General features: G+C 49.1%; 3 protein-coding genes and 1 pseudogene across 4 annotated transcripts; all 4 read right to left on the bottom strand.

Annotated features, from left to right (window-relative positions):
* Positions 1-16,835: 16,835 nt before the first annotated feature.
* CHRM1 (cholinergic receptor muscarinic 1) lies at positions 16,836-29,415 on the bottom strand. Its single transcript, XM_054441341.2, has 2 exons — positions 29,338-29,415; positions 16,836-19,335 (listed from the first exon to the last, which is right to left on the bottom strand). Exon 2 carries the CDS (start codon positions 19,255-19,257, stop codon positions 17,875-17,877), a length of 1,383 nt encoding a protein of 460 aa, XP_054297316.1. The 5' UTR covers positions 19,258-19,335; positions 29,338-29,415; the 3' UTR covers positions 16,836-17,874.
* A 55,028-nt stretch (positions 29,416-84,443) lies between these two features.
* On the bottom strand, positions 84,444-92,685 carry SLC22A6 (solute carrier family 22 member 6). Its single transcript, XM_054439162.2, has 10 exons — positions 92,040-92,685; positions 91,681-91,784; positions 91,276-91,430; positions 89,589-89,757; positions 89,007-89,130; positions 88,732-88,847; positions 87,482-87,696; positions 87,236-87,344; positions 85,032-85,235; positions 84,444-84,729 (listed from the first exon to the last, which is right to left on the bottom strand). The coding sequence occupies exons 1-10, from the start codon at positions 92,406-92,408 to the stop codon at positions 84,642-84,644; spliced, it is 1,653 nt and encodes a 550-aa protein (XP_054295137.1). The 5' UTR covers positions 92,409-92,685; the 3' UTR covers positions 84,444-84,641.
* Positions 92,686-101,123: 8,438 nt separating this feature from the next.
* On the bottom strand, positions 101,124-124,292 carry SLC22A8 (solute carrier family 22 member 8). 2 transcript variants are annotated; one of them, XM_054439164.2, is made up of 11 exons: positions 124,147-124,292; positions 123,045-123,402; positions 109,029-109,132; positions 108,003-108,157; positions 107,236-107,404; positions 104,346-104,469; positions 104,022-104,137; positions 102,859-103,073; positions 102,089-102,197; positions 101,743-101,946; positions 101,124-101,655 (listed from the first exon to the last, which is right to left on the bottom strand). In XM_054439164.2, the coding sequence occupies exons 2-11, from the start codon at positions 123,375-123,377 to the stop codon at positions 101,556-101,558; spliced, it is 1,629 nt and encodes a 542-aa protein (XP_054295139.1). In that variant the 5' UTR covers positions 123,378-123,402; positions 124,147-124,292; the 3' UTR covers positions 101,124-101,555. The 2 variants fall into 2 exon arrangements, with proteins under 2 accessions (XP_054295139.1, XP_054295138.1); XM_054439163.2 differs by having other exon boundaries at positions 123,045-123,381.
* Positions 124,293-140,977: 16,685 nt separating this feature from the next.
* LOC129007678 (securin-like) overlaps positions 140,978-141,120 on the bottom strand; it is an 853-nt pseudogene continuing 710 nt past the window's right edge.

The raw sequence follows: 141,120 nt of genomic DNA, 5'->3' as shown, positions 1-141,120 counted from the left end.
TTCTTGAGGCCGGGAGTTTGAGACCAACCTGGGCAACATAGTGAAACCCCTGTCTCTATTAGAAAAAAAAATTAGCTGGGCATGGTTGCATGTGCGTGTAGTCCCAGCTAACCTGGAAGCTAAGGCGGGAAGATCACTTGAACTCTGGAGGTTGAGGCTGCAGTGAGGTATGATTGCACCACTGCACTCCAACCTGGGTGACCCTGTCTCAAAAAAAAAAAATTGTAAGATACATGGCATAAAATTTACTATTTTATTTATTTATTTTTGAGATGGAATCTTGCTGTTTTGCCCAGGCTGGAGTGCAGTGGTATTCATCTGGACTCACTGCAACCTCCGCATCCTGGGTTCAGCTGATTCTCCTGCCTCAGCCTCCTGAGTAGCTGGGATTTATAGGTGCCTGCCACCACACCCAGCTAATTTTGTAGAGACAGTTTCACCATGTTGGCCAGGCTGGTCTTGAACTCGTGACCTCAAGTCATCTGCCCTTCTTGGCCTCCCAAAGTGGTGGAATTACAGGCACGAGCCACTGCGCCGGGCTGTCAGCAAGCATTTTTGAGTTATTGCTCTGTCTCTGGTACCATCCTCAACTTTCTGGGTACACGGGTGAACAAGACCCTGTTATGACATGATTTCCAACCTCCAAAGGACCAAATGCTTGAAATGATAAGCACTGAGAACCTCTCTTAAGGGTTAAGGGCACCACAAACTGAGATAACAATGTAACGACGTAGCGAGTCATTGGTTTAACGACTTTCACTTTTAAGTCATTATGACACACCTAGGAGGACTGTGGGGACCCTGTTTATGGAGGCTGAGGGCTCAGAGAAGTAAAGGGACCCTTCTAGACACAGCAGTGGAGCTGCCATTCAGACCCAGGCCTTAGTACCATGGTCAAGCCTCATGTGCCAATGGACTTGGTCCTTCCTGTGATCCCTGGCCAATTACCTGCCTTTGGATCATGGGTCGGGGTGGACCTCTGTCAGCCTGAGCCATTCTTCTGGTTCCAATCGATGTGCTACATGTTGGGGACATAAACGGAACTAAAATACTGTCCTGCTGATCCGACCTTCACTGATCGGGAGTGAAAGCAGATGTGTAAGTAATCGGGGGTGAGATAAAGGCTGTAGAGCACCAGGCCCTGTGATGGACCGAGGAGGAGCTTAACCCCAGAGGGATCAGGGAAAGCTTCCTGCAGCCTTCATTTGAGCTGAGAGTGAGGCACTAGTAGGCATTCACATTATGCATGTGACGGAAAAGGCCACCAGGTATAGGTGACATTATGTACCACTGCTCAGTTGAGACAACCTGACGAATGTGAGGAACTGTAACTGGGACATAAAGTATGATTTTGGACAATTTGGGAGAGTGGTGAGAGCCAACCAGAGGCTGAAGCACAAAGGGCTTTAACAGCCATGGCTCAAGTTGTCTGTACTTTACCCCATCATGTAGATCAGTGGTTCCCAGCCTGGTTATGCAGAATCCTCTGGAAAAAATTTTCCCATCCAACTTACACCAAATCAGAATCTCCAAGGGGCATATGCCGTGAATCTCCAACGATGTGAGCTTGGAAGTTTATTTTAATTTTATTTTATTACTTTTTTTGAGAAGGAGACTCACTCTGTCGCCCAGGCTGGAGTGCAGTGGCACAATCTCGGCTCACTGCAACCTACGCCTCCCGGGTTCAAGCGATTCTCCTGCTCCAGCCTCCTGAGTAGCTGGGATTACAGGTGCCCGCTATCACGCCCCACTCAATTTTTGTATTTTTTTAGTAGAGACGGGATTTCACCATGTTGAGGCTGGTCTCAAACTCTCGACCTCAGGTGATTCGCCCGCCTTGGCCTCCCAAAGTTCTGAGATTATTGGCGTGAGCCACCGCGCCTGGCTGGAAGTTTATTTTTAGCCACCTTCCCCAAATGATTCTTAGAGCAGATCAGTGTTTCCCAAGTGTGCTGAGTTATGCCCGAGGGCAATGATTAGAAATAATCATTACAGGCCGGAGCAATGGCTCAGGCCTGTAATCCCAGCACTTTGGGAGGCCGAGGCGGGCAGATCACGAGGTCAAGAGATTGAGACCATCCTGGCCAACATGGTGAAACCCCATGTTTTCTAAAATAACAAAAATTAGCTGGGCCTGGTGGCGTGCGCCTGTAGTCCCAGCTGCTCGGGAGGCTGAGGCAGGAGAATTGCTTGAACCCTGGAGGCGGAGGTTGCAGGTTGCAGTAAGCCGAGATTGTGCCACTGCACTCCAGCCTGGGACACTAGAACCCATGTAGCAAGCTCAGCTAAGAACAAGAGAAAGAACAAAAAAAGAACAAGAGGCCAGGCGTGGTGGCTCACGCCTGTAATCCCAGCACTTTGGGAGGCCGAGGTGGGCAGATCATGAGGTCAGGAGATTGAGACCATCCTGGCTAACATGGTGAAACCCCGTCTCTACTAAAAATACAAAAATTAGCTGGCATGATGGTGCACGCCTGTAATCGCAGCTACTCAGAAGGCTGAGGCAGGAGAATCACTTGAACCCGGGAGGCAAAGATTGCAGTGAGCTGAGATCATGTCGCTGAACTCCAGCCTGGGTGACAGAGCAGGACTCTGTCTCAAAAAAAAAAAAAAAAAAAGCCAAGGAGACAGAGGCTGTGGGTTTGGAGAGAAGGGGATGGGTTGGAGAAATGATTCAAGAGAAGAGACTCCAGGATTTGTGACCACGTAGGTGGGATGGGCTGGATATGAAGGGAGAAGGGCTGTGCTGTGACTCCTGAGTTTCTAGCTTAGGTGACTCAGAGTGCAGGCTGGGGCCATCAAGCTGAGTAGGGGAGGCAGGAAGAAAAGTAGTTGAGGAGGCTAGGCACGGTGGCTCATGCCTGTAATCCCAGCACTTTGGGAGGCCGAGGCAGGTGGATCATGAAGTCAGGAGTTTGAGACCAGCCTAGCCAACATGGTAAAACCCTGTCTCTACTAAAGATACAAAAAATTAGCCGGGCGTGGTGGTGCGCACCTGTAATCCCAGCTACTCGGGAGGCTGAGATAGGAGAATCGCTTGAACCCGGGAGTTGGAAGTTGCAGTGAGCTGAGATCGTGCCACTGCACTCCAGCCTGGGCAACAGAGTGAGACTCCATCTCAAAAAAAAAAAAAAAAAAAAAGAAAAGTAGCTGAGGGTGGAAAGCTGATCAGCTCCATGCAGATACGCTGGGTGCCCTTATCCTTGCAAGGTGGAGGTTTCCAGCAGGGGAGAGTCTACAGCTCAGCAGAGGGCAAGATCTGGGAGCCCTGGGGATAGAGGTGGGGGATTTCCCATGAGGATAAATGATGTGTGTGGGTGGAGAAGGGCAGAAGGGTGAGATTGGAGCCCCGAGGACTGGCAACATCTATAGACTAGAGACAGTTGAAGAGAGACCCACATAGAAGGCAGAGAACAGAGCCTGGGGCTGGGGAGAGGAAGACAAGAAGAGGCTAGTTGGTATCGGTAGAACTGTCCCAGGTGGCCTTCAGATTTGGTGACAAGGAGAGCATTGGTGGTTTCTGGGTGATCTTCTCCAGAGCACTTCCAGGGGAACGTGGAGAAATTGATTTTTTTTTTTAATTTGAAGGGTGAGAAGGATTTGTACATGTTTCTAGATAGTATCAGTTGGAGCAACTGGTTTTCTTTTTCTTTTTTTTCTTTTTTTTTTTTGTTGAGATGGAGTTTCGCTCTGTCGCCCAGGCTGGAGTGCAATGGTGTGAGCTCGGTTCACTGCAAGCTCCGTCTCCTGGGTTCAAGCAATTCTCCTGCCTCAGCCTCTCGAGTAGCTGGAACTACAGGCACGTGCCACCACGCCCGGCTAATTTTTTGTATTTTTAGCAGAGATGGGGTTTCATTGTATTAGTCAGGATGGTCTCGATCTCCTGACCTCGTGATCCGCCTGCTTTGGCCTCCCAAAGTGCTGGGATTACAGGCGTGAGCCACCGCACCCGGCCAGAGCACCTGGTTTTCTTAAGCAGCAAAAGAATTTATTGGAAGGCCACCAGGAACTGCCAAGAGGAAGCAGGACCAGACTTGGAAAATGGGCAGGAAGCAAGCGCCAAGAAGCAGGAAGTACAATTGTCTTTTAACTGGAACAGCCTGGGATGCTGCCACCGGGAAACATTCTGCCAAGATGTGTGTGGCTGGGCACAAAGGCGTGCCGCATGAAGGCACTGGCCACCCTGGGTGAGATGTGGGTGGTGCTGAAATTCAGAACATGTTCCATTTGCAATGGCCCTTGTGTGTCCCGAGTTCAAGGACAAAGGGGGATCACCTCTTACTTCTTACAAAGGGCTCTCTCCACTGTAATCCCAGCTACTCAGGAAGCTGAGGTGGGAGGACTGTCTGAGGCCAGGAGTTTGAGACCAGCCCGGGCAACATAGCGAGATCATGTCTCTACAGAAAATAAAATAAATAGCCTGGCATGGTGGCACATGCCTTTAGTTCCAGCTGCTTGAGAGACTGATGTGGGAGGATTGCTTGAGCTGGGGATGTTGAGGCTGCTGTGAGCCATGATTATACTACTGCACTCCAGCCTAGGCGACAGAGTGAGACCCTAAATCTAAAAAACAAAAAACAGGGCCCCATCCAGTTGCCAAATCATGCACTCCTGATACCGTCACTGCTCTGCAGGGACACCCTCTTAAAATTCACACAATGATGCTGATGTGGTTAGTGTGGCCCTAGAAATAGAATAGTCAATGGTGATTTTATTTATTTATTTTTATTTATTTATTTTTGAGATGGAGTCTCGCCCTGTCACCTAGGCTGGAGTGCAGTGGTGCGATCTTGGCTCACTGCAACCTCCACCTCCCGAGTTCAAGCATTTCTTCTGCCTCAGCCTCCCGAGTAGCTGGGATTACAGGCACCCACCACCACGCCCAGCTAATTTTTGAATTTTTAGTAGAGACGGGGTTTCACCATGTTGGTCAGGCTGGTCTTGAATTCCTGACCTCATGATCTACCCACCTTGGCCTCCCAAAGTGCTGGGATTACAGGTGTGAGCCACTGAGCCCGGTCCGATTTTATTTATTTTTATTTTTTAATTTTGTTTTTGAGACGGTGTCTTGCTCTTTCGCCCAGGCTGCAGTGCAGTGGCTCAGTCTTGGCTCACCGCAACCTCTGCCTCATCAATGGTGATTTTAAGATTTTTGGTTTGAGCAGCTAGAAGATTGGATTTGCCATTTAATGAGATGGGGAAGGCTGCAGAAGGAGTGGACTTAAAAGGAGAAATAGGCAGCTGAGTTTGGGCCTTGAATGCCTTTGAAATCTTAGACATTAAAGTGCAAATGTGAAGACATCAGCTGGACATACTGCCCTGCTGTTCACAGAGAGGCCTGGCCTGGAGATGTGAATTTAGGAGTCCTCTGCACAGCTGGTGTTTAAAGCCAAGAAATAATAGGAGGTGATCACGGGAGTAAGTGCAGAGAGGGAAAAGAAGAGGCCCCAGGACTCAGCTCTTCAGAGGTTGGAGAAATGGGGGTGGGCCAGCAATACAGACAAAGCATGAGGGGACAGTGAGATAGGCAGAGGGGTGTGGTCCTGGGGATCAAGTGAGGAGGAAGGGGTAAATGCTGTCAGATGCTGCTGAGGGGGCCACGCGAGGTGGCTCACGCCTGTAATCCCGGCACTTTGGGAGGCTGAGGCAGGTGGATCACCTGGGGTCGGGAGTTTGAGACCAGCCTGACCAACATGGAGAAAGCCCATCTCTACTAAAAATACAAAATTAGCCGAGCGTGGTGGCACATGCCTGTAATCCCAGCTACTCGGGAGGCTGAGGAAGGAGAGTTGCTTGAACCTGGGAGGCGGAGGTTGTGGTGAGCCGAGATTGCACCACTGCACTCCAGCCTGGGTGACAGAGTGAGACTCCGTCTCAAAAAACAAAAAATTAATTGAGAATTAATAATAATTGTATAGATTTATGGGGTGTGATAAACCTCCAAGTGTCAGAGGTTTGGGGAGGAAGGAGAAATTGTGAATAAACACCTCAGACCTTCCTATTCACAGTGTCTGTCTGGGGACCAGTAGCAACCACAGTAACAACTTACTTGTTGGAAATACAGATTCTCAGGTCTACTCAGACCTATTGAGTCAGGGTCTTGCTGCCAATCAGGCTGGAGTCAGTGGTGCCATCATAGCTTACTGCAGCGTCAAACTCCTGGGCTCAAAGGATCCTCCCATCTCAGCCTCCTGAATAGCTAGGACTACAGGCATGCATCACCACACCTGGCTTTTTTTTTTTTTTTTTTTTTTTTAACTTTTTGTAGAGATGGGGTCTTACTACGTTGCCCAGGTTGGTCTCAAACCTTTGGCTCCAGGCAATCCTCCCACCTCAGGCTCCTGAAGCACTGGGATTACAGATGTGAGCCATTGTGCTCAGCCGGAATCTGTGTGGTTGTTTTTTTTTTTTTTTGAGTCTTGCTCTGTCACCCAGGCTGGAGTGCAGTGGTGCCATCTCCACTCACCGCAACCCCCCACTGTCCCGGGTTCAAGCAATTCTCCTGCCTCCGCCTCCCCAGTAGCTGGGATTACAGGCACGTGCCACCATGCCCAGCTAATTTTTGTATTGTTACTAGAGGTGGGGTTTCGCCATGTTGACCAGGCTGGTCTTGAACTCCTGACCTCAGGTGATCCACCTGCCTCAGCCTCCCAAAGTGCTGGGATTACAGGCATGAGCCACCGCGCCTGGCCCAGAATCTGCATTTTAATGAGATCCCAGGTGATTCCTATGCATACTCAAATTTGACAAGCTCTGATGCAGGAGTGTGGGAGAGCCACTGTTTGAGAGATTTGCAAGTTGATTGCCATGTAGTGGGTGGCGGGAACAACTGGCTTGAGATTAACCTCTCAGCCTGCCTTTGTTTCTCTTGGTGCTGCCTTGAAGACTCCAGGTCCTTCTAACTGGTGGTGACAAAAAAAAAAAAAAAAAAAACCACAGTATGATAAGAAAGAGAAAATGTGCCCTCTTCTTCTGCAGCAGCAGAAATAAAAAGCAGATTCTTTTGTGCATCGTAAAACCATCTTTGCAAATGTTATTTCTAATAAGGGAGTCTTGTCAGACAATTAAATTTATGAGACTTGCTTTGTCCTGCGAAAGTAACCTTTAACTTTTAAAAAGCTTGTGATTCTGATTGCTTGTCTTCCTTAATACTGTGTTGCCCCGGCAATAATATTTAAATTCACATCTGTGTTTTCTAGAAGGTATAAATACCTGTGAGTTTTCTTTGTTAAGCCAGAGGGGGAGCATTGACACATTCCTCTTCTCCCACGTGCATGAGGTAGAATAAACCCAGTGACTGCAAGATTTCTTAATCAAACAAAGAATTTGAGAATATTGTCTCATTTAAATCAACATGGAGACCAGGTGTGGTGGCTCACGCCTATAATGCCAGCATTTTGGGAGGCTGAGGTAGGAGGATTGTTTGAGCCCAGGAGCTTGAGACGAGCTTGGGCAACACAGTGACACTCTGTCTCTACAAAATAAAAAAAATTAGCTGGGTGCGGTGGTGTGCTCCTGTAGTCCTATCTACTTGGGAGGCTGAGGTGGGAGGATCCCTTGAGCCCAGTAATGTGAGGTCACAGTGAGCCACTCCAGCCTGGGTGACAGAGCGAGACCCCCCCAGCTCTTTTTTTTTTTTTTTTTTTTTTTTTTTGAGACAGAGTCTTGCTCTGTTGCCCAGGTTGGAGTGCAGTGGTGCCATCTCGGCTCACTGCAACCTCTGCCTCCTGGGTTCAAACAATTCTCCTGCCTCAGCCTCCCGAGTAGCTGGGACTACAGGTGCCTGCCACCATGGCTGGCTAATTTTTATATTTTTAGTAGAGACGGGTTTTCACCACGTTAGCCAGGCTGATCTTGAACTCCTGACCTCAGGTTATCCATGTGTCTTGGCCTCCCAAAGTGTTGCAGTTACAGGTGTGAGCCACCACACCCGGCCCCCCAACTCTTAAAAAAAATCATGCAGGCAGCAAGCCAGAGGTAGCAGCCATGAAGAGAGGTGGAAGTTGAGAACAAGCACTTTTGGGACTAAGGCAAGGGAGTTGACTAAGGACAAGCACAAAGATGGGAGGTGGGGCCATGAGGCTCTTGAGCAGAGGTCAGGAACTCTGCATTTGTTCTGGTGCCAATCTGCCAGAGAGTGGGAGCTTTTTCCAGCAGTGCCTGACTGCCCATGTGTCGGGTCAGAGAAGATGGATGGCAGCATTGACCCAGGGTGGTGAATTTGTGGTAGAAGCAAGGGGCCAGGGGATTGTGAGTACTGGTGCTGCGGAGGAAAGATTGCAGGGTCCAGGCTGCTCAGGGAAGGAAACGCTTGCTGAGGATGGGCAAGGACAGGGCCTGGAGGAAGGTGAGAGGCTTGAAGGGGTGGGAGAGTGAGAGTGGAAGACATTGGGGTTTTAGCTCTTGAAGTGGGAGCAGTTGAGGGCTCTGGATTTGGCTGACACAGGGTAGAGGGTAAGGTCCTTGGGGCTGAAGACATCATAACACTGGCACTATTGAGTTGAGTGGGTCACCCAGCCAGGATGGTGGCCAGATTTAAGAGGAGGAGGCTGGGCACGTGACTCATGCCTGTAATCCCAGGCATGAGATTTTGGGAGGCCGAGGTGGGCGGATCACAAGGTCAAGAGTTTGAGACCAGCCTGGCCAATATGGTGAAACCCTGTCTCTACTAAAAATACAAAAATTAGCCAGGTGTGGTGGCACGTGCCTGTAGTCCCAGCTACTTGGGAGGCTGAAGCAGGAGAATTGCTTGAACTTGGGAGCCGAGACTGCACCATTGCACTCCAGCATGGGCGACAAGAGTGAAACTCCGTCTCAAAAAAAAAAAAAAAAAAAAAAGAGGAGGAAAGCATGGGCTGTGAGATCGTTTGGGGGTGGAATCCTTGCTCTATCCCTGTTTGAACCTCTTAACCTCAGTTTCCTTCTCCGTGAGATAGGGCCAATAACATCCATCTTGAGGGAGTCTCAAGACTCAGAGTTTGTCTGTATGTTAGAGGGATAAGAATGCTAGGCCAGGTGCAGTGGCTCATGCCTGTAATCCCAGCACTTTGGGAGGCCGAGGCAGGCGGATCACAAGGTCACGAGATCGAGACCATCCTGGCTAACACAGTGAAACCCTGTCTCTACTAAAAATACCAAAAAATTAGCTGGGCGTGGTGGTGGGCACCTGTAGTCCCAGCTACTCGGGAGGCTGAGGCAGGAGAATGGCGTGAACCCGGGAGGCGGAGCTCGCAGTGAGCCGAAATCACACCACTGCACTCCAGCCTGGGTGACAGAGTGAGACTCTTTCTCAAAAAAAAAAAAAAAAAAAAAAAAAAAAGAATGCTAGTAGAGTCAGAGAAGCAGATAGACTTCCTGTCTGGTTCTCAGGTGTCCAAGGCAGCAAAAATGTCATTTAGTAATCATTTATTGGCCGGGCGCCGTGGCTCATGCCTATAATCCCGGCACTTCAGGAGGCCAAGGTGGGTGGATCACTTGAGGTCAGGAGTTCGAGACCAGCCTTGCCAACATGGCAAAACCCCGTCTCTACTAAAAATACAAAAATTAGCCAGGTGTGGTGGTGCGCGCCTGTAATCCCAGCTACTCAGGAGACTGAGGCTGGAGAACTGTTGGCACCCAGGAGGTGTAGGTTGCAGTGAGCTGAAATGGCACTACCGCACTCCAACCTGGACGACAGAGTGAGACTTTGCCTCAAAAAAAAAAAAAAAAAATTATTGCCTACTATGTCACAGACAATATGCCAGGTGCTTACAGATCCTGAGAGGTCAGGGTCTGAAGTGTGCTGGCCAAGACTTGGTTGGGCAGAGGCAGAGAGGAATAAAGGGAAAGTGAAGACTGCAGGGAATAGGGAAGGAAACCAGTGTTTTCTGAGTGTTTAACATATGACAGGCTTAGCATGATTTGTCCCCCTTTTATTGATGAGGAAACTGAAGCTTGGAATAATGAAGTGACTTGTGCATGTTCACAAAACTCTGGCTCCCAAACTCTTGCTATACTCCGTATCATCTCCTTTGGGGGGATTGGGAGACGAGAGGAGGAAAGAAGAGGGTGGGATTCCAGGCATTAGGGAAGTTTGAATTAGGAAGGAGAGGCTTAAGATCTGGTATGCTCTGAGAAGTATGTTGAGGCATAGTATTTTTTGGCTTTGCAAGATTTCTGCATTGGGTTTCAAGAACAGGAAACTAGAGGTTCTGATGGTTTAGTACTTCCCAACTCAAGCACCCAGACTTGAAGCCCTAGAGTTACAGGTGCTTGAAGGCTCCTGGGCTGGCTCTCTGCGGGGGACAAGCTCAAAGAACTCTCCCTGAGAGCCTGACGTGGTGCTGGGCACTGTCCTATAATGTTATGGGTTGAACTGTGTACCCTAAAAAGATACATTGAAGCCCTAACCCTCAGGACCACAGAATGCAGATATGGTTAATTAGGATGAGGTCGCAATGGAGTAGGGTTGACCCTTAATCCAACATGACTGGTATCCTTATAAGAAAAGAAGAGACAGAGAGACACAGACAGAGGAGGGGAGAACACCATGTGATGACTGAGGCAGAGATTGAAGTGTGGCAGCTGTAAGACAAAGAATGCCTGTGGCTACCAGAAGTGGAAGACGCAAGGAAAGAGTCTTCCCTATGGGTTTCAGAGGGAGCATGGCTGCTCCAAAACCTTGATTTTAGACTTCTAGGCTCCAGAATTGTGAGACAATGGGTTTCTGTTGTAAGCTACCCAGCTTGTGGTACTTTGTTACGGCAGCCCTAGGAAACTAATCCATGTACTTTATCTCCTTTAGTCGTTTCAGTGACTCCCAGTCCAGGGGATTTCAAACTCCTAGCACCATGTTCCACCATTAGAAATAGTTTACCTAGTGATCTGGTGCATGCAAACATGTATCTGTTTTCTCTTTCTAAAGTGAAACAAAAGTTTCAAAAAGTACTACTTACCCTCATTATGTGTCACGCCCCGGTATTTTCAAATCTATTTTAAACAAGTTCATTAAAAAAAAAAAAGCTGATCATGACTCTGATTTTATGACTCACTAATGGGGTCACAACCCACATTTTGAAAAACTCTTAGAATGTGAGCTTCTCCAGGGCAGAGACTATGTTCTGTTTACTTCTCTGCTCCCTGCTCCTACAGTCTCTGAAACAGAGTGGGAGCCTGGCAAATATTTATCTGGACTGAACTCCCCATCAGGAAAGTATAGCAGCTCTTTTTTCCCAGTAAGGAAATGAAAATTCATGGAGGTTAAAAAAGTTGCCCAAAGTCATCCAGCTTGTGAGCAGAGTTAGTGTTGAGATAAAACCTTGGTTTAGCTCTGGATTTGGACAGCCCTGGTTGTCCTGGCCCTGCCATTACCAAAGTGGTTCTAAGTAAGCACCTCCACAGCCCACAGATGGACCCCTTTCTAAGCATTGCCTTAGCCGAGGTATCTCTCCAGATAATTAGAAGAGAGGACCACAGTAGGTGTGGGGGAATGGCACTGGGAGTGAGGTGATGGCAGAGATTGCCATAAAAAGACACTATCCATCCTCTCCAGGACCTTGGAGCTGGCCCAGTGCACAAAAAGCCCTCCAGGATGGGTCTTCGGGGAGGACTGCTGGAGGCTCATGTGGGTCTGTCTCTGCTTTTTTTTTTTTAGGCGGAGTTTCACTCTTATTGCCCAGGCTGGAGTGCAATGGCACAATCTCGGCTCACCGCAACATCTCTCTCCTGGGTTCAAGCGATTCTCCTGCCTCAGCCTCCTGAGGAGCTGGGATTACAGGCATGTGCCACCATGCCTGGCTAATTTTGTACTTTTAGTAGACACGGGGTTTCTCCATGTTGGTCAGGCTGGTCTCAAACTCCTGACCTCAGGTGATCCGCCCACCTCGGCCTCCCAAAGTGCTGGGATTACAGGTGTGAGCCACTGTGCCCGGCCTGTCTCTGCTTTAACTGCCATTTCCCTACCCTTCCCCACGTGTCCCACATATCCCCTCCCTCTACTGCCTGGGCCCTTCCTCCCAGACCTCTCTGCTTTACCCTCTCTGTTTAGTGGTCTGCCAGTGCCTCTGCATCTGAGCCTCTTCTCTGACCATCTCCTCCACCATCCGGCTTCAACCGAAACCTGCTGTCCCCCTGAGGACACCCTGCAACCCTCTCAGGTGGGGGCTGTTTTTTTCTCTCTGGCTCTTGAAGGAAGCATATACATTTTCCGAGTGAAGCAGGAAAAGACCGTTCCAAGCAAAGGAACTGAAAGGAGTAAAACCATGAAGAAGTAAACTGAGGACCTGTGTGAGGACAGAATTCCAGAGGCTGGGACTAAGGTCTGTGGGAGGGGGTGTCACGGAAGAGGCTGAAGAATTAAGTAGGGCTGAATGGGAAGGCTTTTGAAGGCTAAGGATCTTGCATTTTTATTTTAAGTGATTGGCTAGCTGTAAGCAAGGAGTTGAAAGCATCAGATCTGTGTTTTGGCAAAATCACTTTGGCTAGAGCATGGAGAATGGATGGGAGTGGGACCAATTAAGGCAGGGTTGGCCGACTATGTCTGGTGGGCCTGTTTTTGTACCACTCATTAGTGGCGCGATCTCAGCTCACTGCCACCCTCACCTCCCAGGTTCAAGCAATTCCCCTGCCTCAGCCTCCCAAGTAGCTGGGATTACAGGCTCACACCACCGCGCCTGGCTAATATTTTTATTTTTATTTTTAGTAGAGATTGGGTTTTACCATGTTGGCCAGACTGGTCTCGAACTCTTGACCTTAGGCAATTCGCCCACCTTGGTCTCCCAAAGTGCTGGGATCACAGGCGTGAGCCACCACACCTGGCCTGAATTTTGCATTTTTAAAAGGCTGAAAAATAAACAAAAATAGTATTTGTGACACAAGAAAAATTATATGAAATTCAAATCTCAGTGATATTCAAAGAAAATATTTTTGGAACACAGCCATGCTCATTTAAGTATATATTGTCTATGGCTGCCTTTGACTACATCAGCAGAGTTGAATAGTTGTGACAGAGACTGTGTAATATTGGAGTACCTTCATAATATTCTTGATTTTCTCTCTTGGTCTGCAGAGTCTAAAACTAAAATATTTGCTGTCTGGCCCTTTGTAGAAAAAATTTGCTAATCCCTGAATTAAGGGATTGTTTTGGCACTTCAGGCAAGAAGCCTGGACTAGTTTGGAGGCAGTGGAGTTGCAGAAAGCTGGATGAATTTGGGAACTATTCAGGAGATAGGCTGAGTACAGGGAGTAAAAGACAGAAGGAGTCTGGGATGTCTCCCAGCTTTCTGGTTTGAGCAACTGTGTGAATGGTGGTGCTAGCCAGGCCAGGAATATCAAGAGAGAAAGTGAAACTCAAGGGCAGGGGAAGGACAGGGACTCACAGTGAAGAGTGAGAACTGTTTTCAGGCTCATTTTGTGTGATAGTCTGATTTGTGGGGTTATCCAGTTTGTGTATGTTACCAAAGATGCTAACAACAATGATATCAGAAGCAATAACTTCAAGCTCCCTCAAGCCCCTTAGAGCCTGAGGCTGGTGTGGGGCACCTGGCCATTCAAAAGACTTTTGTGCTCTAAAGGTGAGCAGGTACTTGTCTAAATTTACAGTTGGAGGCCGGGCACGGTGGCTCAAGCCTGTAATCCCAGCACTTTGGGAGGCCGAGGCGGGCAGATCACAAGGTCAGGAGATCGAGACCATCCTGGCTAACACGGTGAAACCCCATCTCTACTAAAAATAAAAAAAATTAGCCGGGCGTGGTGGCGGGCGCCTGTAGTCTCAGCAGCTCGGGAGGCTGAGGCAGGAGAATAGCGTGAACCTGGGAGGCGGAGCTTGCAGTGAGCTGAGATCGCGCCACTGCACTCCATCCTGGGTGACAGAGCAAGACTCCGTCTCAAAAAAAAAAAAAATAAAAATAAAAATAAAAATAAAAATAAATAAATAAATAAATAAGTTTCCACTTGGGTCAGCAAGAGTCCTGTGAAATCCCAGCCAGTGTCCTAAGAATAAAACCAAGGATTCCAAAGGCCTGGGGCCATGGGGCATTAGGAGAAAATGGAGCTGTTCCTAGATGCCAAGCCCCCTACCTTTTATCTCCTTGTTGGTGAATTTGGTATACTGGCCAGAGAGGTAGGGCCTGTCTCTGCAAGTTTATAGTGGTATCCAAGGAAGCTGATTCTTCTGGGGTCTGATGTACCTGCTGAGACTTGGGGGCAGGGACTGGGGTGGCCAAAACCACCTACTCATCTTGTCCTGTGGTCTTGTCTGATAAGCAGGCCCAGGCAGGTTCCAAGGGCCGTGTTTTGGCAGAGCTATTCCTGTGATTGCCAGAAGATGGCGCTAAAGCAATACGGTGGGAGTGGAAGGACGGTGGCGCAGGAGGAGAGAGGATCCTAACTTCTCCAGGCCGGAGAAGGGGTTGGTAGCAGTAGAGGGGAAGACAGCATTCACAAAGCCGCTTCATTCTTTCCCTATTTCCAGCTCAGGCGCATAGTCGCCCTTGTTTCTGGGGCCAAGAAAGACTCTCAGAACGGGGGAGTGCTGGAGTGTTTGGGGTGGACAGTTGCCACGTCCAGCCACCCTCTCTCTTTGGGTTTATCCTATTTCCCCAATTCTCTGGCAGCTGGGCCTGCAGGAATCTAGCTTCAGAGGACTGAGGGCACAGACCCCACCTCCGGGAAGCCTTCCTGGAATGCACACACCGTCTCCCGCCAAAACTTGTTCCCCCAAACTCCTTTAACCAAGCCATGATGAGATTTAAGTTTCTTCTCCCTGGATTGGGGGCATGGGTTTTTCAAAGCTCAGGCTGGAGGTGTAGGGTCAGAGCTGGGTGTGAAACTAGTCCTGGTTTCTGGCATTTACTGGTGAGCAGCCCTGTCCCGTGATAACACTGATCATAAAGCCATTGAAGGCATTTCCCTACAATCGCTCTCATCCTCCTAACACTTCTGCAAAGGGCTTGTTCCCGTTTCAGAGATGAAGACACTGAGAAGAGACATGCCTAAGGTTGTTCAGTGAGGTACATGGCAGGTCAGACCTGCATCTGGGACAAGGGACAAGTGTGAACTGCTAGCTCCATTCCTGATATGAATACCAGATTTACCCCCCTCCACTTCTGGCCTTCAGTAGAGACCAGGTTAATCTGGCCCCAAAGTTCCTGTTCTTCCAGCACTGCTCAGCTTGCTCAGTCCTTCTGCCTCCTAGGACCTCAGTTTCAACGCCTTTAACATGGGGCAGGGCATTTAGCCTTAAAGGGGTCTTAGGGCTGTGAAGGAGCAGTGGTAAGGGAGGGGCCCTCTTAGGATCTTGAGCTCACAACCCAGTAAGCTGTGCTGGTGGGAAGGGGATATGGGGTTTGGATCCTTGCAAACGTGAAGGTCCAAACAGCAGGGTCATTCTCACAGTGCTGTAGTTCCTGGCTAGCCTATCCTGTTTAGATCTTCAATGGATACCATTTCCCATCGTGTTGGAAGCTTTCTTCCAAAGGCTTCTGGGAGTCCCAATGACTGCAAGTGGGCTGAATCCCCGCTCCTCCCTCTGCAAGGGCTTAGCTCCACCCAGGACCTCATCCCTCTAGGCCAACAATTCTCAAACTTTACCCTGCATCAGAACACCTAGAGGGCTTGTTAAAAATAGGTGGCGAGTTCCACAGAGTTTCTGATTTAGTAAATCTAGGGGTACCCTGAGAATTCTCATAGCTAACAAGTTCCCAGGTGATACTGGGGCTACCGGTCAGTACCACTGTGAACTGAAAGATTCACTCAGCAGGTCTGGATTATCTGAACCCTGCACATTTGCACATTTCAAAGAAAGGTTTGGCGGCCTTGCCTGGCTCCTGGACGATAACACTAAACCCTTGGAATATCCTGCCTGGTAAGTGTTTTTGCTTACCTTTGCTCTTTGGGCCACATGGTATCAGTTTAACTTCTGGAAGGGCTGGAGACTAAGTAAGGTCAACCTTGTGGGTGGTCAGCTATGCGTACATGATCAGCCTCCAGTAAGAACATTGGACACCAAAGCTCTGGTGAGCTTTCTTGGTTGGCAGTACTTCATTTTTTTGGTCATACATCATTGCTTGGAAGACTGGGCACTGCACGACTCCACTGGGAGAGGACAACTGGAAGTTTGTATCTGGTCTCTCCTGGTTTCTGCTCTGTGCACCTTTTGCTGTTGCTGTTTTATGCTCTATGTTCTTTCACTGTAATAAACTGTGAGGATAATAGCTTTGCTGAGTTCTATGCATCATTCTAGCAAATCACTGAACCCAATGATGGTCTTGGAAACCTCTACTCCAGGCTACGGGATTAACCTCTCTAGAATTCCTTTGCGTTGGGCTTTGGGGACCCTTCACCAAAGAAGTGCCTTATAACCTGACCTGAGGGTCATCCTGATGAAGTGTTTTGGCCTAAATACTTTAGGCTCTCATCTACTCAGTCCAGAGGTCAGGAGGTTATGAATTGCCTGGAAGGCTGGGTGTTGCTCTGTGGGGTAACCCTGAACAATCCTCCTGGATCTCTGGGCCTTATCTCCTCATGTGTAAATGGGGGTTTGGAAGAGTTCTGTTCTCCCTGGGTATGGCAGAGCCAATAGAGAATATGCAGGGATATGGGCAGGGTTGGTTTATTTCACTTAGCTGCCTCACTTCCAGAGGTCAGGTCTGCCTTTTATAGCCCCACTCACCTGAGCCAGGGACTCCACGGTGCTGGGGTCCCCAGGCTTTAGTAGATCCAACCATGCAGTGCTGGCCCTCCTAGAACCACTTTCAGGGCCACGGCCCACATTCCAAAGTACTTGGGCCCTCCCTGCCCCATCCAGCCCTGGCCTGAGACCAAGGCCTTGAGCCAACACAGTTAGGAAGGCCCCTTAGTGCCCGCTGGTTATGTGGCTTTATTCACAGACTCAGCACTTGCTGAGGATGAAAGGAAAGAACATTTGGGGCCAGGCTGGGCCTGGAGATCCGGGTGGCTGGGAGGCCATGCATGGGTTGGATTGGGGAGCTCACAGGAGAGAACCTGCTGGCTGGGCCAGGCCTGTGTGGGGCAGGGCCGGAGGCAGGCAGCATGCGGGAGGCCTGGCTAGATCTGCATGGAGCAGATCCATCCAGGTGGTGGCTGTGAGCCAGGAGGGAGGGACTGAGGCTTCTCTGGGGCAGGGGGTATGGATTTGGGGCTGGATAGCAGGCACACTTGACTCCCACTCCCAGGAAAATGATATTGTAGGACAGTCAGGACACCTGGCTCCTGGTCCTGTTGCTGCCTTGGGACTTGATATGTGACTAGCCAAGCCGGACCCTTCCAGTGTCATTGTCTTGCTGATGCTTGGCCATTTGCCTTGGAGTTGACCCACCTACGGACCCTCTGAGGACATTTGTGGACAATCCTGGAGAGTATGCCTAGGGCCCAGGTGGGCGGGCTCTGCCTATGAAGCGAGGGGATTCCCCAGCTCCCTGTCATCAGGCTTTTCTCCCAGTGGCCAGTTCAGTTTCTGGCTGTGCCCCGCAGGGGGCACCATCTCACACCGCAATCCGGGCCGCCGCTGGGCCAAGGAATACTTAATGTTAAGCCTTCTTTCTCCTGGCCCGCCCTGCTGGCTCCTGACTTCCTGCCTAAAGGCAAACAAGGAGTCCAAAGCCCGGATCCTCCTCCCGGGCCTTCTTCCTGGTGAAGAGCGCATTCCCACCCAGCAGGGAACAGAAAAACCAGTTCCCCGGGTTTCCCTCCCTGCCTGGGAATAGCGAAGTCTGGAAAGTTGGCAGGGTCTCTCTGGGCTGCCCAGGAAGGTGACCCAGGGGCCTGGGAAGCCAGGTGAGGCCTGAGCAGGGCCCTGGGGCTGAGGATGCAGCCCCTGCCCTCTTCCCACCGGCCTTTCCCGGGGACTGGGGTGGAGGGATGCAGGAGAGGGGACCATCAGCATTGGCGGGAGGGAGTGCGGTGCACGGAGCCGGGGCGCTTGGGGATCTTGCGCCAGCGTCTCTTGTCCCAGCGGCAAAGCAGTAGCAGGCGAAAGGTGTCCCGGAAGGCTTTGTTGCAGAGTGCGTAGCACATGGGGTTGATGGTGCTGTTGACGTAGCACAGCCAGTAGCCCAGCTCCCACAGGGTCTCGGGAACACAGTCCTTGCAGAAGGTGGACACCAGCACCATGATGTTGTACGGTGTCCAGGTGAGGATGAAAGCCAGGAGGATGGCACTCAGGGTCCGAGCCGCCTTCTTCTCCTTGACCAGTGAGAAGGTCTTCCGTTTGGCCAGCTGCTCCTTTCCACGGGGCTTCTGGCCCTTGCCAGCTCGATCACGCCCTTTCTTAGTCGGCCTCTTGACTGTATTTGGGGAGCTCCGTGGGGGCTGCTTGGTGGGGGCCTGTGCCTCGGGGTCCACCATTGGCATCTTGATCACCACTTCGGAGCCAGGCTCCTCTCCCTCTGAGGATGTGAGGGACTCCATAGAGCCTTCGTCCTCTTCCTCTTCTTCCTTCCAGCTGTAGGCCTGCAGCAGCCTGGGGGCCCGGCAGCAGCGACAGCAGCGGCCTGGAGGAGTCTCTGGTGAGCCCTCAGCCCCTGGCTGAGACCTCTCTGAGCTGCTGCTGCTGCCACCCCCTTTGCCTGGTGTCTCAGAGCCCTGAAGGGCTGCCAGCTCCCGTGCTCGGTTCTCTGTCTCCCGGTAGATGCGCCAGTAGAGCGTGCACATGACTGTGACAGGGAGGTAGAAGGCAGCCATGGCTGTGCCAAAGGTGATGATGGGCTGGGAGAGGAACTGGATGTAGCACTGCCCAGCTAACACTGTCCGCTCCCCTACCAGGTACTGCCAGAAGAGGATGGCTGGGGCCCAGAGGACAAAGGAAACCAGCCAGGCCAGGCCGATCATCAGAGCTGCCCGGCGGGGTGTGCGCTTGGCGCGGTAGCTCAGGGGCCGAGTCACGGAGAAGTAGCGGTCAAAGCTGATGAGCAGCAGATTCATGACGGAGGCATTGCTGGCCACATAGTCCAGGGCCAGCCAGAGGTCGCAAGCCAGTGTGCCCAGAGCCCAGTGGCCCATGAGCAGGTATGTGGTGTAGAGGTTCATGGAGAAGGTACCGATGATGAGGTCAGCACAGGCCAGGCTCAGCAGGAAGTAGTTATTGACTGTCTTGAGCTCCGTGTTGACCTTGAAAGAGATGAGTACCAGCAGGTTGCCTGTCACTGTGGCTAGCGACAGGAGGCCCGTGGTGATCCCAATGAAGGCCACTTGCCAGGGACCCTTTCCTGGTGCCAGGACAGTGATGTTGGGGCTGACAGCAGGTGGGGCTGAGGTGTTCATGGTGGCTAGGTGGGGCTGGGGTTGGAGAGCCCCTTCCTCCAGGCACACTACAGGGCTTCCTCAGAGGAAAGTCATCACCTGAAAAGAGAGGACATGGGCTTTGGTTGGGCCACTGGGCATTTCTGATAGGCCTTATTGGAAAATGCTAGGGATGTAATTCCTGCCCTTGCAGAGCTTCAGACCAGATAGCATTGCCCTCCCTTACTGGTGCCCACTCATGGTCATTTATCATGCACTTTCCCAGCCATAAGTGGATTTGCCAGCAGCGTGGAGTGGCTTTGGGATCCAGGGATTTGAATCTTCATTCCAGTTTTACCGTTCAGACTCCGGGCCTCCATTTTCTCACTGGGAAATTACTACAAATTCCTGTCTTACATAACTCGGGTTGCAGGAGTTGGGAAACTCACTTTGTATACAGTCCTGCCAGATTCTCAAAGCATTTCACTCAACTTTATTAAAGCCCTCACTTACTGAGTAGTCACTGCACGCCAGACACAGTTACTAACCACCTAAACGAATTATCTAATTTAACTGTTGTACATCTCTAGGAGAAAGGGCTCTTATCATACCCATCTCACTGTGAGGGAACTGTGGCTCTGAGCAGCTGCAAGACTTGGCCATGGTGACAGAGATATGATAAGAACCCGCGAGAACGGAAATTTGTCCTAAAAGAGGAAAAAAAGAAAAGAAGCCGTTCTCAATCTCCCTGGGTATGTGGTGCTCCAGTGGGATTCTTCCACTAATAAGGAGAGATGGGAAGAAAGGGGAGCTCCTGAGAAGATAGACAGAGAGAGATGGGAACAGAGGGGCCTTAGGGGTGTGCACGTGTGTGTATTTTTTTCTGCCCGTTTTTCTGCGCATGTGGGTTTACATATGTATGTAGGGGGTGGTATTTGGGGCTGAATTGAATTCTCTATGAGGGCAGCAGGGAAAATTGTGCTGGACTCAGACACTCAGTTGGTAGTAAGAAGGTCTGGGGCAGGCCGGCGCAGTGGCTCATGCCTGTGATCCCAGCACTTTGGGAGGCAGAGGCAGGCGGATCATGAGGTCAGGAGATCGAGACCATCCTGGCTAACGTGGTGAAACCCCATCTCTACTAAAAATACAAAAAATTAGCCAGGTGTGGTGGCGCGCGTCTGTAGTCCCAGCTACTTGGGAGACTGAGGCAGGAGAATCGCTTGAACCTGGGAGTGGAGGTTGCAGTGAGTCAAGACTGCGCCACTGCACTCCAGCCTGGGCAACAGAGCGAGACTCCGTCTCAAAAAAAAAAAAAAAAAAAAAAGGAAAAAAAAATGAAGGTCTGGGGCAAAAGCAGGAAGCAGGGATGAGGGCCTCAGCTCCTAGCTCGGTGGGGGTCTGGACCCATGGGGTGTGGGGGGCTTCCCTCCCTCTCCTGGCTCTGTTCCTGGGCCCCAGCTGAGTGGGGGGAAGCAAGGGGAATGGGAAGATCCCCCAGACTTTTCTTGGATCTGGAATCTGGTCCAGGCACTAAGGCTGGGTAAAGAGAAAGGCCAGGGCCCTTAACAACCTGCTGGCTGGGCAGGAGGCTCCCACAGCCACAGTGAAGCCAGATGGAAGGGTAAGGGTCCAGGCAGCTCAGCCAGGGGCTTGCTGCCATGTGATTTGGTGGGTCCATTCCTGCTCTGGGTCTCAGGCATCTGTCTGTCCATTGAAGAGGTTGAGGGTCCCCTGACCCTCAGCTGTGGCCTCCAGGGGCTATATTGTTGGGAAAATTCCAAGGGAGAGATGTTGGGCAAGGGCCCACTGAGCCCTGGTGTTCCTTGGGCACCTGGCCTGTGACAGGCTGCTGTGATAGGTGGCCTGGGTGGTTTGTGGTTGAGGGCATCTCCATGGCTTGCTGTGAACCCTCAGTGTGTGCAAGTCACTGACAGCGTGGTGAGTTCAGTGGGGGACAGAATGAGCAAGGACTGCAGCTGGCAGTGTGTGCTTGTGTGTCTGGGACAGTTTGCACATGAGGCGGCATGTGCAACCTGGACTCCGGAGCCAGACTGTCTGGATTTGAATCCAGTCTATCCTGTTCACTGGATGTGTGATTATTGCTAGTGATATAACTTCTATATGCCTAGGTTTCCTCAACTGAAAAATGGGATAATACCCATTAGCAAGACTGTCACCTCTTTTCAGGTGATGAGGATTAAATGAATCAATGCATGTAAGGTGCTTAGAATGGCCCTGGCACATGGTAAACAGTAGGTCTCCTTTAACTCTCAGGATGTGTAGCAATGAGGGTGCTAGGCTGCCTAGAAATGTCTACTTCTTGGCCGGGTGCGGTGGCTCACGCCTGTAATCCCAGCACTTTGGGAGGCCAAGGCGGGTGGATCACCTGAGGTCAGGAGTTCAAGACCAGCCTGGCCAACGTAGTGAAACTCTGTCTCTACTAAAAATACAAAATTAGCCAGGCGTGGTGGTACATGGCTGTAATCCTAGCTACTCTGGAGGCTGAGGCAGGAGAATTGCTTGAACCCAGGAAGCAGAGGTTGTGGTGAGCCAAGATTGTGCCATTGCACTCCCTCCTGGGCAATAAGAGTGAAACTCTGTCTCAAAAAAAAAAAAAAAAAAAAAGAGAAATGTCTGATACTATGACAATAGCAACTAGTAATAATAATGCTCATTGTTGTTATTGCAAGCTCCCTGAGTGCCAGTTGCTGTTAAAGGGTTTATATGCATAATCTTATTTAATCTTAACAGGAGCCTAGGATCAAGGGATGGCTGTTGTCTCCATTTTTTTTTTGAGATGGAGTCTCACTCTGTCATACAGGCTGGAGTGCAGTTGCGCGATCTCGGCTCACTGCAGCTATTGTCTCCATTTTCTTTTTCTTTTTTTTTTTTGAGATGGAGTCTCGCTCTGTTACCCAGGCTGGAGTGCACTGGCACAATCTTGGCTCACTGCAACCTCCGCCTCCAGGTTCACACCATTCTCCTGCCTCAGCCTCCTGAGTAGCTGGGACTACAGGCGCCTGCCACCACCATGCCCGGCTAAATTTTTGTATTTTTAGTAGAGACGGGGTTTTACCGTGTTAGCCAAGATGGTCTTGATCTCCTGACCTTGTGATCCGCCTGCCTCGGGCTCCCAAAGTGCTGGGATTACAGGCGTGAGCCACTGCGCCTGGCCTATTGTCTCCATTTTATAGATAAGGAAGCTGAGACTGAGAAAAGCAAGGGAATTTGTACGAGATCATGCAAGGAAGGTAGGAACTAGGATTTGAGCCCAAGCAGTTTGTTCCATTGAAATTTCATTTACAAAAACCGAAGGCCAGCCTGGGGATCATAGTTTGCTAATTTGAATTCTAAAAATATTACATTAAAATATGATTTGTCTTGATTACTGAGTTTTGCTGTACCCTTTCCCTTAAACAAAGTCAGCCACTGGGCTGGAGGCTGGGATTAGGCTGGGGCTTTCCCCAGTGAGGCCACTGGTAGACACTACCCTTGAGAATTTGAGAATTTGTGCAACTCTTGTCACTGTCATCTTCTGAGTTCAGTGCTATCTAGTGCCCATTGCTCACAGGGAGCAGCTGAGGCCCAGAGAAAAGGGAGTAGAATGCATCGTCTAGTCCAAGGTCTCCTGGCTCCTAGATTGGGTACTGCCCCCCATGCCATACTCTCCTGGTAGTTTGGATCAGCTCTGTAGCCCTGGGCCCTGGGCAAAGACCTGCAAAGGCTGAGTTAGACAAGAGGAGGTCGCTAGCCTGAGAGGCTGCACCCTGCCCTGCTGCAGGGGCCTCTCATCTGCCTGGGCATGGTGCAGCCTTTAAAGCCTGACTCCTTAGGCCTGGCGTGGTGGCTTACTCCTGTAATCCTAGCATTCTGGGAGGTTGAGGCAGATGGATCACATGAGCTCATGAGTTCGAGACCAGCCTCAGCAACTTGGTGAAACCCTGTCTCTACTAAAAATATAAAAATTAGCCGGGCATGGTGGTGGGCACCTATGGTCCCAGCTACTTGGGAGGCTGAGGCAGGAGGATCACTTAAGCCCAGGAGGCAGAGGTTGCAGTGAGCTGCGATCACGCCACTGCACTCCAGCCTGGGTGACAGAGTGAGACCCTATCTCAAAAAAAAAAAAAAAAAAAAGAAGCTTGACTCCTTATACCTCAGCAGGCTAGGACTAGGGTAAGGTGAAAATCAGGCACTTGCCTCTAGTGCAAAATGTAAGGGGTGCCCCAAAACTTAGTAATCAAGAAAATATTTTAATGTAATATTTACAAAAATGGAAGTTAATGCAAAAAAATCCAAGATGAACAACATGTTAAATAAAGACAGGGTCCACTCTGCACTTGCACAGCCCTTTCTCACTCACCTCACCCTAATCCTGACCCTGGTTCCAATAAAACTTTAGTTACAAAAACAGCCAGCCAGCCTGTGGGCTGGAATTTGCTATTTGATTTAAAAAAATATTATTATGATATTATTTCTCTTGTTTAGTGAGTATTTTTATGTCCCCCTCTTAAATTTTGCTCCTAAGTGAGTGCCTCGCTTGATTCACCCTAGTCCTGGCCTTGTAGTTCCCAGTCTTGGGTTTGAAGCTTGGCGCTGAGCCTTCCTTGCTGTGTGACCATCAGTAACCAGTCAACCTTTCATTCCCCTGCTGCCCTCATCCCCAGCTGTGAGGATGATACCGTTCAGAGTGCCTGGCACTGAAACAGACACTCAGTTTAAAAGTTAAAGCCTTATTGTTATTATTATTATTATTATTTTGAGATGGACTCTCACTCTGTCACCCAGGCTGGAGTGTAGTGATGTGATTTCAGCTCACTGCAACCTCTGCCTTCTGGATTCAAGCGATCCTCCTGCCTCAGCCTCCCGAGTAGCTGGGATTATAGGCTCCTGCCACTACACTCAACTAATTTTTGTATTTTTAGGAGAGACAGGGTTTCACCATGTTGGCAAGGCTGGTCTCAAACTCCTGACCTCAGGTGATCCGCCCGCCTCAGCCTCCCAAAGTACTGGGATTATAGGCATGAGCCACTGCGCCTGGCCCTGGTGTTATTCTCCACTCCTTCTCCTGATCCAGTGTCCAGCCTCTTCCCACCACGCCGCTTCCCCTCCAGACCCCAGGCACGCCCCTACTCTGGTTCCCAGTTTGCTCATTTGCAATGGAGGAGTTGGACAAGCCTGGTGTCTGGGGAGATTTTACAGAGTCAGAAAACCAACATCTCAAGGTGCTGAACAGAAAGAACCCAAGTCCCTGAGGCAAGGCTGAAGGCTCACTTACATTATCTCACTTGGGGCTGGAAATGACATCAACTCAGGTTGGAAATACAGTGCCTATCACAAGGCTAGCTATAACTTTGGTGAATTAAAAAATGCTTTCAGAACAAGGGGTTTGTGAGAAGAAGTAACTCAAGGAGTCCTTGGAGATGAGGACCTCTCCTAGAGGGGTCCTTGGAGGTGAGGAAGCCGGCAGTCCCTTGCCTTGATGTCTGGAAATTCCTGCCAAATCTCCCATTTTAATGGTCATATTGCTAACCACCATAATTAATGCCTCCTGGCTGGCAGGCACTTAATATATATTCTTTCCCTTAATCACAGGACACCTCGGTGGACATCCCATGGGGGGCTCTATCTTTATATTATAGGTAAGGGCATTGAGGCTCAGGGTGCAAAGTAGATTTCTGATGGTCCCACAGAAGTGGTGGAGGTGGGATTCTGACCCAGACCTGTGGGCTCCAAGCCTGTGTGCTTTCCACCTCGACAAAACCCCTCTGCCCCACTTATGTGGATGAGGGCTAAGGCCTCTCACCCGGGGCAGGTGGCAGGTAGAGAAGTCGCCAGAGGTTCCAGAGAATTGGAACCTGATTCTTGCCACCATCTAGATCTTCTGCCCCTTATGACGCAGCCCAAGAACAGACCCATCAATGAATGACTGCCTTTCCTCTATATCAGAAGCAGAGGTCCTCACTCCCAGCCCTCTCTTGGACAGGGAAAGAACTCAGGAGAAGGTTCCTGGAGACGTGCTCTAGTCCCTTCTGTGTGACCTTGTCCAAATCTCCTTAACTGTTGATGTGGGGCAGTCTTCTACCTGTCCAAGGTTCCTGTGGGATCAGTGAGATGGTGGCTGTGAAAGAACCTGGTTTCCCATGATTGTGGCGGATTCCCCTGGGGAGACCAGCCCTAGGCTGAGGGTTAGGGTATGGGGTTCAGTGGTAGCTCTAGAATCCCTAAAAAAGGAGTGACTTAGGACAGCCAGCTGGTTGAAAAGGGGGCTTGAAGCTGCATTTGCAGGGCACATCCTGTGAAGGCATCCATGGGGGCTGGGGCTCATATATGCAGTGAGTTTGTCAATGGGGATTGCAGTGGGCAGCAGGAAGACCCCCTGAGGCAGTCCTTGGCACTGCCTCTGCCTAGCTGCCAGCTCTTGTCTTGTTATGTGACCTTGGGTAAATGACCGTCCTGACCTGGTGGCCCTTCTGTGGAATACGGTGAACTCCTAGGATGAGTGTTTGTGTGTGAGGGTATATGCATTGCTGAGCAAGGCTGGGAATGGTGGAGGTGAGTCCATAGCTTTGTGGGGACTCATCCTCAGAGGGTGTTTCACCTGGAGTTCAGGAAGATAGTGAGGAAGCAAGGAGGGGCTTCTCTCCAGGACTGCGGCCTCCTGATGAAGGCTGTTAGAAGCCTTTAATAGTATCACTAATACTCCTTACACATAATAGCAGCAAAGAAAAATTACTCATATTATAGTAACTGGTATTTACTGGCTGCATACTATATACCAGACATGGCTGTAAGCATTATATACATAAACATTATAAACTCGATCTGATCTACCTGTTAGAACTCCTTGTGAAGTAGGTCCTGCTATCCCCAGTTTGCAAAAGGCCTAACCTGAGGCTTCAAGACCTGAAGGACCTTACAGCTCATCAGCGATGCAACCAGGATTTGGATCCAGGCCGTCTGCCTCCGAGATCAACCTCTTGAACCCTCCTCCTGCTCTTGAGGGGTTGGGGGGGTTTGCCAGCCTCCTTGCCCACCTCAGCTAGCTTACTCAAGCCCTACTTTGAATCAGTTAACGATGAGCAATCGGTCCTTCTTTCGGAATCTGGCCTCCTTGTGTGCGCGGCAGTGTCTGTTGTATATCTGTGTGATGTGTGATGACAGTGCTGTGGGAAGAGGGTGGGTCTACTGGAGCTCTTTAAAGGGCAGGGTAAGGGCTGTGTCTGTCTCATTCAATGCTTTATCCCAGGGCTTGGCACATAGTAGTTGTTCAATAAATACCTGTGGACTAAATGTACGTGTGTGTACTCAACTTCAGATCCTGGAGCCTGAGGGTGAGCCTGTGGGGTCAGGACCAGGTCCAGAGCATGGTCCGGAGGCCCCTCTTCTCCCTTGAGCTCCCACATCTCATCTGCCGGGTCCCTGCTTCCCTGAGTGAGGCCCTGCCTGGCTGGAGAGCATAGGAGAAAAACAGCCAAGAGCATCCTTGTCTGTAAAATGGACCAAGGAAACCCTGCCTCACCCGGCTGCAGGGAAGCTAAGTGAGGTGCCAGGACAGACATGGACGTACCAAAGCATTTGTCACTGGGGAGAGGAGAATGTTAGCCTGGGCTCAAAGGGTTAAGGGATGAGGTCAGAGACTTTATTACAGCAGGCCAGACTGTTGACTGCCAGCGCCCAGGACCAATCCCTAGGGGCTGGGGATCTGGCTCGTGAGAGGAACTGGGAGCAGAGAGAACCAATGGGGGAGGCAGGGAAAGAGAAATGGGGAGAGGGATTCCTGAACACCAGGCTTTTCTGAACTTACCACTGGCCAAGGAGTACAGAAGAGCAGTGAGGGCATGAGGGGATGCTGGGGAAGATATTTAGGAGGGAGGAACGGAGCCATCTTGTGATTCTGGGCCTGGAAGCTGGTAGAGTCCTGGTTAGGAAGAGGGGATAACACTGGGGAGCGGGAGATATGTGGAGGGGGCTGTGGGGTTGGGTACCTGAGGCCTCACATATGCAATGAGGAGGGCACTCCTTCTGGCCAGGTCTACTCACTGATCCCTTCTGCTAGGGCCTGACCCCAGAAGCCAGCCCATACAAGGAAGCTCTATCCTCGGGGTTAACTTTTCCTTGACAGCAGCTCTTGACCCATTAAGGTACACAAAACTTCCACCCCTGATGTCTGGCTTTGGGAATGAGGGAGTAAACAGATAGAATTTATCACATTTTTAAGGCTCAACAGTTGCCATTGGGAGGGCCAACTAGCCTTGTGGAGGGCAGCAGCCATCAGTTAAATGCTACATAAAACACACCGCTTAGCTGGAAAAGGAGCATCAGCCCTAGAATCACTGCCAAATTTGCTCACCCATGATGGATCTTAAGCAGTTGCCTGACTTTGGCCAGACCATGCCAGAGCCTGGGCATGAGCAGCTGGACCCTAGACCTCACTCTGCCAGTGTGGCATCAGAGGTTCTGGGTCCCTCATCCTCCTCTCCGCAAGCCCCCTGCTCCTGGCTCCTTGCACTCTCCTCCTCATTTCCTTTCTTCTCTCTCCCTCCCTCCTCCATCCTTGTAGGCATCACCATGGCACCACAGCAGAGCAGAAACCCAGCGCAATTCACCCACCTCTCCCCGCCTGCTGGGAACCCAAGCTTCTGCGTCTGAGAGCTTACTGCGCCCCCTGCTCTCCCACCCCATCTTCCTGCTCATGGAGGCGGCAGTGCAGTGTTGTGCTGAGGATGCGGAGAAGGGGTCCAAGCTCCAACCGGATCCCTACATATCCCTTCTCCGACCATGAGCATGTCCCTTTCCCTTTCTCAGCCTCAGTCCCTCCATACAATAGAAAGCCTCCTTTCTAGGTCTGACATGACCTCTGGTTAGCCCCTTCTTGACACTTTGGACTCCCCATTACACTTCAGAATCCAGTTCTCAGAACTCCAACCGCCAGCTGTCAGCTGCGAGCCAAGACTCACATCTTCTGCAGCCCATTTCACTACCTCCTTCCCTTTCATATCTCAGCCGCGATAGCGACTGCAGCTTGCCTGGTGGCTGAGGTCAGAGGGCAGAGAACTCTCATCTGACAGCCCAGTGAACAGCTGATTACCCCGAGAAAGGAGACTGTCTGGCCACTGGAGACTGCCCGACTCCTTCCAGCCAGTTGGGCAGGGGTCCTGGGTCAGTCTAGGTGGAGCTGCAGGTGTATTTTGTGCAAAGATGTGAACCCCTCTCCATTGACTCTGATAACCTCTAAGCTGCACATGTCTGGATGACCTAATGAGAGCTGACGACCCCCTCCCCAGCTGGCCTGCCCAGGAGCTGACAACTCTACAAGCATCAGAGTTCCTGGCCCCTAGCCCATCCCCACATTGTGCAGTCTGCGGGCACTGGGGTGAGTACCTGGCATGGGTGCCCATTGGTATCCATGCATTGCCTGGATATAGGACTGAGATCCACCCTGCGGGAGCCCAAGATACTAGAAACATAAGGAGGGTCCTCTGGGCCCCTGCGCACGTCAGGGCCACCTTCCCTGGCCAGTGTGGCCATCCACATGCCCATTTGTCCCCAAAGAGCCCTGGGGCTCTTTGCCTGGTCTCCTGCTGGCTTCTGGCCTGACACCAGCAGCCTGATTCAGTCCATCTCGGGGGAGCTGAGGTGGACGGGGGTGGTGGGTTTCAGGGTGCCCTGAGGGAGGAGAGGAGGAGGTTCTGGGACTGGCACCCCCATCAAGATAGGGGTCAACCTCCCACAGGATGCTGGTGGCAAGGGCTGCTTCCTGGCCCTTTGCCCTTCCCACTCTGCCCCTAGGGTGTTGGGGGCTCTGCTTGCTACCAGGCAGCCTAATCCCTTCTGGGCCTCAGGTCCAGTTTCCTGAGGGGGGTCTCCATCTCCTCTGCCAGCCGAAGCCCAGAAAAACATCAGATATATCCACTCAAAGCCAGGAGGCCGAGTGTTTGGAGCAGCCAGTGTTCAATGCTACAGAGCCCCCTTGCCCTCTAGAACCCTCCCTGGCCTCCTCCTATCTCTGTGAGTCCGTCCCTATTTCCATCTCATCCTGGTCCCTGCCCTCCCCCGCTCCCCAGGACCCTCCTACCCTCTACCTCAGTGCAGCCCCTCCCAAACCCTCCCAAATGTACTCACCACGGGGCTGAAGAGGGGTCTGTAGGGTCCTCAGCCCCACTGCCTCCCTGGGGGCCGGCAGCGTCTCCAGGGACCCAAACACCTGGCTCCCAGGGGGAGCTGCGCCCTGTGCTGGCAGCGGGAGAGGCACAGCCAGTGATTGGCATGTCCCACCCCCTGGCACGCCAGCCTTAGGGGGGAGGGAGAAAGGGAAAGAGAGGGAGGGAGGAAGAGAGAAAAGGAAGGGAGGGGAGCTGGAGGGAAGCCTCAGGCAGCGTCTGGGGTTGGACTAGGTTCTGGAGTGTGCCCCCTCCTTCACCAGGGCACCCAGTTTGAGCCCCAAGAGGGAGGAGGAAGGACATGAGGAAGGCGAGCCCAGGAAGGCTAAAAGTCCAGGACGGGAGAGAAGGCGGATACAGGGAGACAAACACCCACACCCACTGCACAGACCCGGCGGCACACACACCCTCACAAAGGCACACTGTTTCCTTGGGCTCCTCCCCCCACCCAACCTTAGAGCCCCCAGCCCCATAGTGTGCACTGTGCCCCAACACACATGCCCCCCGGTATTCACATGCCTGCTTCCCTCGCACACACGCCCTCCCCCCTGCACATGCCCACGCACCCACCCACCCAACTACACACCCTGCTCTTCCTCCCTGCTGCGAGAGAGCTAGATTCCTTCTGTTTGGAAATGACACATTGGGCCTCACGTGAGAGGCTCCAACTTGGAACAGACCCAGAGGGCTGGTGCACCCGCCCGCCCGGGGGCTGAGTGAATGTGCCCGCGTGCTGGGCTGTGTGCGCTAGCATTGGGCTATGCATAGCCCGTTGTTAGGGTATACGGGTGTCTGCTTTTTGGGGATGAGTAGAGGGCCAGGTGCCTGTCCCATGTGCGGCTGAGTGCCCTGCATGTTTGTGTCCCTGTGTACTCATGTCACCATGCAGCCTGTGTAAGTGCAGGTGTGACCCTATCAGTCTGGAGGCAGGACGCATGTGCACACGTGTGTCTGTATCTGATGTGTGGCTGAGTGTTGCCCAACTGTGGAACTTGCTAATTCTGACAAGTGAGGCAGCCTCCACCTGCCTGCTCCACCCCAAGCTTCCACTTGGAAGACAGACAGGCAGACAGACAGCTCTCCTCCCAGCTTGTCAAGCTCTGTCTCCCCTGACTCCCACTCAGGGCTCACAGGGGTGTACCTGGGACGAGATGAGCCCTCCTCCCCATCTCCCTCAGCCCTACTGGGTGAGGCCAGCATCTCTCCCTGCCAGGCTGGTCTGGACTTCTGTGTTGAGCTTCCTCAGAGATAGAACCCCTGGGGGGCAGTTTGCCATAGAGATGTGGGTCTTGCACCGCCTCCGTTTGGCCCTAGAGACCTCCCTGGGAGCTGACTGGGGAGGAGAGTTGGAGGCTGCAGAGACTGCCTGCTGGGGCTGCTGTGTTCTTTGCCCCACTGGGCTGTGTCAAAGTCCTGCGGTGACAGGTGGGAAGGAATGGGAGCATCAATTATCCCCATTTTGTAGGTGAGAAATCTGAAGAGCAGAGGTATGATTAGCATGTGGTGGGCAGGTGTTTGGACTCGGGTCGCTTGGCTCTAAGTCCAGGGCTCTGGAGTCTGGCGCAGGGGTTTCCCCTACTCATTTCCCCACCAAGTGCCGCCCCCCACTCCCCACTCCCCACAACCCCGCCAATGCTGGTGCCTGAGGGTAACCTGGGGCTTTCTCACCCAGGAGTCCAGTTGGCCAATGGAGCCAAGTGGAGCTGAAACTGGAGTTCCTGGGGTTTGGTCAGCAGCTACTGGTGGGCTGCTGCATGCAGGTACATGTGGGGGCATCTGTGCTTCTCAAAGCCAGCTGGGGTTCCAGCAGGTACCCAGTCCTCCTCCCTGCTGAAGTCAAGCAGCTTGGAGAGAAATCTAAGTGAGCATCCCCTTTCCATCCCAGGGTCACCCAGCCGGTCAGGGTTGGGTCAGAACTTGACCAGTCCCTACCCTTGGGCGCGGACTCGGGATGCCCCCTGCTGGGCTGCCCTGGGTTTGCGGTTGCGGCTTGGGCGGCGCGGTGGGGCTGCGTGTACTTGTGCGCGTACACGTGGCTGAGTGTGGGGGTGTTAGGCCTCCACGCTCAACATCCATTTCCGAATCTGAATCAGGCTCCCTCTTTGCCACCTCCCCCCAATCTCCTTGGTCTCCCTTTTCTCTTCTCCCACCGCCTCTGCACACGTCCCTTTAGAAATAAAAACACTTATTTTGTGGGCGGGTGGGGAGGGTGTCCAGCTTTCCCCTGCCTCCTCCTGAGTGCCCCCCTCTGTCCCACGCGGCTTTCTTCTGAAGTCTGTGCAGTTGCGGATGCAGGGGGATGACGCCCCCCGCCACCCCCACCACTGTATCACTCTTCTGACTTCCTCGCACAGACTTGGCTAGGTCACCCTTATCAGATGGGGAAACTGAGGCAGGAGGGGAGAAGAGAGATACGGCCTGGAGAAGCGCTCCCGCCCGGCTCGCTCACCACCCCCGCACTCGCGCCCGATTTAGCCGCAGGGAGGCTGGGAACATTGTCTTTATTTTAAGCCGCCGAGTGCGGCACGAACGCGGCTGCTCGCGACAAAGGGCTTCTTGAAGCGGCTGCAGGCGGCGCACGTGGGGCTTTGGCCCCGCCCCCGCGCGACCCCCTCCAATTCTCCCTCATTTCTGGCTGGGTTGGGTGGGGTCTGATTCTCGGGTCTCGGCTCCTGCTGGTTGTTATTTTTGGTTGCCTGGTCGAGAATTCACTCCTCCAGGCCACCGAGGGAACGTGGAGTCGCCCTTGTGCGGCTCGGCCGCAGTCTCGGCCCCCTTACTGTGGAAGAGGAGAGTGCCCTGAATGCGAATTCAGCTTGGCCTTTTTCTAGTTGAAGCGGCCTGAGCAAGCTAGGCCCCCTCTCTAGGTCTCAGTTTCTTCATCAATGACAAGAAGGGTAGAAATACCTCCCCGACCAGGTTGTTTGACGGGTTAGTTGAGCTTCTGCAGGTAAAACGTGGCACGTGCGTCTGCAAAAAGCGAAAGCCATCATTGTGGTGTTTTTTTTGTTTTTTTTTTGTTTGTTTTTTTTTTTTTAAATACAGGTTTCGGTCTCTTGGCCAAGCTGGAGTGCAGTGGCGCGATCAGAGCTCGCTGCAATTGCCTGCCGGGCTCAAGCGATCCTCCCACCGCAACCCTACCCCCTCACCCACTCTGAGTAGCTGGGACTACAGGTGCGCGCCACCCCACTGGCTTTTTTTTTTTTTTTAATTTTTTTATTGACAGGGTTTCACCATGTTGGCCAGGCTGGTCTTGAACTCCTGAGCTTAAGTGATCCGCACGCCTCCGCCCCCCTCAGCCTTCTAAAGTGCTGGGATTACTGAGCCACCGCGCCCGGCAGTTCTTTTTTATAACACTTATTGAGCACTTACTATGTGTCAGGAACTGTTAAGTGCTCTCTCTCTCTCTCTCTCTCTATATATATATATATTTGTGAGACAGGGTCTCACTCTGTCGCCCAGACTGTAGTACAGTGGCGTGATCTCGGCTTCCCGGCAACCTCTGCCTCCTAGGCTCAAGGGATTCTCCTGCCTCAGCCTCCCGAGTAGCTGGGATTACAGGCGCTCGCCACTACCGCCCAGCTAATTTTTGTATTTTTAGTAGAGACGCCGTTTCGCTATGTTGGCCAGGCTGGTCTCGAACTCCTGACCTGAAATAATCCACCCACCTTGGCCTCCCAAAGTGTTGGGATTACAGGCGTGATCCACCGCATCCGCCCGGCCTCTATATTCTTATTTTATTTATTTATTTATTTAGAGACGGAGTCTCGCTCTTTCCTCCAGGCTCGAGTGCAGTGGCGCGATCTCGGCTCACTGCAACCTCTGCCTCCCGGGTTCAAGCGATTCTCCCGCCTCAGACTCCCGAGTAGCTGGGACCACAGGCGCATGCCACCACGCCCGGCTAATTTTTCGTATTTTTAGTAGAGACGGGGTTTCACCTTGTTAGCTAGGATAGTCTTGATCTGCTGACCTCCTGATCCATCCGCCTCGGCCTCCCAAAGTGCTGGGATTACAGGCTTGAGCCACAGCGCCCGGCCTATATTCTTTAACTTACTTTCACAACTCTATGAGGGAGGTTCCATTATTCCCATTTTACAGATGAGTAGATTTACAAGAGGCGTGGGTCCCTGTGGTTTCATGGAGGTTGCGGTCAGTGAGCCTGGAGCCATCCTGGGGCTGAGCACCGGCTGCCGTTCCGGAGACGGCAGGGACTGTGGGACAGCATTTTTAAGATTCCCAGGGTCCGGCAAGGCCGCAGGTGGGTGGAGGAATGAAGTGAGCAGGCTGCGGGAGTGCGCTACAGACCTGGAGTGTAAGTCTTCGCCCTTGGTTTTAATCTGTGTCAGAAACTCAAACCCAGCTAAATGTGCCACTTTTACAGTGCCGCTTCCTCTGTCCTGGGGCATGCATTCTGAGTCCGGGTGGGAGGCAGCGGGTCGGCCTGAGGGCGCCCCTCCTCGCACCTTCATCTTCAATGGTCTTAGGTCCTCAACTTCCTCTCTCCCCCACCCGCTCCTGCCAGGACTCCTGGAGAGACTAATTCCCAGATGTAAAACAAGAAACTCAAATCCAGGGCAGGGCTGCGCATGGAGCAGGCCCAGCAAGGGGCCCCCAGAGTCCCCGCCGTCCGAGGCGAGAGCGGACGCGGCCACAATAAAGGCATCTTACTGGGACAGGAAATCGGGATTTTCCGAGTCCGGTTTCGAAATTGAGGCCTTGTAGACGCTTCACCTTTCCTGCCCGGCTACGTGCTGGGCTCCGGAGGGCAGGGGGAGTGCGGAGAAGCAGCTCCATTCCCCCGCCCCAAGTCTTGCGGGCAGTTCCGGAAGAAAAGATGGGTTTGGGGCGGTCGCGAAAGCGGCGCCTCTTGTGTTTTCCTGCAGTTCCTCCTTATAGCCCTGCCGGAGACTCCGCTGAGTTGACTCGGCGCCCAGGGTCCTGCCAGGGGTAGTGAATGCTGGGAACTGAGATAACGCAACGTGGCGTTTCGGACTCCCCGCCGGACTGGGCCGTGGAGAGGAGCTGCGTTCCCACAGGGCATCCCTAAGCGTCCTCTGTCCCCTTCTATGAGGACACGACCTGGAAGTCCAGGCCACTGGTTGCCGCCTTGGAGTTGGACGTACCGTGAATGTGCGGCCCAGACGGAGGAAGCAGGCACCTTCCCCAGCACTATGGAAGCTCGCGCCCCTCGTTGCTCGAAACACCTGATTCACGGCGTCCACCCTGCTTCGCTGGGTCTGCGGACATTGGGCTCCCCAGCTTTCCGCCACAGGGTGTACGCGCCCGGGCCCAGGCGGGTGTAGGTCCCACGTGAAACTGCTGGAGCCCGGCGGAGCTTCGGACGGGAATTTGGGGTCAGAACAGGCAACCCCCAACTCTGTACAGTGGAATCCGCTCGTCCAGGGTCGTGAGCTGGGTGAGGCAGTGCGGATTTCAGGGTCCCCCTGCTCCCAGCCCGGCGAAGTTTCACCCTTCCTTCCCTTGCTGGCTTCGTCCCCCAGTTCCCTGGACGCCGAGTCCTCGAGTCTCCCCCCGGCCCCGCGAGGCGGAGGCCAAAGCTTGAAGCCCACGATGACGAAGGGTGGGTGGGAAGGCACCGGGCGAGTGGAGCCTCAGCCCGGTTCCTCTCCTGAGACACTTGTAGGCGCCGCAAGTACGCACCGAGAGGTTCAGTAACCTGTCCAAGGTCACACAGCTAGTAGGTGCCAGAGTCAGGCCAGTAGAATTCCAATCATTGCTTTTGCCCCGATCCTAAAGGTCCCCCCAGTGTCAAATGTACTCGCGTCTCCGCGAGACCCTCGCCCCTGCGCAGGCGCCGCAAGTACGTCGGTGGGTCGGGGGCTACCCTTTACCCTACCCTTTGTTTATTGGCTCCCAGCGGTTCTCTACCTCAGTCACCGCCGCCCGGGGCCGCTTCGGTGACGCCCAGGACCCTCCGCGCCCCTGCCGCGGCTCCTAGGGGCCCACCCAGCTCCGTGCCTAGGAGGGGCCGGGCGACGGGCTGGAGTGCCTGGGCTGGGAGAAGGGCCTGGTGCCAAGCGCCCACTCTCTTTCTCAGGGAGAGGAATAACAGCACTTATATCCCCTTCATGCCCCAGTGCAGGCCTTTTATTGGCGGGGGTGGGTAAGGGGTTGTGCAGAGCTAACGCTAGGAAGGCGATAGGAGCTGGCTGCCCTTTATTGAGGGCTTGCTCCTGGCTACCACATTCATAACATCTTTGCGTGCACTTTCTCATTTAATCTTCACGACTGCCCCACGATGTAGGCGCAGTTAAGGTCCCCATTTTGCAGACAGAAAACTGAGGCCCAGGGAGGTTAGGTAACAATCTGCCCTCTTAACCCCTTCCCAGTTTGCAGGTTTTGCCCCCAGCTTGGAGCCTAACTATCTGAGAACACTGTCTGCTATCTGTAAGAGGGAGTTTCCTGGGAAATTGCTAAATCGATGTCTCCTGCAGTGCTTCATTTTGTGGTCCCATTATATTAACAAACACTTGCATAGCACCAGCAACGTGCTGTCACCCTCTCAGTGTTTTACGTTTTAACTCATTTAATTTTCGTAATAACCTGACGAAGCAGGTAGAATTATTATTCCTATTTTACAGATGAAGAAACCGAGGCACCGAGAGGTTCTGTAACCTGTCCAAGGTCACACAGCTAGTACATGCCAGAGCCAGACTAGTTGACTTCCAATCATTGCTTTTGCCCCTATCCTAGAGGTTCCCCAAATGTCAATGGCGATGTATCCACATCATCTCCTGCCTTCTTCTCCCCTTCTGGCTCCCACTGTGGGGCAATCAGCCTTTTTGTTAGGACCTGACATGACCTTGGCCCCACAGCCCCCCTTCCCCGCCCCCTTGGCGCCTCCTGCCAGCCCCATTGCTGACGGAGGCCTGACGGGGTAGAGATTGATGAGAATGAGAGGATCTCCGAGGCCACCTGTTTACTCTGCTGGCAGGCACACGCAGTGATTAACGGTGCACAATCGAGTTAGGACCTGAGCTCTGCAGCTGGAGGCCGGGGCAGGGAGAGGGGCCTGCGGCCTAGAGCTTCTGCTCCTTGGGGATCTTGGGGGTTTGCAAGAAGCCCCTCCAGGAGACTGAGAATGAGCAGTGCCCGGCCAGAGGGTATAGGGTGCTTGTAGACAACCTTCCCTGTCCTTCTTGCCCCAGCCCCCTTTCCACAGAGATAGTGGGGCTGGGCGTGTCTCAGCTCCAGACCTTGTCCAAGGAAGGAAGGAATGAAGGAAGGAGGAAGGAAGACTTTTCCCAAAGGGCAACCTCTCAACAGGAAATGGTAGCAGTGCAGGGAGAGAGGGAGGAGCAGGGCTGGGTCTGTCTGGGGTTTGGATGGTGGGGGACAGCTCTGCTTGGGCCCAAGCCTCCTCACTTGTATCCCTGTGTCTTTCCCCCAGGCGTGAACAACTTCTCTCTTGAGCACATGCCCAGTCTGCTATAGTTTTCTTGTTATAACAGCCTAGCCTGAAGGAACACATGAATAAAAGCCCAGCCCCAGCTGTAGCCCTCTTTATGGGGACCCTTTGTTCCCTTGCCCTGCATTCAGGAGACAGGTCACCAGAGTTTCACTAGTTTAAAAACCACACAGTGCAGCCCATAGCATGTCCTGCCTCCTCCAGATTGGTAATGAAGCTCCATCCTAAGGGTTCAGACTGGAGTCTATGCCCAGCACTGTGCTCAACACTGAGAAGGGAACAGGAGAAACCAGAGCCCAGAAACCGTGGGACTTATGAACTTGTTGGGGAGACAAAATGATTTTGGGAAAGGTATTAGGGCACACTGGAGCCCATGCATTTCCCAGGAACAGGATAAAAAAGTGAAGGAAGGTAGAAGGATGGTCAGTAGAAGCTGGCCCTATGCGGAGGGGGCAGGCCTGCCCAGGAAGGGTGATCTGGTTTTGGAGGTTGTGTGGTATGTCAGGGCGCCAGACTGAGTCAAGTCGTGGGGCCCTGTCTAGCGCCTTGTAGAAGAGGAGTCATGGCCTCTCTCCTGCCCTCAGTCTATCCTGTACTTGGAATGGAGATGGAGGCAAAGTCGGACCTGGTAGCCTCAGTGGGCTTTCCCAGCTCTGATGTTCCTTGGAGATGGGACACCTGGGGCTTGACTCTGTTCTGTGGCCTAGCAGATCCCTCCATTCTCTGAGCTTCAGTTTCTCTGAAAGTAAAATGGGAACTCAGGCTAGCCCAGTGTTCCTCAGTCTATTTTGTGGATGTTAGTAGGTGTCATTTATTTATTTTTTTAAAAAGACCTCTGTGATGAAATGGGAAATTAATTAGGCTTTCTTTACTGCAGGAACCTCTCCAAGCAAATAAATGGCAAACGTGTGTTGAGAATCTTTGAGAGGCAATGAAACTATCAGCATTTCCCAAACTTATTTCGCCACAGGATCTTTTTTTTACATGGAGCGTCTCATAGGACTGGCTTCTGAGGAACACAGGTGGGTCACTCTGGACTGGCTTATCTAGAAAACCTCCAGGTCTGATGTGATAGTTTTAGGCACCACCCGTCACCCATTCGGCCTCTACTCCTGCCCCCTTGAAGGATTCTTTTCCCTGGCCCCAACGTGTCCTGGACACTGCCCACCTCTGGATCCCTCACTGTACTCTCTTTAGGGAGCCCTTCCTGTGCCCGGCGTCCTGTGACCTCCCGGACTCAGCCCCCTAGAGGGCTCAACTTCATCCCGCTGCCCCTTCCCTGGTCCTTTCCAGTTCCCAGAGGACCTGAGGGGCACTGTCTGGGCTCTTCCAGTAGGGTCAGTGTGACAGCCACCCTCAGCCCCAGTACGTGGTTTTCTGGTTCCTGATCCCAGGACCTAGTCCCAAATTTCCCAGGCTCAGCTTCAAGCCTCCCTCTTTAGCCCTCAATCAACAGACCTCATTCCCTATCCCCTACATGAGGCCTCTAGCCCCAAGTCTCCTGTCTCCCAGCTCCAGGCTCCTGCACCTTAATCTGCAGCTCCAAGCCCTAGTCCCACTGCCCACCCGTGGCGTCCAGCCTCCCTCTCCAAAGCAGTTTCTGAGATTCTGGGTTCTAGGGGGTTAATAGGCAGCCTCTTTCCTCTCTCCAGCTGCAGCTGCAACCTACTTGGTTTTTGGGCCTGAGCCAGGGGCCTGGGCCAGAGGAGAGCAATTGAGCACCCTGGCAGAGTGAGGGGTGAATCTCAGGAGTTGAGGACAACTATTTAGAGTAACACTGCCCCCAACCCCCCCCGCCTGGTTCAAGGTAAGGGAACCCCTTAGAGGCAAAATTACAGATTATGAACAGAAAATTCTAATGAGATAAATGGTGGGAGGTGGGGGTTGGGGCCAAGGGCAGGGTAAGGAGAAGGCAGGAGAGGGATGGGGGTGGTAAGCCTGGTTCAGCCTGGTTCAGTCCTGAGATGGTGCTGATGATAGGGCCTGCCACAGGGTGTCCTAGCTGGGGAATCTCTAAAGAACCATTTTATAGATGGGGAAGCTGAGGCCCTGTGATTTGCCAAAGTCTCCCTTCTAGGGAGGAGGGGCTATTGCCCCTGCCTCTGCACTCTTCTCTCCTTTCTTCTTGCCTTCTGTTTCCAGACGTTAGTGGCCAGTGCCCAACTCGAAATTGTCTCCTCATGTCATGATCTCAATGTGCAGTTTCCAAAGTGCTTTTTCTTCAGCATCTCCTCCTTCTAGAAATCCTTGCTGTGCTCAGCCTCTGGGGACACCCCCTCTTGGGTCTCTTCCTGCTCCCCTGGCTGTTGTTCCACCTCCTCCTTTGCTGATGTTCCTCGCCATCCTGCTCTGAACTTTGGAGTGTCTGGGCTCAGGTTTTTTTTTTTTTTTGAGTCGAAGTCTTGCTCTGTCGCCCAGGCTGGAGTGCAGTGGCATGATCTCCGCTCACTGCAACCTCTACCTCCCGGGTTCAAGCAATTCTCCCTGCCTCAGCTTCCTGAGTAGCTGGGATTACAGGCATGCACCACCACGCCTGGCTAATTTTTGTATTTTTAGTAGAGATGGGGTTTTGCCATGTTGGCCAGGCTGGTCTTGAACTCCTGACCTCAGGTGATCCACCCGCCTCAGCCTCCCGAAGTGCTGGGATTACAAGCATGAGCCACCACGCCCATCTGGGCTCAGTCTTTGGACCTTCATACCCACTTTCCAGGTGAGCTTATGCCATCCACACACTGATGACTCCCAAATGTATATGTCTAGCCCAGGCTGTCCTCTGAACACCAGTCTTGTCTATCCAATATTTCTTCCTCTGTAAAATGGGAATAATAATAGCTCTACATCCTAGGGCCATGATGAGGATTAAATGAGTTTAGACATGGAAAGTGTTGGAAAAATGCTTGGCTCAGAGTGAGCACTACGGCTGGAGCTATGCTTATTATTACCACTGTCATTATTGCTGCCTGCCAGCCAGCTCCATTTGGATGTGTAGAATCATCTCAGTCATGACTCATCTCAAACCCCAAACATGCTCTATCCTCAGCCTTGCCCATCTCAGCAGGTGGCAACCCTGTCCTTTCAGTAGCTCAGGCCAAAAACCTTGGAGTCACACTTGACTCTGTTCTTTCTCTCACATGCAAATCTAATCCATTAGAAAATCCTCTCGTCTTTTCCTTAAATACATCCGGAGTGCAACCACTGTGATTTTGCTAGTGTTCTCTCTCACCTGGATTACTGTCTCAGGCCCTTTTGATATGTAAGTTATATCATGTCTCTCCTCTGTTCAAAATGCTCTAATTACTCTCCAGCTTTCTCAGAGTAAAGCTTCAGTTCCCACAGGAGCAGCTCCTGCTTCCCCCTGAGCCTCGTTTCCTACCACTGACTCCTCACTGCTCTGCCCCAGCCACACTGGCCTTGTGGTTCCAAGAACCTGCCAAGCACTTTCCTGCCTCAAGGACTGTGTGCTAGTGTTATCTTTGGCCAGGTAATAGCAAACAGACCATCAGGATTCTACAAGATAAAGATTATGTTAGAGATCATGCAAAGGTTTGGGAGTTGGGGCAGTGGGTACATAGAGAGGAGCCCAGAGAGCCTGGCCCGAGCCAGTCATAAAAGTCACGAAATGTCCCTTAAGCAGTGGGCAGCTGAGGAAGGTATGTGTGCAGGGCAGGGTTGGGACTAGGGTGAGGTGAGGTGCAAATTTAAGAGGGTGCCAAAAAACTCAATAATTATGATGAATAATATTTTCACGTAGTATTTTAAAAATCAAAATTAATGCAAAAGTTCATGATGAATAAAATATCAAACTTTCAATTAAAGACTGGATCAGGGCTGGGCGCGATGGCTCATGCCTGTAATCCCAGCACTTTGGGAGGCTGAGGCGGGCAGATACAAATTCAGGAGTTCGAGACCAGCTTGGCCAACATGGTGAAACCCCATCTCTACTAAAAATAGAAAAAAATTAGCCGGGCGTGGTGGCGGGTGCCTGTAATCCCAGCTACTCGGGAGGCTGAGGCAGGAGGATCGCTTGAACTCTGGGTGTGGGGGTAGGGGGGCAGAGGTTGCAGTGAGCCGAGATGGTGCCCCTTGGCTCCAGCCTGGGCGAAAGAGCGAAACTCTGTCTCAAAAAAAAGAGACTGGATCATGCAGGGCTCAGACAGGAGAGGTAAGTCCATTGCTTCACTGCTTCACTCAGTGTACGCTAGTCTTGGCCCTAGACTGCAGGCCAGTGACTCAAGATCCTTCTGGGGTTGTGGGAGGATGGACTGGACAGGGACACCAAACAATGGGCCAGGAAGAAATTAGGTGGAGAAGCCTGGCCCAGGGGATGGCAGTGGGCTGCACAAGACGTTTCTGGCATGTGAAATTGTATTAGGGAGTCTTTTTTTTTTTTGAGACGGAGTCTTGCTCTGTCCTCCAGGCTGGAGTACAGTGGTGTGATCTCGGCTCACTGAAAGCTCCACCTCCCGGGTTCATGCCATTCTCCTGCCTTAGCCTCCCGAGTAGCTGAGACTACAGGCGTCCACCACCATGCCTGGCTAATTTTTAATATTTTTAGTAGAGATGGGGTTTCACTGTGTTAGCCAGGATGGTCTCGATCTCCTGACCTCGCGATCCACCCACCTTGGCTTCCCAAAGTGCTGGGATTACAGGCGTGAGCCACCGCGCCCGGCCTATATTAGCGAGTCTTGGTGAGGTAATGGACAGAAACTCTGTTCTTGGTGGTGGTGCAAGTTTGGTCTGCTGAGAGGCAGTTAAAGACCAAGGAAGGGCGGGCCATCAGGGACGGGGTGGCGCCACGTGGAGGAAGGGGCACTCACCTGGCTCACGTTGAGGACTGCCCTGAATCAGCCATCCGATCAGGAAGCCACCTGCAGCAGGTGGAGAAGCTGAGGGAGAAGGCCGTGCAGGTCCTCGCATTCTCAGCTGAGGCAGGACCAGGGGAATGAGGCCTCTAGATTGACCCTGGCGATAGGGTCTCAGGGGCAGCACCAAGGCTGAGAGGCGGGGGGTTGGGGGGTGGGTCAGAGCCACATTTAGGGTCTGAAGGCTGGGCTGGTAGATTGGGGGTCGTCAGGCCAAGGCTAGGGGATGGGATCAGGGCAGGGAAGAAGGGTGGGTCTGGAGACTGAATCTAGCACCTGTCCAGTACCTGTGTGTTGGGTTAGCCTTAGCATGGTTGCCCCCTTCCCCTGCAGGGCCAGGTGTGGGTCATGCCAGCTCTCTTCCTCCTCTCCTTGGGGCTGGGACAGTGCATGCCTGTCTCTGGATGCGGCTGGAGTCAGGCTCCTAGGACCAGGGCAGGGTCTCATTAGCCCAGAGCAGGCCTTGGGTGGGCAGATGGACCTGATGAATGGTTAACTGTTGTGCTGGGCAGCCACAGCTTGCATCCCACCCCACTCTGGCCACTCTGCAGTCCCTGCCAGAGCACCTCATGGTCTGCACCCTCAGGTCCTTCCTGATGTGAGCAGCAGAACAGGCACCGGCATCCTGGGTTCTGTCCTGGACTGCAGATCGTGGCTGTCCTTCATCCTGCTCATGTGGTCTCCCCAGTGCCATCAGCACTGGCTCCTACCAGCCCAGGAAGGGCAGGGAGGGGTTGGGGAGGAGACAAGACCTGAGGATGGAGGATGGAGGAGATCAGACCTCAGGCACTTTCCCAGCTGTGTTTTTCCTTCTGGGGCCTCACTACTGCCAGCTCCTTCTGGGGCCTCACTACTGCCAGCCTAGGGCTCTCTAGAGGCAGATTACCGAAAAGTCCAGAAGTGCTACAGAAAAGTCCAAAAGTGCAACAGAAAAGCTAAGGTTAGCTGGGGGGTTGAACTTCCTGGGCAAAGGCCCAGATATAAGGTGGCAAACTGCTCCTGCAGCCAGGATCTGGCCTAGGGAGGAGGGGCTACTGCCCCCTGCCTTGGCCTTCTTCTCTCCTTTCTTCTTGCCTCCTGTTTCCAGATGTTTGCACCTGCCTCAGGGAGGGGAAGAGCCTCAAACAAAGCCTCCTTATTGGCTGCCTTCATTTTAGTTCCTTTTACCCTTCCAGGAAAGACTGAAGTGGGAGGAGGAGGAGCAAGACACATAACATTTTTCCTCTATCACCAAAAGAAAACCTTTAAGGGAGCAGAGAAAATGACAAGAAAGGTAAGGAGTAAGGGGTGTGTGTGTGTGTGTGTGTGTGTGTGTGTGTGTGTGTGTGTATACACATCCCTGAATTCTGCCAAGCCAACTCTCCAGGTTCAAGTGTATCTCCTAGCCTTCCTCACCTTGAGGATAATGCTATTACTTACCTTATAGATTATTGAGGGTTTTGATATGTATAATATCATGTATCTACCATTATAGTACCATAAAGAATAGTTTCAGTGCCCTAAAAAATCCCTCGTGCTGGCTTACTCATCTCTCTCCTCTCCCTCTGAACCCCTGGCAACCACTAATCTTTTTGCTGTCTCCTTATATTTTTTGATGCTGTTGTAAATGGCATTGTTTTTTAAATTTCAATTTCTGATTGTTTATTGCTAGTATATAGAAACACAATTTTTTTTTTTTTTGAGACGGAGTCTCACTCTGTTGCCTAGGATGCAGTTCAGTGGTGTGATCTTGGCTCACCACAACCTCCGCCTCCTGGGTTCAAGTGATTCTTGTGCCTCGGCCTCCCGAGTAGCTGGGATTACAGGCATGTGCCACCATACCCAGCTAATTTTTGTATTTTTAGTAGAGACGGGGTTTCACCATGTTGGCTAGGCTGGTCTCGAACTCCCAACCTCAGGTGATTCATCCACCTTGGCCTTCCAAAGTGCTGGGATTACAGGTGTGAGCTACTGCGCCTGGCCACAATTCTTTTTGTTTTGTTTTTTTGAGATGGAGTCTCACTCTATCACCCAAGCTAGAGTGCAGTGGTGTGATCTCAGCTCACTGCAACATTTGCCTCCTGGGTTCAAGCGATTCTTCTGCCTCAGCCTTCCGAGCAGCTGGGACTACAGGCGTGAGCCACCATGCCTGGCTAATTTTTGTATTTTTAGTAGAGATGGAGTTTCACCATATTGGCCAGGCTGGTCTTGAACTCCTGACCTTGTGATCTGCCCACCTCAGCCTCCCAGAGTGCTGGGATTACAGGTGTGAGCCACCGTGCCTGGCCACAATTCCTTTTTTATATTGATCTTATAACCTACAACCTTGCTAAAATCATGTTTTAGTTGTAGCAGTATTTTTGTAGATTCCACTGGATTTTCTACATAGATAATCACTGAAGGACATTTTGAACCAAAGGTTGGCTAATGTGGAGTGGCCACTATGTATGGGCCAGAGGGGAACAATGGGATAAATTGTGCATTTTTTTTTTTTAAAGATAGGGTCTTGCTGTGCTGCCCACGCTGGAGAGCAGTGGCTGTTCACAGGTGTGATCCCACTTCTGGTCAGCTCTGTTTCTGACCTGGGGCAGTTCATCCCTCCTTAGGCAACCTGGTGGTCCCCTGCTTGCAGGAGGTCATCACGCCGAGCTTAGTGCAGACACCCCATCGGCATAGTGCTTAGAACTCCTGGGCCCAAGAGATCCTCCTGTCTCAGCCTCCCAAGTAGCCGGGACTAGATGCCTGGCTCCATAGTTACTTTTAATGAAGTGGTCTTGGGTGGGTCTGGCCAGGAGTGTGGGGCCCATGGGAAGCATTTCTCTGAGACCTTACAGGCCCTGCCCTCTACTGGCTGCCATTTCTGCATCCACCTCCTGGCATGGATATCCAAGACATACAGGGCTCCTCCTCTCCACCCTCTGCTCCTTCTCAGTCCTCAGGAGGCTTGGAGTGGGACCATCTGCTGTTCCTGTTGCTGCTGCCCCAGTTTCTCTTTCCACCTGGGAGGGAAGGAGAAGCAGCGTTCAGGAGTAGAGTTTGGGGATTCTTTTTAGGTGTCTGTGCTCAGTCGTCCTACTTTATATCCAAAGCCACCCACTATTTCCAAGAGCTGTGAGTCTCAGGGAGATTTCCTGGGACTCAGCCAATGTGTGAGAATAGGATTCAGGGGGCCTGGATTTCAGCCTTGACTCCATCAGGGACCAGCTGCATGACCCTGGCTAAGTCCCTGCTCTCCCCTGGTCTGGCCTTTTATGACAAAAGAAGCTTGGGGGAGGGTGCAGCCCACCTTCTCTCCAGGTCCTTTTCTACCTTTTCACCATGTTGGGCAGTGGCTGGCCAAGGGTCTCTGGCAGGAGGACAGTGATGATACTGGCAGCCACAGGACCACACTATAGATGAATAGAGGCAGAGAAGGGTAGAACTCAGCAGCCATGTCCACCAGTAGGCTTAGGATGGTGCCACCATTGGTCACAGTTGTTGTCATGCTCAGACCCATCTGCCTATGGGAAGGAGGAGCACCTTGGTGAGGACCGTGGGACTTGTGGGTGCCCTTACACTGCCTGCCACCCTGGCTTCCTCTTTTCACATTTGCTACAGGGTCAAATGATTGCATTTAATTTAGCTAAAAGGAAAGGGGGAGCAAATGATTTTGGACCTAAGAAGTCTAGGTTCCAGTTCTAATCTGAATTTACTGTGTGACTGTGAACAAATTCCTAACCAGCCTGTCTCTCCAGCTCCAGGCTACATATCAAGCTACTCTACAACTTCATTTGGATGTCTAAAAGGCCTCTCAAATTTTGTATGGTCAAGGGACTCTTCATTTCTTCCTCCAAGCTTGCTCCTCCCCCAGACTTCCCCATCTTAGTAAATGGCACTTCTAACCACCTACTTGCTCAAGCTCAAGTATCTAGGAATTATCCTTGATGCCTCCTGTTCCCTTATTTTTCTACATCCAAAATAAGAATTTGGATAGCTGTTCCTCCCAAACTCAAACAGGGTTAGTTCCCTTCTCTCTATCTCTACAACCTCTGTCCACCACTGGTATGGTTTTGGTATGTCCCCACCCAAATCTCATCTTGAATTGTAACTCTCATAATTCCCATGTGTCATGGGAGGAACCCAGTGGGAGGTAATTGAATCATGGGGGTGGGTCTTTCCTGTGCTGTTTTTATGAGTGAATAAGCCTTACCAGATCTGATGGTTTTAAAAACAAGAGTTTCCCTGCACAAGTTCTCTTTTTGACTGCTGTCATCCATGTAAGACATGACTTGCTCTTCCTTGCCTTCCACCATGATTGTGAGGCCTCCCCAGCCATGTGGAACTGTAAGTCCATTAAACCTCTTTCTTTTGTAAATTGCCCAGTCTTGGCTATGTCTTTATCAGCAGCATGAAAATGGACTAACACAAACATGTCACTTCAAGTGATTTTCACCTCTTGCCTGTACTATTGCAGTAGCCTCCTGACAGTTCTTCCCATTTCTACTGTTGGCCTTGACCCTGACTTCCTGGCCCCACCCCATTCTCTATGCAGAAGCCAAAGTGTTCTCTTAAAAATTAAAACCATAATTCAGATCATTTCACTCTTTGCTTAAAACCATCCAGTGGTGTCCCATTGTATTACTAGAATACAATTTGACCTACTTTTTTTTTTTTTGAGATGGAGTCTTGCTTTGTCACCCAGGTTGGAGTGCAGTGGCGTGATCTTGGCTCACTGCAACCTCCATCTCCTGGGTTCATGCAATTCTCCTGCCTCAGCCTCCCGAGTAGCTGGGATTACAGGTATGCACCACCATGCCTGGCTAATTTTTTTTTTTTTTTTTTTTTGAGATGGAGTCTCGCTCTGTTGCCCAGGCTGGAGTGCAGTGGCGTGATCTCGGCTCACTGCAAGCTCCACCTCCCGGGTTCATACCATTCTCCTGCCTCAGCCTCCTGAGTAGCTGGGACTATATGTGCCTGCCACTATGCCTGGCTAATTTTTTTTTTGTATTTTTAGTAGAGATGGAGTTTCACCATGTTAGCCAGGATGGTCTCGATCTCCTGACCTTGGGATCCGCCCTCCTTGGCCTCCCAAAGTGCTGGGATTACAGGTGTGAGCCACCACGCCCGGCCAATTTTTGTATTTTTAGTAGAGACAGGGTTTCGCCATATTGGTCAGGCTGGTCTTGAACTCCTGACCTCAAGTGATCCACCCACCTCAGCCTCCCAAAGTGTTGGGATTACAGGCATGAGCCACCATGCCCGGCCATTTTGACGTTCTTATAAGTCCTTATATGACTGGTCTCTGCCTACCTCTTCTCTTATCTTATTCCCTGTCCCTTTGTTTACACATTAAAACCATCAGACTTGGTCTTTTTTTTTTTTTTTTGGGAGTGGACGCCTTGCTGTGTCACCCAGGCTGGAGTGCAGTAGCGCGATCTCGGCTCACTGCAACCTCCACCTCCTGGGTTCAATCAATTCTCCCTGCCTCAGCCTCCCATGTAGCTGGGATTACGGGCGCCCGCCACCATGCCTGACTAATTTTTGTATTTTTAGTAGAGCCAGGGTTTTGACATGTTGGCCAGGCTGGTCTTGAACTCCTGGACTCAAGTGATCTGCCTGTCTCGGCCTCCCAAAGTGCTGGGATTACAGACGTGAGCCACCGTGCCCAGCCCAGACTTGATCTTTAACTTGGTCTTTACTTTTGATCTTTACTGATTTACTGAGGAGACTTTCCTGATTGCCCTGATCATTTTATCTAAACTAGCTACCTGATGGTTCCTTCTCTGCATGTCTCTTTTAACGTCAGGTGCAGAGGGTTGAATTAATCATACTCCTCACTTCATGACCCTCTATTTTTGTCTTTGCAATGGCCCCTTGTTTTACCCTTTAATGTTTATTCCCCTTTATCACCATTACCCACTTCTAATTCCCTTCCTGCCAAAGTCAACTAGTGTATTGTGTTTGATGTGCACTCTTTTATTTGTGTATGTTCTTGTAAAATGTGTATTGTTGGCCGGGCTTGGTGAGTCATGCCTGTAATCTCAGCACTTTGGGAGGCCGAGATGGGCGGATCACTTGAGGTCAGGAGTTCGAGACCAGCCTGGCTAACACGGTGAAACCTCGTCTCTACTAAAAATACAAAAATTAGCTGGGCATGGTGGTGTGTGCCTGTAATCCCAGCTACTCAGGAGGCTGAGGCAGGAGAATCGCTTGAACCTGGGGGGCAGAGGTTGCAGTGAGCCGAGATCACGCCACTGCATTCCAGCCTGGGCAACCCAGCAAGACTCCGTCTCAAAAAAAAATGTGTATTGTTTTGTGTGCAAATAATTTACCTAAGTGGTATAGGCAATAGATCTTATTCTATTTTTCATTCCATTCAGCACTTTGTTTTAAAGAGATTTTATGGTGTTTACCTGCTGCTGCATACTATGCCATGGTGTGCCGGTCTCCACATTTTACCTAAACACTCATTCCCCCGGCTATGGGGATCTAGATTGTTGCCAACACCCATGACCTCAAACAATGCTGCAGTGAATATCCTTGTACACGTCTCCATAAGGGGCCTTTGTGAGAAGTTCTCTGAGATACAGGCCCAAGAAGGGAATTACTGGTGTGTGTGTGTGTGTTCGTGGGTGTGAATGTTGCCAACTGCTTTCCAGAATGGTGGTACTAATTTCACTCCCATCAGCAGTGCATTTGAGACATGTGAGGATATAGGGATCCTGTATTCTAACGTAGCCAGTAACACTTGCCATTACCTGGCTTTCTAATGTTGCCAGTTTAATGGGTGTAAAGTGCTATCTCATATTTCTTTTTTCTTTTTTTTTTTTTGGAGATGGAGTCTTGCTTTGTCACCAGGCTGGAGTGCAGTGGTGCGACCTCGGTTCACTGCAACCTCTGCCTCCCGGGTTCAAGCAATTCTCCTGCCTCAGCCTCCCGAGTAGCTGGGACTACAGGCATGCACCACCACGCCCAGCTAATTTTTGTATTTTTAGTAGAGATGGGGTTTCACTATGTTGGCCAGGATGGTCTCGATCTGTTGACCTCGTGATTCGCCCGTCTCAGCCTCCTAAAGTGCTGGGATTATAGGTGTGAGCCACCGCACCCAGCCACTATCTCATTTTTCACATGGTGATTAATCTTCTGGATTTCTTTCTCTGTAAAATGTCTATTCATTTTCTTTGCCCATGCGTCTACTACTAGTGTTCCTTTCTTTTTCTTGTTGAAGGAGTCTTGTCAGTGTTAAAGGCGCAGAGGCTCACACCTGTAATCTCAGCACTTCGGGAGGCCAAGGCGGGTGGATCGTTTGAGCTCACGAGTTTGAGACCAGCCTGGGCAGCATGGCAAAACCCTGTCTCTACAAAAAATACAAAAATTAGCTGGGCGTGGTGGTGAGCACCTATAGTCCCAGCTACTCAGGAGGCTGAGGTGGGAGGATGGCTTGAGCCCGGGTGGTGGAAGCTGCCGTGAGCCGAGATTACACCACTACACTCCAGCCTGGGCAATAGAGCCAGACCTTGCCTCGAAAAAAAAAAAAAAAAGAGTTGCAAATCTCTCCTCTCAATCTGTCATCTATCTGTTAAATTTGTCCATTGTGTCCTTCAGTAAGCAGAAATCCTTTTTGATATAATCAAATTTACATATTTACATGTCTATCTCCAAGCTCTCTTCTCAATTCTGTTCCTTGTTGCATCAAGAAAAGCTGCAAACAAATTTAACAGGGTGTCCTTTGTTAATTCCCTAATGATTTATATCTTTTGGTGCTATTCTGAATGGTGTCTTACTTTTCAAAACAATATTTTCTAGATTATTGCTTCTAAGTTATTGCTATTGATATTTTGGTAATTTGATTTTGTATCCAGCATCCTTGCAGAACTCTCTTATTAGTTTTAATTGTTTGTTGATTTTGTTTGTTTATCTAGGTAGATGAACATATTCCAAGTAATGAGATTTTTAGAACATATTCTAATTAATGAGATTTTTAACTTTTCTTTTTTAATTTTTAATTTTCTTATATCTTTTTCTTTCCTACTAGAGCGGTATTGGTCAGGCCCCCCAATACTGTGTTAAATAGTTGATTCTGATGCTGAAGAGAATGCATATACGTTTTCTCATTATATATAGTGTTTGGTTTTGTGCTCAGATGTTCTGCTTACCTCTCTGGGTTTGCACTTTTCCTTAGATGATTGGCCTAGATTTTCCTTACTATCTTCTTTCTTTTTTTTTTTTTTGAGACAAAGTTTCACTCTGTTGCTCCAGCTGGAGTACAGTGGCATGATCTTGGCTCACTGCAGCCTCAACCTTCTGGGGTCAAGTGATCCTTCACTCCTCAGCCTCCTGAGTAGCTGGGACTACAGCCACATGCCATCACACCTAGCTAATTTCTGTATTTTTTGTAGAGATGGGTTTTCGCCATGTTGGCCAGGTTGGTCTTGAACTCCTGGGCTCAAGCAGTTTGCCCACCTCTGCCTCCCAAAGGCATTACAGGTGTGACCTGCCACACCCAGCCCCATTTTCCTTACTATCTTTCTAGCTCTTTGGTGCTCTTTTTTTTTTTTTTTTTTTTGAGACGGAGTCTTGCTCTGTCACCCAGGCTGGAGTGTAGTGGTGCAATCTCGGCTCATTGCAACCTCCACTTCCTGGGTTCAAGCGATTCTCCTGCCTTGAGTAGCTGGGATTACAGGCACATGCCACTACACCCAGCTAATTTTTGTATTTTTAGTAGAGACGGGGTTTCACCATGTTGGCCAGGCTGGTCTCAAACTCCTGACCTCGTGATCCGCCCACCTCGGCCTCCCAAAGTGTTGGGATTACAGGCGTGAGCCACTGTGCCTGGCTGCTTTTTGGTGCTTTTAAGGTTATCTTTTCCTTACTATCTTTCTAGCTCCTTGGTGCTTTTAAGGTTATTTAAAAATACTTTATACCTTTTTTTTGGGATGATTTCGGTGTAATTTTGTTATTTTAATGGAAATAGAAATCCTTTTTCTAATCAATTTCCAGAAATTCTTTATAAATTCTGAATACAAATCCTTGTAAATTCTGTCTTTTACTCTTTTCACCTTATATATAGTAAAACAGATGACCCAAATTAAAACACTTTAAAGCAGAAAAATTTATCCATTTTTTTTCTTTTTGGCTAGCACTTTTTTATATCTTAAATTCTACTCCCTTCAGCAGGAATTCATTTTTGTTTAAGGTTGGAATATGGATTGCATTTTATTTCTTTCCTATGTGGGTAAATACATGTCCTGGCACTACTTATTGAATAGCCCGTGTTTTATCTAGTGATCTGCAGTGCCTCCTCTGTCACTTCCCAAGATCCCTTTTTTTTTTTCTTTTTCTGAGATGGAGTCCTGCTTTGTCACCCAGGCTGGAGTGCTGATCTGATCTCAGCTCACTGCCACCTCCAGCTGCCAGGTTCAAGCAATTCTGCCTCAGCCTCCCAAGTAGCTGCGATTACAAGCGCCCACCACCACGCCCAGCTAATTTTTTTTTTTTTGTATTTTTAGTAGAGACGGGGTTTCACTATGTTGGCCAGGCTGTTCTCAAACTCCTGACCTCATGATCCGCCCACCTCAGCCTCCCAAAGTGCTGGGATTACAGGCGTGAGCCACAGCGCCCGGCCTCAAGTTTCTTCTATGTGTGGGTCTGTTTCTGGGCTTGATCTTCTTCACTGGCCTATTTTGTTTTTCCTGCACCATCATCTACTGTCTTAATCACTACAGTGATAAAGTAAGAGTTTATAATATGTACTAACTTCTGGTAGGGCAATTTTTTCTACCTTGTTCTTTCTAAAAAGAGCATCTTAGTTCCACTTGGCCCTTAGCATTTTTATGTAAATTTTAGAATTTGCTTAGCCAGTTTCTTGAGTATGGCCAATGGGATTTTGATCAGAATTGCATTGAATTTATAGGCTGGGTGTGGTGGCTCATGCCTGTAATCCCAGCAGCTTTGGGAGGCTGAGACGCGCAGATCACCTGAGGTCAGGAGTTCAAGACGAGCCTGGCAAACATGGCAAAACCCCGTCTCTACTAAAAATACAAAAATTAGCTGGGTGTGGTGGTGTGTGCCTGTAATCCCAGCTACTCAGGAGGCTGAGGTAGGAGAATTGCTTGAACCCAGGAGGCAGAGGTTACAGTGAGCTAAGATCGTGCCACTGCACTCCAGCCTGGGTGACAGAGCAAGACTCCATCTCAAAAAATAAAAAAAACCGAAAAAAACATTCGATCCTATCAGGTACTATGCTCACTATCCGGGTGACAAAATCATTTGTACACCAAACCCCAGTGCCATGCAATTTACCTATATAGCAAACCTGTGCATGAACTCCCAAACCTGAAATAAAAATTAGAAGAAAAAAATACTACCCCACACCCACTAGGAATGGCTATAATAAAAACGTCAGATAGTAATGAGTGTTGGATATAAAACCCTCATACATGCTGATTGTGGGTAGCCACTTTGGAAAACAGTCTGGCAGTTTCTCAAAAAGTTAAAGATACTGTTACCCAATGGACTCAGCAATTTCACTTCAATCTATACCTAAGAGAAATGAAAACATATGTCTATGCAAAAACGTGTACAGAAATGTTCATAGCAGCAGCATTATTTATAATAGCTAAAAGGTATAAACAGCTCAGATGTTTATCAACTGATAAATGGATGAACAAAATTGGTATTTCCATATAATGGAATATTACTCAGTTATAAAATTGAATGAAGTACTGATACATGCTACAACATGAATGAACTTTAAAACATTATGTTAAAAGAGGCCAGTCATAAAAGACTACATAGTATATGATTCCATTTATATGAAATGTCCAAAAAAGACAAATCTATAGAGATAGAAAATGGATTAGTGGGGCCGGGCATGGTGGCTCATGCCTGTAATGCCAGCACTTTGGGAGGCTGAGGCGGATGGATCACCTGAGGTCAGGAGTTCGAGACCAGCCTGGCCAACATGGTGAAACCCCATCTCTACTAAAAATACAAAATTAGCCGGGCATGGTGGCAGGTGCCAGTATCCCAGCTACTTGGGAGGCTGAGGCAGGAGAATTGCTTGAACTCGGGAGGCGGAGGTTGCAGTGAGCTCAGATCACGCCATTGCACTCCAGCCTGGGCGAAAAGAGTGAAACTCCATATCAAAAAAAAAAAAAAAAAAAAAAAGGATTAGTGGTTGCTTAGGATTGGGTAGGAGATAGAGATGAATGTTTGGGGATTGAAAGCTAAAGGATACAGATTTTCTGTTTGAGGGGATGAAAGTGTTCTAAAATTTACCATGGTGATGGTTGTACATATCTATGAGCATACTAAATATCATTCAATTGTATACTCAACATGGATAACTTGTATGGTATGTGAATTACATATAAATAAAGCTGTTATGAAATAAAGTATTCACTGTTATTTGAAATTCAAAAATATTAAATTCATCAGCATGGACTTGTTCATAGATTTTTTGCATCTTTTTAATGACTCTAAGTCTTCAGTTCTGTTTTTTTATTCATAATATTTGCTTATGTCCTCTAGCCTTCATTTTTTGATTATTGTTACCCAAGATTTGTCCATTTCATTGATATTATTAAAGACTAACTTTTTGTTTTGTTGAGCTTCTATATTATATCTTAGTTTTCTATTTAATTTATTTATGGTATTATCGTTATTGTTGATGTTGTTGTTGTTTTACAACTAAGGTAACTGAGCATTTGGACCAAAAACTTTGGCTCCAGAGCCAGATTCTTAACCATTGCACCTTTTTTTGGTCTTAAAGTTTATTTGGACTACTATTAGTGTAGCTAATCAGCTTTCTTCTGGTTAATATTTGTCTGCTATATCTTTTTCCATCTCTCTACATTTAACATTTATATATACAAAATTTTAGATGAATTTCTTGTAAATAGCATGAACTAGTTTTTTTTTTTTTTTGGCGACAGAGTCTCGCTGTGTTGCCCGGGCTGGAGTGCAGTGGCACGATTTCTGCTCACTGCAAGCTCTGCCTCACGGGTTCACACCATTCTCCTGCCTCAGCCTCCCGAGTAGCTGGGACTACAGGCGCCCGCCGTTGTGCCTGGCTAATTTTTTTTTGTATGTTTTTAGTAGAGATGGGGTTTCACTGTGTTAGCCAGGATGGTCTCGATCTTCTGATCTCATGATCCGCCTGCTTCGGCCTCCCAAAGTGCTGGGATTACAGGCATGAGCCACTGCACCTGGCCGCATGAACTAGATTTTAAAAAAATGTTACCTGGAATATCTTTGCCTTTGAATTGGTAAATTTAATTCATTTACATTTATTGCGGTGACTGAGATGTTTGGAGTTATTGATACCATCTTACCTTTTGTCTTTTATTTACCTTGATTTTCATGTTTTTGTCCTCCTTTCTTGCCTTAAAAAATAGTTGATTGACCTTTGTGCCCTTTCCAACTTGAAATCTGCTCTAGGGCCTGATTGTCCTATCCCAGGATCCCTCCCTAAAACCTCACTCACTGTATTATTATAGGCATAGTTCTCTTGCATAGATGAAGATGCAGCTCATAGATCCAGTAGCATAGTCTTTTCCTAACATGACCATTGTAATGCAGAGGAATAACTGATATGGAAGGGAATGAAGATGATGGCAATGTGCTAGGAAAAGTTTGAAGGAATCTTGGGTCTTTTCTACCCTTCTAGGTAGCTGGCCTGGGGCAGATTTGGGTCTGGGTCTGGGAAAGAATTAGGACAGGAGCAGAGGTGCGGCAGTTGCTTACCCAGGAGTACCATTGCACAAGCCAGAATATAGATCTCTGAAAGCAGCAAGGAGGCCATTTGGGTAGTCCTGCGGCCCAGAAATCTGGTGACCAAAAAGCCCAGCAAATAAAATAGTGGATTCACAGTTGCAAAGAATACTTGGATCAGGTAGATATTGATTTCCAAACTTTGCAGACTTATGACTGAACTGTAGGAGCTGAAGATGATTATAGACCTGGGGCAGGAGCTGAAGGAGAATATAGACCCAGGGCAGGAGCAGAGAGGATGTACTCTGGGTAGGAGCCATGACACATCTACAGAGCAATTGCAGTTGGCAAACTACTCTCACATCTCTTCTCTCCTTTAGACCTTACATCAGCCCTGTGCTGTGTGTGAGTGGAATTTTTAATCTTTCAATTGCAGATAAGAAAATCTTCCCTTAATTCTATTTATTTGTTTATTTATTGAGACTGTCTCACTCTGTTACCCAGGCTGAAGTGCAGTGGCACGATCTCGGCTCACTGCAACCTCCGCCTCGCGGGTTCAAGTGATTCGCTTGCCTCAGCCTTCTGAGTAGCTAGAATTACAGGTGCGCGCCACCATGCCTGGCTGATTTTTGTATTCTTAGTAGAGACAGGGTTTCACCATGCTGGCCAGGCTGGTCTCGAACTCCTGAGCTCAAGTGATCTGCCTTCCTTGGCCTCCCAAAATACTAGGATTACAGACACGAGCCACTGTGCCTGGCCAGAAATTAGTAACATTTAAAAATTATCTGGGAAAGGGCAGGTGCGGTGGCTAATGCCTGTAATCCCAGCACTTTGGGAGGCTGAGGCGGGTGAATTGCTTGAGGCCAGGAGTTCAAGACCAGCCCGGCCAACAAGGCAGAACCCTGTCTCTACTAAAACTACAAAAAGAAAAATTAGCTGGGCATGGTGGAACATGCCTGTAATCCCAGCCATTCAGAAGGGTGAGACATGAGAATTACTTGAGTCCAGGAAGCAGAGGCGACAGTGAGCTGAAATTGCTTGATTGTACTCCAGCCTGGGTGACAGAGGGAGACTGTCCCCCCAAAAAAAATTATCTGGGAAAAAATAATATTTTTACTTAGCAATAGGTCTCCCTTTTCCCCTCCTAATTCCCTGTCCTAAGAGATCAGCTTTTGATGGATGCTTGCATTTATAAGTTGATTGATTGTACTGGGAAGTTTTGTGTGTGTATGTGTGTGTGTGTGTGTCTGTCCCTCCACACTGGATAGCTCAAGTAATAACTGATCTGATGAACTGATGAATTCTAAGAAGTAAAGATTTATTTAATGGCAGGAGTTTTGCTTTGCTGAGTGATGTGTACAAGTTTACAGCTAGACATCAATTTTTAGGACAGTGGAGGAGACCTCAGAGATTAAATGGGAGAAGAGTCAGGAGAGAGGAAGCAAGTATAGCTGTTAGCCAAGGAAGGATTTGAAGGAGAACAGAAATGCCTATTAAGTTTTTTATGCTGTGTGGTATGTGATATAAGCATCTCCTTTATCTCCCCATGGAGTCTTGGAAAAATTTACAAAGTTTTTTTTTTTTTTTTTTTTTTTTTTGAGACGGAGTCTCACTCTGTCGCCCAGGCTGGAGTGCAGTGGCGCGATCTCGGCTCACTGCAAGCTCTGCCTCATGGGTTCACATCATTCTCCTGCCTCAGCCTCCCGAGTACCTGGGACTAAAGGCACCTGCCACTACGCCTGGCTAATTTTTTGTATTTTTAGTAGAGACAGGGGTTTCACTGCATTAGCCAGGATGGTCTTGCTCTCCTGACCTCGTGATCCGCCCGCCTCGGTCTCCCAAAGTGCTGGGATTACAGGCGTGAGCCACCGCGCCCGGCCTAAATCGACACTGTTTAGTGACACTTTGTGGGGAAGCTTTGTCTGAGATGTGATATGTTCTGTGTCCTGCTTCAGCACTGGTGAAGGGCACAGTGAGAAGCTGTCCACAAGAAGACAATCATTTATGCGCCACACTATAATTAAGAATTAAACAGAACACTATTGGCACCAGAATAGACAGACAAATCAATGGGATGAAACAGTCCAGAAATAGTATGTGATAAGCGTGGTGTTTCACACCAGCCAGGAAAGGTGGGACTGTTCATTAAGTTCATTTGGGACAATTTACCTTAGTTGTAAAACGACAACAGCAACATCAACAATAACGATAATACCATAAATAAATTAAATAGAAAACTAAGATATAATATAGAAGCTCAACAAAACAAAAAGTTAGTCTTTAATAATATCAATGAAATGGACAAATCTTGGGTAACAATAATCAAAAAATGAAGGCTAGAGGACATAAGCAAATATTATGAATAAAAAAGAAACAGAACTAAAGACTTAGAGTCATTAAAAAGCAAAAATATCTATGAACAAGTCTATGCTGATTAATATTTTTGAATTTCAAATAACAGTGAATATTTTATAACAGACTTATTTATATGTAATTCACATACCATACAAGTCATCCATTTTGAGTATACAATTGAATGTATTTAGTATACTCATACATACGTACAACCATCACCATGGTAGATTTTAGAACACTTTCATCCCCTCAAACAGAAAATCTGTATCCTTTAGCTTTCAATCCCCAAACATTCATCTCTATCCCCTACCCAATCCTAAGCAACCACTAATCCATTTTTTTTTTTTTGATATGGAGTTTCACTCTTCTCGCCCAGGCTGGAGAAAAAATAGAATTCTACTATAATTCTAATAGAATTTCTAATAGAAAAAGATAGAATTCTACTTCCTATCCTATGTTAAACTAAATTTCAGATGAAACTATGATACAACATGAAAGCTCAAACAAATACATACGTGCTTGAAGAAAATCTCGGCGAATAGTTTTAAACTTAGGGAGAGAGGAAGGCCTTTCTAAATGTAACCCAAAACACAGACGAAGAGGAAGAGGCTGCGAACAGCAGGGTAGCGTACAACTGCAGCACTGAGTGATGAGCTTGGCCCGTGCTCATGGCCTTCTGCAGATTGCCTTGGAGCATCTGCCTGGGTAGATGGAGCTCAGGGCCTGGGTTTCCCCAGGGGCCCTTTACCTCAGTCCCTGCCCTGGGAAGCACGATGTGCTGGATTCTAGGGTGAAGGTGGGGGCAGGCAGAGCCCTGGACGGGTGTCACAGAGGTCTCGGGGTTCTCACCTCCTTGGTGTCTCAGCTTGGTGTCTACTTCCTGTTTTTTACTGATCTGGGTCACTGTCTGCGGGGCCGTGAGGGGAAGGTCCAGCCTTCCACCGAGGGAGTGCTAGCGGGCAGATTGGATGACAAACTTGTGGATGGGGATGGGAGCAGGGCAGGCATGACTTCAGCCTGGGTTGGCAGAGTGTGGCTGCTTGAGGAGGGCACAGACGAGCAGGAAAGCACCTTGGAGGGATGGAAAAAATTCTGGGGTGGGAATGAGGAGTCCTGTGGTTTTTTTTTTTTTTCTTTTTTTTGACAGGGTCTCCCTCTGTTGCTCAGGCTGGAGTGCAGTGCCGTGATCTTGGCTCACTGCAACCTCTGACTCCCAGGCTTAAGCCATCCTCCCACCTCAGCCTCCCAAGTAGCTGGGACTACAGGTGCGAGCCACGACGTCCAGCTACTTTTTTTTGTGTGTGTTTTTAGTAGAGACAGGGTTTCGTCATGTTGGCCAGGCTGGTCTGGAACTCCTGAGCTCAAGCGATCCATCTGCCTCAGCCTCCCAAATTGCTGGGATTACAGGCATGAGCCACCACACCTGGCCAGGAGTCCTGGGTTCTAATCCAAGGATTGCCACTGTCTTCTTGGGAGACCTCAGGCAGGCTTGGCCAGGCGTGATGGGCACCCACACAAGGCCTGGGGAAAATAATCTGTCTCTCCTGGTGGGGAGGAGGATCTTACATTGGGATTAGCACATAAGGAGTGGCTTCCTCCCCTGCTTCACAATCTTTCTCATTATTTCCTGGTGAGAGTTATTCAAGTTACTATTTTATTTCTTTCTTTTCTTTGCTTTCCTTTCTTTCTTCTTTTCTTTTCTTTTTTTTCCTCTGGGGTCTGACTCTGTTGCCCAGGCTAGAGTGCAATGGTGCAATCTCAGCTCACTCTAACCTCTGCCTCCCAGGCTCAAGTGATCCTCCCACTTCAACCTCCTGAGTAGCTGGGACCACAGCTCACTTCCAACTGGCTTATTTAAGTGATCCACCCACCTTGGCCTCCCAAAGTGTTAGGATTATAGGCATGAGCCACTGCGCCTGGCCAAGTTATTTTACAGTATGGAAAAGATGGCTTTTGGGGTGCCTGCTCAGTCTATTCTCCTATTCTGAGCACTAACCCCTCATTCTCCTCAGGCCTCCTGAAGTCTTCTTTTACCTCCTGAGCCTGTCTCTTCCCAACACAACTGAGGACACCTGACCCCAGGGCTAGACTGAGCTAACGAGAGTCTATATTATGAATTTGGAAATATGGGCCAGGCGCAGTGGCTCACTCCTGTAATCCCAGCACTTTGGGAGGTCAAGGCGGGCGGATCATCTAAGATCAGGAGTTTGAGACCAGCCTGGCCAACATGATGAAACACCGTCTCTACTAAAAATACAAAAATTAGCCGGACATGGTGGTGGGCACCTGTAATCCCATCTGCTTGGGAGGCTGAGACAGGAGAATCGCTTGAACCCAGGAGGTGGAGGTTGCAGTGAGCCAAGATTGTGCCGCTGCACTCTAACCTGGGTGACAAAGCAAGACTCTATCTCAAAAAAAAAAAAAAAAAAAAGGAAATATGGCTCAGAGAAGTGGGATTTGTAAGGACACCCAACGTTGGAGTGGGACCCAAAGTCTGGGCCAATGTGAAACTAGAGGTGAGAAAACAGGAGAGAGGTAGGAGGAGGAAGAGGGGGTCATGGTGAGAGGGGAGGGTAAAATGAAGTAATCTAGTTAGAGAGAAGTCAGGACCAGGATTCAGTCAGTGCTAGAGAGTAGATGGAGAGTCAAGTTGATTGGTCTTAGTCCTTCACAAGGCTGGGCTCAAATTCCTGACCCTGTGTTCTGTGAAATACTCTTGCATCCTTCCATTAACTTTTCATTTTTGCATAAGCATATTTGAGAGTTATGGTTGTCTGTAACCCTGAATAAACAACAATTGGCACTAAACCAATAATGTAAATTTTCTTGTTCTTTTTTTTTCTGAGACAGAGTCTTGCTCTGTTGCCCAGATTGGAGTGCAGTGGCATGATCTCAGCTCACTGCAACCTCTGCCTCCCAGGTTCAAGCGATTCTCCTGCCTCGGCCTCCTGAGTAGCTGGGACTACAGGTGCATGCCACCATGCCTGGCGAATATTTGTATTTTTAGTAGAGATGGGGTTTCACCATGTTGGCCAGGCTGGTCTTGAAGTCCTGATGTCAAGTGATCCACCTATCTCAGCCTCCCAAAGTGTTGGGATTACAGGCGTGAGCCACTGCACCCAGCCTGTTGTTGTTTCTTAAAGTAGATTTTATTTTTTAGAGCAGTTTCAGGTTCACAGCAAAATTGGGTGGAAGGTACAGAGATTTCTCATATATTCCCTGTCTCTACATACACACGCTGCTCCACTATCAACACCCCTACCAGAGTGGTATTTGTTACAACTGATGAACCTACATTGAACTCTTAAGTCCAGAGTTTACATTAGGGTTCACTCCTGGTGTTGTACATTATATATACATATATAATATATACTTTTTTTTTTGAGACAGGGTCTTGCTCTGTCACCCAGGCTGGAATGGTGTGGCATAATCTTGGCTCACTGCAACCTCTGCCTCTCAGGCTCAAGCAATTCTCCTGCTTCAGCCTCCGCTGGGATTACAGGTGCGTACCACCATGCCTGGCTAATTTTTGTATTTTTAGTAGAGACAGGATTTCACCTTGTTGGCCAGGCTGGTCTCGAACTCCTGACCTTGTGATCCACCCACTTTGGCCTCCCAAAGTGCTGGGATTACAGGCGTGAGCCACTGCACCCCTCCCATTCTACATGTTTTGACAAATGTATAATGACATGTATCCACCATCACAGTATCACACAGTAGTTTCACTGCCCTACAAAATCCTCTGTGCTCTATTTGTCTCTTTGTCCCCTCTGAACTCTGGTGATCACTGACCCTTTTACTGTCTCCATAGTTTTGCCTTTTCCAGTTGGGCCTGGTGTAGGGGCTCACATCTGTAATCCTAGCACTTTGGGAGGCTGAGGTGGGAGGATGGTTTGACCCCAAGAGTTTGAGACCAGCCTGGGCAACATAGTGAGATCCCATCTCTATAAAAAGTGAAAAAAAAAATTAGCCAGGTGTGGTGGTGCATGCTTGTAGTGCTAGCTACTTGAGAAGCTGAGGCGGGAGGATCATTTGAGCCTGGGAGTTTGAGGTTTCAGTGAGCTATTATCATCCTACTGCATGCCAGCCTGGGGGAGAGAGTGAGACCCTGTCTCAAAGCAAACAACCCCTGCCCCCCTCAAAACAACAAAAAAGCAAAATGTCATATACTTGGACCCATGCAGGGTATAGCCTTTTCAGATTGGCTTTTTTCACTTGGTGATGTACATTTAAGTTTCCCTCAAGATTTTTCATGGCTTCATAGCGCATTTCTTTTTTTCTTTTCTTTTCTTTTTTTTTTTTGAGATGGAGTTTTGCTTTTGTTGCCCAGGCTGGAGTGCAATGGTGTGATCTCGACACACCGCAACCTTCACCTCCCGGGTTCAAGCGATTCTCCTGCCTCAGCTTCCTGAGTAGCTGGGATTACAGGCATGCACCACTACACCTGGCTAATTTTGTACTTTTAGTAGAGACAGGGTTTCTCCAAGTTGGTCAGGCTGGTCTTGAATTCCCGCCCTCAGGTGATCTGCCCACCTAGGCCTCCCAAAGTGCTGGGATTACAGGCGTGAGCCACCAAACCCGGCCCCCATTTCTTTTTATTGATGAATAATTTTGTTGTTCTTTTAAATTAAGATAAGAAAAAATTCTTGATTTGAAGGTACTTCCTTTGTAGCTGGAGTAAAACAGCTCCATACCCTGTAGAAAATCCATAGTGCTGAAGGATGTACCATTAAAATTAAGTTAAAATGACAAATAGTTGTGGCATTTTCTTTAAAATTAAGAACTTGTTTTTGTATTAACTATATGGATTTTTGAATGGATTTTTAAACTGTCATTTCTTTTGTTAACAGAAAAAAGGAAAAGGGACTGGAATGACCAGAATGATTAGGGAATGGCTCTAAAATGTGTTAATATATATCCAAATGAATTCATCCTTCAAGCATAGTTACTTGATAATGTTGATTTTGTTGGCAAGAAATCCTTGTTTGTGAATGTAATTATTACTGTGGTATTTTTAGTATCTTGTGGATGCAAATATCACATGATGTAAAATTTGAGATACTGGCGTTTGAACACCTTCTCCAAACAGGAATGGCCTTTTTTCCCCTACTTTATTCACATAACTGCTATTTTGAGATGGAGTTTCACTCTTGTTGCCCAGCCTGGAGTGCTATGGCATGGTCTTGGCTCACTGCAACCTCTATCTCCTTGGTTCAAGTGATTCTCCTGCCTCAGCCTCCCAAGTAGCTGGGATTACAGGTGCTTGCCACCATGCCTGGCTAATTTTTGTATTTTTAGCAGAGATGGAGTTTCGCCATGTTGGCCAGGCTGATCTCAAACTCCTGACCTTAGGTGATCCAGCCACTTTGGCCTCCCAAAGTGTTGGGATTATAGGGGTGAGCCACCATGCCCGGCCACATAACTTTTATTTGAAAGAGATTCTGGGGTAATATCAAAGAAAACTGGGAGTTGATTTGACAGCACTTTAATGGAAATACATGAATGGAATATGGCTGTGGAGATGCCTGTGGGACACGCCATGGTGAGTGGGATGAGGACAGCCTGGACAGGAACTGAGGAATGAGAAGATAAGAAGCAAGAGAATGTAGGAAAGAGGCAAGAAGTCAGAGGAGTGCAAAGAAAAATCTATATGCAGTTTAACAATGAAATCTACATGTAGTCCAGATTAACAATTGACTGATGCATAAAAAATACTTAGCAAGAATCTCTCAGCCTCTGGTTTGCTCTAAGGTGCTTCTCATCTGCAAAAGCAATAGTTGCATGGGGGCTTGTACCACCTTGGGGTTATTATGGCTTTCACCATCTGAGTTCTCTTCATGTACACCTGAAACCCCTGAGGATCTCATATTTCTATGTATTCCTGGCCCTCAAGTATAGAGAATTACTTTATCGCTAACAGGAACCAAAACCTAAGAAGAGACAGTGGTGGATTTGAGGGAGACTGAGAATTACTGCCCAGGACGGCCCTGCACTGCTAACTTGATAAAGGCGGTGATCAGTGACAGATGCTATGAGACTGGCCTCAGAGGAAAGAAAAGGAGGAAAAGAGAAAACAAATGACAGTGGAACCAGGAAGCAGAGAGGTGAAATGGTGCTTGTTATCCATCTGCAATGTGGGAGTGAACAGGAGACTTAGGCTGGGTCATTCATAATAACTCACGCCCCCTGCCCTACAGTCATTGGACTAATGTGTAGGCACATGACTCAGGCCAGCCAATCAGTGTTTCAAAGTTGGACGTGGGAGATATTTCAAAGTTGGAGGTGGGAGACAGAAACGTTTATTTTCTCTCTCTGGTTTCGAGGTTACTAGGGGTGAGCCCAGAATGGTAAGTGGCCACTGTGTGAAGGATCCTGTGCACAACAGACATGCCCAGCATGGAAAGACAAGCAAAGATGAAAGGACACAAGAATTCTGATGACATGACCCTGGTTCCCAGTGTCCCTAGAGCCAGCTCCACCTCTATCATCCATCTTTGCTTTGGTAATGAGAGCCTTTACACAACCCCTTTATGCTCAAATTAGCTAGAATTGAATTACAGCCACTTGCAAACAAGAGTCCTAATGAATATAGGTTCAGATAGATGTCGCTAGTTATTGCCCAGTGTATTAGTCTGTTCTCACACTGCTAATAAAGACATACTTGAGACTGGGTAATTTATAAAGAAAAAGAGTTTTAATGGACTCACAGTTTCACATGGCTGGGGAGGCCTCACAATCATGGCAGAAGGTGAAGAAGGAGCAAAGCCATGTCTTACGTGGTAGCAGGCAGCCTGGCAACATAGTGAGACCCTATCTCTATTTAGCTTGTGCAGGGGAATTCCCATTTATAAAACCATCAGATCTCGTGAGACGTATTCACTACCATAAGAAAAAGTATGGGGGGAACTGCCCCCTGATTCAATTATCTCCACCTGGCCCTGCCCTTGCCACATGGGGATTATTACAATTCAAGGTGAGATTTGAGTGGGGACACAGCCAAACCATATCACCCAGGATATTTAATTCAAAATAAAATAACAGGAGGGGGTCAGACAGGGTTTTGTTGTTGCTGCTGTTGTTGTTTTGAGATAGGATATCTCTGTCACCCAGGTTGGAATGCAGTGGCACGATCATAGCTTGTTACTGTAGGTAGCTAGCCAGGCATGAGTGGGGCAGGAGAGGGGTCCCCCCACCCTACCAGCAATGTCAGGCGACCATCAGGTGATGATCAGGCAGTTGTCACACTGCCTCTCTAAAGTAATAATTGGTTGCAGTCATCGCCAGGGAAAGGCAGTTTCACATAGATTAAAAACACCTGTTACTGGTGATTGGCAGCTTCTCAACAAGATCTCAAGAGTTGGGCGAGCGAGTTCAGGCATGCGCATTAAGAGGCAAAATGGCGGAATTTAACTGGTATATAAACTTCTGGGGGCATTCCACTGGAAAAGGGATGCAAGACGCCAGAAGTAGGCCAGCATAGAAGACCCCAAGTCCCATGTCAAATGGGACACTTGACCTCCAAGGTGTCTGCTTGGTCCTCTTCCAAGTGTGTTTTATTTTCTTTTCATGCCTGCTCTAAGGCTTTTAAAAAAACTTTCACTCCTGCTCTAAAACTTGCCTCGGTCTCTTCTGCCTTGTGTCCCTCAGTTGAATTCTTCTGAGGAGGCAAGAATTGACGTTGCTGTACTAACAAGCTCACTGCAGCCCTGAACTTCTGGGTTCAAACAATCCTCCTACTTCAGCCTCCCTAGTAACTAGGACTACAGGCATGAACCACCACTCTCAGCTAATTAAATTTTTTTTTTTAAATAGAGATAGAGTCTCACTATGTTGCTCAGGCTGGTCTCAAACTCCTCAGCTCAAGCGATCCTCCCACTTCAACCTCCCAGAGTGCTGGAATTATGTAAGTAAGCCATTGCACCTGGCTAGGCTTTTTATTAAAAACCATGGCCTGCATGTATATTTATTAATTTTTTGCTTTGCATTCAGAGTGCTGAAGTATCCCTTTGGGATACTGGGTTCTTCAGGAGTTCCTCCTGAGGGGCATCCTGGGGCTTGTCTTTCTCTGGTGACCTACCTGTATTGTGCTTACCAATTATAGCCACGTGGCCTTGGGGCAGGGGTGTCTTCATTGCAAAGAAATGATAAAATGTCTTGTGTGTTTTTTTTTTTTTTTGTTGAGATGGAGTCTTGCTATAGTTGCCCAGGCTGGAGTGCAATGGTGTGATCTTGGCTCACTGCAACCTCCGCCTCCCAGGTTCAAGTGATTCTCCTGACTCAGCCTCCCGAGTAGCTGGGATTACAGGCACACGCTGCCCCACCAGGCTAATTTTTTGTATTTTAGTAGAGACAGGGTTTCACCATGTTGCCCAGGCTGGTCTTGAACTCCTGAGCTCAGGCAATTCACCCGCCTCGGCCTCCCAAAGTGCTAGGATTATAGGCATGAGCCACTGCGCCCAGCCTGAATGTCTTGTTCTTAAGTAACCCCTGTTGGCTTATGAGCCATTTCATTTGCTTAACAATCCAGCTTCACATTAGGTTATGCATGCAAGCTAACCATCCTCCTAATGAGATGTTCTCCTGATGCAGCCATAGGCTTTGACATTATTGGCCCAAGGAAGAGGTATCTTGGCTGTGCTCATAAAATAGGCCTTTTAGTGCCCCATGCCCATATGTGGTAGTGGATGATTGTCCCATCCACAGTGCCTATTGAGATAACCTGATGGTAAGGAGATTACTACCGAGTCCCCATTTAGAAGGAAATCCAAGATGCTCACTCATCCAGATTCTCTGGACAGCAAGGAATCTAGGCTTTTGGATGGAACTGCCTGCTGTTTTGAACAGAAGATCAACAGGTAGGTTGATAGTTCCTGGAGTATTGTTGGCCTTGGAACACACAGAGTAGAGTTTAAGAAGGGAAATAGGGAAGCCGAATTGGGAGGATAACATACAAGTTAAGGTGGGTGGACAAGGATATCTAAGAACTTGGGTTGAGGCTAGCAAATAATGAAGAAAGTGTCCATAACTATGCGTGGAGGAGATTGCATATGATGCCTACATGCATCAGAGGAAGACTAGCCATATTGGTTACCTTCTGCATCTGTGTCTTGGGTCTTTCTAGTAGGAATATTGCTTAACTTTTACCAGTTTCAGAGAGTTGCTGCATGAGGCAGGTTTGGTGGGGCTATGCCTGACTGCAGCCCTTCTCAGGGAATCTTTTCTTTCTTCTTTTTTTTGAGATGAAGTTTCGCTCTTGTTGCCTAGGCTCTAGTTCAATGGTGCGATCTCTGCTCACTGCAACCTCCGCCTCCTGGGTTCAAGTGATTCTCCTGCTTCTGCCTCCTGAGTAGCTGGGATTACAGGCATGCGCCACCACGCCCGGCTAATTTTGTATTTTTAGTAGAGATGGGGTTTCTCCATGTTGGTCAGGCTGGTCTCGAACTCCCGACCTCAGGTGATCTGCCTGCCTCGGCCTCTCAAAGTGCTGGGATTACAGGTGTGAGCCACCGCACCCAGCCAAGGGGTGGGGGGAATCTTTTCTTTGCACAGCTGTGACTAATGGACAATGGGCCAGCAAAATCTCACTACACTCCCCTTTGGCACACTGATAAGGTGAAGTGTGGACACCTGACTTAAGTGGGGAGGGAGAGGCGCATCAATATGAGCCTGTTCTAGGAATGTGAATTAAGAAACACAGAAATGTTCTGGTTGCTGATGGGCTCTAAATCTGAGAAATAATGAATCAGAGCTGGGACTGGTAGTCATCCCTTAAGAAGAGCACACAGATGAAATGGATTTAAGTAGGAGAGAGGAATGGAGTCAGTGTACAGAGATGCTCCATTTCCTGGTTTCAGTTTCCATGAGGCCTGAACACACTTTGTTTCTTGTTCCTGAATTCCCTGTAATCTCTGTATCCTTGCAGTCATGCCCTCTTTTCCCAAGAGCTGATTCGATGGGGTTTCTCTTCTTTATGACCAAAAGACCATTGACTAGAACAGATGTTAAGAACATGATCAATGTGACAGCTACTAAGTACAGAATGCAGCCTGATGAACCACTCAGCAGGCCAGGGTGACTACAATTGCACGTGTGTGTGTGTGTATGTTTACGGGGAGGGGCGTTAAATCACTAGAGATGAAAGGACCCCTCCGGCCCCGCTCCATAACCATCTTCTCTTTCCCGTCTTAGTTCCTTGGCTGCTCTCCATCTCTTGGCCCCAGCTGCTAAGATCTATTTCTAGATGAAGTCAGCAAACTGTTTCTGTTTCTAAGACTCTGAGTCCAGAATCCCCTGCTCAGGAATGTCCCCTTTGCCCTCACCACCTGCACTCCTCCTCTCTCCCTTTCTCTGTATCACCTCTTCACCTTACAGGATTGTCTTATCCCTCAGGGTTTTTTGACATTTTGAGAAAATGAAGTAGAACATTCAACTCCTGTAGCAGCGTCTCTCTCTGGTGGGGGCTGGGAGGCAGGGAGCGGCTCTCTGCAAGGACTTCATGTCTCCTCCTCCAGGAAGCTCCCTAGCTTCATCCTGGGTAAAACCCTTCGAAGCTCCAGGGTCTTCCCAAATTCAGACAAACTTGGGTCAAGGTTGCACAGTCTGCATCTGTAGGTGGGATGGTAAGATGAGGGCACAGGGGTTGGAAGGGGGCAGAGGGCCCAGCTATCCTCACTTCAGTCACAGTTGTCATCAGGAAGGTGCTGTTGTCATAAATCCAGCCATTGGTGCAGGGCTCTGGCCCCATGTTGTTGGCATCTGTGTCATTAGGAAAAGGTGGTCCCCATTGGGAGGAGGTGAAGTGGAGGCAGGACTGAGGCCACACCTGCCAGTCTTGGGGCAGCCAAGCCTCCAGCCACCTGTCCTTGCTGAGGTTGGCGTTGGCAGGTGGGGGCAGCAGGGGTTGGGTGGGGAGAGGCAGTGGCAGTGAAGTTTTGTAGAGTAGTGTGCAAACACAGGAGCACTGGGAGGACCACCAGGGTGACTTGGATCTGCTGGAAGTAGCTGACACCCCCCATTTTCTGCATGAGGTCATTGAAGGCCATGGAAACTAGGCCTGGTCAAGTGACTGGGGGCTGGCTCTGCAAATCAAGCAACCCGTTTCCTTTCTGCCAGTGGAGGAGGAGGAGAGGGGAGGAGAGGGGCTGCCTTTGTCTCCTGCACCTATCAGTTCCTGGGTCTGCTGTAGCCCTAGGCCTCCTAATGGCCAGCAGTAGTTTTTTTTTTTTTTTTTTGAGATGGAGTTTCACTCTTGTCACCCAGGCTGGAGTGCAATGGCAACCGCCGCCTCCCGGGTTCAAGTGATTCTCCTGTCTCAGCCTCCCAAGTAGCTGGGATTACAGATGCCTGCCACCATGCCTGGCTAATTTTTGTATTCTTAGTAGAGACAGGGTTTCACCACGTTGGCCAGGCTGGTCTTGAACTCCTGACCTCAGGTGATCCACCTGGCTCGGCCTCCCAAAGTGCTGGGATGACAGGCGTGAGCCACCGCGCCTGGCCCGGTAGTTTTTATAACTTCTTTTGAAGCACCAAGTTAAACTGACTTGAGAGTCAGACATTTAATTATAAGACTCATCAGGTCAGTGGTTTGTTCCAGGAGGTCAAATGGGCAAGTAAAATTGGATTCGGCAGAGGAAAGTACCTTCCTGTGAAGGAGGGACATGTTTGAGTCTCTTCACCACACTGGAACATGTGGGCAGGAAGGGCAAGCACGAAGGGGTTAAGGGGGGCCCAAGCTGGTGTGAGCATGAAGCCTGAGCTGAGCTCTCCTTTCTCAGGGCCAGGTCCTACCTCACTCTGAGCCAGACTGAACTGGGGAGACTCTGAAGAGCCCATGCAGAAATGCCGTGGTGCGTGGGCTTTGGCATCCCTTAACCTGTGAGCATCACCTCTGCGCGAATCCCTGAGCCTGGGCCTTCAGCCCTAGACGAGGGCCAGGACACAGCTCAACCTTCACTTGAAGGAGGAATTCTTTGTTAGAAGTTTGTGTTAGCAGGGTCTCTTTTCTCATTATAATATTCTCTGTAGTTCACCCCCAATTTTTTCCCCCTTTCCAGAATTGTACCAGTGTATGTGACATGATAAAGAGCCATCAGGTGCTTTAACATTCTTCAATTGTCTGGGCATACTGGGGTCTGCGCCCTGAACAAGGCCCAGGCGAATCCAGGTGTTCTGACATCTTAGCCCCTGTTATGGACTGAATTGTGTCCCCCTCATTCATATGTTGAAGCCCTAACCCCCAATGTGACTGTATTTGGAAATAGGACCTTTAAGGAGGTAATGAAGGTTAAATGAGGTCATGGGGTGGGGCCCTAATCCAGTGTGACTGGTGTCCTTACAAGAAGAGAGAGAGACAGCAGGGTGGGACGCACGTGCTCAGAGGAAAGGCCACGCGAGGACATGGTGGGAAGGCGGCCATCTGCAAGCCAAAGAGAGGCCTCAGGAGAAACCAAACCTGATGACAGCTTGATTGTGGACTTCTAGCCTCTAGAGCTGTGAGAAAATAAGTTTCTGTTGTTTAAGCCACCCAGCCTGTGGTATTTTGTTATGGCAGCCCAAGGCTGTCACTTATATCTGTAATGTAACACAATTCTAGCCAAGAAATGTGGCAGGAAGCCCATCGTGGGGGAGGTGGCTTTTGGGAAAGGTCTTCAAAAGAGATGTCTTGCTCTTCCAAACAGATATGTGAGGAGTAACTTCCTTTTCTGCCTTTGGATGCTGTGTGAGGGGGTGATGCCTGTAGCCACTGCAGCCCTCTTGCTCTCATGAGGGGAGTTGTTGACCTGCTGAGGAGAGGGTTGAAAAGAACCTGGATCCATGATGATGTTGGGTGCCTGAATCATGGAAGCCAGCAAATCTGCTATCTGCTTTTTTTTTTTTTTTTTTTTTTTTGGGGCAGGGGCTTAAGCCAGTTAGTTTTGTGTCACTTACAACTGAAAGAGTCCTGGCTAATACTTCCATCATAAGAGGCATAACCTGGGCTGGGCGCGGTGGCTCACGCCTGTAATCCCAGCACTTTGGGAGGCCGAGGTGGGTGGATCACGAGGTCAGGAGTTTGAGACCAGCCTGGCCAACATAGTGAAACCCTGTCTATACTAAAAATACAAAAAATTAGCCGGGCGTGGTGGCGGGCACCTATAATCCCAGCTACTTGGAAGGCTGAGGCAGGAGAATCACTTGAACTCAGGAGGCAGAGGTTACAGTGAGCTGAGATCACGTCACTGCACTCCAACCTGGGCAACAGTGGAGACTCCCTCTTAAGGAAAAAAAAAAAAAAAAAGGCCGGCACGGTGGCTCACACCTGTAATCCCAGAACTTTGGGAGGCCGAGGTGGGTGGATCACCTGAGGTCGGGAGTCTGAGACCAGCCTGACCAACACGGAGAAACCCCTCTCTACTAAAAATACAAAATTAGCCAGGTGTGGTGGCGCATGCCTATAATCCCAGCTACTTGGGAGGCTGAGGCAGGAGAATTGCTTGAACCTGGGAGGTGGAGTTTGCAGTGAGCCGAGATCGTGCCATTGTACTCCAGCCTGGGCAACTAGAGCGAAACTCTGTCTCAAAAAAAAAAAAAAAAAAAAAAAAAAAAAGAGCCATAAAAAAGCCATAACCCGGAAGCACAGGGAAACTGAAGCCAGGGAAGCCTCTTAGGCTGAGTGATAGAATGGCTGTATTAGTCAGGGTTGTTGGGTGTAAACAACAAAAACAGACTGTGGCTAATGTAAGCTGTAGAAAAATCACTGGAAGGATAATGGGCTGCTCATGGAGTTGATGAGAATCTGGCTCAGAAATGGGCAGGAGCTGAGGGAGGCCAGGAAACAGTTTGGCTAGGACGCCACTGGAGTATTCCCTGGAGATTTCCATTCTTCTCTGGACTCTCACAGTCATTGCTATTGTGTGTCATTTCCCAAATGTTCCTGCAGCTTTGTGTTCTATCGCAAGAGTCAAGGCCCTAGGTGTGAGTACTGATTAGTTGAACATGGTTCATGCACCTGAGTGAAACTTTATTAGGGTTTAGTATACACAATAAAATGCATCAATTTTGGGGGTACATTTTTACAAGCTCTGACAATTTTTTTTTTTTTTTAAAGACAGAGTCTCGTTGTGTTGCCCAGGCTGGAGTACATTGGTGCGATCTTGGCTCACTGCAACGTCTGTCTCCTGGGTTCAAGAGATACTCATGCCTCAGCCTCCTGAGTAGCTGGTACTGCAGGTGTGAACTACCACGCCCGGCTAATTTTTGTATTTTTAGTAGAGATGGGGTTTCACCATGTTGGCCAGGCTGGTCTCAAGCTCCTGACCTCAGGTGATTCACCTGCCTTGGCCTCCCAAAGTACTGTGATTACAGGCAGCTCTGATAAATTTTTATACCACATAACCACTATATAGAACATTTTCATCTCCTGCCTCTCCCACCCCAGCAATTCCCTAGTACTGTATCCTAGCCAATTCTCATCTTCTACCGTAGGCAATGGATTTGTCTTTTCTGGAGTTTCAAATGAATGATATCATACAGTATATCCTCTTTTGTGTCTGGCTTCTTTTACTCAGCAAAATGTTTTTGAGATTCATCCACCTTGTAGTGTGCCAGTAGTTCATTCCTTTTTTTTTCTGAGATGGAGTCTTGCTCTGTTGCCAGGCTGTAGTGTAGTGGCGCGATCTCCGCTCACTGCAACCTCCACCTCCTGGGTTCAAGAGATTCTCCTACCTCAGCCTCCCGAGTAGCTGAGACTACAGGCGCGCGCCACCACGCCCAGCTAATTTTTGTATTTTTAGTAGATACGGGGTTTCACCATGTTGGCCAGGATGGTCTCGATCTCTTGACCTCGTGATCTGCCCACCTCGGCCTTCCAAAGTGCTGGGATTACAGTCGTGAGCCACCACGCCTGGCCCCATTCCTTTTTAATACTGAATAGTATTCCATTGTATGTATAACCACAGTTTGCTTATTCATTCACCTGTTGATGAACATTTGTGTTGTTTCCAGTTTTTGGCTATTACAAAGAAAGCTACCATGAACATTTGTGTATAGTGAGGGGACATGTACTTTCATATCTCTTGGGTAAATAACTGAAGTGAAATTGCTAGGTCATATATTTAACTTTATCAGAAACTGTCAAATTGTTTTCCAAAGTGTTTCCAAATTTTACATTTCTACCAGCAATGGATGAGAGTTCCAGTTATTCCACATTCTTGCCGACATCTTGATATGTCCAGTCTTTTCATTTTAACCATTTATATGAATATGAAGGGACATCTCATTGTGGTCTACTTGCATTTTCCTGATGACTAATGATGTTGAGCATTTTTTCATGTGCTTATTGGCTATTCATATATCTACCGTGGTGAAGTGTATGTGTAATTTTTTTTTTGCCTATGTTTGAATTGGGGTGTTTGACTTCTTTTTATTGAGTTGTAGGAGTACTTTTTATATTCTGCAGATTTGTTTGCATAGCTCTCTCCTCGCCTGAGAAATCTAGCTGCCTTGGCCATCCTGAACTTCTCTTTTATTCTCCTCAGCTCAGTGAGGTTGCTGGCTCTGTTTGGATTCCACATCTCCACACTGCAGTCCAGAAGTTGCTCCCAGGCAGAAAGCCTGGGTGATAAAAGTTGGTGCAAAAGTAATTGCAGGTTTTGCAATTAAAGGTAATGACAAAAACCACAATTACTTTTGCATCAACCTAATAATAGGCCTTAAATAATCTGTTTCCCTTCTCACAGAAATTACAGTCCTGCGCTGCCTGTTGTCCAATGTCTGAACATTGTTATTTTCCACATTTCTTTCAGTTTTCTAGGTTTCTTTTTTCTTTTTTTGAGATGGAGTCTCGCTCTGTTGCCAGGCTGGAGTGCAGTGGCACGATCCCAGCTCACTGCAACCTCCACCCCCTGAGTTCAAGCGATTCTCTTTGCCTCAGCCTCCCAAGTAGCTGGGATTACAGGCGCCTGCCACCACACCCGGCTAATTTTTTTATTTTTATTTTTTATTTTTAGTACAGATGGGATTTCACTATGTTGGCCAGGCTGGTCTCGAACTCCTGACCACATGATCCACCTGCCTTGGCCTCCTAAAGTGCTGGGATTACAGGCGTGAGCCACCGTGCCCGGCCCAGTTTTCTAGGTTTTTTTTTTTTTTTTTTTTTTTTTTTTTTTAACAATGGGAGAGTTGTTTTAGAAGTTTATTATTTCCTGATGAGTGGAAGTTTTCCTTTTCCATTCTGAACGCATTTAAAACAACAGTGTTCCTTGTGTAATTGAAAGTGTCTTTCTTCCTCTCTAAAGGGGGATGCTGGGTAGCGAGTAGAGGGAGAAACTTCCATTCTTCTGGCTTCTTGTTTCCTTATGGAATAAGGAGTGGGTTATTTGATTGGTGAATCTGGGAGAAGGAACAGGGCATGTATAGCTACTTTCTTCTTCTTTTCTTTTGGGCCCTCTTTACCTTCAGAGAGCATGTGTTTTTTTATTGTTTTTGGCCACATGGTAAGGTATTTGACAGCTGTGTCTCTCAATTGGTTCCATACGTGGTGCAGAAGAGATGCATTTTTTTCTTTTTTTGAGACAGGGTCTCACTCTATCACCCAGGCTGGAGTGCAGTGGCACGATCACAACGCAATGAAGCCTTGACCTCCTGAGCTCAAGCCATCCTGCCAGCTCATCCTCCACGTAGCTGTGTTACTGGAAAGGGGTCCTGATCCAGACTCCAAAAGAGGGTTCTTGGACCTTACATAAGAAAGAATTTCAGGTGAGTTCGTAGGATAAAGTGAAAGCAATTTTATTAGAGAAATAAGCAAACAAAAGAATGGCTACTCCACAGGCAGAGCTTCCCTGAGGGCTACTGGTTGGCTATTTTTACGGTTATTTCTTGATTATATGCTAAACAAGAGGTGGATTACTCATGAGTTTTCTAGGAAAGGGGCAGGCAATTCCCAAAACTGAGGGTTCCTCCCCTTTTTAGACTATATAGGGTACCATCTGGATGTTGCCATGGTGATGGTGCTGGAGGGAGTGTCTTTCAGCGTCCTAATGCATTAAAGTTGGTTAGCATATAATGGACAGTGATGATGACCAGAGGTCACTTTCATTGCCATCTTGGCTTTGGTGGGTTTTGGTGGGCTTCTTTACTGCATCCTATTTTATCAGCAGGGTCTTTATGACCTGTATCTTGTGCTACCAATCCTGCCGAACTTCTATCTCATCCTGTGATTAAGAATGCCTAACCTTCTGGGAATGCGACCCAGTAGGTCTCAGCCTTACTTTATCTAGCCCCTATTAAAGATGGAGTTGCTCTGGTTTGAATGCCTCTGACAACTGGAACCAAGTTAAGGATTTCTGAGTGATGTCTTCTTCTTTAGTTGTGTTGCAATGCCATTGTTATCCTATGCATAAAAATAAGAAAATATTGTCTTTAATGTCTTCAATCATTTCTGTTTATGGAAATGTATTTGGCAAGAAGTCATGAGACTACAATAATATATCAGTTGTTAGGATTCTGCTTCCAACCAAGATGGAGGAACAGGGACTAGTAAATAGTAAATGCTCTCCTGCCTTTAACTAATAAAAAAACCTGACAAATTAGGTTTGTATGATAACTGTTTTTAGACATTGGACAATAAGCAGTTCAGAACAGTTGTTCCTGAGAGAGGGAAGCAAACAGAATGAGCCTTATGAACCAGTTTACTTCCTGGAGGAAATTTGCAGGCTGCAGAACAGGGAGAGAGGATCTACTCAGAGCCCAGAAGTCTCCCTGGGTTGAGGAAACAAAGTTGGGAGTCTGGGGAGACCCAGGTGGCAAGAGTTCACAGGGCAGAGGACTGGAGAGGAGAGAGCTGCATAGAGCACTGGAGATTTGTAGGGGGTCTTGTTATTAATAGAATCTTCAGGTGAGTATTGGTTGATGCATACATTTGGTGAAAGAACCTAGATGATTCGCAGAGTTCACACAGGCCAGGAACAGTTTATCTTCCCACCAGCCACAGCGAAGACAAAACTCATAGTATTCGGGCACTGGGTAGGGAACTCAGAAAGATCACTGGAGAGGAAAAATTAGCAGCATCTCTGCTCTCACCTAACAAAGCCTAAAAGCAAGCCTTGAAAAGTAACTTATTGTGACCCAGAAAAAAGTTCAAAATAGGCTGGGTGTGGTGGCTCATGCCTGTAATACCAGTACTTTGGGAGGCCGAGGAGGGCAGATCAGCTGAGGTCAGGAGTTTGAGACTAGCCTGGCCAATATATAGTGAAAGCCGTCTCTACTAAAAAATACAAAAATTAGCTGGGTGTGGTGGTGCACGCCTGCAGTCCCAGCTACTTGGGAAGCTGAGGCAGGAGAATCACTTGAACCTAGGAGGCAGAGGTTGCAGTGAGCCAAGATTGCACCACTGTACTCCAAACTGGGGAAGACACTGTCTCAAGGAAACAAACAAACAAACCAAACAAACAAAAAAGTTCAAAATAAAAACTATAGATCCTAGATCCAAGAAGGTAAATTAACTCTGATATGATAATGTTATAAAAAGTACAAGGTGCATCAAAATCAAATGCTTAGAACCAGGGATAAAGATAAAATCTTGCACAAACAGCTGGAGGAAAAAAAGACCCATTCATATAAAGCAAAAAATATAAGAATAGCAGCAGATTTCTTGTCAAAAATGATGTAAGCCAGAAGACAATGGAGAAATACCTTTAAAAGCTGAAAGAGAAAATCTGTCAACCTAAAACCCTCTACCAGCAAAAATATCTTTCAAAAATGATAATAGAATCAATGCCTTTTCAGGCATACAAAAGTTGAAAAAACACAGCAGCAACAGACCTGCACTGCAAGGAATGTTAAATGAAATTAAATTTATACTTAAAAACCACCCCACAAAGAAGATTCCAGGAACAGATGACTTAACTGATTAATTCTGTCAAACATTTAAGGAAGAAATAATACCAACTCTACACAAACACCTACAGAAAGGTGAAAAGTAGGGAATACTTCACAACTCATTCTATGAGGCTGAAATTACCCTGATACTGAAACCAGACAAAACATTACAAAAGGGGAAACTAGAGACAGGTATCTCTCATGAACATAGATGTAAAATTCTTAATATAATTTTATCAAATTTAACAAAAATATATAAAAAGGGTAATACATCTTGACCAAGTGGGGTTTATTCCAGAAATGCAAGATTTGTTTAACATTAAAAAAATCAGTTAATATAGTTCACCATACTAATAGACTAAAAAAGAAAAACCATATAATCATCTCAATAGATACAGAAACAGGATTTGATAACACTCAATATCCATTCATGATAAAACTTCTCAGCAAACTAGGCATAAAGGGAACTTCTCAAAATAGATAAGCTGGGTGTGGTGGTACATGCCTATAGTCCCAGCTATTCAGAAGGCTGAGGAAAGAGGATCCCTTGAGCTCAGGAGTTCAAGACCAGCCTGGGCAACATAGAAGGATCCCATCTCAAGAAATAATTGATTAAAGACAACTATGGAAAAAATATAGGTAACATTATACTAAATTGTGAAAGATGACGTTTTTCCCCTAAGTTCAGAGACAAAGACATTCACTCTTACCATTTTTATTTAACAGTGTACTGGAGATTCTAGGCAATGTAATAATGCAACAGAAAGAAATAAAATAATTCCAGGAAGGGAGAAAAAAAAACCTTTATTTGCAAACAGCATGATTATACCAAAAATCCTGAGGAATCTACAAAAAAGCTATTGAGACTAATAAGTGATTTGAGTGAGTTTTTAGGATGCAAGTAGGATATATTAAAAACCAGTGGTATTTCTATATACTAGCAACAAACAATTGGTAATTGAAATAAGAATACCATTCATAATAGCTGTTAAAGCAAAATAAGCAGGAAGTTATTAACCTGGAATTGTTTCTGTATCCAGAACCCTTACACAAGCAAAGTGAAACTTAACCTAGAGGCATTCTTTGTAACTAATTAATTTTGGGAAACCAAAACAGATACCAAGCTTCAGCCAATCACAAATAGCCAGTTAGCCATTAGTTACATAACTAGGAACTTTCCACCAGATCATACCCAAATAAGATAAGTAGTGGCTGAACATGGTGGCTTATGCCTGTGATCCCAGCACTTTGGGAGGCCAAGGTGGGGGAGTCACTTGAAGCCAGGGGCTCGAGACCAGCCTGGTCAAGATGGTGAAACCCTGTGTCTACAAAGAAAACAAAACAAAACAAATGCTTACCTGTAGTCAATTAAGTTATTTACTTCTGTGTTCAGACTATGAAGATCTGCTTGTAGTGGTTAAGTGCAGCTACATGAACCTCTTCTGATTTCGAGTGCTGCCCAATTCATTAATGCTTTAATGCTCAAATAAAATCTGTTACATTTATTTTGTCTGAAGTTTTTCTTTTAACATAGTATAAAAATATGAAATCTGTAGGGATAAATTTGACAAAAGATGTACAAAACCTACACAATGAAAATACAAAACATCATTGTGAAGACCTAGATAAATGGAGAACTATATCATGGATTGGGACACTCGATATTATTAAGACGTCAGTTTTTCCTAAGATGATTTATGATTCAACATAATACAAATAAAAATCACAGAAGTTTTCTTGGTAGAAATGTACAAGTTGATTTTAAAATTTATATGGAAATGCAAAGCATCCAGACTAGCCAAAACAACTTTGAAAAAGTTGAACAAAGTTAGAGAATCTACACCATCTGAGTTCAAGGCTAATTACAAAGTTACGTCAATTATGACAGTGTGGGATTTATGTAAAGACAAATAGATCAATGGAACAAAATAGAGTCTGGAAATAGAGCCACACATACGTAGCCAATTGATCTCCAACCAAGATGTTTAGACAATTCAATGAAGAAAAGAAAATCTTTCAACAAATGGTGCTGGAACAATTGGATATCCATATGCAAAAAGCAATGAACCACAATCTGTTTACCTCGTATCATTTACAGAAATAACTCAAATTGGATCATAGACCCTAAATATAAAAGTTAAAACTATAAAACTTCTATTAAAAAAAGGAGAAAAATTTAGTGTCCTTGGGTTTGGCAAAGATTAAAAAAAAATAAGACTCAAAAAGCATTAACTATAAAATCAGTAAACTGGACTTCATCACAGTTTAAAAACTTTTGTTCTTCAGAAGTCACTGTTATAAAACTGAAAAGGCAAGCTGTAAACATAGAGAAAACATTAGCAAAACACATATCTGGCAAGGGGCTTGTTTTTGAAATATATAAAAAGTTTCCAACTCAACAATATGAAACAAACAATCAAAATTTTAAAATGTGCAAATTTTTTAACAGACACCTCACCAAAGAAGAGGTCTAGATGGAAATAAGCAAGTGAACAGTTGCTTTAGATCATTAGTCTTCAGAGAAATGTAAATTAAAACTGCAATAAAATACCAGTACACATTCATAGAATGGCTTAAGTTAAAAACAGCAATCAGACTAGGCATGGTGACTCATGCCTGTAATCCCAGCACTTTGAGAGGCCGAGGCAGGTGGATCACTTGAGGTCAGGAGTTCGAGATCAGCCTGGCCAACATGGCAAAACCTCATCTGTACTAAAAATACAAAAAAATTAGCTGGGTGTGGTGGTGTGCACCTGTAATCCCAGCTACTCAGGAGGCTGAGGCAGGAGAATTGCTTGAACCCAAGAGGTGGAGGTTGCAGTGAGCAGAGATCGCACCACTGCACTCCAGCCTGGGCTACGGAGAGAGACTCCATCTCAAAAAACAACAAAAAAAGCAATCATACCAAGTTTTGACAAAGATGTGGAACAACTGGATCTTTCATATACTGCTGGTGGGAATATAAAATGTTAAGAAAATTGTTTGGCTTTCTTTTTGTAAAAATTTGGCTGGTGTGATAGCTCATGCCTATAACCCCAGCACTTGGGGCCAGGAGTTTGAGGTTAGCCTGGGTAGCACGGCGAGACCCTGTCTCTACTAAAAACATGGTTTAAAATTATTTATTTATTTTTATTTTTTAGAGACAGGGTCTTGCTATGTTGTCCAGGCTGGTCTTGAATTCTTGGGGTCAAGGGGTCCTCCTGCCTCAGCCTCTTGAGTTACTGGGATTACAGGTGTAAGCCACCACACCTGGCTGTTTGGCTATTTCTTAAAAAGTTAAACATACACCTTACATAGTACTCAGCCATTCCACTCCTTGATATTTAAGGATAATATAATGGAAAAATGAAACTAATCTGGGCAAGAGAATCTGGTTCAAGAGAAGTAGAAACCTATGTCTAGAAGGAGCATGAGAAAACTTTTGGTGGTGCTGGATATGTTCATTGTCTTGATTGTAGTGATGGTTTCATGGATGTATGCATGTGTTGAAATGCACCCGATTTTACACTGTAAATATGAGCGACTCCGCCTGGGCATCATAGGGAGACCCTGTCTCTTCAGAAAAAATACAAACATTAGCTAGGAGTGGTGGCCCTTGCCTGTAGTCCCAGCTATTCAGGAGGCTGATGTGGGATAATTGCTTGAGCCCAGAAGGTTGAGGCTGCAGTGAGCTGTGATCGCACCACTGCACTCCAGCCTGGGGCCAAGAGCAAGAGCCTGTCTCAACAATACCAACCACCACCACCACCACCTGAACAACTAATTGTCTGTCTGTTGTATTTCAATAAAGCTGTAAAAATATAAGATATCTTTGACCACAAATCACAGAAAAATGAACTTACACTGGCTTAAAGTATAAGGAGGACTTAAATTGTTACCCTTAATAATCAGAGTAAAGGTAGATGGTGCCAGTGTTGATTAAATCGGTGGGGTTAAATCATCAAACACCAGATTAGTTCCATCTTTCCATTATATTATCCTCATTGGTTGCCTTAGTCCATGCTCTGGTTTCCCTCTGGGTTACAAGATGGCTGCCACAGTTCTGGACATCCATCCAGATTCAACGTTGTCTGCCACCTACATCTAAACCCTGCATTCAGCCCTTACAGGCTGCTTGGTCTCTTCTATGGGTGTGGCTCACATGGCACTTACTATTGCTACTGGGGTGCAGGATTCTATTGGGGCAGGGGTTTAGGAGGAGCAGACCTCACTAGAATGGGTCAGGGAAGCTGAGCCTCAAGTTCATCTAGCTTATTACTGCAGAATTTTTTTTTTTTTTTTTTCTGAGAGGAGTCTCGCTCTTGTTGCCTGGGCTGGAGTGCAGTGGCGCGATCTCAGCTCACTGCAACCTTCACCTCCCAGGTTCAAGCTTCTCCTGTCTCAGCCTCCTGAGTAGCTGGGATTACAGGCAACCACCACCACACCTGGCTAATTTTTGTACTTTTAGTAGAGATGGGGTTTCACCATGTTGGCCAGGCTGGTCTTGAACTTCTGACCTCAGGTGATTTGCTCGCCTCAACTTCCCAAAGTGCTGGGATTACAGGCATGAGCCACTGCACCCGGCCATCACTACAGCATTTTTGCAGTAGAGTCCTCCGCTGTTCTATGACTATGACATGAACCACATGGAGACAGTCACGTCTCAGAACATCCAAATGGTTTTCTTGAAAGAGGAGGTGCAGTAGGGCAATGGAGTCTACCCAGTCAGTGTTTTCCTTTTGTTTCCTGCACCTATGACACAATTTTCCTTTCACAATTTTTAAACACAAGGAATGGTAGTGGTGGGAGTGTAGCACAGAGCAGTCTAGGAGTCCCAAACTTAAGTGTCTACAAGGGCTAGTGGCTAATTTAGACTCTGTGAATCTGACAAGCTATAAGACAATAGGGAGAGGTGAGGCCTATGATGATCCAGACATTACAACCCATCCCTACAAAAATTATAGTGCATGGGAAAAAGAAAATCTCCAGGGGCCTCCCTGGAGGAATCTAAGAACAAGGGATGCATATCAGTTTCATATTGCTGTTGTTAACAAACTGCCACAAATTTAGTGGCTTAAAACAGTACAGATTTGTTCTCTTGTAATTCTGGAGGCCAGATGTCTAAAACCAATATGTCAGTGGGGCGTGGTAGCTCACGCCTATAATTCTCGAACTTTGGGAGGGCAAGGCAGGCGGATCACCTGAGGTCAGGAGTTCGAGACCAGCCTGTCCAACATGGTGAAACCCTGTCTCTATTAAAAATACAAAAATTAGCAGGGCATGATGGTGCACTCCTGTAGTCCCAGCTATTTGGGAGGCTGAGGCAGGAGAATCACTTGAACTCGGGAGGCAGCCTGGCCAACATGGCAAAACCCCATTTCTACAAAAAATACAAAAAGTAGCTGGGCATGGTTATACATGCCTGTAATCCCAGCTACTCGGGAGGCTGAGGCAGGAGAATTGCTTGAACCCAGGAGGTGGAAGTTGCAGTGAGCCAAGATCGCACCCCTGCACTCCAGCCTGGGTGACAGAGAGAGACTCAGCCTCAAAAAAAAAAAAGAAAAAAAAATCAATATGTCGACCCAGCTGTGTTTCTTCTGCAGGCTTTAGGGGAGAATCCATTTCCTTGCCTTTTAGAGGCCATTTGCATTCTTTGGCTGGTGGTTCCTTCTTTTTTTTTTTTTTTGACAACACCAAATGCGTTTACTTAGTGGTTTGAATGATAAGTTATTCAATGAATTGAGGTTTCTGGTCTCTGTTTTGACTTAAATGTGTTTTTTAAAAATTCTTTTTGGTCCCTTCTTGCTTCACTCCACCCTCTTGCTTCTGTTGTCTCATCTACTACCCACTCTGATCTCCTGCCTTTCTCTTATAAGTACTGTTGTGACCACATCGGGTCCACCCAGATAATCCAGGATAACCCACCCCCGATCTCAAAATCCTTAGTTTAATCACAACTGCAGAATCCCTTTTACCATGTAAGGTAACGTACAGGTTCCAGAGATTAGGATGTGGGCATATTTGGGGACCATTATTCAGCTTCCCACATGATATGAAATTTAGCTATTTGGGCATCTGCTGTATACATGACCCAAATGGGTCATGCAAACTCCTGGGAAAGGGGAGAGGAGAGCCTAAGGGAGGGGCTTGGAGTGGTGTGAAACTGGGGCTGTCAAGGTGGGACCTGGGATGATGGCATGGAGCCCTGAGAATGTGGCTTCTGGTGAGCACTCTACAGGACCAGGCAGTTGAGGATCCTCCTGAGTGTGCCAAGCTGGCCAGGAAACTGAGGGTGGCTACAAGGCCCTGCCAAGCTGGCTGAGGATAGGACCTGTGGTCAAAACTGGAGATAGGCCGGGCACAGTGGCTCATGCCTGTAATCTCAGCACTTTGGGAGGCTGAGGCGAACGGATCACTTGAGGGCAGGAGTTCAAGACCAGCCTGGCTAACATGGTGAAACCCTGTCTCTACTAAAAATAGAAAAATTAGCCAGGTGTGGTGGTGTGCGTTTATAATCCCAGCTACTTGGGAGGCTGACATTGCAGCGAGAATTGCTTGAACCCGGGAGGCGGAGGTTGCAGTGAGCTGAGATTGTGTCACTGCACTCCAGGCTGGGCAACAGAGCAAGACACTGTCTCAGAAAAAAAAAAAAAAAAAATGGGGAGAGCATCTGAGGCCACTCTGGTGGGGCATGACAGTGTCCCAACTCAGCCTCAGGGCCAAGGCTAGAGGATGGGATCTGAGCCTGTGTTTGGGGCTGACTCCTTGGGGAGGCAAGGTCAGAAGTCACTTACTGGTGACTTAGAAGTGGGAGGAAGGTAGGGTTCTCTTTTGTCAAGGGCACAGGATGAGTATAGGAAGTCTCAGGCCAGGAGCTGGGGGAATGGATTCTGTGTGAATGGTCTGAGCTGGCTGAATCAGCACCCAGGACTTGTACCAGTTGGGGTGCAGCTGGGGCAGGCTACAGCTGGCTCTGGGCAGCCTTGCTGAGGCATCTGCAGATACCAGGTGATCTGAGCACAGAGATGAGAGACTTGCAGGAGGAACCAGGGCATGTCAGAGTTACTGGCAGGGTCTGGAGCCAGTGGTAGGCCAAGTCACTGGTCTCAAAACCCTGGATCTGCAGAAGCAGGGTTAAATCCATGTGTTCCGACTCCCAGTCTCAGTCCAGACACTCCACGAGGGTCAGCCATGAGGGCAGTGCTGCCTGAGAAACTGCAGGATGAGTGGGACTGGTAACCCTCAAGCAACCAATGGGAGCATGAGGAGTTTCAGCACCAAGGGGGAACACCAAGGCTCCAGATGTTCCAGGAGGTGAGGTGGGTTGTGGTGATTTCTGCTGTGCCCAGATTTGCCCTGAGAGTCCTGTTGTCTGAGTTGCTGTGAGCTCTCCCTGGGCCGTGTGTTTTTTTTCAGGGGATCTTCAGGCCAACCCCTCTTTCCAGATTACCCTAAGTCAACCCGAGCCCCTGGGGTCCCACCTGGCAGGCAGTGTGTACAGCTCAAGGAATGAATGTGGACTTTCCCCCGGGAGATAAGGGGCTGGCTCGGGGGCCAGGTTGGCTGCTGGGGATACGGTTCCAGGCAGTGTGCCAGCGAGCATTTATGGCAGGGTGCAGCAGGCCTCACTCCTGCCACCTGTAGGTGTGAACAGGGCTGCATTTCTTGGGCTGCCCTTCTCGGGCTGCCCCAGGCTTCCCTGAAGTGAGCTGCTTTGAGGACACAGATGCTGGACATCCTGGTCTTTTCCTGACTGTAACCTTTAAATTGCCTTCCCCCCAACTCCTTTCACGTGGTTCCTCCCATGATCATCTCCCTTTCTCCCCTTCTCATCGTTTTCTTTTCAGCCCAGAAGGAAGGAGGAGAAGCTGGGTCCTGGGGGTGAAAGAGGCTAAAGTTTCAGTGCCTCACAGCTCCTGGCAGCAGAGGGGTCAGGCACACATATCCTGGTGCCAGATTGTCTGGATTCTAATCCTGACTCCACAATTTACCAGCTGTGTGAACTGGACAGGTTACTTAACCTCTCTGTGTCTTGATTTTCATATCTGTAAAATAGGGAATAATTGTAGTAATCTCCAAGGGTTACCGGGAGAAGTAAATGAGTTAATATAGGCAAATGGCTTAGGACAGTGCCTGGCACATACTTACCACTCAGTGCTGGGTCTCACTGGCTATGTTCCCCACTCCCCCTTCCCTCTTCTCTTCCCTCCACCAGCCCAGAGCCCACAGGAGGCAGAACTACCAAGAGAGCTCAGATAGTGCAGCAGGCAGGATTAGGTTAGCTAGCAGGCTAATCTAGAGTGGGTTTTGAGTCCAGACCCTGCTGGAATCTAGAGATTCCATCATCCTGACCATGCTGCAAAAGGGCCAACATCCTGAAGTCACAGCTGTTGTCTTATTTATTTATTTTTTTTAAATAGAGGCAGCATCTCGCTATGTTGCACAGGCTGGTTTTGAACTCCTGGCTCAAGTGATCCACCCGCCTCGGCCTCCCAACATGCTGGGATTACAGGTGTGAGCCACCACACCTCGTCAGCTGTTGTCCTTTTTCTTCTCCTTTGCTGTCAGAGGTTCCCACCCGCTCTCACAGAGTGGGAGGAGCTTGAAATAAAGCCTCTGATTGGCTGCTTTCATTTCAGCCTGTCATTTCAGCCCTTGTCAGTTTCTAGCCTGACAGGGAAGGGAGGAGCATTAGATATTTAGCTAAATCTCACAGAAATATTTGAATAGGTTAGAGGATGGGGGAGGGAAGAGGGAGGGATAGAGAGGGGCAAAGGCAAGAGTCTTTTCTAATTTTCTGGGATGGTTTGTAAAGTCCTGGGGATGGAGTGGGTGTGAGGGGACTGTATGGCCTCTTGGGCTGGAAGCTGACTAAAATGGAGTGGCCATTCCATTTGAGACGAGAGACACGGAGAGATGGTGCACAGTCAAACCTTTTAATGATGTGGTTCTGGTGGGGTCTATAAAGGGAGGTGGACCCCTGGGAAGGTGCTTTCCTGAACCACAGCCCCCACACTTGGGTCACCATTTCCTCTTCCTCCTCCTTGTGTGGGTGGCCGGAGACCTGTAGGACCTTCCCTCCCTTTAGGGTTCTGTAAGGCCCCTTCTCAGTCCTCAGAGTCCATTCTTCTCTTGTGCTGAGGCCTGCAGTGGGACCATATACTTCTGGTGCTCTTGTTGCTGTCGCGTCTGTTTCCCTTTCCTGCAGGGCGGCAGAAGAATGGCACTCTGGGTATGCAGCCTCCAGGCCAGGGCCGGGATATGGAGGCTCCCAGGGGGTCTCCGCTCAGCTGTGCCTGGACACCTGCTTTCTGCCCCAAATACCTACTGCTCCCTGGAGCTGGGATCCCCAGGAAGGATTCTAGGAGAAGCTCAGGCAATTGGGGACAAAGGGACACAGAGCTTTGGGCTAGAAGAGGAAGCCTGGGCTTGAGTCTCAATGCCACCCCACCCTGCATGTGTGACCTGGGATATATCCCTGCTTCTTTCTGAGTGGGGGCCCACCTGCTCTCCAGGTCCTGCACCGTGTCCGGCAGTGGCTGGCCCAGGGTCTCTGGCAGGAGGACAGTGACAGCACTGGCGGCCACGGGAACAGCACCGTAGATGAAGAGAGGCATGGAGGGGTAGAGCTCGGCAGTCATGCTCACCAGTGGGCTCACGATGCTGCCCACTCGGGCCATGGTGCTGCCCATTCCCATGCCTGTCTGCCTGCAGGGCCCGCAGCAGATGGGTGTTGGTTAGAGTTCCGGCATGAATGCCCACATGCTGGTCCCATTTGGAGGGTGGCAGCTCAGGCTCAGCCCCCAGGACACTCCCGGTACCTCCTCTGTTCCCCATTTGATTAGCAAACCAATTTGGCTTTTTTTTTTTTTTTTTTTTTTTGTAGAGATACGATCTCTATGTTACCAGGGCTGGTCTTAAACTCCTGGGCTCAAATTGTCCTCCCCCACCACAGCTGTTGGTGATCTTTTGAAAAAGAGAAGTTGGAAAGGGTTCTGGCCAGAGAATAAGGAGACTTAAGGTTGAATTTTGGCTCTGCCTTTAACTTGCTGTGTGACTTTGGGCAAACCCCTTTCCCTCCCTGGGCTTCAGTTTCTGCAGCTGTAAAATGATTCAGTTGTGTTACACCTATGGTTCTCAGATCACCTGGAGGAATTGTGTTATAGTTGCAACAAGCCAACATACACCTATTGGATTAGAATCCCTAGGGGGAGGGAGCTGGAATCTGCATGTTAAGAACATTCTTCATGAGAGAAGAGGTTAAAAACATTGACTCAGGAGACATACTGCTTGGGATTCAAATGCATGCTTCACCATTTGTTAGCTGTGTGATCTTGGAGAAGTCACTTAACCTCTCTTTGCCTCAGCTTTCACGTTTGTAAATGGGAATAATGATAGTGCCTACCACAATGGCTTGTTATGCAGATTAAATGAATTAATATTTGTGAAAAGTTTAAGACACTGCCTGGTACATAGTGCTTCGAATTATTGCTCTTTCATCTGAAATCTGGTAAGAGCACAGGACCATGACCCTCAGGGTTCCACTTTGTAGACCTTACAGGCGCACTCCAAGTAGCCCAGGGAAGCCTGACATTTCTTTGTTATCTCATGTAAATTTTGCATCCCATTCTTGTTTATTTTATTTATTTTATTTTTATTTTTTGAGACAGAGTCTCGCTCTCTTGCTGGGGCTGGAGTGCAGTGGCGCGATGTCAGCTTACTGCAACCTCCGCCTCCCGGGTTCAAGCTATTCTCCTGCCTCAGCCTCCTGAGTAGCTGGGACTACAGGTGTGTGCCCCTACGCCAAGCTAATTTTTGTATTTTTAGTACAGATGGAGTTTCACCATGTTGGTTAGCCAGGATGGTCTTGCAGGATGGTCTTGATCTCTTTTTTTTTGTTTTGTTTTTGTTTTTTGAGACGGAGTCTTGCTCTGTTGCCCAGGCTGGAGTGCAGTGGCGCTATCTTGGCTCACTGCAAGCTCCGCCTCCCGGGTTCACACCATTCTCCTGCCTCAGCCTCCCAAGTAGCTGGGACTACAGGTGCCCGCCACCACGCCTAGCTAATTTTTGTATTTTTAGTAGAGATGGGGTTTCACCTGTTAGCCAGGATGGTCTCGATCTCCTGACCTCGTGATCCGCCTGCCTCGGCCTCCCAAGGTGCTGGGATTACAGGCATGAGCCACCGTGCAGGGCCCCCATTCTTGTTTCTTAATGCAAAAATACTGCCCCCCATCTTAGGACTCAAATAAACAATACTATATTTATTCCTATTGCTGAGATATTATCAGGAGTGAATCTTGAGATAGGAAGTTGCTTTCATGTTTGTGGTCTTTGCTTTCAGATATATCACTTGGTTTATAGATGGAATGTAGATTTGGTGGCAGCTTCTAATTTGGGTTTTGGAGATTAAAGGAAGACTTCAATTTGTTGCCTCTGAGATGTGTCTTCTTGGTTCCTTACCCTGCCCCAGTTGGTGGCTACTTTTGAGATCTTCTAGGGTCCCATAAGGGCTTAGAGGACAGTAACACCTGTGTTAGCTAGGCCATGAGGTGTGTACTCAGTGGCTACTATGTGCCTTGCAATGATGAGTGTTGGGAGGGGCCTTTGGGCTGGAATGTACTTGATTTAGCTTTGGGGTCCGACCTGTGCACAGAAGAATGTCTTTCCCCAGGAAAAGCCTGTCATTCTCCCATTAGGCTCCCACTCACCGGATCATTGTGGGATACAGTTCCCCAGTGTACAGGAAGATGCAGTTGAAGGAGGCAGCCAGACAACCCTTCCCCAGCACAGCAAGAGAGGTTCGGACAATGGACTGGTCTAGAAAGAAAGAAGGGGGGGATAGCAGGAGCTTGGGAGTGGAGGCTAGGAGGAATTGGCCCCCTCCCTTCTGAGATGTTGGGTTATGTGTGGGGATGGGGCTGAGGAGAAGGGCCAAGGTGCTCGTGGGTGCTCACCCTGGGGTATCACCCCATTGAGCAGGATGCAGATGCCTGCCAGCAGCAGTGCAGCCATCTGGGCAGGCCGGCGACCCAGGGAGTTGATGACAAGGAAGCCCACAAGCTTGGCAGGCAGGTCCACAGCACCAAAGATCACCTGGATTAGGTAGATGCTGACTCCAAAGCCCTGCAGGTCCATGACCAGCCCATAGTATGCAAAGCTAGTGGCAAACCTAGCAGACAGAAGAGAGGGGTATGGAATTTGTTAGGAAGGCTTAAAGTGGGGTACTCTTTCAAAACAGTGGGGGAACTGCATTGGGTACCCTGCTTAAGGAGCTGGAATCTGCCTTGGCTAATATTTCTTCATTTAACCATATAATTAAACTGCAGAGTTTAAGTATTGAGGTAGTCCTCTAATACTCCAAATTTCCCAATCTTGTGATAACTAGGGTTGCAGTTAATTGGGGGAATTTTCACTTAGTTGCTGGGTAGGATTTACATAGGTTTAGTTCTCATCTTATCAATTGATGCTGGACTGAAGGAGGGCAGGTGCATACCCAAGCCATCTTCAGGGCCAAGGCAGCTGGGAGAGTACAGAGCCTTCTGGGACCTGTCCATGGTCCTGGGATGAGTGTTGTGCTTTTTAAGATGTCAAGAGCTCAAAAAACGAAGCTCAAGATTATTGGCTAGAGCCCATGACTGAGAATAAATCCCAAATTGGAAGCAAATAATTCATTGGCAGGATTGTTCCTTCTGATTATGTTTCCCTTAACTGTCACGGGATTGCTATGGTGATGGGAAGGAAGGATAATGGGGAGTGTTGCAAAGGGAAAGGAAGATTTTCTTCGTTCTTGGCCAAAGTGTTCTTTGGAGATGAGTTTTAGTTATCTTGTTGCCTGTGCCTATGTTTCTGGCAGGCACCATCAGGCCAGTAAAATCTATGAATATTTTGCAAACCAGACTGGTCTCTGCCTTCATGATGAAAGTCTATTGACTCTGGAGCCCACTGGTCCTGATGAGGTGTCTCCACATTGGAACAGGGCTAGTGAAAGGACAAGATGGGGAGACTGGTGTCCCATGCGGAGACTGGGACTGAGTCGAGGCTGGGGGGCATCTGGTTCCTAAGGATGATCCCTAGTGTGGGGTTACTGCTTCTCACAGCAGGTCTGCTGACCTTCCTGCCCTCTTCTCTGGCCTCTTTCACCCATTGTGTCTCCTCCCGCCCCAGCCAGCCTTTTGTCTCAGTCTGTCTGTCTTTCTGGGCCTACCACAGCATGGAGAGGCAGAGGAAGAGGTGGCGGAGGGTGGGGCAGCGCAGCAGCTCCATGGCCGATGCCTGGCCTTTGCCCATGGTCAGCTCCTTCTGCAGACTGGCCCGGAGTACCTGCTGGGACCAGCAGAGCTCAGGGCCTGGGATCCTCCCAAGGAGCTCCTCTCAGCCTAATCCCTTACTCAGAGGAGTTCCCTAGGCCCTGGGTCCTGGGTTTGGGGTTTGGGGGTGAAGCCCTGGGAGGTTATCATGGGAAGTCTCAGGGGATCTCACCTCCATACTCAACTTGGCTCCTTCTTCCCGCTTCCCATTGATCCGGGCGACTCTCTGCAGGGCCCTCAGGGTGAGGTCCAGCCTCCCGGAGGAGGAGTGCCAGCGGGCTGACTCGATGAAGAACCTGGGAGCGGGGGTGGGGGTGGGTGTCAGCATGGCTTCAGTTCCAGTCAGCTGGGTGAGGGGCTGGGGCTGGGCTTTCTAGGGGCCTGCGATGGGATTTTATTTAAGGTTGGGAACCCAGGGGTCTTGCCAAATCCCTCTCTCTAGGACCACGAGGCAGTGCCCAGCTTGGTAATGACATATTCCCCAATCCAGAAGCTCAGCTCTTGGTTGCTGGTAGGGGGAGCAGAGCAGGCAGGCTGGAGAACTGAGTGGGGGAAGCCAGAGAATTGGATATCCTGGGGCAAAACCTTCTCCCCACAGCCTTGGTTTCCCTATCTGTCACACAGAGGCATTGGACTGGATTTGACCTTCTCTACATTTTTGGGATGGGATGTGTGCTGAGCTCTGGGAGATGTCCTGTCTCTTGCAGCCTCTGGGCTCCTGTGGCAACCACCTCCAACCCTAGGCCCCACGCACCAGGAGTAGATGAAGAAGGCAAAAAAAGGAGCAGAGACCAGTAGCTGCAGGTGGCGCCAGTGGGGCACAGCGTAGGCCACACCGGCCAGGAGGAACTGGCCCAGGCTGTAGACATAGCCAATCAAGGTGCCCACGCAGGCCCGTGTGTGGATGGGCATCCACTCCACATCTGGAAAGAGGGTTAAGACAGGGTGCTGCAACTACCTGGGCTGCTGGGTTAGTAAAGACCCCTCCCTCCATCCAAACCTTGGTCTGTCCCAAGGCTCAGTGGAAAATACATTGAGTAAGTTGAGTGCCAGGGTGATGGGAGTGGGGGAATTTCAGTGGAGGTATGGATGAGGAGCTGGGTTCAGAATATCTGGGAACTGCCCCCTCTACACTCTTGATTTTTTTTTTTCTGCTCCTCCTCAACCTATTCTCCTGGCTAGAGTTCCTTCTCCATTGAGAGCACCTCTGGCCACTCGGTCTGTCTTCAACAGCAACCATTCCTCTGGTCTTCTTCAGCTATGAGATTCTACTCTCACTGGCCAGAGCATCTTGGAGGAGGCAGTGGCTTTTCTCCGTCCTGGAGTCTTGAAGTAGGAGTGGGACCACCTCTCTGGTGTGGTCTGGAGAGGCCTACCTCCTGTCCAGTTGGGCTCCCCATTGGGCTGCTGGGACAGGGACTTGGATACTTAGGCTGGACTTGGGGGTTGGATTTCTTAGGTGTCTTGCCCAGGCTCTAGCCCAGTCCTGGTTAATTCCTCTAGTCCAGAGAATCCCAAATCCCTGGATTCCCTTCTGTGGTTGAGGAATGCCCTTAGGTAAATCCTTTCCCTTCTTCTTGGCCTTGGATTGTTCATTTGGGAAACATGGGGTAAAGGGGGGTTGATCCATCAGAGGATGCACATCAATGGCCCATGGAGAGACCACACTCAGTCCACAAATGTGTCTTGTCTGCATGATGCTGCCTCATCCTATGTTTATTATTAGAGTTAGTTGCAAACATGAAAAAAAAACTGGGATATTTTACATTAATCAAAGAGGAGGGGGAAGCTATGACAGCCCTAGGATCTCCTGCCTGGAGCAGCTGCATGCCTGTGGTGTCTCTGGATGAAGGTGTCTCTCCTTTGGATACAGTTCTCACCATTCCCTAATGCCTCCTGCACCTGGCCCTCTTACATGATCTGCTGGCTCTAACAATGGAGTTTGCAATCCTGCTTTTTTTTTTTTTGAGATGGAGTCTCGCTCTGTTGCCCAGGCTGGAGTGCAGTGGCACAATCTCCGCTCACTGCAAGCTCCGCCTCCCAGGTTCGTGCCATTCTCCTGCCTCAGCCTCCCGAGTAGCTGGGACTACAGGCGCCCACCACCACACCTGGCTAATTTTTTGTATTTTTAGTAGAGATGGGGTTTCACCGTGTTAGCCAGGATGGTCTCCATCTCCTGACTTCATGATCTGCCCACCTTGGCCTCCCAAAGTTCTGGGATTACAGGCATGAGCCACCGCGCCTGGCCCGCAATCCTGTTTTTAAATGAGGGGACAGTGTGGCATGAGCCTGAGAAAAGGTTGTTCTATTGGCAGGAAGGTGAGACCCGAGAGAGGCTGGAGGGCAGGCAGGGCTCAGGAGGGGCAGGCTGGGAGGGGAGGCTGGAAAGGGGTTGCTGGGCTGAGTGGCCGGCGGGGAGTGGGCCGGTAAGCATCTCTCACTCAGTGTCATGCAGTTGAGGGAGATGCCAGCCAGAGACATGCCCGAGAGAAGCCGGAAGGCGCAGTAGATGGAGAAGTTGGGTGCGAAGGCTGTGCAGGTCCCTGACACAGCTGTTTGCAGGTAGTTCAAGATCAGTACCTTCCGGCGGCCTAGCCTGTGGGAGGAGGGGAGACCTGTAGCAGGGCCCTGGAGACTGATGGGGGTCAGGCTGAGCCAGGAGAGGAGGGCTCGCCCTGGATGATGCCTGGGCTGGGGTCTTTTGAGGACCTCTGAAGTATTATGAGGCTGGTGCTGTAGATCCTCAAACCAGCCCCGGCTGGCAATGCCAAGCTCCCACCTAGACACCCTGAGCCCAGCTGAGCCCCTAATCCCAGCCCAGCCCTTTGACCCTACCCAGGACTGACCTGTCTGCAAGGTAGCCGAACACCATGGCTCCGAGCAGCACCCCCACCATGTACAAGGACTGGGCCAGCTGGCGTAAGGCCCTGTGAGAGCACACGAGGTCCCACTGTGGGGAGAGGAGCAAGGGTCAGGCAGAGATGAGCCTGGCTTCAGAGAATCCCCTTCCCCCCCTTCAGCTGGTCCTCTGGGTTCCATGTCACCCTCTTTCTCCGGCACTTTGCCCTTTGCCTCTCTGGTCCTGACAGCTGAGAGCGTTTTTCTTTTTTAACTCAGCAGTTAATTTCTCCATGTACATTTTTTTTTTAACAAAGGCCCCCATCTTCCCATCTTGGCCCCTGGATTGGGAGCCCCAGGTGCTCACCTCAGTCACGATGGTAGATGGGAAGGTGCTGTTGTCATAGATCCAGCCATCGGTGCAGGGCTCTGTGGCCCCTGTGCCATTGGCTTCTGTGCCATTGGGAAAGGGCGGTCCCCACTGCGGGGAGGTGAAGCGGAGGCAGGACTCAGGCTGCCCCTTCCTGTCCCGGGGCAGCCAGACCTCCAGCCCGCCATTCTTGCTGAGGTTGGCATCGGCAGGCGGGCGGCAGTGGTGGGTAGGGATGGCAGCAGTGAAGTTCTGCAGGGTGTTGTGAGAAGCCATCAGGAGCAGAGGGAGGACCACCAGGGTGACCTGGATCTGCTGGAAGCGGCCGACACCCCCCACCTGCTGCAGGAGGTCATTAAAGGCCATTGGACCAGGCCCAGCCCAACGGCTGGGGGCTGAGGCCTTCCAGTCTCAGGACCTCTGTCTCTCTGGCTGCCTGCCGTCCTTTGCTGGAGGAGCAGCACTGCCGTTGCCTCCGCAGCTGGGTTGCTCCGGGAGCTGAGTCCGAGCTGCTCTGTGGGGGGACAGCAGCCTCCTTGGCTGCTCCTCCTTCTTCCCCGGTCTCCCTGATCTGTCCCTCCCTTTTCCCTTGCAGCTTCTCCTCACTTTGGGGGTCAGGGCAGCTCAGCTTTCAGGGTCTGCTGGAGACCTGACCCTTGCATGGGAAGTTTTTAATCCTTGGCCTGGAGGCAATGAGTTAAAGTGTGACTTAGTATCAGAAGGATTAACCCTCCAAGGATTCCTTGTGTCAGTGGAATTTCTCCAAGTGGTTACAAAGGGCAGGAGAGGGGGGACTGAAGTAGGAGAGGGGAGAGGGGTGTACTGGGGGGGCATCTGGGCATCTGGGGGCAGGGGGAGCCAGAGTGGGATCTATTGGACCTATTTGTCTTCCTTTTAGGAAGGAGACTGGGCTCTGGGAAGTGTGGTGGCCTCTTGAGGAGTTTCTGCCCTTTTTAGTGGATGAGATCCAAATAGTCTGCCTTTGGGAAGGGTTGCCAGGGAAATTACAGGGTGCCCAGTCAAATTTGCATTTTAGGTCAATGAAGAGTTTTTAAAAGTATGAGTATGTCTCTAATATTGCATGGGACATACTTATACTAAGCAATTCTTCATTGATTTGAAATGAAAATTTGACTGGGCACCCTGTATCCTTATTTGCTAAATGTGACAACCCCAGTCTTTGTTCTTCTGGGGACAGCTCACATCTTATAGAACCATGGGTTTGTTCATTTGGAAGAAACAACAGAAGTCAGAGGCTGCTCTTGGAGTGGGACCTAAGACCAACGTCATACACAATGTCGGGTGATTCTTCTTGTGATTCTTCTGACCCTTCCAAGGGTCAAATTTTTCCCTTAATCATATTGTCTTCCATCCATAATGTCTTTTTTCTTTTTTCTTCTTTTCTTGTTTTCTTCTCTTCTCCCCTCCCCTCCCCTCCCCTCCCTCACCTCCCCTCCTTTTCTTTTCTTCTTTTCTTCTCTTCTTCCCTCCCCTCCCCTCCCCTCCTTTGTCACCTTCCCTTCCCTCCCCTCCTCTCTACTCCTCTCTTCTCCTCTCTTCTCTTCTCTTCTCTTTTCTTTCTTTTTGAGACACAGTCTCACTCTGTTGCCCAGGCTGTAGTGCAATGCTGCAATCTCAGCTCACTGCAACCTCTGCCTCCCAGGTTCAAGTGATTCTCATGCCTCAGCCTCTCGAGTAGCTGGGATTATGGGCATGTGCTACCACGCCTGGCTAATTTTTGTTATTTTTAGTAGAGATGGGGTTTCACCATGTTGGCCAGGCTGGTCTCGAACTCCTGATTTCAGGTGATCTGCCCGTCTCAGCCTCCCAAAGTGCTGGGATTATAGGTGTGAGACACCATGCCTGGCCTCTTTAATTTATTTTTGAGATAGGGTCTCACTCTGTCATCCAGCCTGGAGTGCAGTGGCACAATCTTGGCACACTGCAGCCTTGACCTCCCCGGGCTCAGATGATCTTCCCAGTTCAGCCTCCTGAGTAGGAAGAACTACATGTGTGTACCAGCACACATGTATTTATTTATTTATTTTTAAGAGATATGGTTTTGCCATGTTGCCCAGGCTGGTCTTGAACTCCTGGGCTCAAGCAATCCACCTGCCTCAGCCTTCCAAATGGCTGAGACTACAGGAGTGACCCACTGCGCCCAGCCATAGTGTTATTTTTTAAAACAATGAGCATGAACAAACTGTGTTTTTAGCCACAACTCTAAGACAATCACGTGAATTCCTCCACCAGAGTTTTGGCTTCTGAGTTACATGTGATCAGGGAAGTGTGGAGCTCTGATTGGATGGGTTTCCATGGGATCCAGTTGGTTGGATCCCAGATTGAGGACACTGAGAGAGAGTAGATGGCAGCTTCTTGTTATTAACTTATGCAATTCATATTATATAAAACATGGACTCTGGAGTCAGTCTACTTGGACCCACACCCTCACTCCACACTTACTGACTGTGGAACCAGGGGCAAGTGACTAAACTCCTCTGTACCTTAGTGTCCTCATTTGCAAGATGGGGATAATAGCTATGTTGGCTGCCTTGAGTTTTTGGAGCATTAAATGAACTAATATAGGTAAGAAGCTTAAAGTAGCTCAGATGCCCTGTAATTCAGTGGTTACGGGCTTTTCTTATTTGTTTCTGGTGAAAAGGTGAGACTATCACATTGATTTTAGAAAGAAAATGTGCCTAACTATATCTTATCCTAAGAACAGTGATTTTTGACTGGCGGTGATTTTGCCCCCCGGGGACACTTGGCAATGTCTGGAGATATTTTTGGTTGTCACGACTTGGGATGGTGGTGGTGCTACTGGCTTTTAGAGGGTAGAGGTTAGGGATGCTGCTGAATATCCTGCAATGCACAGGACAAGCCCCCACAATGAAGAATTATCTAGACCCCCAAATGTCAGTGGTGCTGAGATTGAGAAACGCTACCTTAAAATATGTTGCAGGCTGGGCGCGCTGGCTCATGCCTGTAATCCCAGCACTTTGGGAGGCTGAGGCAGGCATATCACAAGGTCTGGAGTTCGAGACCGTCCTGACTAACATGGTGAAATCTCGTCTGTACTAAAAATACAAAAATTAGGTGGTGTGCGCCTGTAATCCCGGCTGCTCCAAGAGGCTGAGGCAGGAGAATTGCTTGAACCTGGGAGGTGGAGGTTGCAGTGAGCCAAGATCACGCCACTGCACTCCAGCCTGGGCGACAGAGCGAGACTCCATTACAAATGAAAAAAAAAAAGATGTTGCAGAGTTTGTGTGTGTAGTAATTATACCTGCTTGGCCAAGGAAAGATGACTCCTATCAAAATATTTCCAAGAACCCCCAGGATCTCATTTGAGTGAAGAAAATGTTTTGGAAGGCAAGGAAGAGACATTTTCCTCCTCCTTGTTCTGCTGGAGGACAGCTGGATAGCCTGGCCTCCAAAGACCTGCAGCTCTTTCCCAGCCTGGGCCCACCCAGCCGCTTCCACCACTGGGGTGGCTGAATCAGGAAACTGATCTTCCTGTGTCTGCTCTAACACCCTTCTCCACTATATCCTAATTTGACTGTTGAGCTTGGCTTACCATGCTGGACTCTTCCTTGCCCTTTATGGTGTGTTTCCATTTTGGGTCCCTAACTATCCCTCTAGGTAATCTGGCTCCTGCTGACTGCCCCCCACCTAGCTTCATCATTCTCTTGGCATGTGTCTAAACACGACGGATGATTAGGGTTCCATCATTTTACAGAAAGTACTCCAGGCCCTATACAAATTAGCCGATGCCAAGGGTCATGAGAAGAAAGGATGTTTCTCAATTCTTCTGGGAAGAAATCTCCAAGTCTTGCTGTTGAAGGGATGTAGTTTGATGTCCAACTTCTCTTGTTAGAAGTCGAGATGCCCTGTTAATGTTGTGCAGTTTATTGAAACTACAGCCTTGTGCATGAAGCTGCAAGGGTATTTATCATTCATCAGGACTCTGAGATCCATGAATCTTTGATTGGTTCAAACCCATTCTAACTTCAAAGCTGAGTTCTTAACTGCTGCTGTTGAGGTGTAGACTGCCCAGCCCAAAGGGTTTTGGAAATTATCTGGGCTCATATGTACAAAAGAGAAAAGGGGAGGCCCAGAAAGGTATGTAACTCAGCCCAGCCTTCCCCCTCCCACCCGTTGTTGGTTCTGGGCTGGGACCCAGTGGGTGTCCAGATGCCTGACAACATTCTCCAGGCCAAGATACATTAAGAGTCCTGTGGTCTGGGGATGCGAGGACAGCTGGACAAACAGCTTGGGGACTGCGGGGTCAGTCTCCTGCCAGGACCTGGTGCCCTCATGGGGGAGTGGGCGGAGTGCTGAGGGCAGCGGGAGATGGTGGGCCCCTACAAGCACCCTCCCTCTCTAAGCCTGTGCCAACCCCATGTTGGAGAAGAGCTCTCTCCTGACTGCCTGATGAGCTCTGAGCCTGGCTGAGTCTAGAAAAGACTCCATTGCAGACTCTGGGCCTGGAATTGTGTTTGGGTCCTGGGATCATCTGAGTGGCAAGGGATTCCCCAGCAGCCTCCTGGCTCATGGGGAGTTTCTGGATGGGCATACTCTCGTAGCAAGTGATTTTCAGAGCCAGGAACTGTCCCTTAGGGGAGCCTTCTGGGCCACTAAAACCTCACAATGGGACTTCCTTGTGCTGACTGGAATGTAGACTTAAATTCTGGTCATGCTCACTGAGAAAGGGTCAAATATGGGAATCTCTGATTGGCCCAGAACCACAGAACCACATGCCATCTAAGTTGAATGCCATCACTCAGGTAAAAATGTCTCATTGTACACATAAGGAGACCAAGGCCCAGAGCAGGCAAAGGATTTGTCCATGATCACACAGCAAACAAGTCTGGAACTCAACTCTTTGGACTCCATTGTTCTTCCTACCATGCCAGCAGCCGTCATATATCCCAGATTTTCTGGGATAAGTCCTGATTTTGTATAACTTTATTTCATTTTATAATTTGGATTTAAAGTGTGGGACTACCTGTGATTTTTGTTTTTATTCTTTTGTGAGATTTTTCAAATACATAATTTACAGATCATATAAAACACTGTTACTTAGATTACATGTCCTAAGCATGGGTTTGAAATGATTGACTTGGGGAGGAGTCCAGCAGATTCCAAGTGTCTGCCAGGCCCCTCGCAACATTCTGAGTAAGGAATTCTGAGATACACTGTGAGCTTTGTGCCTTGTGGCCTGACTATCCTGGCTGATGGATGGTGCAGAAATTAGAAATTCATCCAGCAGATTCCAAGTGTCTGCCAGGCCCCTTGCAACATTCTGAGTAAGGAATTCTGAGATACACTGTGAGCTTTGTGCCTTGTGGCCTGACTATCCTGGCTGATGGATGGTGGAGAAATTAGAAATTCATCCAAAGACTTCCATATAAAGGCTGGACATGAGGCCAGTGACCTGTGAGTTGACGCAACATGAGGACTCTGCCCAAAAGTGGTGCTCCATATTGGATCTCCATGCACCGAGCCAGGTGGAGTCCCTGCTTAGAGACAGAAGGGAGGGAGTAGAAAAAGCAAGCAGAGCTGGGGTTGTAGAGGAATAAGCAGCAATGGAGAGAAGGAAGAATCCAGAATGGGGATTTGGGGATTGCAAAAAGAATGGGTCTTGTGAGTGGCCAGTTTGTCCTGACCAACATCTCAGTTCACCATGAGTCCTGACCATGTACCTGGAAAGCATTTTCCTGGGTGTCTTTCCTTCATGCGTGTCCTTGCAATAAGCACCCTGAAGCAGCACAGGAATAGTCATGGCCAGGACATCCTGGCAGCCACTCAGAATTCCGGACAACTGAAAGATGGGGGCATGGTGGGGTCAGTATTCCTCCCTGAGCCTAGTCCTTCTCCCTCCAGGTTGAGACCCAGTCAAACCAAGGGGAGGCATTGCTGGCTCTGTTGTCACCTGATCCTAGGCTCCACAGTAGAAACTCTATAGGTAGAAACCAGGTTCCAAGATAGAAACTAGGTGGCTTCTCCCCGTCCAACCCCATTGCACTCTCAGCATAAGGGCCAGATCTCAGGGGGCAGTGTAGCACAAGGCTGGTCCTAGGTGCCAGCCCCAGGTTATCTACAGGTTGGCAAGGGGGGAGTCCTGCATCCAACATGATCATAAATGGCCAGTCCCAGCAGCTTCCCACATGGCTGGGTGACAGATGGGCTGGAATGGGAGACCCTTCTTCCCTTCTCATTCTCTTTCCTCTTGCCTCTTGATTCTCTTCCCTGACTTACCGCCTAACTCCCCTACTTATGCTTTCTAGGATCTCCTGCCAAATAATCTATGGTACTTGGACTCAAATTCTTGTCTTGGAGTCTGCTTCCAGGGAAACACCCACTAAGACACAACTGTGATCACAGTTCATTGTCTGATAAGCAGGGTGCCCAACCCAGGCTCTAGGGCAGTGTGGCGGGTGGGGGGGGCGGGCAGTCACAGAAGGCTTTTCAGAGGAATCCATCCAAGCTAGGCCTTAAGGATGGGTTGGCGTGAGCCAAGTGCTGTGGAGTTGGATGGGGAGAAGCCAAGTGCTGGGCATGGTGAAGAGCAGGGGCAGTCTAGGATCTGAAAAAAATCAGTTGAGGCTGGATTTCTGGGTACAAGGTAGAGAGTGTTAAAAACCAAAGCTGTTGAGGCAGGTTGGGCCTGGTCATGGCAGGCCTTGTGAAAGACTTTAGATTTTATCCCAGTGGGAAGTCACCAGAAGGTTGACGCAGGGGTACAATACCATCCCTTTCACATTTATTAAGCTGTCTCTCAAATATCTAAATACAGATTTGAGAGTAATTAGCTCTGTGGCTGATAATTAAAGCCCTGCAGTATATCTGAGTTGTCCAAGTAGCCAGTGGCCACTACTGAGTGCTTGAATTGAGCTAGTCCAAACTGAAATATGCTGCTAGTGGAACATACACACCAGAATTTGAAGACTTAGTCTGAATTTAAGGTTATAAAATATCTAATTAATAATGTTAATATTGATTAATCCTGAAATGCAATATTTGAATATATTGGGTCAAATATTATTATATTATGTACATAATATATTCAAAATTAATTTCACCTGTTTTCTTTTAGCTTTTTAAAATTTTATTTATTATTATTATTATTATTATACTTTAGGTTTTATGGTACATGTGCGCAATGTGCAGGTAAGTTACATATGTATACATGTGCCATGCTGGTGCGCTGCACCCACTAACTCGTCATCTAGCATTAGGTATATCTCCCAATGCTATCCCTCCCCCCTCCCCCACCCCACAACAGTCCCCAAAGTGTGATGTTCCCCTTCCTGTGTCCGTGTGTTCTCATTGTTCAATTCCCACATATGAGTGAGAATATGCGGTGTTTGGTTTTTTGTTCTTGCGATAGTTTACTGAGAATGACGATTTCCATCTTTTAGCTTTTTAAAAATGGCTACTAGATGATTTGGAGTTACATATGTGGCTTGCTTTCTATTTCCACTGGACAGTGCTGGGGAAGAATGTTACAGGAAGAGTTCCTAGGAAAGATTCCTGGGGCACATCAGTGTTGAAGAGATGATAGAGCGAGAGGAGCTGCTTTTGGAGCTGTTTGGTTACAAGGAGCAGCCCATCAAGTTAGCTTAAACAGAAAGGGGAATTTATTTGGAGAATTCAGGGATATTTAATAGAACCCCAGGGTAAGAAGTGCATCCAGGGCCGATGAGAACCAAGACCTGGAATTCATTAAGAACCAATGGAAGTCACCTCACCAGCTCTTTTTATCTGGACCCATGTGGTCTCTTGTTCTCTTTTTCTCTGTGCATCTGCCTTATTCCCTTGCTGCAACTGGCTTTCTCTGCTCTCTCTGCATCTGGGCCAGCCTAGCCTCATGCTAACTTGCCTTCCCAGGGCAAGGACGAAGAGATGGATAAGAACCTCTAAGACCTCAAATCCTAGCCCAGGAGAGAGTATGTGATGAATGAGATTTGGATCTGGAGTGCCCTTGTGATAAATGAGATTTGGATCTGGAGTGTCCTCTGGTCTAGCTGGTCACCACCAGAGATGGCAGGTCATGGAACTCTTCAGTTGGCAGATTCTGGGGATGCAGATCCTTAGAAAAGGGGTGGGGGCAGGATAGGCAAAGTGAACACTCCAGCATTTATAGAATACCCCAGAGGGGCCTGAGAAGGAGTAGCCAGTGTGTGGGAGGGAGCTGCAAACACGTGGCCTCTCAGAAACTAAGGAAGAAGAGAGTGACCAGTAGGACCAAATCTGCCGAAAGGCCAGTAAGAGGAGGGCTGAAGAGTGACTTATGGATTCAGCACAGGGAGGGGATGAGCGTCCTTGGTGAAAGCAGTTCCAGGGAGGGAAGGGGTAGGAGCTGGAGTGCAGTGGGGGAGATGTATGAGGCTAGAAGTTGGATACAGGGGAGGCAGATAGCTCCTTTATGAAGTCTGGCTTCAAAGGGGAGAAAGAGCCAGTGTGGCCCTTGGAAGGAGATACAACATCCTGGCATGTGTTTGTTTTGATTTTTGTTAAGTTGGGAGAAGCCTAAGCTTGCTTAACTGGTGATGGGCAGCAGCCAAGACAGAGGGAGTGGGCAGAGACCCCAGAGAGAAAGGGATGGCTGCTGGTGGAGGGATTGGCTGTTCTGCTGCAGCTGGAGGGAACTGGGAACATGGCAGCAGATATTGACAGCGGTCAGCTACCATTGCGTTTTTCTCAGTTAACACGAGAAAAACTATCTGCTGGGCATGGGGCTGAGACATAGATCAGAGATTTGGGGTGATCAGGGGAAAGGAATCAGGATTGGAGGGGCTCTGGCTTCTGTCTGCAGCCACTCTGGGCTTGGTCAGTCATCTGCTCACATGCATGCTGGGACATGTAGACACACACATGTATTTTCATGCACAGGTGTGGTGTACACACCTCAGAGCACTCACATGTGCTTGCTCATGTTCACGTCAGTCCAGCTTGCATGTACCTGTGCTGCCTGTACACAGGCCTGTCGTACATGAAGTGTGGATGGACAGATGTGCATGCTCACGTGTCCACACAGTGGCCAGCTCCCATCCCACTCCCATTCCTGAACATCATGGCTTGAGTTCTTATCGCTGTTTATTGAAACCTCCCGTCAAAGAAAAGTGTGGGAGGCAAGAAGGGGAGGACTTCTCATCTTGTTAAGACTCAGTCTTGTTAGAACTGAGCCAGGGGATATCAGGGGACCTCAGGGGAAGAGGACCGGGCCAGTGGGGGGAAGGTGGCCAGTGGGGAAGGGCTAGACAGAAGAATGGCAGGGCCTGGGTTGCAGGGAGAACAAGGGCAGGGTTGGGTATGGAAAGGTCGATGGCTGAAACTTTGAACTGGCCAGGGCTGGGCAGGAGGCTCTGGTGGTGGTGGTGGAGACACCTTCACCAAGCTCTCAGAAGGCTTCATCCTATGAGGATGGACCTATCTGGGGCCTCCCTGTACTCCTAAGGTGCCTGGCTAGGATCAGTCTCTGGAGGGCAGGGAAAGGGGGTTCCGTTGTCCTCAGCTGGAGCCCAGGCCTGGTCCGTGAGGCTGCAGAGGGATCCTCTGGGAGGCCTTTTCCACCTCTGGCTCCTGCTTTGGCTTCTTTGCCCGCAGGGACCTAGGGACAGAGAGCTCAGGAAAAGCCCTAGGCCCAGACCTGCTTCCCCAGGGAGGAGCACTGATGGGGCCAGAGGCAGTGACTGACCAGTTTTCCAGGTCTTCGATAGTCTCTGGCAAGGGCTGATTCAGGGTCTCAGGCAGGAAGAGGGCAGCACTGCCCCCGAGGAGGGCGGTGATCCCGTAGATGATATTGGGGATGAAGGGCTGTACCTCACCCGTGATTTTCACCAGTGGGGACAACATGCTTCCCACGCGGGTCCACAGGTTACTTACGCCCATACCTGTTTGCCTGCGAGGGTTCAGAGTAGGGATTGGTAGCCTGTGTGTGGGGTTCATAAAGGATGGCTCCCCTGGGCAGAGGACAGGACAATGCCACAGTCCCACCTGACCTGTGTCCTCTGGCTGGGCCTGGCCCCAGGTCCAGCACCTACCTGATGACTGTGGGGTATAATTCACTTGTGTAGAGGAAGAGGCAGCTGAAGGAGCTGGATAGGCATCCCTTCCCAAACACAGCCAATACTGTCCTCACGGTCTGCAAGTCTGCAGAGGGAAGAAAATGTGGTGGGCCTTGGAGTTCAGGAGCACCTAAGAGTTCTCACTCCTTAGCTGATCTTGTCTCCCTTTTCGCTTTGGCTTCCAGGAAGCTCAGATCCAAACTTAAAGCTGAGTAATGCTTTGCATGCCTGTGTCCTGCTATGTTTGTGTTTTTCCCTGCCTCTGATCCTCTATTTCCATTTATATTTTGTTGTATATGTTCTTGTTCTTGTCTTAAAATACCTCAAGTTCTTTTGGAAGGGTATAGGTGTATCAACCAACTAACACCCATATAAAATAAACGTAGCTTTTCCAAGGTCATGATGGAGTAAGTTGTGGGGTCTTTCTTGAGCTTGAGCCCTGTTGTTTTACCATCTCAGCTTATCCTCTACAGTGATGTCACTCAGGGCACTCTCAATACCTCAAAAATTTTCACACTATCCAGATACCACCATATTTTGCCCAGTCCAAGTCAGATCTGGAAAGGAGCTTTGATGTCATCTAGCCCAATTGCGTTATTTTCTAGATGAGAGATCCTGAGCCCCAGAGAGTGCAGGGACCTGCTCAAGGTAACACAGTGACTTAGAGGCAGAGCCAGCAGTGAAGTCCCTGACACCCAACCTGGCAGCCTCTTCCAGAGGGTTCTGGGGTAGCCCCAGTCTCTCACCCAAGGGCACAAAGGTGAGAGCCAAGATGGCCCCTCCTGCCAGGAGCAGGGCAGCGGCCTGAGTGGTATGCCGGCCCAGATAGCTTAAGGAGAGGATGGTGATGAACTTGGCTGGGACATCGACCCCACCAAAGATGATCTGGAGGATGTAGAGGTTGACTCCAAATTCTTCCACACCCATAGCCAAACTATAGTAGGCAAAACCGGTAGCAAACCTGAGAGGCAGAGAAGGATTGGTTAGCACCTGCGGCCAGGCAGAGGCCACTCCCCATGCTGGTCATTGGGTCACCAGGATGATGAATAGCTTCACTTCTTGTGCCAACTGCAACTGATGATAGGGGCTGCTTGAGTGTCCTTTTGAGGTTTCTGAGATCGTGTCTGGGCTCAGGGAGAAAGCGCTGTGATTGATTGGTCATGTCTGACATGGACATGGTCCAGAGTGTGGTGGCAAAGACGCCAATAACTGACTCTAGAGAAGATCAGGACTGGAGGGAATCTTGGAGACCAAAGGAGGCAGTAAATGATCTCTCCTGGTTGGGCAGCAGTTTAACATCCAGACTGGCGAGGTGAGCATTGAGCTGTATGCCTGGGTCAGATGTTTCCCTTCCTCTCTCTGAACTGTGGGATCCCTTTGAAGGGTTCCTGGACAAATTGAATCCTATTCACAAAGAAATGGCCAGGATGGGAAGCAGAAACCAGGTCACAGAAAGGGCTTTCAGGGAGCGGGAGAAAGTCAGACAGAGGAGAAAACTTGAGAGAAATAAAATTTTTGTCTTCGAGTCTGAAACCCATTGGTCTAGCCTTGCTCTGTGGGGTTTCAGAGGGCAGAGCTGACCCAGAGGTGGGCAGTGACAGAGAGGGAGAGCACGGGGAAACTGAGCGGCAGGGATGTGAGCTGGGGAAGGGGCCTGGAGCATTTGTCCTGTGGGTGAGGGGTGGGGCATTGTGACCCCAGAGGGAAGCAGACCCTGATGGCTGGACCTGGGTGTGGGGCAGGAATGCAGCAGATTTCTGGGGTTGGGGCTGGGCTGTGGTGGCTCAGGAGAGGGGATTCCCTGACTTCTCTTTCAGATGCCCTAGGCCTTGCCCTTAGGTGAGCCTACTGGAGGCCTTGTCTATCACCCCTTCCTTGGTAGGGTGTGGGCAGGGAGAGGGTGGGTTACCAGGCCAGGGAAAGACAGAAGGTCATGCGGCGCAGCATGGGTATCCGGAACAGGTCACTTGCGGTGTACTTGGCCTTGGCCAAGGCGATCTCCTTCTGCAGGTTGAGTTTGAGCTCCTTGGGGCAGAGGATGGGGAGGGGTGCCATTAATGACCAGCTGGTGGGCCAGAAGAGAGAGGGAGATGCAGGCCTGGTGCCTCTAGAGGAGCTCAGGGAATCAGATGTGGTATAGGCTGTGAGCCAGGGAAACAGAGGCAAGGGGAGGGGCCAGCCCAGGAGTGGAGCACAGGGGTTCTGCGCCCAGACTGTAGTCCTCAGCCCCTACCTCCAAGCTGAGCCTTTCTCCCTCTTCCTTCTTGCCATTGAAGGCAGCCACCCGCCGGAGTATCTTCAGGGCCTTTGAGGACTTTCCAGACAAGACCAACCAGCGTATGGACTCTGGTGTCCACCTGGGGGCCAGAGACCAGTCACAGTGGCTCCTCCCACTCCAGAGCCCCTTTTGAGAGGCTGGAAGAACATCAACAGCCAGGGCCAAGGGGTACGAGGACCAGAAACCTGAGCTATCTCACTGCAGATTTCATGGAATTTAAACTTGGACAAACTCTGCACCTGGGCTGCCTGCAGCCAGCACAAATTCCAGTGTTCTCTTCTTACCCTTCCAGAAGAGCCTTTCCTCTGCCCCCCACCTGGGCCACTTGTTGTTGTTGGGTGTCTTCCTTAACTAGGAGCACCAAGCTCTAGGCCAAGGCAGGTGGGGCCTGGGGAGGGGACGGCATGTTCAAGGCTGGACTGCTGGAGGGTCCTGCACATCCACCTCCCCAGCCTTCCTCGGGCTGCATTCCCAGTCTCTCTGGAGAAGAGAGGGCAGGGCTGCAGCCACAGGGCAGCTTGGGAGGGGGATGGAGGCTAAGGTGAGGTCAGGGACTAGGCTTTGGGACCTTCAAATTCTCCCTGCAAAGGACTAACTCTGCTGGGGGAGTTGTGGGGAGGGAGTGAGCACAGCATGGGGTCTTGGGATTGGCAAATAGGCAGTCACCCCCACTCTCCCTTGCCCCCAGGCTATGCTTTTGAGGTTGGCTCATTCTGAGCAGTCCCTGAGGGCACCAGGATAACAGGAAAGGAAGAGGCTGAGATGTGGGGAGAAAGGAGTGGCGTTTGGAGAAGTCTGGTCCAAGGCGAGGTCAGCTTTAGCTGTAGCCCCTATGGGTGACCTGGATCCAGTGAGGCCCTCAGGGAGTGGACATTGATTGCCTGGCCTCAGGCCACTGCCCCAGCTGATGGTGGCAGCTTCCTGGGCCCATCACTCCTCCTGCCCTGACAGTCTTCTGAGCCTGCTCTTACCAAGATTATCAGTGACTTCCTCCCAAAACCATGGCAAGGGCCTGCACTCTATCCTCCTCTTCCCGAGAATTATGGCAGGAATGGCTTACACTTAGTGAGCCTTCCTGTGTACCAGGCCCATGAAACTCTGGGTGATAGGCAACATTATCTTCATTTTACCTAGAAAAATATTTTTCTTTTTTTTCCTGTGTTTGAAATGGAGCCTCGCGCTATCGCCTGGGCTGGAGTGCAATGGCGCGATCTCTGCTCACTGCAACCTCCACCTCCCGGGTTCAAGTGATTCTCCTGCCTCAGCCTCCCGAGTAGCTGGGATTACAGGCATGCGTCACCACACCCGGCTAATTTTTTGTGTTTTTAGTAGAGACGGGGTGTCACTGTGTTGGCCAGGCTGGTCTGAAACTGCTGACCCCGTGATCCGCCTGCCTCAGCCTCCCAAAGTCCTGGGATTACAGCCGTGAGCCACTGCACCCAGACACCTAGAAAAATCTTGATGCTCAGAGGGCATGAGACTTACCCCAAGTCACACAGTGAACTGGCCCAAGCTCTTAACTGTGCTCTGCTGATCGCCCACCCTTATTTTGCCTCCTGACTCTGAGTGCTCTCACCCCCAGGTTGCCCATCCCCTCTGGGAGCTGCTATTCTCATTTCCGAGCTGAGGTTCCATCCCAGCTTTGCATCTTTTTGTGTAACTTTGAGGAACTGCTTCACATCTCCGAGCCTCAGTTTCCTCATCTGTCAAATGGGGACAATAATGTCTTCCTCACACAGAGAAGCCATGAGGATCAGAGACGACGTAGGTTGATGCCCAAAACGGGCCGTGCACATAGCAGATGCTCAATAAAAGGTCGCTCCAAGACTTCACTTCTTTTCCTGAGCTCCTGTGGGATTTCCTGCTCTTTGGCTCTGACTACGTTTTATTTTGAGACGAAGTTTTGCTTCTATTGCCCAGGCTGGAGTGCAGTGGCGTGACCTTGGCTCCCTGCAACCTTCACCTCTCAGGTTCAAGCGATTCTCCTGCCTCGGCCTCCTGAGTAGCTGGGATTACAGGCATGCGCCACCATGCCCGGCTAATTTTTGTATTTTTAGTAGAGGTGGGGTTTCACCATGTTGGCCAGGCTGGTCTCAAACTCCTGACCTCAAGTGATCTCCCTGCCTTGGCCTCCCAAAGTGCTAGGATTACAGGTGTGAACCACCGCGCCCAGCCAGCTCTGACTACCTTCTAAAGACCCATTTCCTGTCTTTCAGTGTGGCCTCGGGTTCAACATGTTGGTAATGAGCTCTCTGCCCACTCTGGGTCTTTGACCCAGGCACCTCCATTTTCCCAGGTTCCCAGGCTCAGGCTCCTCTTTGAACTTTCCTTTGTACTTCAACTCCAGCAGTCCCCAATTCTCCAGATTCTTCCTTCAAGGTATATCCCAGATGAGTCTCCCAGAATCCTCCTCCCAGCACCATCCCCTCCCATCTGTCTGTTGTCCCCACTCAGCTGGGTCTGTCCTTCTGGGCTATTATTTCACAAATGGAAACTTGATCAGGCCTGTAGCACCACAGACTCTTTCCGTGGCTTTCTACCTCCTTCCACATGAAGTCCAGGCCCCCCCAGCTTTCCGTGCTCTCCCAGCCAGTCTCCATCCCGTCCACCTCCACTTACCTTCTTCTTCAGCTGCAGGCAGGCCCTGCTTCCCCACGTGCCCCCATCCCTGCTCTCTCCTGCAGCATGCATTTGTTTATGTAATTACTCCTCCCTGGAGTGCCCTTCCCGGACTCTGGGACTGGGTGCCCGGGGACACAGAGTTGGCCAGCCTGGGCAGGTATGGGCTCCCCTGTTTGGCCCTGGGGCACCTAAGGAAACAGATGAAGAGGAGAGGGCCACATACCAGGATGATAGGAAGAAGATGAAGAAGGGAATGGACACAGTTAACTGCAGCCAACGCCACTGGGGGATGGCGTAGGCCAGGCCGGGCAGAATGAACTGGCCAAAGGTGTAGCAGTACCCGAGTGCTGTCGACATGATGGCCCGCATCCGGGTAGGCACCCATTCCACATCTGTGGGAGGAGTCCAAGCACCAGATTAGTGTTCTGCCAGGTCCCAGGCACCTCCCCATGAAGGGGCACCAGCTTCTGCATCCCCACGGCTACTGACATCCTCCCCACGTACGCTGTTGATATCGCCCTCCGTTGGGGCTTCCTGCTGTTCTGATGCTGACCCTAAGTTCATCATCCCCATTTTACAGATGCCACAGCTGAGGCTCAAGGCGATAGGACTCAAACCTAGGTGTGTCTGTTCCCAAACTCATGCTCTTAACCACTGCTTCTCCAGTGGCAAGTAACTTTCCTTGTTCTGCCTCAGTTTCCTGATCTGTAAAATGGGAATAATAGTGTCACTTACTTGCAAGTGTTATTGAATGAGATTGTGTACCTAGCAGAGTGTCAGGCCCAGGGTAAGTCCTCAGTATTGACAGCTGCCATTACTGTGCTTGTTGTCATTGTTAAGTTTAAGTGAGGCGTCTGAGGTCCTGAGAGGGGGTGGCACCTTGACCAAGGTCACAGGGAGCCTGTGGTTGAGCCAGACCCAGACCCCATTCACTTTTGGCTTCTGGATGGTGCTCCCCAAAGCCCAGCTCCCTGCCCCACTGCAGCTCACTCAAGATGACGGTGCTCAGGGTAATGCCTGAGATGCCAAAGCCACACAGGAAGCGGAAGACCATGTAGATGGGGAAGGTGGGGCTGAAGGCTGCACCGGAGCCGCTGGCTGCCAGCAGCAGGTAGCTGCAGGTCAGGATGGGCCTGCGGCCAAACCTGTGGCTCAAAGGAGAGGAGGGGCCAGATTAGCCACAGTGTGCCTGCCAAGAGGAGTGACTCTGCATGCTGTGGGGCAAAGGGCTGAACCCGACCCCCAACCTTTCCCTGTGGGGCACATAAAGCTCCCTCCCCAGACAGAGCTTTCTTGGTAATTGCTATTTTTGACAAGTTTGCAGTTAGAGGTTTGAGTTAATGAGTGATCTCCTCTGCATCCGCCTCAGCTTAGTTGACTGAGCAGGGGTCAAAGGACTGCCCATCTCTAAGCAGTCCATCTCCTCTGCCTCCACTGCTACACACCCACTATGCTGTGTCCCAAAACCTGGAGGCTTTTTCCCCTGGAAGAAAGGAAGGCTGGAGGCCAGACACAGTGGCTCATGCCTGTAATCCCAGCACTTTGGGAGGCCAAGATGGGAGGATCACTTGAGGTCAGGAGTTCGAGACCAGCCTGACCAACATGGTGAAACCTTGTCTCTACTAAAAATACAAAAATTAGCCAGGCGTGGTGACACACGCCTGTAATCCCAGCTACTCAGGAGGCTGAGGCAGGAGAATCACTTGAATCTGGGAGGTGGAGGTTGCAGTGAGCCGAGATTGTGCCATTGCACTCCAGCCTGGGCAACAAGAGTGAGACTCCGTCTTAGGAAAAAAAAAAAAAAAGGAAAGCTGGAAGATTCCAGTTTGTAAGGGCTTTGGGGTGGAGAGAAGGCTGTGGTCCAGAAAGGTAGTGAGGTTTGCCCAAGGCCACACAGCAAGAGCCATCCCACCTTCCCCCAACTCTTTGCCTCTTTGGAGGTGCGTGGGTGGGGCAGAGTAGGGAAGGGTCGTCCCCAAGGGTCATGCTTCCATGGGCTGTGCCCCCATGTCTCACCTGTCAGACAGGTCTCCAAGCACGAGCCCTCCAATCAGTATACCTGCCATGAAGATAGACTGGGCCATCTCCTTCAGTTTGTTGGAGTTGCACACCAAGTCCCACTGCACAAGAGAAAGGTAGGACTAGCCTAATTCAGTGTAGACAGCCTGCTCAGCCTGTGCCCTCATACATGTGGGCTTCCTCTCCCAGCGCCCTGACTTGGCCCCTACCTCCCAAGGACCATTTCCTTTTTCAGCCCGGCTCAGAGCTCCTTGGGTTTGTCTGTGGCTCTTCGGCCCCTGACCTGCATCCCTCAGGCATGTGTGGCCTGTCGTATGGCTCTCAAAGTCTACTCAGCTACCACATCCAGGTCTGGCCTCAACTTCTTCCTCCTCTCCAAGTTGCCTGCTTCCTTGTTTGCCTCCTCCCTGCCCCTCACATAGCCCAGGCCAGTCCCTCTGCCTACCTGCTTGAGCTTGCCTTCTCTCCTCTACAGGGACGTTCCTCTATCCTTGCCACCTCTCTTCATCCTGCAGATCCAATCTCTCTCTCTCTCTGCTCCTCCTCATCAGTATTTAGGTGTGTCCAAATCTCTCCATCTTAAAACCTCTTTCCTTTCCTCATTCACTCCATTTCTCTCTTCCCTTCAAAGCCAAATCCTTTGAACAAGGAGCTCTACTTGCTATCACTCCATCCTCATCTCCTTTTCATGTCTCAATTCTGCCCCAACGCGTCCACTGAATCTGTGCTTATCAAGGTCACCGAAGTTTCATTTTTACGGCGCACAACGGAACGTCCCGAATCCTGGCCTGGCTTGCCCTCGGGCAGATGTGGATGCTGCTGATCTCGCCCTCCGTCAGGCTTCCTGCTGTTCTGCACTCCTCTTCTCCTTCACGTCTCCTTTCTCTCTGCCTAGCCCTTGAAGCTCTCCCAGGGCTCTTCCTGAATCCTCCTCTCTCTCCACTTTCCCCAGGCGATGCCATCTGTTCCTATGGCTTCAATTCCTATTTTATGCTGAAGATTCCAAATCTACACCTCCAGCCCAGCCTCTCTTCTGGCCCACAGAGGAGTAGATTCAGTGGTCCCACTTGAGAACTCCACCTGGATAAAGTCACAGGCACATCCCAGATTCAATGGGACTTATCACCCCACTTCTTATTAAAGTCCCAATCTCAGGGACTGGTAACTTTCTCTTTTTAATTAATTAATTAATTAAATTAATTTTTTTTTGAGACAGGGTCTCACTCTGTCACCCAGGCTGAGTACAGTGGCATGATTGTGGCTCAATGAAGCCTCAATCTCCTGGGCTAAAGCCATCCTCCTAAGTAGCTGGGACTACAGGTGTGCATGACCATACCCAGCTAATTTTGGATTTTCTGTATAGACAGGAGCTCACTATGTTGCCCAGGCTGGTCTCTAACTCCTGGCCTCAAGTGATCTGCCTGCCTTGGCCTCCCAAAGTACTGGGATTACAGATGTGAGTCACCACATCCAGCCTCTTTTTTATTTTTATTTTAAAAAAATTATATTATTTTTAATTGGCAAATCATAATTATATTACATATATGAAAACAATGTGGTGTTTTGATATATGTATGCAATGTGAAGTGATTAAATCAAGCTAATTAACATCACTTCATTTACTTGACATTCTTTGTGGTGATACTTTTGAAAGTCACCCTTCTAGTTATGGTCAAATAAACAATACATCATTATTCTTGACTGTAGCCATCAGGCTGTGCAACAGATCTCAAAACGTATTCCACCCATCTAGCAACTTTGCACCCTTTGATCAGTAACTCCCCATTCCTTTGCCCCAGCCCCTTTCCCCTGAGCTTTTGGTAACCATCATTCTACTCTCTACTTCTGTGAATTGGACTTTTTTTTTTAAGATGCCATATATAAATGAGATCATGCTGATAACCCTCTTGATTCTTTCCTCCTTCTCCTACTCCACAATCACTTGATCTTCAAGATTCTAGCTTTTTGATATTTCTTGAATCTGGATTCTTCTATTTCCACTACTACTGCCTTAGTGTAGGCCTCATCATCTTGCACTTAGATTAATAAGGACAACTGATATTTATTGAGGGCGTTCTAGGTACTGGGCACTGTTCTAAGCTCTTTCCGTGTTTTAACTTTAATCTTCACAATAACCTTATTATGTAGTTGCTAATATCACCCTATTTTACAGATAAAGAAACTGAGGCCCAGACGAGGCTGCTGCAGCAACCTCTTGACAGGTCAACTGGACTTGGGCCTCATCCCTTCCTAGCTATTCTTTCCCTGATAACCTGAAGGGCTAAAACGCCACTCAAATCTGGTGCCTGTCTTGCCTAAAGTGCTCACTGGCTTCTCCTTGCCCTTTGGGTAAAGATAATGCCCCATTAACACAGGTTTATGAGGCCCTCCATGCTCTGGCCCCTGCCTACCTGTCTGGTCTAATCTGCTAATCCCCAACATGCACCCTTTGCCCCAGCCATCTGAATTACTTGTGCAATGAAGTGGAGAATTTAATTTAATAGAAATGCCTCACAAGAATGTTTTGGAAGCAAAACATTCCAAAAGGTAAAGAACCACACATTTCAGGGAGCTCTTTCTCACTTTCCTCAGTTGGAAGTGAGGGAGAATGGTGGTGGATGGAGTCTCCAGGTCCTGCAGCTGTCTTAGAGTGGCCCAGCATGGCCAGCAAGCCTGGTGGTCCGTTTTAGTTGGGAAGGGGGCCAGCATGGTATGTGTGTTGGGAGGAGATGGAGGAGGGACAAAGGTAAAGGAAGAAGCAAGGGGGTGTGAGGTGGAGGAATATGCAAGGGGGTATCTAGAGAGACTTCTGGTACTTTGTGGCATGCTGTGTAAAGTCCCTTTAGGAAAATCTAAAGGAGAGACCTACTGTTCACCTAAATTCATTCACCCCTTCTTCCATAGTAAATAGCACATTTCCCTGATGACCTTGTACTGGGTGGGGCCATGTAGTTCTTGACAATGGAATGTGAGTAGAAGAGATGTATGTTACTTCCACCTCATTTGCTTAAGAGGGATTCCCTAGTCTGGACTTGCATGCTTTCTCCTCTCCTGTTAGTGGGAATGGAGACAAGTAGAACAACTCTGGAGAGTTGCTGTTAGTCTGGGTCCCTGAATGACTCTGTGGAGCAGAAACACCCATTGGCCTAAAATGCTACTCACCTTAGAACTGTTACATGAGAAAGAGAAACACTTCAATATTCTTCAAGCCATGAATTATTGTTGTTATAATAACCTAGCCTATCCTTATACATCCCATAAGAAGTTGCAAATGGAAATTAAATTTTTATCCCAACCTCCGTGATAATTAGTGCCTTAGGAAATCAATAATCTGTTTGGATCATGAGAAGGTCAATTGTCAGACCTTCTTGGAATAGTTTCAGGCTGCTGTCCTGCTCCATCATCTGAGACCAGATCTGCTGGATCTTGGTTTCTACCATGATACTTGTGATCATGTAGGCTTTAGAATAACTGTCATGAGCTGGTTTCTACCAGAAAATTGAGCAATTTACAGAAAATATCATTCCTGGAATAAACTTTTGAGTCCTGTTTAGAATATGCCTGAATCCTTACAATGGCTCATGAGGCCCTCGAAAATCAGCTAACATCTTTATCCGTGTCACCTCTCTGCTCTCACCTGCTATTGCCCTCTCCCTCACATACTCCACTCTTGTTGAATTGTTCGCCTTGCTGCTCCGTAAACATTTCAAGCATGCTCCTACTTCAGAGTCTTGACGTATGTTGTTCTCTTTTTCTAGAATGTTCTCCCAGATAGCTACTTGACTTGCACCTCCTTCAGATCTTTGCTCAAATGTTATCTTCTCAGTGAGACCTCCCTATTTACAATTATAACTCCCAGCAGCCTATACCTCTCTACCCTACTTAATTTTCTCAGTAGTACATGAGAATGCTGAATGATTTTCCATCTTTTTGGTTTATTGCATGTTTCTCTGCCAAGAATATCAGCCTGATGAAGATAAGGCTTTTAGTCTGTTTTGTTTACTACTGTACTTTCATTATCAAGAACAGTATCTAATACATACTAGGCACTCAATACTTGTGGAATTGAATGTGTGAACATTTCACAGAAAGAACAGAGGGATTGAGAGCCTTAGAAGTTAGAGATCTGCCAGTGTCTACATGAAAGGTCATAGGGCCCACACTCCAAATGCTATGTGGAGTACTGCCTCATTTCACCAGAATGAGTGCATGTCAAGATGGATAGTGTCCAGGCTGTATATGCTGAGGATGCAACCACATGCCAGTGAGCAGGAGAGAAGTGTTTTTTCTTCACAGTCAGATTGGAAAACCTACTATGGAAAAATTGTCTACTGGAGGATTATCATCCTTCAATGATGTTTCGAAGTTTGGAAGGAAGAGTGATTTGTGATTAAATATTTTTAAAAAATTGAACTTCAATTGCACTCTAAATTGCTCCCAGAGATTTCATGGTTAATGAAGCACATCCGAACTGATGAGAAAAATATGGCCATGGCTTCCCTAAAGATCAACACAAATCTATTTTCCCTGAAGACCAACACAAATCTTCCCTGAAGATCAGGAGAAAGCTTTGCAAATAATGCCATAATAACCTTATAAAGTAGGTACTCGTGTTATTTCTTTTTATAGACAAAGAATCTGATCTCACAGTGTAAGTGGCTTGCCCAAGCATGGCTTGGTTCATTTCAAGACAGAGATTGAAACTCAGATCTGAGATCTGCAACTGTTATGGGTTGACTTGTGTCCCTCCAAAAAATACATTGAAGTTTTAACTCTTCGTGGATCATATTCCAAATACGACCTCATTTGGAAATAGAGTTGTTGTAGATGTAATTAGCTAAGTTATAATATGATGAGATTATACTGAGGTAGAGTGGATTCTTAATTCACTATGACTCGTGTTCTTATAAGAAGACAAGAGAGAGACACACGGGGATGTTATGATCCACAGAGGCAGAGGTTGGACTGATGCATCTACAAGCTGGGGAATGCCAAGGGTTGCCAGCAACCACCAGAAGCTGGCAGAGGCAAGGAAGGATTCTGCCCTAGAGCCTTTGGAGAGGACACACCGATACCTTGAGTTTGGATTTCTAGTCTCCAGATCTGTGAGACTATAAAATCTGTTGTTCTGAGCCACCCAATTTGTTGTGCTTTGTTATGGTAACCCTAGGAAACTAATATACGGCACGATTCCTGAATATTTGAAGGAACTGCTGGCTTTATAAGGGGTGATCGGAAGAGGATTGGGACTAGACAAGCATGGTAATGAGGGAACCAGATGTGGAGCAAATGGGAGAGATTTTTAAAGGCATCCTGGAATTTCTGGGAGAGAGGAAGGTATTTAGAGAGAATTTTGGCATGCTTTCTGTGCAAAGACCTAAGAAGGCCCTTTTAAGAAAACTTAGGCTAGGTGTCTTATTACTCAGGGTGTCATGAGTGTGACTTGTGTTTCCCTTGACTGTGTCTCCATGATAGTCTGAGCCATGCAAATCCTTGGATTTAATCCGGTTACACTACAGAAGCTCCATGCTATTGCATTTCTCTTTGCCTTGGTGCTGGTTATGATCCCCTTATTCTAGTAGTGTTGGCAGTCCTTTGAAACTCATGTCAATATCATCTTTTTGGAGAGCCAGGAACTTCTTTTATGGTCGTCTGGCACAAACAGGTGGTCAATAAGTGTTTGTCAGTTCGATAAATGGATAAGAGTGTCTAGCTGCCCAGGGTAGGTAAGGTGCTCCTTATTTCCCTTTCTTGTTCTTACCTCCAACAGGGCACCTATTACATGGCATTCTAGCTGCTTATTCACTTGTTTGCTGTCCTGTATTCTGTAATCTTGCTGAGGACAGAGAATGTCTCATTTGAGTTTTTTTTTTTTTTTTTTTTTTTTTTTTTGAGACAGAGTCTCGCTCTATCGCCCAGGCTGGAGTACAGTGGTGCAATCTCAGCTCACTGTAACCTCTACCTCCCAGGTTCAAGCGATTCTCTTGCGTCAGCCTCCTGAGTAGCTGGGATTATAGGCATGCGCCAGCATGCCTGGCTAATTTTTTTTTTTTAGTAGAGACGAGATTTCACCTTGTTAGCTAGCATGGTTTCGACCTCCTGACCTCATGATCTTCCCGCCTAGGCCTCCCAAAGTGCTGGGATTACAGGTGTGAGCCACCGCACCCAGCCTTGAGGTTTTATCTCTAATAGCTAGCAGAATAGTTGCTACATAGTATATGTTAATGTTTCCTCAACAAATAATTAATGAGTGAACAGGGCTGGGAGAATTTTGGCATGCTTTCTGTACAAAGCCCCTGAGGAGGCCCTGTTAAGAAAACCTATAGCAGATGTCTTGATTATTACTCAAAGTGTTGAGTGTGACTTGCGTTTCCCTGGACTGTGTCTCCATGCATAGGCTGTGCCACTTGGAGTCCTTGGATTTAATTATCCTTATTTTACTGAGGAAGCCCAGAGAGGGAAGAAAGGCAACTTGTTGGTTGAACACAGCCAGTTACTCAACTTTCTGGTGGTTCTGTTTAGTCCTCGACATGACCTTGGCTGATCCGTCTCATCAACTTTTGGCAATTCCACATAATGTTCTTGCTCCCAGTATTCTAGTTCAGTGTTCTTTTTTTTGTCACTCTGTCACCCAGGCTGGAGTACAGTGGTGCGATCTCGGCTCACTGCAACCTCTGCCTCCCAGGTTCATGCGATTCTCCTGTCTCAGCCTCCGGAGTAGCTGGGACTGCAGGCACCCACCACCATGCCTGGCTAATTTTTGTATTTTTAGTAGAGATGAGGTTTCACCATGTTGGACTAGGCTGGTCTCAAACTCCTGACCTCAGGTGATCCACCTGCCTCAGGCTCCCAAAATGCTGGGATTACAGGCATGAGCCACTGCGCCTGGCCTAGTTCAGTGTTCTTGACCATCTTTTTCCTTTCTTGGAATGTAGCCGAGCCCCAGGGGAGCTGGGTTCTGGAAGGAAAGGGTAGGAAACTCACTGCCATGCCTTTCTGTGTGGGCTGATGCATCAGGAACATGGTGGGGAAGAAAGAGAAAAGCACGATGCTCAGGAGAAAGCTTTGCAATTAACGCCATAATAACCTTATAAAGTAGGTACTATTGTTATCTCTTTGTATAGACAAAGAACCTGAGGCTCAGAGGCATAGCTTAATTCATTTCAAGAAAGAGACTCAAACTCAGGTCTGCTGGACCCAAGATGCTACCCTTGGCCCTGAGCACAGCTGCTTGATGCCTCCCTGCGTGCCGTGCTCTGAGGCCTGGGCTGCTGAAGGAAAGGCACCATACACGGGAGCTGTTACTGTGAGCCTCTGTAAGACAGCATAACCCAGCATAGGCTGGGATTGTGGTCAAGGAGGCAGTCAAAGTCAGAGCCAGATAAGCTGCTCTGACATCATATCCAAAGTGTGAGCAGCAAGAAGTGAGGCTAGGTGGCCCCTTGCAGAGCATGAGGCAGAAAGTGGGCTGTAGAGAGTCGGGACGAGCCATTTGTGATCAGGACCATGATCAGCAGGATGGGGCCCTGCTGTGTGTGTGGGGAGCTGGCTCTGCCTGGAACCACATACGTGGTTCCTACCCCCTAGAGCAGGAACAAGGAAACAGCCTGCCTTAGTTCAGGGGCCTTTTGGAGCTAGGTCAGATCTAGCTTAGGGGAGAATTGCTGCTGCCCATGTGCATTCCTGGATCCCTGAAGGAACCTGTGCTGGGGCACAAGGACCAGAGAGGATGAGCCAGGTATCTTAGGGACAGTCAAAAAGACATCGGTTTCCAGCTCTGCCACTTAGGAGCCATGTGTTCTGGGGCCAATTACTTAACTTCCGTGTGGCTCAGCCTCTTCATCAGTACCCACAGGTACCTAGTACCTGCTTCTCAGGCTTGTGAATGACATAGGAATGAAATGCACCCAGCACTTATACCTGGAAAACAATAGGCACTCAATTCACAATAGCTCTTATTATTATTGTCACTATTAATGTCATTAAGTCATTGTAAGGCCTGTGCTCACAGGGACAGGTAATGCAGTAGAAAGGGCATGGATTCTGTAGTCAGGACCTCCCAACACCCCGCTTCTTCTATAAAAGCTTGACCCACCATCATGTCTGGGAAGGCCACCTTCTGGATCTGAGCCCAGTGTATTCCTCTGTAAAATAGGGACAATAGTGCCTGATTTGCAGGGTCACGAGAGAAGGGATGCAAACACCATCCCAGGGCCCTGCATACAGTGGGTGCTCACTGGTGAGTTCCTGATCCTGGAGAGCTCCCAGAAAGGTCCCACCTCCTCCTGCGCACATAATCAGGGGCTTTCTAGGTCAGGGCTGTCAACAGGGATCAAGCTGGCTTGAAAAGTGGTTTGGGTGGGGCTCTCAGGCCTTTTCCCAGGAGTCAGATTGGAGGCAAGGAAAGAGATGGAGGAGGACGAGCCCCCGGCAGGGGTGAGGGGTGAGGGTGGGCAAACGGGGGTGTGAAGCAGAAGTGCTGCTGGAGATGAGAGATGGGCAACTGGGGGACTGGGGACTGGGATGAAGGAGGGTCAGAGGCAGCTGACCAGAGACCCGGCAGGGGACCCTCCCCAGGTGGAAGTCTGTTCCCAGGAGGCCTCACTGGGCAGCCTCTCTGCTTCTCCAGCAGCTGACCTGGGGCGTCGTTGGAGCAGTCTTCCACCCTGGAGAGGGTGGCAGACGAGCTTCTTGCAGCCCTGGAGACAAGACAGGGAGGCTCAAGGCCCAGAGAGGAAGCCCAGGGCCCTTAGAGAGATGGGTCTTGCTCATCCATGGCCAGGCCCAGGACCTGAGGCCCACAAGCTGAGGTTCAGTGGTGTGGACTATGGGGTACGTGCCTCTCCAGGGAGCCCAGAGTCCAGAATTCGTGTTCCCATGCTTTCTAGACTTAAAGGCCTTTGTTTCTTCTTAATGTCCTAGTAAAGCTCATTCTGAAAAATCCTGACCTTCTCTGCTGCACCAAGAGAAAGGAATTTGTGGTCACCCCTGCCAGGAAAGCTTAGGGGATCAGAAGGGGGAGGGAGACCGCCTCCACTCCTGTCCAGACCCAGTGCTGGGCTTGCGCACTCCACCAGCTCGGCCCTCCAGCCCTCTTGCCCCCTCCAAGAGGGAGGCTCCTTAAAATCCCCATTCTACAGATGAGGGGACTGAAGCTGGAGTGGCGAGGTCACTTGCCAGGTTGCTGACTGTGGGGGAGGAGCTGGATCTGAGCAGAAGAGGAGGGTCAGGCTGAGGAGGGAGGCAAAGTCAGGGCCTGGGCGAGCTAGAAACAACCGTGAGAGCTGGCTCCCCTTTTTGCTGGGGGATCCCCCTCTCTTCTGATGGGGATAAACCCTCTAGTTCTCAGACATCCCTATAAATAACAACAGCAAAAAAGCATGGCACCAGCAAAGAGTGCAGCTAACATGAAAATGGAATGCTGTGTGCCAGGCCCTGGGCTCAGTACATGAAAATGGAATGCTGTGTGCCAGGCCCTGGGCTCAGTACATGAAAATGGAATCCTGTGTGCCAGGCCCTGGGCTCAGTACTGTGCTTGCGTTATCCCCGTTAACCCTCACACTTGCTTTCTTAGCCCTTTTTACGGATGAGGAATCCAAGACTTCTAGGGATCATGACATTCCTGATCATTGGCAGAGGCAGGTTGTGAGCTCTGGTTCACGATCCCACACTGTTTGCGAGATGGCCCCTTGCTTCTACTAACAGGTGTCACCTGGACTGATCTCGCTCTTCACCAAATACCCTGCCTTCCTCATTACCACCCTCCTCACCTGGAGCCAACACATCGGTTCTCCACCTCTGCGTCAGAGACCTACTTCTAGGTAAGGTCCAGCTACTGCTCTGTCTCTAGCTGAGGGGCACCAGAACCTGACCCAAGCACATGGAACTGGACTTGTTATGGCTGAACCACAAACAGAAAGATGAAAGGGCTCTGCCCTTGCTGTGCTGGTACCAGTGTGGCTGGCTGGGTCCAGCCACTAATGCATTAATGGCTGGGCAGGGACGCTTCCTAAGGGCTCTCACAGCTGAGAGTTCTAGGGATCCGGCGCCTGATGAATGCCTGGGCCAGACCTGACCCAGAGAAGGGTGCAGTGCCCTGAGGCCTGGCGACCCCTGGCGTCCTGCTGGGATGACGGTTCACACTGTCTCAGCTGCTGAAATTGTGACTGGGAACTGGCTCAAGCGTGAACTGATGCTTGACTGGGTACAAGGCCTGCAACCTCTCTCTCTGTCTGGCCTTTCTAGAGGCTTCTCGAGGGGTTTTCTGGAAAGGAAGCCACTTCCTTCTTCTGGGAAGCAGTGAGCGGTGTCTGCATCCCTCCCGTCTGTCTCTCCCACCAGGCTCTGAGGGGGCAAGTCCTTCATTCAGTGTTGATTGAGCACTTGCCATGCATCTAGTCCTGTGATGACAGGGATGGGTGAGAGAGGCACAGTCTCTGCCCTGGAGAAGCTACTAAAGGCAGGGAAGGAGGATCTGTGATGTCCCGGGCAGCAGGGTGCCCAGTCAGCCTCACGGATTGTGGGTTGGGGGTTGTGCATTCCTGAGGAGCATAGGCTCTGGAGCCTGACTCCTGACTTTGACTCCCCACTCCATCCTGTATGAAACGTGAGGCCTTGGGCCAATGACCTGTCCCTCAGTTTCCTCATCTTTGAAATGGGATAATAAAGGTGCTAACCTTAGAGGGTTATTGTGAGGATGAAATGAGTTTATGTGGCCGAAGTGATTAGAACCATCTGGCACAGTGTGAGCATGCAGTAAATGTTATTGTGACGGTGATTTAATTGTTCCCTGTGAGATTTTTGTTTCTTTGGCTAGATTCTGTGTTTTTGGAGGACATGGACAGTGGGTTTTAATCCTCTTTGTCTTCCCAGGTCTCAGGTGCACGGCAAGTCACCTGTACATTTGGAAACTTAATTATGGCTGTTGAGGCATCTTTGACTCCCTCTCTGTCCCTCACTCCCTACATCATTCAGTTGCATTCAGTTACCAGGTCCCAGAGATTCCAACTTCCTGGCCTTCCTGGTATCTATTCCGACTGTCCCTTCTATCTGTTGTCTCTGTCCTGGATCCCTGTGTAGCTTGCTAACAGGTCTCCCTGCTGCTGGACTAAAAGACTCCACAAACTACCCTCTAAGGGGCAGTCAGAGTGACGAGCCTTCGAAGGTGACCTGTGGTGTCACTCTCCTCCTTAACACCACCACAGTCACTGGCTCCCCATTGCCCTTAGGACAGAGGCCACACCTTCACCTCTGTAGCATCCAAGCTGGGCCCTCTTGCTGTCCTCTCCAGCTCCATGTCTGGGGACCTCCATATCCTACTGCTCACTCCTCCAGCCTTCCCCTGGAACCTGCAATCTTGACTTTTTGCTCTCTTCTCTTTTTTTTTTTGAGATGGGGTTGTCTCACTCTGTTCCCAGGCTGGAGTGCAGTTGTGTCATCTTGGCTCACTGCAACGTCTGCCTCCTAGGTTCAAGCAATTCTCCTGTCTCAGCCACCTGAGTAACTGGGACTACAGGTATGCACCACCACATCTGGCTAATTTTTATGTTTTTAGTAGAGACGGGGTTTCACCATATTGGCCAGGCTGGTCTCGAACTCCTGACCTCAGGTGATCTGCCTGCCTTGGCCTCCCAAAGTAGCTGGGATTACAGGTGTGAGCCACTGCACCAGGCCTTTCTTCTTGCTTCTGTGCCTTTGCATTTGACCCTCCTTCCCCGCCACTCTTCCTTTTGCCTGGGGTTCACTGCTCACTAACTCTCACCTCCCAAAGTGCTGGGATTACAGGCATGAGCTACTGCGCTGGGCCTTTCTTCTTGCCTCTGTGCCTTTGTGTTTGACCCTTCTCCCCCCACCATCCTTCCTTTTGCCTTCCTTTTAGCAGCGCAGCTCACTAACTCCCACCCTTCCATGCCCAGTGTGGGCATTACTGACTCCAGCAAGCCCGCCTCGATCCTCACTCCAGGCTGGTTAGATAACCCTCCCCTGGGCCTCAGAGCACTCTGAGTGTACAAAGCGCATATTCATTCATTCCACAGAGCACTTCCTCTGTACCAGGCACTATTCTAGCTGCTGCAGATAGAGTAGTAAACAAAGCAGCAGAAAATCCCTGCCTTGGGAAACGTGTATTCCACCAAACTGCCCATGATCCTTGAGAGCGGGTCTGCGTCTCACTAGTGGTGTGCTCTTGGAGGGAAGGCAGGGCTAGAGGCTCTTCGACTTTATGTCCTCAGTATTATGCACTGGGAGTCAATAAATGGATACTTGATGGGTTTCAGGCATTATGCTTGGTGCTGGGGGGAGAAAGTAGCAAACATGACAGGGAGGAGATATAATCTAGGGATATGACAGCAGCAAATGTCATGGTGTGGAGTGCAGGTGTGTGTGATTGGGTCCTGAATCTGCCACTTATTAGCTGTGTGACCTCGAGCAAGCTACTTAACCTCTCTGTGCTGTAGTTCCCCCATCTGAGAGAGAGAATTACAATATGAACTATCTTACAGTGTGCTCAGGAAGGTTAAAAGTGTTAATATCTGTGAAGCTCTTAGAACAATGCCTGGCACATAGTAAGCACTTTATACAAAAATATTTGTTAAACAAATGAATAACAATCACACAGACTCTGAACATAGCCCTAAATTCAAATCCTGCCTCTGCCAGGTTCTAGCCATGTATAACATGGGAAGGTCATGGAATCAAGCTGAGCCTCAGTTTCCTCATCTGTGAACTGGTGATAATACTTCTCTTAAAGAGATTACATCTCCTGGGCCTCCAGGAACCCACAGATGTATAGGGCTTGGCACCAGGTAAGGGCTTTGCAACGAACGCATCTCTTCTCATGAGGCAAAAACAGGCTCCTGCCCTTGAGGGGTTCATGGTACCTGAGGGAGGATGAAAACACTGGTCTCTGCTCACTGCTCAGACGCCACCTCCTCCATGAAGCCTCCCTTGAATCCAACAGTTTCTCCCTCTTTTGGACCCCCATAAACATTTGTCTCCCTGTACTTCTTATGGGCTTTAGCTCTAAATCCCAGTTCTGAAACTGACCAGCCATGTGGCACTGGACAATCATTTCCCTTCTCTGGGTCTTAGGTTTTTTATTTTTAAAAATTCTGTAAGGGGAGATAGAAATCACCTTCAATGGAGCATCACATTGGAATCAAACAAGACTGTGTCTACAAAGCCCCCAAATGTGCCTGGCAGTTAGTGATGCCCAATACATGCCAATCCCCAATTTCTCATCTTCATCCTATCATACGCTCCTGACTGGCCTGTCAGTTCATTGAAGAGTCTGATTTAACTCTGGATTTCCCCGAGGCGGCAGGTGAGAGGGTCAATGAAAAAGTGAAGGGCTGTGGGAATGAGAGGTGAACCCACGAGTGACTGTGTGTGTGTGGATGAGACATTTTCTGGGTCTGCTGTGGAGTGTTTCGAGCCTCCCCTCTGTGCGGTCCCTCCTCCACAGCCCTCCCACCTTGGGGCCTTTGCACAAGACGGAATTTTCCTCCTTTCTCTCACTGCCTGTTTGGCCCTTGGCTGATGTTTGTGTCTCAGTTCCAGGGGCATTTCTGTAGGGAGGATTCCTTCAACGCGCATTCCCCACGCCCTCACTCCCACACCCACCCCAGGGGAAGGTCATAGTGCGAGGTCACTTTGAAGATGCAATTTTGCACTTCTTTGTGTGGTATTTTCCTTAATGGGTGCTATCCCCACCAGGCTGTAGACCCCCTGGGAGCAGGCATGGTGCATTTTTGTATTCCCAGAGCTTAGCTCTGTGCCTGTCACAGAACGGGCCCTCAGTAGCAGTTTGTTGAAGCATTGCTTGGACTCTGAGTGGGAAGAAGCCAAGGGTCTTTGTGCATGAGCTTCTGCACTCAGGTCCTTCCTCGTTGCCTGCCCAGTGGCCTGTCCTCAGTTCCTGGGAACACCAGACCCCAGCCTCCTCTGCTGCCCACCAGCGGTGCAGGGTATGGGGGTACGTGGGTAAGTGGAGGGAGAGGGTTTGCCCAGGCATACCTCTGTCACAATGGAGTCCTTGGTGCTGTTGTAGACCCAGCCATCCAGGCATGGCTCCGTGGCCCTCTGGGTTTCATTGGGCAGGCTGGCATTGGGTGGATGTACAAAACGGAGGCACCGCTCAGGCTTCCCATTTGGGCCCATGGGGAGCACCCAAGGCCCTGTGGAGGCATTGGGGGGCGGGCGGCAGTGGTGGACAGGGGTGGCAGCTGTGAAGATCTGCAGCAGGTTGTGGTTGGCCATGTTGAGGATCGGGAGGCCCAGTATGGCTACATGCAGGAACTGGAAACGGCCCATGCTTCCCACACGGTCCAGGATCTCCGAGAAGGTCATGGCACTGGGGCAAGATGAGCCAGAGCTGTGGGCAGGGCCGAGGCCAGGGAGAGGTATATGTGTGCCTGGTGGTGCGTGGGTCTATGGAACCATATGTGGGAGGGTGAACTGGGTGGATATGCGAGCACAGCTGTGTGGAGCGGAGCATGTGTAAGTGTGTAAAGATGTGGAAGCTCAGGCATGTGGAGCCGCAGATTCTTGTGTGGATGCCTGAGGAAGAGCCCAGCTGCACAGAGGGCTGTGGGATCAAAGGTGGAAGTGTGTGTCCAGGTGCGTGGACACAAAGGTGTCTACGGGTATGTGCTCATTTAGGCTGCAGCATAAGGACACAGCTGTGTGAGCTCGGGTGTGTGTTGTGTGCGTGTGCACCTGCGGGTACGAGCATGTGTGTGCTCAGCTAGGCTGGTCGCACGTGCTGCATGCATGGAGCAGTGCAGGACACATAGCAGGGACCAAGGGGCCCAGCCTTGGATGTTGGCTGCAAAGGACGGATTGCGGGGTGGGTGGTGAATGTCCCCAGTTGCTCCAGGCAGATACACAGGGTTAGCAGAGTTCAGGCTGCCTGCTGGGAAAGGCCTCCCCAAGCCCAGAGCCTCCTGGCTTCTGGCAGTTCCCTGGGGCTGGGCCCACCATGCTGGAGTATCTGTAGGAGCCTGAAGCGGGTCTCAGAGGGCACTAGGGGCTTGGCCAGTTGCAATTGGAGCCTGGCCTTGGGAGATTCCCGGGATTCCTAGGTGCCTGGGCTAGGGGGGCCTCCATCCCTTCTCACCTGGTGGCTGGGTCTGGATCCGATGGAGCTGGTGATCAGTGTAGTTGAGGTCCCTGCTCTGTCCTAGGGGCCGGCAGCTGCTGCAGTTGGGCAGCTCAGCTCTAACAAGCTGTGTTTGTGCCTCCCCCAGGGGGGCTTATATAAGGCATAAGCTGTTTCCCGGGCTAATGTTTGACTTTCTTTTGCGGATTAACATCACAGGCAGGGAGAGAGCTGTGGACCCACCAAGCCCAGCTCTCCTCAAAGGGCTGCCTCAGCGAAGGCCAGTGGGGGTGGGGCAGCGTGGCTGACCCTAGCAGGGCTGCTCGCTGGACACCATGGGCCCAAATGGGAAGTCTGAGACGTGCCTCCGTTTTGTACATCCGCCCAATGCGAGCAGCCCAGGCAGGCTCACCGAGGGGAGATTCTGGGAAGGAATCTGGCCTGACCTCTGAGGGTTCAAGGTCCCTCTCAACTGATGTTCAGAGGACTTGGAGCTGAGGACAACCAACGGGAAAGGGACTGGTGCCCGTAAGCAGGCAGCATTCTCCTGTGTGCTACCTCCCCTGCCTGGCATCTCCTGAGTAGGGGAAGGGGATTTGCCTCTCAAGAAGTATTAGGGCACACCCAGACAGAAAATGTCACTTTCATCTATCCCTGAGGACGCAGGGCTGCCATCTCCTGGGCCCCTGGGACAGCCAGGACCTCCCTGTCTGTGTCTCTGACATAGGTGAACTGCCCCCTTCCATCCCACCCTCAATGGACAGGCTTCTCTCCTGATCAGCCGCTTCCCCCCTGATCAGCCGCTTCCCCCTGGGGACCAAATGCAGTCCCTGCTGTTTTATTTTCACTCTGAATATTATTTTAATTATATAATAATGTGTGTTTCCTGCATAAAACATGGGAAATACAGACAAGCCAAACAAAACAAATCAAAACAAAGCAAAATGTCCAGTCTCACCTGAAAGCCTATCTGTTCTTCTGGTCTTTTCCTCAGTAGAGACTTCGGTCTAAGACCCTGACTTCTAGCCACCAACATTAGGCTCTTTCAACCCTCACGGCAGCCCTGTGACTAGTCCAGCATTAATAATTAGGGAACTGAGGCAAAGAGAGATTAAGTGACCTCACCATCCCCCAGCCAGGAAGCACAGGGCGGGGGGCAGGGTGGCCCTAAGCCCATTTCCTCCCTTAGAACCAACATTCTCTACAAAGCCTATGGGGGCACTGTACTATTAATATATTGCCTCTCCCTTAAAGAGTCACCTAGAGGTCTGGGCGGGGTGGCTCAAGCCTGTAATCCCAGCACTCTGGGAGGCCAAGGCGGGTGGGTCACGAGGTCAGGAGTTCGAGACCAGCCTGGCCAATATGGTGAAACCCCGTCTCTACTAAAAATAAAAAAATTAGCCAGGCATGGTGGCGTGCGCCTATAGTACCAGCTACTTGGGAAGTCGAGTCAAGAGAATCACTGGAACCTGGGAGGTAGAGGTTGCAGTGAGCCAAGATCGTGCCACTGCACTCCAGCCTGGGTGACAGAGCGAGACTACGTCTCAAAAAAAAAAAAAAAAAGTCACCTAGGCTGGTCTTCAACATCACTCCTGCCTGCATTTACCTCTCTGTTCCTACCTCCAGAAACCCCTGGGAGCTGCCCCTTCACACCTGCTCTGGGGGCTAGGGAGGGGCCCCCTTAGGGCTCCCCTTCTTGGTTGGGGAGGGCTTTCCATTCTCCTCCTGGGCCCCCCTCTCCACCAAGGCAGCATCCAGCCCCCAGGGTCCAGACTGAGCTTCCCTCCTACCGCAGGGCAGGGTCAGCTGGTCAACCTGGGTCTAGCCCCGCCCCTCGGCTTCCCACCTGGGCCCAGCAGTTATTGATGTTCTCAGAGTGGCCTGAGGCAGGGCGAGATCTGGAGTCATCAAAGGAAGATTAAATTATGCTCCAAGGCAGCCAAGGGGTTGTTTTAGGAAGGTTTTCGACTGTGAGGCTTGTAGTGAGCTGGGCTGCCGCCCTGAGCTCCCCCTGTTCTGGGCATTTGCCCTCTTGGAGATTTTCTGATTCCTAATTGGCTTTGGTTATCCATCTGTTCCTGTCCTGGTGGAATGTTGTTTAAAGGAGCCTGGTGACTCCCCACTGAGGCTGCTGGAGTTAAGCCAGAGTATACATATCTGAACTGCCCAGCCAGGGGCAGCTGCATCCAGGCAGCGCCCTCCAACCTCTAATGGATGTGATTGGATTAGTGATATCAGGAATTGTGTGATGCACTTGTTATACGACCTTGGACAAATCACTCTCTCTGTGCCTCTTCTTTCTCTTCATTAGTTAAGTGGCTTTTTTAAAAAAAGCACTAGAAACCTTTTATTCAAACAATATATTGGGTTCATAAGATCAATGTATAAAGCAGACAATAGAGGTGCTCTGGCTAAAGTGGGGACTGTGGGTGTGGGGGGATGCTCCAGCTAAAGTGGGAGAGAAAGTGACCAGAAGAGCCCTGCCTCTGTCACCCTACCTCTCCCTCCATCACCCTACCTCTCCCTCCATCACCTTACCTCTCCCTCCATCACCCTATCTCTCCCTCCATCACCCTTCCTCTCCCACCCCACATGCCTCATCCTTCCCTTTGGGATTCTCTGCCCCAGGCAGTCCCTCCCCAAGTCAAATCTACCTTATTGGGGGATCTATCACTTTTTGCATGCTGTGATCCTAAATTCAATATGTTCAAATTAACTTTTTTTTTAAAGACACTATACATTTGGGAAATCTTACATGCTAGATGCATTTTTAATTTGGGATATGGAAATAGATTTTCTTTCTCTTTTTCTCCTTCCGTCTCTCCCTGCTCCCTCCCTTCCTCCTCCCACCTTCTCTCTTTTCATCTTTTGTTTGAACTCTTCCAGGGGCCCCTTTAAGCTGACCTGGGTTCAGTCAGTCTCCCCTGTTCTCTGCTGGGTCCTGGCATGGACCTGTGTTTTGAGCTGGAAGGGCCCATGAAATCATCTAGTCCGACGTTCTCATCTTATCTATGGGAAACTGAGGTGCAGGGAGGGGAGCAGCACTGGTCTGAGTCCCCGCTTCCCTGGCACCTCCACACAGTGGACACTCTTTGAAGTCTTAAATTCACTCAGGCAGGGGAGAAGCTATGACAAGTCTTATCTTCAGGAGCAGTAGGTGAGTCTGGGCATTCTGGACAATTCCAGGTGGCCTCTTGGAACTTTCTGTGGGCCATCAACCCTCCTAGCTGCTCACTCATTTGTCTGTCCATCTGCCCATTCATCTGTCCATCCATTCATTCATCCATCCATCCCTCCCTCCATCCAGTGTGTGTCATGGGCTTTTACATCTGAGGCCCCATTCTAGGAGCTATGGCACCTGCCCTACCCTCCGGCCTCAGAGGAGGCAGCAGCCCAGAAACAATCATAGCATGAAGGAGATGATCTCAATGTCATGGGAGAAGTCCACACATTCCAGGGGTCAAAGGAGAGGGTGATAATGACCAGGTTTGGGGAATGGGATCAGGGTGGGCTGCCTGGAGAAGGTGGCCTTTACACTGAACTTGGATGTCGAGGGTGGGGATCAAAAGATAAAACCGGAGAGGGACCTGCCAACCCAGGGATGTGAATGTAAGGTGTGTTGGGGGGAAATGGGAGGTAAAATGGATGAAGCAGCTTGGGCAGTATTTCTCTTCCATCCAGGGTGATGGCCTTGGTCTCAGGGGCTGGGACATCTCTGTGATAGTCTCAGAGGGGCCAATAATCCCCTGGGCTTCTCTGTCCTCCTAGGGGTGGGAGTGGGGAAGCTCCTGAGGCTTGTGACCGATAAGGCTGTAGGAGCTCACTGAGTCACACTCAGTGGTGCCTAGCCTTACTTTGTGCAGATTCTGGGTCTCTCACCCCTCATGAAACTTCCATGGGGCCATTTGTGCCCCTGCTCCTGCTCTGGCTGCTGCCTGCTGGCTGCCCACTCACCACCCTCTCCAGGGTGATTCCAGGCAGTTCTGCAGCATGTGTGGGCCCCTGTCCTACTCCCCAGATTGCGGCCCCTGGCAGGGATGGCGAGACATTCTGTAAATTCCCAAGGGCCAGGAGCTATTCCTCTCTGGTGGCTGATTGGGGGCCTCTCAGCCCGTGGCTTCGTCAGTGACTTATTAGGGACCCCAGATTCAGCCCCTGTGCTTGGGTGGTTCTAACAGATTTGGTGGCCTCTGTATGGTGGTTTCAGGCTTGACCTGCCATGGGATGTCCTCTGCCCTCAAACCCCAATCTCTCTCTCCCTTCACAGGCTGATTCTAAAGTTTCCTTTATGGGAGTGAGACAGTTCAGGGAATGGGGATTCCGCAGGCCTGAATTTTTTTTTTTTTTTTTTTTTTTGAGGTGGAGTTTTGCTCTTGTTGCCCAGGCTGGAGTGCAATGGCTCAATCTCGGCTCACCGCAACCTCCATCACCCAGGTTGCAGTGATTCTCCTGCCTCAGCCTCCCGAGTAGCTAGGATTACAGGTATGCGCCACCATGCCCAGCTAATTTTGTATTTTTAGTAGAGACGGGGGTTTCTCCGTGTTGGTCAGGCTGGTCTCGAACTCCTGACCTCAGGTGATCCACCTGCCTCGGTCTCCCAGAGTGCTGGGATTACAGGCATGAGCCACCGTGCCCAGCCCTGCAGGCCTGAATTTGAATCTCGACTCTATGTCTTGTTAGCTGCGTGGACTTGGCCTGGTGATGCCCGCCTAAGCCTCAGTTTCATCACTCGTAACTGCAAAATGGGGAATAAAACCTACCTATGGGATTGTTGGGGTTTTAAATAAAAGTGTGTAAAGCCTGAGCCCAGTGCCAAGCACACAGTATTTAGTTACAGGGTCAGCCCTGAGGGCACAGGCCTCAATAAGGCCCGACACTCCCAGAAGAAGAGGAGGAAGAGAGGCCAGAACAGGAGTGCTCTCCAGCTCCTGGGGCATGGGCCGAAAGCCCTTCCAGGTGGGTGGGCTTCTCAAGGCCCTCCCTGGGCCCCTGGAGGCGGCCCCGGCCCAACTAATTCTGGTCGAGCCCATCATGTTGCCAGGCAGCCTGGGTCTCAGCTGCCACCCTAAGTGGCACAGTGCAGGGACACAGGACGCTCTGAAGGCTGTGCTTCAGCTGCCAGGGCAAGGCTAGGAAAGGCCCTCATGGGCAGCTCTGAAGGCACAGCCCGGAGAGTCACCCCCTTCTGGTGTGCAGCGGAACGGCACCTCTTTCCTTGAGAGGGTGTGGCTGCATTTTGGAGCCCTCGCGCCACCTGGCAAAGAACCCAGCGCAGGGAACGGATTATGTGGATCCCGGAGCTCCTTCACACCGGACACCTGCCTAAGAACTCGAGGGCGGGACCCCAGGCTGATGCTCCTTAGCAGCAGGCAGAGGGGACACATGCCACTGTCCCCATGTCCCAGCACGGCTTTCTGTTCATCCGATGTCTTAAGCCAGGGTTGGCCAACTCAACTCAGGGGGCCAGGTGATGTGGCCGAGTGAGGTGGGCCAAGTGCTAGTGAAAGGGAGCGTGGGGCCGCGGGGAGTTGCAGAGCGCATGTCCAGTCTGAAGGGGGCAGCGGCCCGCTCAGCACCAGCTGGTGTTGCCATGGGGATATACAGGCTTCGGTTGCCAGATCTTCAGATATTTTAAAAATAGCTTGAAATCTGGACTTCTGTGTGAAATTTTCCAATTGTGTAGGCAACCCCTCCTCCCACCTTCTGGAATCCCTTTGTCTTTTCTGCTTGAACCACCTAGAGGGGTCATCAACTCCCTCAAGTGATTCCTTGCAGACGAAGGTAGGATCTCCTCTGATTCGTCCTCACAGTTCCTCCTTGCTGGCCTTCAGGAGTTTATTCACCGAGCAAACATTTATCCAGCACCTGCTCTGGGCTAGGCCTTGTGCAGAAATGGATTTTGAAGATGGGAGGAAATGGAGAAGACATAGAACATTGCTTTGGAGAATGAAAGAAGAGTGGAGGGGACAGGTGTTAGGCTCCCTGGGACACCTTCCCACCGCTTCCCAATTGGGATCTCCTGTCTGAGCTATGAGGTCTCCTCTCTGTTACGCCATCCGTGCTTTGGGTGGAGAGCCTCGTTCCCACTCAGCATCTCTTTTCTCATTGTTTCCAAGGCTGGGTCTTTCTTGGCTCCTCAAATCACACCTCCTCTGAGAGGCTTTCCTGGACCATGCTAGCTAAAGCAGCTTTCTCTATACTGCCGTACACTCTTTATAGCACTCATCACTGTCTGAAATGACACACTTGCTTATTATCTATCTGCCCTCTCCCCACCCAACTGTAAGGCCACAAAGGCAAGGCCTTCCTGAAGGATGTATTTGCTGCTCTCTGAACCCTTGGCAGGAGTTGGTGAGTTTATATTCCCCAGATGCTCTTCAGGCACAAAAAGCTAGACTAGAGGTTTTCAACAATGTCCAAAGGGTCTTTAAAACTCTGGAGTTACCGCCATCATCGGTAGTCCTTTTGTCTCCACTGGTGTGTCCATGGCAGGGCCCTGCTTTCTGCTGTCCTTTGGGGCCCTGGAAATCCCAGATCTGTTTTCAGGAAACATTCTTAGCAGAGGTAGTGCTCTGTCCCAGACCACACTTGCTGGGCCTCAGTTTTCTCGCCTGCAAAAATGGGCAGAATGATAATCGTTGCAAGCTCATAGGGGTGCGAGGAGGGGAGTACACGTTGTCCTGTGAGGTGGTAACCCCAAATTCTGTCATGGAGTATGGTGTCCCCTGGGTCCTGGCTGGGAGCTTGGAGCCCATTTTATACCTACCCCCACCAAGCAGCGCATGTATTCTGCCTGCCTTATTTCCTGCCCACAGCCCTTGCGCAGGCCTGCTCTGCAGTTGGTCTCCCTCAGCATGGCAGAAGAGCTTAATGATAAAGATGGGCTGAGCTTCCAGGAGCAGACGGCATGGGAGAGAAGTCACAGATGCCAGGGAAGATACTCAGAGCCTGTGAAATCCCCTCAACTGCTCCCCTCCCCCACCAACCCTGTCCCTGGACTTGCTTGTCCCTCCTGGGGAGGGGGATTGGCAGATGAAACTCTATCATGATGAAGGCAAGGGCCAGTCACAGCTGAGCTCCTGCATGTAGAGGACTCGGCAGCAGGGACCAGTTTGATGATAAAAATGACAGCAACCATATACATAGCTGCTTGTCAGGGGAGGGAACCTGGTGTGCTGGGGGTGAGGGCAGGAGTTCACTGTTGCGTGCATTTGTATCTGCTGAACCCACAGCGTTCAGAATCATAGATGGCTGTTTATCTTGGGCAGGGGGGCACTGGTGGCCCACCCCAGAGCTCTGATCTCATCTTAGCTTCATTGGTGCTGTTGATGAAATTCAGAGAAGTAAAGTTTATAGGTTTGCAGAGAACCCAAAGCTGGGATACAAGGTGTCTAAGTAGGTGAGCCAGAATCAAGATCCAAAGCAATTGGAAGGTTGAATACTGGGCCTGCTTCCTTCTGGCAATGTAATTTCAGACAAGGCTCATAAAGTTTTTGAGCCCTGGTTTTCCCATCTGCAAAATGGGGACAATGCCACCGACACTGCAGTGCTGTAAGGGTTAAGAAGACAACCTACATAGAGCACCCAGCAGAGGCTGTATGCCTGGCACACAGTAGCCCCTCACTCACTGGTGGTTACTGCTGTGATGAATACCAGTGTGAGCTCCTTAGGCCGGGAGCCTTGTCTTTCGTTCCTGTATTCCTGGTGCCTGGTATGGCGTGGGCACTGAACAAATGTTTGTCAGATGAATGAACAAGATGAATTTGACAGGGATAAATGTCAGTTCCTGGACTCGGATCCAAAGACCCAGCTGCACAAGGATGCAGTGGGGGAGAAATGGCTTAGCAACAGCACATGTGAGAAAAGCCGAGGGATTGAAACTGACAGAAAATCAGTCAACATGAGGTGGCTGCCAAAACCAGCCAGGGCAAACTTGGGTGGCATTATTAGAGGCTGGGTGCTCAGAGGAGGGAGGCCACAGTGGTCAGACCAGCCTCAAGAGCCACAGACCGTTGTACATTTCACCTGTAGGGAGGCTGGCCAACCAGATGAGGTGGGGAAGAGTCCTAAAGACCACATATCATGAGATACGGCTGAAGAAACCAGGGCGCTGAGCTTGGAGAAGAGAATCACAAGGCACGTGGCGGCATTCAGATCTTGCCTCTTCCACTTGCTCTGGACAATCAACAGCTCCAAGTCCCAGTTTTCTCATCCGTAAAATGTGCAAGCCACAGGTTGGAGGTCACGCCGCGGCTGGAGAAGGGCAGAAATGGGAACCCGAGCCTTACTGGACCCAGCCCCCCTCCGCCTCCCTCCTGAGCTCTTCAGCACGGAGGTTGTTCACGCTGAGGACAGCTGGCGGGGAAACTGTGGGTGGCCAGAGGCGTCTGTTTCCATTTTAGGGGTTGGACCAGGATCACAGGGGCAGCTCCTGCCAGCCCTAACCCTTCCTTCTCCTTTCCTCCACTTGTGGCCGATTCTATAGTCTGGGTGCTTTCCTGGCGGCCAGCTTCCCTCTATTTGCATGGTTTCTGCGTGTAAGATTTTGTGTGCAAAAGGCTGGATCTATTCCTCTTCTTCCCAGAAATCGCCCGGTGCCTGCAGTGCGCCCGGCGCCTGGCGTTCCCTCTGCTCCTTCTGGTGGCTACAGCGGGTACTGCACAGAGCTCAACAGAGCCAACCAGAATAGCGGGGGAATCAGACATCTTGGTAAAAGTCCCTGCCCTCCATCAACAGATGAATGGATAAGCACAATGTGGTATAACATACAATGGAGTATTATTCAGCCTTAAAATGGAAGAAAACGATGACAACTGGATGAGTCTCAAAAACATTAAGTGAGAATAAGTTGGCACAGAAGGACAAATATTTTATGATTCCATTTATAGGAGGTATATAGAACAGGTAGATTCAGAGACAGAAAGTAGAACAGAAGTTACCAGGGGCTCACAGAGGGGGAAAAGGGGAGTTATGGTTTAGTGGGTACTGAGTTTCAATTTGAGATGATGAAAAAGTTCTGGAAATGGATAATAGTCGTGGTCACACGACATCGTGAATATACTTAATGCCACTTATTGTCCCCTTAAAAATGGTTAAAATGGTATAAATTTTGTGTTATGTATATTTCATTACAATAAAAGGTAATAAAATATACATAACACAAAATTTACCATTTTAACCATCTTGCTACCTAAGGGCTTCATGAGCTTCATCAGGTCACTTAGCTTCTCTGGGCCTCTGCTTCCTCATCTGTAAGGTGGGGAGAGCAATAATGCTTACCTCACTGCAACCACCCTGGTCCAAGCCACCGTACTTTCTCACCTGGAGGATTGCAAACTGTCTCCTTGATGATCTCCTGGCTTCACTTTGGCCCTCCCCAATAAGTCTTTTTCTACTAAGCAGCCATAACATCTAGAAACCTAGGTCAGATCAGTCACAGTCCTGCTTAAAATTCTCCCCACACTCCTCTTTTTGACCAACAGGATCTGGTCTGTGATCACCTCTCCTCCCTCAGTACTTTCTGCCACCTCTCCCTCACCAAGATATTACTCCATGCTCCTTTTGCCTCCAGGCCTTTGGCCTCATTGGTTACCCGGACTTGAATGCTGTTCTCCTGATTGTCTTACATTACCGGGTCGTCCTTGTCATCAAGGTCTCATCTCAAATGTCACCTTCTTTTTCTGGGGATTTCATTTCTTACCAGCCACTCCAATGTTGCCTTACCTTCTAGCCTTACTCTTATCACCTCTGTCTTGTTTGATTTTCTTCATAGCACCTGTCATGATCTGAAATTGTCTTATCTCTGTGAAACTGGGTCATTTTATGGGCTGGATTTTGTAGAGTGCAAAGTAGGATATAGTTTTTATTTTTCTTCTGCCTCCATCCTTGCACTTGCTCTGTTGCTTCTCTCCCCCCACATTGTCTTAGTCCATTTTCTGTTGCCTATAACAGAATACCACAGACTGGGTAATTTAAAAAAATAAAAAAAGAGATTCATTTGGCTCATGGTTCTGGAAGGTGAGAAGTCCAAGAGCATGGTACCACATCTAGTGATGGCCTTAGTGCTGCATCATAACATGCTGGCAGGCATCACTTGGTGAGAGAGGGTGAGAAAGTGTGAGACACAGAGAGAACTAGGGGTTGAACTTATCCTTTTACCAGGAGCCTGCTTCCAGGATAACTAACCTACTCCTCTGATAACAGCATTAACCCACTGATGAGGGCAGAGCCCTCATGACCTAATCATATCTTAAAGTTCCCACCTGTTTTTTTTTTTTTTTTTTTTCCAGACGGAGTTTCACTCTTGTCTCCCAGGCTGGAGTGCAGTGGCACGATCTTGGCTCACTGCAACCTCCACCTCCCGGGTTCAAGTGATTCTCCTGCCTCAGCCTCTCAAGTAGCTGGGATTACAGGCGCATGCCACCAGACTCAGCTAATTGTTGTATTTTTAGTAGAGATGGGGTTTCACCATGTTGGCCAGGCTGGTCTTGAACTCCTGACCTCAGGTGATCCACCCACCTTGGCCTCCCAAAGTGTTGGGATTACAGGTGTGAGCCACTGCGCCGGGCCCCCAGCTATTAATACCATCACAATAGCAATTAAATTTCAACATGAGTTCTGAAGGGGACATTCAAACACCATAGCACCCCTCCTTGAAAATGTTTCAGCTAAGTATAGTTTACCCGTTTTTTTCAGGTATTAGATCAATTTCAATTTTAGACATTAAAAGTCTGATTCTTTTAGGAGATGTACATTGAAGGATTTAAGAATGAAGAGTCATGATGTCTGAAGCTTGCTTTCAAGTGATTTAGCAAGACCATGTATACACACATACATGCAATGTTAACAAGTTTTGAATCTAGGTGGTGAATATATAGGTATTTATTATACTATTCTTTCAACTTTTCTGTATGTTTGAAAATTCTTACAAAATGTTGGGCAAAAAGGCAACTGCTTTTGTCAAGTTAAGAAAATAAACCCAGTCCTACCTAAATAAAAATATTTATCTCCCATCCAATATAAAGCTTCTCCTATTCAAGCTGACCAGGCCTGGCTTTCCGCAGTGGGGAAGGTTGGGGGGATGGGCCGCAGGTGTATGGTCAATGTCCTTACTCTCTCGGATTCACCTCCCCTCCCACTCCTAGCAGCTGCTTCAGCTCCTTCAGGGTCTGGGAAGGGAGGACGGAGGAAAGGAAGAGGAGAGGGCTCCTCAGTTGTGCTCTTGTCATCCATGTGGGGTGTACTGCTGGGCTTCCCCCTCCAGAAACTCTGCCCATACTGTTGTTTTTGTTTTTTGAGATGGAGTCTCACTCTGTCACCCAGGCTGGAGTGCAATGGCGCAGTTTTGGCTCACTGCAACTTCTGCCTTCTGGGTTCAAGCAATTCTCCTGCCTAGGCCTCCCCAGAAGCTGGGATTATGGGTGTGCAACACCACATGTGGCTAATTTTTGCAATTTAGTAGAGATGGAGTTTCACCATGTTGGCCAGGCTGGTCTTGAACTCCCGACCTCAGGTGATCCACCTGCCTCAGACTCCCAAAGTGCTGGGATTATAGGTGTGAGCCACCTCGCCCGGCCCCCATACCATTCTTGATGTGAGTGATGCCTAGCTGATCTCTCACACTCTGCCCAGTACTACCAAAAAAACCTCTTTTTGCTGGGGTCGCCTTCTGCTCGCAGGTAGCCTCTTGGGTGAGGTCCCATTGAGGGGACAGTGTGTTAGTCTGTTCTCGTGCTGATAATACAGATACCCAAGACTGGGTAATTTATAAAGGAAAGGAGGTTTAATGGACTCACAGTTCCACATGGCTGGGGAGGCCTCACAATCATGGTGGAAGATGGAGAAACAAAATCACGTCTTACATGGCGACAGGCAAGAGACAGCGTGTGTGCAGGGGAACTCCCCTTTATAAAACCATCAGATCTTGTGAGACTTATTCACTATCATGAAGATATGCCCACCCCCATGATTCAATTACCCCCTACTGGGTCTCTCCCATGACACGTGGGAGTTATGGGAGCTACAATTCAAGATTTGGGTGGGGATACAGCAAAACCATATCATTCCACCCCTGGCCCCTCCCAAATTTCATGTCCTCACATTTCAAAACCAATCATCCCTTCCCAACAGTCCCCCAAAGTCTTAACTCATTCCAACATTAACTCAAAAGTCCACAGTCCAAAGTCTGGTCTGAGACAAGGCAAGTCCCTTCTGCCTATGAGCCTGTAAAATCAAAAGCAAGTTAGTTATTTCCTGGATAACAGTGGGGGTACACGAATTGAGTCTATACACCCATTCCAAATGGGGGCAACTGGCCAAAACAAAGGGGCTACAGGCCCCATGCAAGTCCAAAATCCAGCGGGGAAGTCAAATCTTAAAGCTCCAAAATGATGTCCTTTGACTCCATGTCTCACATTCGGGCCACACTGATATGAGAGGTGGGTTCCCATGGCCTTGGGTAGCTCTGCCCTTGTGGCTGGGAAAAAAACAGGAGCGATTACGTAACATTCCTGAACACCAAGATACAGTATGGTGGACATTCCTGAGCCCTGCTTGGTCCCTGATGAAGGGATAGGGTTAGGGTTAGGGTTAGGATTAGGGTTAGGGTTAGGGTTACAACGGGCTGGGATGGGAGTGGGGGTCGGCAGGGCTGCACTTCTTTTGGAGGTTTTCTTGGGCAGAATCAGTTCTGTTTTTCTGCCAGCTTCTGGTGGCTCTGGGTTTTCCCTGACCTCCAGATGCACTCTGCACTCTGCAATCTCTACCTCTGTGGTCACACTGTCTACTCTGCTGTGGGTGGAATCTCCCACTGCCTCACGGTCATAGGACATTTTCCACTGGACTTAGAGCCCTCTCAGGTAACCAGGATGAGCTCCTCCCTTCAAAACCCTTAACGTTTTTTTAAAAATTAATTAATTTTATTTTAAAAATTTTTATTTCCATAGGTTTTTGGGTAACAGGTGGTATTTTATGACATGAATAAGTTCTTTAGTGGTGATTTGGGAGATTTTGGTGCACTCATCATCCGAGCAGTGTATACTGATCTCTGTTTATGGTCTTTTATCCCTCACCTCCTTCCCACGTTTTCCCCCTGAGTCCCCAGAGTCCATTGTGTCATTCTTATGCCTTTGCATTCTCATAGCTTAGCTCCCACTTAAGAGTGAGAACATATGATTTTGGTTTTCCATCCCTGAGTTACTTCACTTAGAATAATAGTCTCCAGTTCCATCCTGGTTGCTGTGAACGCCATTAATTCATTCCTTTTTATGGCTGAGTAGTATTCCATTGTATATATATATACCACAGTTTCTTTATCTACTCGTTGATTGATGGACATTTAGGTTGGTTCCACATTTTTGCAATTGTGAATTGTGCTGCTGTGAACATGGGTGTGCAGGTATCTTTTTTGTGTAATGACTTCTTTTCCTCTGGGTACCCAGTGGTGGGATTGCTGGATCAAATGGTAGTTCTACTTTTAATTCTTTAAGGAATTTTGACACTGTTTTCCATAGCGGCTGTCCTAGTTTATATTCCCACCAGCAGTGTAGAAGTGTTCCCTGTTCACTGCATCCACACCAACATCTATTATTTTTTGATTTTTTTGATTATGACCATTCTTGCAGGAGTAAGGTGGTATTGCTTTGTGGTTTTGATTTGCAGTTCCCTGATCATTACTGATGTTGAGGATTTTTTCATATATTTCAAAACCCTTAATCACATCCTTTATCATTTACAGTTATAGTCCCAGGTGTTGGAGTTTAGGATGAAGATGTATCTTTTTGGGAACTGCCTTTCAGTCTACTACAAGTGGGTTTGGAAAGCTAGATTGACCTCGTTCAATTTTGTAAAGGTGGAAGCAGAGAAAGAATGTGGATGAGGATTGTTTTCTCATTTGACCCAGCAATCCCATTACTGGGCAAATACCCAGAGGAACAGAAATTATTCTACCATAAAGACACATGCACGTGTGTGTTCACTGCAGCACTGTTCACAATAGCAAAGACATGGAATCAGCATAAATGCCCATTAGTGATGGACTGGGCAAAGAAAACGTGGTACATATACACCAGGGAATATTGTGTAGCCATAAAAGAAGAATGAGAGCATGTCCTTTGTAGGAACATGGATGGAGCTGGAGGCCATTATCTTTAGCAAAGTAACACAGGAACAGGAAGCCAAATATACATGTTCTCATTTGTAAGTGGGAGCTAAATGATGAGAACACATGGACACATGGAGGGAGCAACACACACTGGGGCCTATTGGAGAGTGGAGGATGGTAGGAGGGAGAGGAGCAGAAAAAAATAGCTATTGGGTACTAGGCTTAGTGCCTGGGTGATGAAATAATCTGTACAACGCACCCTCATGACACAATTTTACCTATATAACAAACCTGCATTTGTTCAGTTAAAAAAGAAAAAAAAGAAAGAGTGTGGATATGGGAGGAAGCAGGCACCGGCAGAGCCTGGGGGTGGAGGTTTGCCGTGAAGCACACAGACCCAAAGTGTGTGCTTCATCCCTTGTGCTGAAATTGACCTGGACCCTCAGTCTGTTCTCTTAATTTCCATGTCATTAGAGGAAAATACAAACTCCAGTCTTCAGAATACCCATTTCAGACCCTGCCACATAAACTCAGCTTCCCATATGACGTCTGTCTATTCATTAGTACTGTGTGGCAAATGACTCCCTCCACCAACCCCGGCTTAGTGATTTAAAACAGCACCTTTGTACTAGCTCACAGTTTCTGTGTGTCAGGATTCTGAACCTGGCTTAGCTGGAGGTCTCTGGCCCAGGGTTCTTTGTGAGCTGGCAGTCAAGCTGGTGGCTAGACCCAGGGTTTTATCTAAAGCTCTTTTGGGGCAGATGATCCAACTTCATGTGGTCATTGTCAGGTTTCAGTCCCCCACTGTGTGGGCCTCTCTGCGTGGCTACCTCACAGCATGGCAGCTGGCTTCCTCTGGAGTGAGCTGTGAGAAAGAGGGACTCTGACTCTCAAGACGGAAGCTACAGTCCTTTTATAATGGAATCTCGGGAGTGACAGCTTGTCACTTTTGCTGTTTTCCATTTGTTAGAAGCAAGGTAGTAAATGCAATCCACACTTAAGAGGGAGGGATTACATAAGGGTTCCAATACCAGGAGGTGGGGATCACTGGGGCACCTTAGAAGCTGCCTACCACAGCCCCCAAAGTCTAATATACATAAGACATAAAATGAATTATCTTTAAGGTTAGTCATAGATTTATTTCCTAATTTATGATAATAAACCCAAACATTGAGGGGCTGTGGGGGAGACGGGTGTTATGGTTTGGCTGTGTCCCCACCTAAATCTCATCTTGAATTGTACTCTCATAATTTCTATGTGTTGTGGGAGGGATCTGGTGATAGATAATTGAATCACGGGGGCAGTTTCTCCCATTCGTTCTCCTGGTAGACAGTAAGTCTCATGAGATCTGATGGTTTGATAAGGGGAGACCCGTTTTGCTTGGCTCTCATTCTGCCTCGTTGCCGCCATGTAAGAAGTGCCTTTTGCCTTCTGCCATGATTGTGAGGCCTCCTTAGCCACATGGAACTATAAGTCCATTAAACCCCTTTCTTTTGTAACTTGCCCAGTCTTGGATATGTCTTTATCAGTGGTGTGAAAACAACTAATACAACAGGGATGGTTAATGTGTACAAAAAAATTAGAAAGAATGAATAAGACCTACTATTTTATAGCACAATAGGGTGACTCTAGTCAATAATAACTTGATTGTATGTTTAAAAATAACTAAAATAATGTAATTGGATTGTTTGTAACACAAAGGATAAATGCTTGAAGGGATGGAGACCCCATTCTCCATGATGTGATTATTTCACATTGCATGTCTGTATCAAAGCATTTCATGTATCCCATAAATATATACACCTACTGTATACCCACAAAAATTAAAAATAAAAAAATAGGTAGGGTGTGGTGGCTCATGCCTGTAATTCCAGCACTTTGGGAGGCCAAGGCAGGCGGATCGCTTTAGCTCAGGAGTTTGAGACGAGCCTGGACATCATAGTGAAACCCCGTCTCTATCACAAGAAATACAAAAAATTAGCCAGGCATGGTGGTGCACGTTTGTGGTTTCAGCTATTCGGGAGGCTGAGGTAGGAGGATTGATTGAACCTGGGAGGCAGAGGTGGCAGTGAGCTGTGATCACACCTCTACCCTCCAGCCTGGGCAACACAATGAGACCCTGTCTCAAAAACAAAACAAAAAACAAAACAAAACAACAACAAACACACACACACACCCCCAAAAAAACAAAACAAAACCCCAAAAAGCAAAAACACGAAAAACAAAAAGACCCATATAAATTAGTTAAAAAACCCCTAAACACCTTAAAACTAATGTTTATGTTCCCAAATCATCAATGAAACTGACATAAATGTTTCAGTAGGATTTTGAGTTGATGGCTTGATCCCCTTCTCCCTTTGTTTTCCTAGAAGAAGGGCCTAGAGAGGTTAATAACATTTCTGGAGTAAACACAAGAGTATGCTAGCATTGAACCCTAGGTCTCCCCAGTTTTCTGTCCTAGATGTGCCCGGGTTCCTGACAAGGAGAGCAGATTTTACGAGGGACCTGCCACTGTGTGTCATTGCTCAGCTTCTCCACTCAGTTGACTTTATATTAGTTTCTTAGGGCTGCTGTAATATGGTCCACCAAACTGTGTGATTTGAAAAGAACAGAAATTTATTGTCTCACAGTTCTGGAGGCTGGAAGTTCAAAATTAAGGTGTTAGCAGGGTGAGTTTTTTTTTTTTCCTGTTGAACAAAGAATGCTTTATTAATACAAATACACACAAACCCTAAAGCATGAAGAAATTTAAATATTTATGTCATAGTAAACAGGTGGTAATTCAACATCCAGGGTCAACAGAAGGGTTGAAGGAGACTGCAACAGATTGGGTTCCCATGGTGGAGAGGGCATCTTCACAGGCGAAGGCGGGCCCAGCTGAAACAGCTTTT

Source organism: Pongo pygmaeus, chromosome 9, assembly GCF_028885625.2.
Source record: "Pongo pygmaeus isolate AG05252 chromosome 9, NHGRI_mPonPyg2-v2.0_pri, whole genome shotgun sequence".
NCBI classification, from domain to species: Eukaryota; Metazoa; Chordata; class Mammalia; order Primates; family Hominidae; genus Pongo; species Pongo pygmaeus.
This window is presented reverse-complemented; position numbering and strand designations above follow the sequence as displayed.

Coding starts and splice junctions, on each gene's coding strand:
- CHRM1 (XM_054441341.2), bottom strand. CDS start 19,257: ATGAACACCTCAGCCCCACCTGCTGTCAGCCCCAACATCACTGTCCTG.
- SLC22A6 (XM_054439162.2), bottom strand. CDS start 92,408: ATGGCCTTTAATGACCTCCTGCAGCAGGTGGGGGGTGTCGGCCGCTTC. Junction 91,785..92,039: donor CATCTACCATCGTGACTGAG/GTGAGCACCTGG, acceptor CTCTCCCCACAG/TGGGACCTCGTGTGCTCTCA. Junction 88,848..89,006: donor GAGCCAAGTTGAGTATGGAG/GTGAGATCCCCT, acceptor TGGTCCCAGCAG/GTACTCCGGGCCAGTCTGCA.
- SLC22A8 (XM_054439164.2), bottom strand. CDS start 123,377: ATGACCTTCTCGGAGATCCTGGACCGTGTGGGAAGCATGGGCCGTTTC. Junction 103,074..104,021: donor TTCTGTCTTTCCCTGGCCTG/GTAACCCACCCT, acceptor TCTGCCTCTCAG/GTTTGCTACCGGTTTTGCCT. Junction 101,947..102,088: donor TTATACCCCACAGTCATCAG/GTAGGTGCTGGA, acceptor GAACCCTCGCAG/GCAAACAGGTATGGGCGTAA.